A 144,179-nucleotide genomic window follows, 5' to 3' on the forward strand; every position below is an offset into this window, starting at 1 on the left:
ACATTGCATAAATTGATTCTGCACTGTTCACATGATGACCAATGTCAAACATCCATCCAAGTTGTATAAATGTCTGTTTTGAAGTCAGCTAGGCCTTGGAAATGTCAAGTACACATTTCACCTCTCCACTGTGTTGGGTTGAATGGTTGGGAGATGTTAGGTATACTTCCTAATCACTTCATAAACATTTCAGGACATCTTATTATCTGCATCTTTAAAGTTGTACTGTTTGAAATTGCAAAAAATTAGGGTAATATGTTCAATATCACTGAAAGCTATAATCATAATACTCTCAAAAATTAATCTTCTAGGTATTTACATTGTTTGTCTCCAAAGCTATGGATGTATAATCTGCACTTTTACTTTTAAAAATACTCTCAATAGGTACAACTGCCAGAGCACAAGCCCAGGAATCTGCCACTGAAGAGACCTCCACTCCAGCCCAGGATCAAGCCTTCCGTGAGGACAACACGCCTGGTAATCTGGATAACAATGAGGATCCTAGTCCATCTGGTCAGTCAAGGCAGACGGCTTCAGTGAGTCTTCCTAGGCCCATACCGACACCTCCCACCCCAGCTGTACCACCTCAGCTAACCAAAGCCTCCACTTCCTGTGTTCCTGCCACTGTACCATCGATCGTGTGCCCCGCAGTACTGGCTAATGTTGACACCACAGCACCACCATCCCCAGCTCACCCAGGAACCAGTTGGATGGTGCACACTGTGCCAAGGGCACAGGATAGTAGAGTTAGGGGTTATGGGAGGGATTCTGTGGGCCCACATAGTGGGCCACTGGGGTCACTCTCACACAGACCACCATTAACTAAGTCTTGGGAGTCTACCATCGGTTCCACATGATGGGCCAGGTACTTCTCGAGCCCTGGAAGATTAAGTAGTTGCAGAGGGAGCTCAATTATTAGATGAAGGCTCATGATTCCAATATAGGCTCCCTGACTGGGGTGCTGCAGGAAATTGACACCCATATGTGCAGGGCTTTTCCAGCACCATCTACCCCTTCCTGTTGTCCTACAACATCTGGTCCAGCTACACCTGCTACAACCACAGGAAGAGAGTTCCTGCCACAGGAAGAACCAGGCAGTATCAGACCACAGGAGGTAGCCCATAAACCACAGTGAGACTGGGGCTGTACATTATACCAAACAACAATGTCTCAATGTGGATTTCATTGTAAGGACCAGTTGTGCAAAAGCAAACCATTAAATAGCGAACTTGTTGGAGGAGTAAATCCACATAGGAAAGACACAGGGAGACGGAAGGTGTAGAGTTACATGTATTCAAAATTACTCAGCACATGATGGACATATTACATCATATGTACAGATCATATGGACAAGAAGCACTGCGTGACATTTACTGGCAATGTAACCAACAGAATACTGTGCACAAGTGCTCGTGAAAATTGTGACGGCGCAAGTGACACATGAAGTGGTATATACAGCGGTGAACAACGGAGCGCAACAGAGAGAACAATGGAACAATAAGTCTGACAAATTTAGGGCATCGATACTGGTCCTTACAATGAAATCCACATTGAGACATTGTTGTTTGGTATAACAGGAAGAACCACCTGCAGCCACCCCAGGTCTTGCAACTGTGGATCCCTTATCCCCTGCAGGGGGTGACATCCACCCAAATTATCAGGAGGTGAGGACGGCAAGACCTCTACCACCACCAGCAAGAAACACTGGCCCTAATTCCCTCCAGTGTTTGACTGCCATTCACTCTGGACTATTTCTGGACAAATTTACCTTTCTGGAGGCAGTCGTATTTTAGACATTGGAATTCAAACAATTTTGACTCTTCAACTATGGTTTCATTCACCACGACTGACTTCTTCACTTTTTGATTTCCTTTTTTATGTTCGCCCTGTTTAATTTCTTCATGTTTAGTTCAATAAATTCACAACTCAAAAACTCATAGACACGTATTGTTTATCTCAACTTTATCAATGCATTTGTTTCTTTCCATCATATCTTTACAATGACAAAAATCAAATGATTATGTAAACATAGATAATTTGCAAGTAGGTAATGTTTTACGCAAGTTTCCAACCATGACTCCCCAAAAAATATACAATAAAATCATCTATTACTATTGACCAATGATTGTCCATCAACATTTATACTAACATAACAATCCATACATGACACTAATACTCAGTGACAGTTTTCACATTTCCAGTTCCAGACTTGCCAGCATGGAAGAAGGGGATATATCAAAAACAATCAGATTGAATAGGCAAATTATCATTGATTCATGTCATTAGCTTGAGCCAGATCTTCTGGCTCACATAAGGAATCCCACATCAATAGACACAAACAAGGCAGTACTATATTTTGTAGATAAAGGATTATTCCAATCCACTGTTCCAGTATCTATTGGAATGTCACAACCAAGTTTCAGTAGTGTGCCACAAGACGCATGTCCTACAGTGATGAAACACATCAACAGCTATATACGCTTTACACACAAATGGGATTTTGCCAATCTGAAGGAACATTAGCATGATTTGGCTCCACTACCACGTGTGGTTTGAGCTAATGTAGCACACATTTTGCCTTAGTGCCAACACACGACAGAGAACACGTCCATTGTAATCTTCAAGTCTTCCATTCAATCATAGTGCAAGTTGCCTTGGTACACGATTTGTACACCCAAAGTCGGTGTTTCCCAGGATCAACCCATGTTCCCTTTGTACCTCGAAACATCACCATATACCTTCAAATGTCACAACTCTGAAATGTCCAAATGAAGATGACATGGTGAAAGAACCTAAGACAGATCCAAACAAAAAGATTACCAATCAAACATAACATAATAGACACATTAAAAAATCAACGTTTGGAGGACATAGTTTCACAAAACAATCACAGATACACAATGTAACTGAACACAGCAGTCAATGTGTTACAAGTTTTATCAACAAACATCTTACACCTGAATTTCCCTGAACTTGCCCTTCCTAACAAAGTAACACCACAAACTTCTCTCATCATCACATCAATAGTTGGTGTAACGGTGAAAGTAATAACATGTAAAGATATGCTTACACTCATGAGAAAAATGTATCAATGACATCGTGATGTAAGTCAGCTCCTTCCTCTTCACCACTATTATCTTTATTTGGCATTTCAGGATCCTCACCTGGTGGCTCTTCATGGTTTCCATCCTCTGCGATGTAAGGGATGTTTTGTCGCAGAGCAATGTTGTGGTGCATGCAGCAGGCCACGGTGATTAGGCACACCTTATTGGGTGAGTAGAGGAGGGCTCCACCAGTTTTGGCCAGACAAATCTGGCCTCTAGGAGCCTGAATGCCCGCTCCGCTGGCTGCGGTGTTCTTCTGTGGGCCTCATTAAAGTGGACTTCCCCATGTGTTGTTGAATTCCTCAGTGGTGCAAACAACCATGGTGGGTTGGGATAAGCTGAGTATTCTAGATGGAAGACAAAAAAAGTACCCAAAAATGTAACACAATTTCAGATTATTCAACTAGAAATTCCCCAAACAATATTATGAAAGATTGTAGTGACCAACAAGCCAGGCCCTCTCAGGTCCAAGTTGTGACATTTGCAGTGTTATGGAGCTGTTCCATAGTACAAAGGAATCATGGGCCAAGCCGGGAAATGATGCTCACAGAGGCTTGTGATGTACAAATCTGGTAAGCAGACAACTTGCACGTTGATTGAATGGAAGTATTTCCTATTCCGGTACCTGTTCTCTGGCGTGTGGTGACAATAAGGTAATATATTTGTGCCATCAATTGCTCCAACCCCATTTGGTAGGCGACCCAAACTGTAAAAAAGTGTCCCTTCACATTGGCAAAATCCTGCTGCAGCGGAACCCAGATGAAGCTGTTGTGTCTCATCATTGCATTTATAATCTCTTTAAGCACACCACTGAAAGTTGGTTGTGATATTCCACCAGATACTGCCACAGTGTATTGGAAGGATCCTGTGGCCACAAAATTAAGTATTGCTATGAGTTTGAAAATTGCAGTGGTGTAACTAACGCCCCTGCAGCCCCTGCAGTGTGGGGGTCCCGAGCACCAGGGCCTCCCCTCAGAACAGTACCTTAGCCAGAGAGATCATGAGTGATTCTGGAGGGGGGCCCAACCATGTATTTTGCAGGGGGGGTCCCTTAAAGTTTCCTTACACCACTGCACAATTGATGTAATAGATGTGGGATTTCTGTTGTGAGGCTAAATATCTGGCTCTGACTGATGACATAAATCCAGTATATTTTGCCTACTCAATCTGAACCGCTTGGTTATATCCCTTTCTTCCATGGTGGCAAGGTCTGGAAATGGGCGGTACACCTATCGCTGTCTTCCCATCACTCTCCTAGGCTTCATTTATCTGTATTGGAAAAACATCTGAGCATTGTTCATATTTTCCACAGCAACATATTTGATAATTAATCCTAAAGTCATGTAGTTCTGAAAATATATATGGTTTTACTACATATTTTAATCAAACATTTGCTTTTTGGCCTTTATTCTTCACAAATGACATTTATAGCCCAAAATAAATAAAAAATGTGTAAATAATAAATTTCAAATGTATTACTTATACATTTCTTTTTTTTAAACTTTTTTTTCCCTCCATAAATACAGTCAATGGAGGTGTAAACAACTCCGCACAACCATCGCATTTCATCACAGTAACTTACTACATATAACTGTTTATTTAAAAAGAAATCAGTGTCCATCGAAGTTTGAATATGTAAACAAACTACCCCCATTTCGAGTGATGGTGACACACCTATCAGTCACAAACAAACTATTTTGAACTTCTAAAATGGCGGGTGCCTGACCTCGCCGATAGGACAATTGGAATCAGACGGGCGTAGAGGAAATTGTCTCGTAGCGGGCGGTAAACTCCATGACGGACACAGCCATAGGCTAACTTTGTTGAAAGTAACATACGTAGGCCAATGGCTGTGTCCGTCTCTGCTAAAAATTGTGTACATGTATGAGGCATTTGGAAAAAAGCTCACTTGCTTCCTAACTTTGACTTTGCTGCCATCAAGACTTCCTCCACTTTTGCTGCTGTTTGTCAATTCCAGTCAATTCAGAAGAAACTTTATTCGGCCAACATAGGCCATAAAAGTAGATTAAACACATAATAAATGAATACTAAAACTGATTGTTACATAAAATTAAATGGACAGACCAATATTTCATAAAGCTCTTTCAGACAATCAGGAGGTATGTTACTCAGGAGGCACAAAGATTCAACTTTGAGCAAACCTATTGGGTGCAAGATAGTACAGTACATATATCTCTATATTTCTCTCTCTTTATATACATATCTATCTATCTATCTATCTATCTATCTATCTATCTATCTATCTATCTATCTATCTATCTATCTATCTATCTATCTATCTATCTATCTATCTATCTATCTATCTATCTATCTATCTATCTATCTATCTATCTATCTATCTATCTATCTATCTATCTATCTATCTATCTGATGTATCTATCTGTTTGAGTCACTTCTTTCTTGGATATATATATATATATATATACATATCACCACAACTCGCCCACAATCCGTATGCTTTTCCGGAAAGACGAGGCAAACCCAAATTCTGTGAATGAAGATTTATTTCGTGCCCAGCACCGCCGCCATTACGCGTTTCAGCTCCGCAAGAGCCTTGATCACATGATACACCACATGATTGTCATTACACCTTTTAAAGAGACAATACACTGGGAGGGACGGCGTACTCTGCCGCGTCATAGTAATAGACATAGAAAACATCTTTGCCTAATGCATCGTGATTCCCTTAATAACTGTATAAATACAAGTTTGTTATTTTGAAAATACAGTTTTTTGTAGTATAAACATAGTACTACATGTGCAAAATACTGCTAAGTGCAAAAAAGTGCAAATGTTATGGTCTGAATATCAAAACGCAATACATCGTCAAATGAGATATGAATAAATAAATAAATATATAAATATATTCATAAAAAAATTCACATATGGTTAAAAGACAGGATTAAAAAACAGGGTTTAAATAAACACTCATATTTTTATATAAAAAAATCCTAATACATATAATAGTGGTTTTAAAGGAACCATCTATATATAACCTTATTGACACATGATTGAAGACAAGCTACATTGTTGTATTATTGGTTTCCATAATGGATTATTGCACATAGCGAGACACTAGTAGCAAATTAAAACTAGAATCTACCTGGTGTCATCTTTAAATGGTGTAGGGTAACCTATAAGTGCAAAATTGTGCTATAAATAACATGAATCATAAAATTGTATGTGTAAAGAAAGTAAAAAAAGAAAATCTTATATTATCATAGGTTAAAAGGAACAGAGAAAAGAGGGAGCGCTAGTGATTCAGTGGTCAATAGACAACAGGATTGAATGTTGATAGAAATCAGTATATCATAAGTGAGTAAAAAAATCCTCACTAAAATTCAATCCATTTGGAATCTTACTGTCTAATTGGATTATATATCGTGTTTCAAGTTTTCTTAACAAAGAATCACGATTACCACCTCTCCTTAGAGGAGGGACTGAGTCAATCAAAAAATATTTGAGTTCACTAGATCTCCTAGAATGTGTTTCATCAAAATGACGTGCTACTGGATAACTGGAGTCCCCATGGTTGATGGCTCGAATATGCTGCAGAATTCTTTTATGTGCTTGCAGTTTTGTACTGCCCACGTAGCATAAGCCACATGGGCATTCCAGTACATAAATAACAAATTCTGTTTTGCAAGTGAGTTTTTTATCAATTTTGGTCATCCTGTCACTCCATGGTGTGGTGTACTCTGTTTTGTTAATCCCGTGTTTACATGCCTTGCAACTAGCACACTTTATGAAACCTTTACTAGTGGATAACCACGTTGTGTTATCTACCAATTCAGGGCTGCTACTGACCAATTGATCCCTCATAGAGCGTGCCTTTCTAAAGGTCAAATTGGGTGATCGACACAAGGTGTCCCCCAAAATTGGATCACTTTTGACCAACGCCCAATTCCTAGTTACAATTCTTCTTATAGTATGCTGTTGTTGACTATATGTCAGAATTAATCTGGGTGATTCTGAGGTATTAGGGTCAATAATCTGATTACTGGATGGTTTTTTGGTTAGTGCCTTAGTCCTGCCCTGATTATTGGCTTTGGATATAGCTGTATCTATCATTTTCGTGGTATATCCCCGATTCAAGAACCGTTCTCGGCATTCTGATTGTGCCTTGAAACAATCCAAATCAGTGGTACATATTCTTCTGATGCGCAGCATCTCCCCAAAGGGGATACTGTGAATCAGGTGTGCAGGGTGATGACTAGTTGCATGTAGAAGGGAGTTTCCAGCAGTCATTTTCCTATGGAGTCTAGAGTATAGGTGGTTATCAAGGACAAATAGCTCAACATCAAGGAAACAAATACTATTGCAACTTATTTGACCTGAAAATTCAAGATTCAAATCATTGTTGTTGATGTCATCAATAAATTGGAGAGCCCCAATCTCCGGGCCCTTCCAAATGATCAAGAGATCGTCAATGTACCTGTACCAACGGATTATGTGGTTGCAAACAACCTCTTGAAACGATGCCATGAGGACCCGCTCCTCCCAAAGTCCCATATGCAAACAAGCATAGCTCGGGGAGAAACAGGCCCCCATCGCAACGCCTCTAATCTGCTGGTAGACAATTTTTTGAAATAAAAAGAAGTTGTTTTCTAGGCACATGTGTTAGACCTGTCAGCCCTTTGGGTGGTCCCTCCTCATCATTATTTATTTTGTCCCACTTTTGCCTCAAGCCCTGTTGGTATTTTTCCTTTTTGGGAACCACCAGACTTTTTAGTATTGATGCAGATTCAGGGAGCCATTTTAGCTACCCCTGGAACTTCTGTCTGAGGGCCTGGAGCACAAAATGGTGGCCACCTGTGACATCACCAGCACCCACTGGAACCTACTAGAACCTTCTGCAACATTCTGGAGCCCTGTGACAGTTGGAGGCGGTTTAGAATGTTGGGAAGCTAAGACAGAGAGTTGGCAGTTGGAGCTGGCAGTTGGCACCTGACTGGTGAAGAGAGAGCAGCAGAAACCTGAAGGAGGAAGGAGTGAGGCAGCAGGGGTGGAAACTTGTGCCTGGAGTGGGGTCCATAAACCCACCCTTGATACTAGTCCCTACTGACTGAGCCCAGCCTGGAGCCCTGTGTGGGAAGAAGCAAGAAAAACCATCTTAAGGACCTGGACAGCAGGAACAGGCCTTAGAAGCAAAGAACAGCAAAGTCCTGACCTGATTATTGGTTTTCCTGGAGTCCGACGTCGAGAAGCCTAGAGACCCGGAGCCCGAGGTGGAGAAGCGGCGCTGACTGGAAAAGCAGACGTCGTACCCGGAGCCGCCAGAGGTCGAGAGAGGGTGCCGACGGAGGTCGTAGAGAGTACCAGAGGTCGAGGAGGAAGTCACCCGAGGTCGAGTGAGCGGCGTCGACGGGGGAGTGAAGTCCGCCCTCCGGAGTCGCCGGAGACCGAGGTGAAGCGTGCCGGAGGTCGGGAGTGGAGATCGCACTCCGGAGTCGCCGGAACCTGAGGAGAGGAGCACCGGAGGTCGGGAGTGGAGGTCGCACTCCGGAGTCGCCGGAACCTGAGGAGAGGAGCACCGGAGGTCGGGAGTGGGGATCGCACTCCGGAGCCGCCGGAAGTCGACATCGAGCCAAGGCCGGCCGACGTCATCGAAACTGAGGTCGCCATCGGACCGGAGCCGCCCGAAGTCGACATCGAGCCAAGACTGCCCGACGTCATCGAATCGGAGGTCGAGATCGAGCCGAGGCCGCCGACATCGAACCGGAACCGCCTACCGGCATCGTCAAGAACTGACATTGCGCCGAGGCCGCCGACATCGAACCGGAACCGCCTCACGGTGTCGACACGACTCCAGCGGCGTCGGAGCTTCAGAAAAAGGGCAGTAAGTGGAAAAGAGGGCGCCTAAGGCCCTGTGGAATCCTGAGAGACTACCCTAGGGGCTAGAGAGGTGCTGGAACCAGCTTGATTGTGCCAGGGGTGAGCTGAGACTAATTCAGAGGGGTTGTGTAGAGTGAGGGAGCCAGGTCTCTAGAATTCCCCCCCTTGATCTACCTCAGTTTAGGCCTCAGCCTTGTCCAAGCCAGGGAGTAGACACCCTCAAGCCATCCATCTAACCACAAGCTGTGACTGGGCCAAATCAGCCCATAGAAATCTAAATGTGATCTGATTCTATGAGTGTCACTGTCAGCTTTTAATTATTTATAGAGAGCACTGTATTTATTGTATTTAACCTATTTATTGCTTCACTGTATTTATTGTTCCACAGTATTTATTGTCGCACAATATTTATTGGCTTGCAGTATTAATTGCCTCAGAATATTTAATTGCCTGTATGTATTGCACTTATATTTATGCCTTAATTATTTATGATCACCCCTATTTATTGAATCATTAAGACAGTATTTATTTGACCGGCACTATTTAAAAAGCCTTGTATATTGTGATTGTGTTATTATTTATTTAATCAGCAACTAAGAGAAAAAGAAGATAAAGAAAGATATTTTCATAATTTTTACGGTGTAGAGTCGTTTTTGGAACGGATGCACGCATGGTTATTGTATGGGTATGTCGTATGCTTAGCACGGTGCCTGATTCCTGACCACTCGAGCCAAGCTACCACTGTGTATGTCCTGGAAAGACCCCGTTACCACCAACTTCTTCAGGTGTGGGAGTGGAGAATTTCCAACATAATTGGTGTTCAGTGGTGGGATAGAGCTGTGCCTACGTATACTCAACAATAACTGTGGGTAGTCCATAGGCCTACACCGGGAGTTTTCTCAAAGCGGCCTTCCTAATTGTGAGTTTTTGTTTTTCCAAATTTACTCTGGTGGTGGGAGGAGGTATTATATAAGGTACCCCCCTGCATAGTTACTGCAAATAACTGTCCTCTGACCTGAGTGGGCAAGATGGAGTTTGTACTGGAGAATTTAGAAACGTACACTGTGGCCCAACTCAGGGAGTTTTGTCAGCGGGAGGGGGTGTATTGTCCCCCAGGAGCAAAGAAGGGTGCACTCCAAACCAGCTTAAGGGCTTGGGGGGAGGCACGACGAGAAAGCAAGGCTGAGGAGGAGGACAGGGATAGAGAGCCCGACAGTGAGGGAGCTGGTTTGTACCAACCTGAGGTGGGGAACCTGTCAGCGGGGCCCAGGACACTTTCCAGGAAGGGCAGCAGTGCCTCTAGCGGTGGCTTGTCTGAAGTGGAGTTAACAGACCGGAGGGAGAAAAGACAGCTCACATGGGACTTAGCAAGGCTGGAGAAGGAGAAGGAGGAACAGAGGATGGCTCATGAGATAAGGCTGAAAGAGATAGATCTTCAGATCCTGAGAATCGGGGCACACCCTGTACCTAACGGTGGCAGCGAAGAACGAGAGTACACCAGGGAACCCAAACCCTACCTGCCAAAGGACATAGTAGCTAGCTATGGGGTGGGTGACGATATCGCCAAGTGGCTAGCGGCCTATGAGGTCTCGTTAAGGGCCCATGGGGTTCCAGAGAAGTACTGGGGAGGGGGATTGTACAAGTACATGCCTCCAGCTGGTAGGGATGCATTATTGGCCCTCGAGGAGGATGAGCAGACCCACTACCCCACCATGAAACTGGCGCTCATAAGAAAGTTTGGACTAACACCCGAGAAGTACAGACAGAAGTTCAGGGGTAGTCACAAACTGGGCACACAGAATTGGGTGGACTTCCTGGACTATGCAAAGAAGGCACTAGAGGGTTGGATTCAGGGCAGTGAAGTGAGGAACTACGAGGGGTTGTTTGATCTAGTACTGAAGGAACACCTGCTCGAGAAATGTTTCCCTGAACTGCGTCAACACCTGGTGGATAGCAAGCTGACCAGTCCCCGGAAGCTTGCTGAGGAGGCGGACATTTGGGCTAGTACCCGGGTGTCCACAAGGGGGACTGGAGGGGATACTCAAAAGGCCGGACAGGGTGCCCCCCAGAAGAAAGAGGGAGGGGAAGAGAAAAAGGAGTTCTCCAAAGGCCCCCAAAATAACTTCCAAGGAAAGGGAACAGGATTCACCCCTAGGGCTAACCCACCCAGAAACCCTAATCCTGGCCAGAGTCAGCAGCCAAGGGTTGTCCATTGCTACGAGTGCGGTGGCGTTGGACACTATAAGGGAGATCCGAAGTGCCTGAAACGACCACCCCCTCCCATTGGAGGAAAGACCCCCGGAGTAGCTAGTGCAGTGCTCGGGGAGGAGATGCCCTTAACTAAGGGAAGGGAGTGGGCGGGTGTCACTTTAGTGTCCCTGGGAGAACGGGAGATGGTTCCTAAGATCCAGGTGCCCGCAAATACTGTAAAGTATGGGCAGTGGGTCACCATCAACGGCCAAAGAGGGGAGGCTCTGAGAGACACAGGAGCCAGTTTGACTATGGTACGTAGCCAACTGGTGTCTCCAGAGCAGGTAATTCCCGATGTACTCCACCCAGCCGCGATGGCTAACGGCAGAACGGGCCACTATCCAGTGGCCGAGGTTCCCTTTGAATGGGGGGGGGGTTGCAGGTTCACTTCAAGTTGCCGTAAGCCCTGCCGTGCCAGTTGATTGTCTGCTGGGGAATGACATGGAGCACAATGCTTGGAAGGAGGTGGAATACCGGACTCATACTGAGATGCTGGGTACACCTGACTGGGCCTGTGTGAGCACAGGGTCCGCGACTACCCGGAGAGGGAGTTCGTTTCGGCTGGAGCCTGGAACAAAGGCCCAGCCAGCTGCCTGTCAAGGGAAGAACCGAGGACAGGAGGAGCCTGCCTCGGCGTCCACACCCCGTAGGACGGATAGGCCACAGGAGGTGGTGGACCAGGAGTCTGCGGTGGGGGACGTTACCAAACTGGAGGACCTACCCATCCCGGCCGAGTGGCACGTGGAGGGAGGCCCGTCCAGGGAGGAATTCTGCCAGGGCCAGAGGGAGTGCCCTACCCTTGAGGGGCTAAGGCGTCAGGCCCAAGCCCAGGCAGCAGGGAACGTTGAAGGGAACTACAGTGTTTACTGGGAGGATGGCCTCCTCTACAGTGAACCCAAGGCACCCCTACACGGATCGTCACGAGCCTTGGTAGTCCCTCAACGTTATCGAGCCTTCCTTCTGGAGTTGGCTCACGAGATCCCATTGGCAGGACACCTGGGGCAAGACAAGACCTTCGCCCGTCTTGTCCCACACTTTTATTGGCCTCAGATGAAAGTGTCGTCCGATACCTACTGCCGGACATGTGTGTCTTGCCAAGCCAGTGGGAAAACAGGGGTGAAGCTGAAAGCTCCCCTGGAACCACTTCCTGTCGTTAGCACCCCCTTTGAAAGGGTGGGCATCGACATTGTGGGTCTGTTAGATCCGCCAACGTCAGCTGGTCACAGGTTTATCCTGGTCCTGGTGGATCATGCCACACGGTACCCAGAGGCAATACCTCTGAGGACCATAACAGCACCTGTTGTGGCTAGGGCCCTAATGGGAATCTTTACCCGAGTGGGTTTTCCCAAGGAAGTTGTGTCCGACAGGGGGACCAACTTCATGTCAGCGTACATGCGGGCGATGTGGAAGGAGTGTGGAGTGACCTACCGGTTCACAACTCCTTACCACCCCCAGACCAATGGTCTGGTGGAGAGGTTTAACAAAACCTTGAAGGGCATGATCAGAAGTCTGCCTGAAAGCCTGCGGAGGAAATGGGACGTCCTCCTACCCTGTCTACTCTTTTCTTACAGGGAAGTGCCACAGAAGGGAGTGGGCTTCAGCCCCTTCGAGCTTCTGTATGGGCACCCTGTACGTGGACCTCTCAACCTGGTGAGAGACGGATGGGAAAGAACTCCCAGAAAGCTTCCCCAGGACGTGGTGAGCTACATGCTGGCCTTCCGGAGCCAAATGGCTAAGTTGTGGAAGCAAGCTTCTGACAACTTGGAAGCCAGCCAAGCAGTGATGAAGGCGTGGTATGACCACAATGCTCACCCGGTGGAGTTGGAGCCTGGCCAGAAGGTGTGGGTGATCGAACCAGGAGAGCTTAGCGCCCTCCAGGATCGCTGGTCAGGACCCTTTGAGGTGTTGGAGAAGAAGGGTAAGGCTACCTACTTGGTGGATCTTAAAACCCCTCGTCAGCCCCTACGGGTGCTGCACGCCAACCGCCTCAAACCCCACCACGAGAGGCCCGAAGTCATCTTGATGATGGTGACTGACAGAGCAGAGGACGTGGAAAGCCAGCCTCTCCCTGATTTGTTTGCGTCTCAAGAGAAGGATGGGTCGGTGGAGGGAGTGATTCTCTCCCCATCTCTAACTCCTGAACAGCGGGAGGACTGCCGCCAGGTCCTGGGACAGTACTCTTTGTTGTTCTCCCTTGTCCCGGGTAGGACTCACCTGTGTGTCCATGACGTGGACACAGGAGACAGCCCACCTGTGAAGTCCAAGATCTACCGGATGTCAGACAAGGTGAAGGCCAGCATTCACAGTGAAGTCACTAAGATGCTGGAGCTAGGAGTGATCGAACCTTCTAGCAGCCCCTGGTCCAGTCCGGTGGTGTTAGTACCAAAAGCTGCACCACCGGGTGCCCAACCGGAACTGAGGTTCTGTGTGGACTACCGGGGACTGAATTCAGTGACCAAAACTGATGCTCATCCGATCCCTAGGGCGGATGAATTGATTGACCGGCTGGGAGCTGCCCAATATCTAAGTACCTTTGACCTTACTTCTGGGTACTGGCAGATCTCTTTGACTGATGGAGCAAGGGAAAGGTCAGCCTTCTCCACGCCCAATGGCCACTACCAGTTCTGTGTGATGCCCTTTGGGCTCAAGAACGCACCTGCCACGTTTCAGCGCCTGGTAAACCAGATCCTCACCGGAATGGAGAGTTTCTCTGCTGCTTATCTGGATGACATAGCCGTCTTCAGTAACAGCTGGGAGGATCACTTGCGTCACCTGCAAGCTGTTCTCCAGGCCCTGAGACAAGCTGGATTGACGATCAAGGCCAGCAAGTGCCAGATCGGGCAGGGGTCGGTAGTGTACCTTGGACACTTGGTGGGTAGGGGAGCGGTGCAACCCCTCCAGGCGAAGATCGAGGCCATCATGGCCTGGGAACCCCCCAAGACACAGACTGAGGTCCGAGCTTTTCTGGGCCTCACGGGATACTACCGCCGCTTCGTGAAGGGGTACGGTACCATCATAGCCCCCCTCACGGAGCTCACGTCCAAGAAACAACCTCGACGGGTAGTCTGGACGGAGGCTTGTCAGCAGGCCTTTGTGAGACTGAAGAAAGCCATGTGCGAGGCCCCGGTCTTAAGGGCCCCAGACTTTTCCAAGGAGTTCATTGTTCAGACAGATGCATCAGAACATGGCATTGGGGCAGTGTTATCGCAACTCAATGAAGAGGGTCTGGATCAACCCGTGGTCTTCCTATCCCGGAGACTACTTCCCAGGGAACAGAAGTGGAGTGCAATAGAGCGTGAAGCCTTTGCAGTGGTATGGGCTCTGAAGAAGTTGCGGCCATACCTGTTTGGCTCGCACTTCCTGGTTCAGACCGACCACAGACCCCTTCGTTGGCTGATGCAGATGAAGGGGGAGAATCCCAAGTTGTTGAGGTGGTCTATCTCCCTACAGGGAATGGACTTTCAGGTGGAACATCGGCCTGGAGTGGACCACGCCAATGCAGACGGTCACTCAAGGTATTTCCGCCTTAGTGATGAGAACTCCCAAGGGGTTGGGTAGCTCTCCCCACTTTCAGCTGGGGGGGACGCGTGTTAGACCTGTCAGCCCTTTGGGTGGTCCCTCCTCATCATTATTTATTTTGTCCCACTTTTGCCTCAAGCCCTGTTGGTATTTTTCCTTTTTGGGAACCACCAGACTTTTTAGTATTGATGCAGATTCAGGGAGCCATTTTAGCTACCCCTGGAACTTCTGTCTGAGGGCCTGGAGCACAAAATGGTGGCCACCTGTGACATCACCAGCACCCACTGGAACCTACTAGAACCTTCTGCAACATTCTGGAGCCCTGTGACAGTTGGAGGCGGTTTAGAATGTTGGGAAGCTAAGACAGAGAGTTGGCAGTTGGAGCTGGCAGTTGGCACCTGACTGGTGAAGAGAGAGCAGCAGAAACCTGAAGGAGGAAGGAGTGAGGCAGCAGGGGTGGAAACTTGTGCCTGGAGTGGGGTCCATAAACCCACCCTTGATACTAGTCCCTACTGACTGAGCCCAGCCTGGAGCCCTGTGTGGGAAGAAGCAAGAAAAACCATCTTAAGGACCTGGACAGCAGGAACAGGCCTTAGAAGCAAAGAACAGCAAAGTCCTGACCTGATTATTGGTTTTCCTGGAGTCCGACGTCGAGAAGCCTAGAGACCCGGAGCCCGAGGTGGAGAAGCGGCGCTGACTGGAAAAGCAGACGTCGTACCCGGACCTGCCAGAGGTCGAGAGAGGGCGCCGACGAAGGTCGTAGAGAGTACCAGAGGTCGAGGAGGAAGTCACCCGAGGTCGAGTGAGCGGCGTCGACGGGGGAGTGAAGTCCGCCCTCCGGAGTCGCCGGAGACCGAGGTGAAGCGTGCCGGAGGTCGGGAGTGGAGATCGCACTCCGGAGTCGCCGGAACCTGAGGAGAGGAGCACCGGAGGTCGGGAGTGGAGGTCGCACTCCGGAGTCGCCGGAACCTGAGGAGAGGAGCACCGGAGGTCGGGAGTGGGGATCGCACTCCGGAGCCGCCGGAAGTCGACATCGAGCCAAGGCCGGCCGACGTCATCGAAACTGAGGTCGCCATCGGACCGGAGCCGCCCGAAGTCGACATCGAGCCAAGACTGCCCGACGTCATCGAATCGGAGGTCGAGATCGAGCCGAGGCCGCCGACATCAAACCGGAACCGCCTACCGGCGTCGTCAAGAACTGACATTGCGCCGAGGCCGCCGACATCGAACCGGAACCGCCTCACGGCGTCGACACGACTCCAGCGGCGTCGGAGCTTCAGAAAAAGGGCAGTAAGTGGAATAGAGGGCGCCTAAGGCCCTGTGGAATCCTGAGAGACTACCCTAGGGGCTAGAGAGGTGCTGGAACCAGCTTGATTGTGCCAGGGGTGAGCTGAGACTAATTCAGAGGGGTTGTGTAGAGTGAGGGAGCCAGGTCTCTAGAATTCCCCCCCTTGATCTACCTCAGTTTAGGCCTCAGCCTTGTCCAAGCCAGGGAGTAGACACCCTCAAGCCATCCATCTAACCACAAGCTGTGACTGGGCCAAATCAGCCCATAGAAATCTAAATGTGATCTGATTCTATGAGTGTCACTGTCAGCTTTTAATTATTTATTGAGAGCACTGTATTTATTGTTTTTAACCTATTTATTGCTTCACTGTATTTATTGTTCCACAGTATTTATTGTCGCACAATATTTATTGGCTTGCAGTATTAATTGCCTCAGAATATTTAATTGCCTGTATGTATTGCACTTATATTTATGCCTTAATTATTTATGATCACCCCTATTTATTGAATCATTAAGACAGTATTTATTTGACCGGCACTATTTAAAAAGCCTTGTATATTGTGATTGTGTTATTATTTATTTAATCAGCAACTAAGAGAAAAAGAAGATAAAGAAAGATATTTTCATAATTTTTACGGTGTAGAGTCGTTTTTGGAACGGATGCACGCATGGTTATTGTATGGGTATGTCGTATGCTTAGCACGGTGCCTGATTCCTGACCACTCGAGCCAAGCTACCACTGTGTATGTCCTGGAAAGACCCCGTTATCACCAACCTCTTCAGGTGTGGGAGTGGAGAATTTCCAACATAATTGGTGTTCAGTGGTGGGATAGAGCTGTGCCTACGTATACTCAACAATAACTGTGGGTAGTCCATAGGCCTACACCGGGAGTTTTCTCAAAGCGGCCTTCCTAATTGGGGAAGAAACAGGCCCCCATCGCAACGCCTCTAATCTGCTGGTAGACAATTTTTTGAAATAAAAAGAAGTTGTTTTCTAGGCACATGGAAATGATTGATCACAGTAACTTACTACATATAACTGTTTATTTAAAAAGAAATCAGTGTCCATCGAAGTTTGAATATGGAAACAAACTAGCCCCATTTCGAGTGATGGTGACACACCTATCAGTCACAAACAAACTATTTTGAACTTCTAAAATGGCGGGTGCCTGACCTCGCCGATAGGACAATTGGAATCAGACGGGCGCAGAGGAAATTGTCTCGTAGCGGGCGGTAAACTCCATGACGGACACAGCCATAGGCTAACTTTGTTGAAAGTAACATACGTAGGCCAATGGCTGTGTCCGTCTCTGCTAACAATTGTGTACATGTATGAGGCATTTGGAAAAAAGCTCACTTGCTTCCTAACTTTGACTTTGCTGCCATCAAGACTTCCTCCACTTTTGCTGCTGTTTGTCAATTCCAGTCAATTCAGAAGAAACTTTATTCGGCCAACATAGGCCATAAAAGTAGATTAAACACATAATAAATGAATACTAAAACTGATTGTTACATAAAATTAAAAGGACAGACCAATATTTCATAAAGCTCTTTCAGACAATCAGGAGGTATGTTACTCAGGAGGCACAAAGATTCAACTTTGAGCAAACCTATTGGGTGCAAGATAGTACAGTACATATATCTCTATATTTCTCTCTCTTTATATACATATCTATCTATCTATCTATCTATCTATCTATCTATCTATCTATCTATCTATCTATCTATCTATCTATCTATCTATCTATCTATCTATCTATCTATCTATCTATCTATCTATCTATCTATCTATCTATCTATCTATCTATCTATCTATCTATCTATCCATCTATCTATCTGATATATCTATCTGTTTGAGTCACTTCTTTCTTGGATATATATATATATATATATATATATATATATATATATATATATATATATATATATATATATATATATATATATATATATATATATATATATATATATATATATATATGTATAGTTATAGTTAGATATTCGAATTAAAAAAAAACTTTGACATTCACTGAAAAAAACCATAGGTTTCAGGGATGTTATAGTAAGTTCGACATTCCTCTCGTACAAAACCAGTGAAATTCGGCCATTATAGCTAGTTCAGCTAACTATAACTCGCGCCCCCGCAATGCACTGCTGATGACGTCACATATTACATCATGAAATTGTCGGTGACATCACTGATGACATCTCAAATGACATCACTTATGATATCAATGATGACATCATCCAGTCACTGTGTGTTGTGGGGGGTGCTAAAGGCTCAGGGGTTGCCCCCGGAGCTCTTGAACATGGTAATTAAGCTGCATGAAGCTAATTTTGCTCAAGTTCGTTGGGGCAAGCAAGGACAGGTCACCAAAAGATTTGCAGTGTCTAGGGGTGTCAGGCAGGGCTGTGTATTAGCACCAACCCTGTTTTTGTTATTCATCAACGGGGTGGTGCAGTACTACTCAGCCTCTCCAACTGACGCCCCTTCTTTGGGTGGTACTAAGTTTCCGCTACTCATGTTTGCGGACGATACGCTTTTGTTATCTCAGACCCAGGTAGGCCTACAAGCGGCACTGTCTATATTTGAGAAATTTTGTCATGATCACGACCTACAGGTTAACATCTCGAAAACTAAATTTATAGTGTTCACCAAGGGCAGACCTGCGGTCGGCCACATTACAATGAACAATATCATGCTAGAACAGGCAAACGTCATGACCTACCTTGGGATTGTATTGGAGAGTAAAATGAGTTGGAAGCCGCAGATTGAAGCTTTGTCGCTCAAGTTTGCACAGCTTACGGGGTGCTTGATAAGAGAACAGAGAAAGTCTGAGACCAAGAGGATAGGCCCAGCCATGAAGATCTATAATGCTAAGATAGGTTCCGCGATTTTGTATGGTGCGGACCTCTGGGGTTTTGCCGACCTGTCTGCTCTGGTAAAAGTATAGAACAAATTTCTAAAAAAACTGACAGGTCTCCCTTGTTCTACCCCCACGATACATCTTTTAATAGATCTAGGCTGCCACGCTATAGATGACCTAGCGCACTTTAAGCCAGTGGCTCTGTGGAGGAGGCTTTGGACCACCCCCGAACTAGCGGATTATGCCAAGGTCCTCATGGATGTAAGATCTATCCAGGGTTCGGGCAACATTCCTTGGTTAAAAAAACTCAAACTATCACTTGAGTCAATGGGTCTGGGTAATTTGCGGTCAGACCCTGTTAATAATCTGTTTCCCCCTAAAAAAGCTTATAAAAACATCTACTGGGCATCAGTCTACCGGAAACACACCTGCCAAATTCCCTCTACATCCTTGTCAGGAATGTTTCTGGACCTTAAATCCTCCCCTGCCCTAGAAGAATATTGGGACACAGTTACAAAGCCCAGTGATAGAAAACTCTACCATCAGTTAAGGGTTGGCTCCCTCCCAACGAGACTGTTTGTAAAAAAATGGAAAGGTCAGGAGTCTGACCGCTGTCGCAGATGCCCAGAACGCATAGAATCGATTGCCCATATATTCTTTGAATGCCCGGCCTATGCAGCACCTCGGGCCAAATGGCTCAAACCAATCTGTCGTAATATGTCAATAAGGGTTGGGTCTGAGGCCCTAAGACTTCTTAAGTCGGATACAAGCGAACCAATCGTCATTGCTGTATCAACATTTTTGGGCTGGGTGTGGATTTTGAGGGCTAAACAGGACCCAGTGGTAGGCCTTCCCAACGACCTGTTCTGATGGTTCAGAAATTAACTATGGTATTTTATCCTACTCATGTTGTAGGTTTTAAATTATATCTTTTATTGCTGGTTTTATTTAGCTTTTTTATATTGGTGCACGTTTTTAACGAGGTTTATTATATGTTAATGTCTTTTATGATGAAATATTTCGAAATAAAGACTTTCTGAACTTTGATATATAGGCCAAGGTGTATTGAAGAATGAGTGGGTGTATGAGTGTCTGAATGGATGATTAAGAAGGTGTGTGACTGACTCTATAAGTGAGTGATTAAACGTATCTTACTGAATGCATGGGTTAGTGACTAAACTGTGTGAATGTCTGTATCAGTCTGTCCTGTTGGTGTGTAAGGAGCTGCATGGGTTGGTGAATAGCTACATGAATGTCTATATGGGTTATTGATTGATTGTCTGAGTGTTTGTGTGGGTGGGGGGTGTGTGACTCTGTGCATGGATGTGTGAGTGGGTGATTTACTAGGTGTATGGATTCAAGAGTGCATCTGCGAAGGGCTGTGTGGGTGAGTGTGTGTATGGGTGTGTTGGTGAGTGAATGGATGTCTCAGTGGTACATGTGTGAGTAACTACATATGTAAAAGGCAGTGTATGTGAGTGTTGGAGTATATAAATGACTATATGTGAGAGTGAGTGATTGTGAGAGTGGCTGTATGGGTGTGTGCTTGTATCAGTGATTGTATAAGCGTAAGTATGTGTTAGTATCTGTATGAGTAAGTGACATGGTGTGTGTCTAACTGTATAGGTGAGTAAATGGGAGTGTGATTAATTATTTGCATGACTGACTAGATGTGTGAGTATCTCTATGGATGAGTGGCAGTGTGGGAGTGTCTATATAGGTGTATGAGTGCATATGATAGTCCTGTACTGATGAGTGACCGAAAGTATGAGTGACTGTATGGGTGAGTGAGTGGATGTGTGTGTAGACCTGAGAATCGGTGAGTGGGTATGTAGTTATTGGTGTTGGATTGTCTATGGTTTTGAGAATGGCAGTCTGTAATTTAGAGTGGGTGTATCAAAGGTTATATTAGGGTGTGAGAAGATGCATCGGATTATCACGTGGATGATGTAATCAGTGATGTCATCAGTGATTTAATTTGAGATGTCATCAGTGATGTCACCGACCATGTCATGAGTGATGTAATATGTGACGTCATCAGCAGTGCATTGCGGGGGTGCGAATTATAGTTAGCTGAACTAACTATAATGGCTGAATTTCACTGGTTTTGTATGAGTGAAATGTCCAACTAACTATAACGTCCCTGAAACCTGTGGTGTTTTCAGTGAATTTCAAAGGTTTTTTAAATGCGAATTTCTAACTATAACATCCCTGAAACCTATGGTTTTTTCAGTGAATTTCAAAGGTTTTTTAAATGCTAATTTCTAACTATGCATACAGAGGTAGGACATGTGCAGAAAGATGAACAAAGGTGCAGAAAGAAGCAAGAGATATGCACAAAGAACCAACAGAGGAGCAGAAAGAAACCTTGTTACTAAATCATCCTGTGCCCCCAAATTTTGCTGACGGGTACTGGTGGTAACTGACTCTGACCAACGTGGCCTAGAGCCAGTGCTATGCTAAAAGACACTTAGAATACAGTAAAAAAGCCTACATACACTAGGGACCATTATGTGTTGGGGTAGCCCTGTGATTGGCATGACCTCCTCTGTAAGGCCCTAGTACAAAATAGGGCAGGGGGATTGAAGCTACCTCTAAGTCAGAGGTGCAGAAAGATGTTTCTTAAAGGAGTAGTCACGTTTGCAAAGTGGTGGAGAAAGGGTGCTGGACCGCCGACCAGCACTCAAGAATTCTGCTGCATAGGACTTACACGAGGTACCAGGAGGGTTTCTTGGCCCCCAAAGTCCCTCAGAAGTAAATTGGACTTCATTCCCCATCCTGTAGTCTGCCAGGAGGCACATTTGCAGAGTGGTGGAGAAAGGGGGGCATGGTCTCTGAAGACGTCCTAGCAATCCCACTGTATGGAACTTACTGGAGGTAACAAGAGGGGTAGTTGGTCCCCATTGACATCCTTGGGGGTCAACTTCCACTACCCCTCCTATTACCTCCAGTAAGCCCCACACAGCAGGATTGCTAAGTTCTCATAGCAGGCCACGCTCCCTTTCCCACCACTCTGCAAACGTGCTCCCTGGTGCACTCATGGATGGGGATTCGCTGCTGGGGGTCGTTTAGGGGCCAACTTGCCTACCTCTTACCTCCAGTAATCCCCAGTGGGATTGCTGAGAGGTGGACAAAGGCGATGTCCCCTTTCCCCACCACTCTACAAACGCGCCTCCTGTCGTATTCTAAGTTGGGTATTAAGTCCCTTTCATTCCTGAGGGTCCCTGGGGGCCAACTAGCCCACCAGGGACCTCCAGTAAGCGTCACACATCTGGATTGCTGAGAGTGGTTGGAGGCCATGCCTCCTTTTTACACCACTCTGCAAATGCAGCTCCTGGCGCATTGCTGCTCGGGGGATGAAGTCCACTTGTGTCCTGAGGTCCTCAGGACACAAGAGGACCTCATCGCCCCACCACCAGTGCGCCAAGAGGCGCATATGCAGAGTGGTGTAAAAAGGGGCATGGCCTCGGACCACCTCTCTGCAACGCAGCTCTGTGGCGCATACTGGAGGTACCTGGTGGGCTAGTTGGCACCCAGGGACCCTCACTATTCAAGGGGAATTCGTTCCTCAACTTACAACGCACCACAGGGTGCGTTTGCAGAGTGGTGCAGGGAGGGGGCGGGGCCCCTGGCGAGATGCCGGCTTTTTTATTTTATTTTATTTTTTTGAAGGGGGGCTGTGTGGCCCTCCTTCTTTTACCATTTTTGGGGCCCTGGGGACCCCATCCCCCAGGGCCTGACCCCTATTTATAATTTTTTTTTTTCCAAACGGGAAGGGGGTGGCGTGGCCAATTATGGCCCCAGGGACCCCATCCCCTGGAGTGGGCCTTTCCGTTTAAAAAAAAATGTTTGCAGGGGAGGGGATCTGCGTGGCCCCCTCCCGGGCCACTTCTGGCCCCGGGGACCCCATTCCCCAGGGCCTGGCCTCATCTTTGGGGACCATGTGGGGAGCCCACGCCCCCACGGTCCCGCCGGCTCCCCGCGTCCTGTGGGAGCCGGCATTGATTTTGCACAAGGGGAGCTGCTGACATGCAGCTCCCTTTGTGCAAAAGCAATTCTGCTTTGGTTTTTGGAAGCGAGAGCAGGTTTCCTGCTCTCGCGTCCAAAAACCAAAGCAGAGTTTGCTACGGCAGGGCGGGAGCCGTGCTCCCGCCCTGCCATAGCAAACAGCAATGTCTCGGGGGTGGGCACCCTGGGACATTGCAGGAGCCGGCCTTGGGGGGTGGCGGTCCACAGGGCCATCAAGGGCTCCAGGACGGAGGCCGGGGGGCCCTCCTCCCTACATTTCAAAACCCTGGGGAGGTGGTGGTGCCCAGGGCTTTGGGGGCCTGTGAGGCCCCCCTGATTTATAACAGAAGCCCCAGGGAGGTGGTGGTCCCCGGGACTTGGGGGGTCAGCGAGGCCCGCCCACTAACCAAGGAAGCCCTAGGGGAGGTGGTGGTCCCCTGGGCTTGGGAGGGCCTGCGAGGCCTCCCGCCCCTATTGTATAAAAGCCGTGGGGGGGTTTCCACCATCTCCCATCTTCCACCGCACACTAGTCGCTAGCCTACACGACACAGGTATACAAGGAACAGCCCTGGACTGGTTCCGATCATTCCTCACCGGAAGAAGCCAAAGGATCAGACTCCCACCCTTCCTCTCCGACCCCACAAAAATCACCTGCAGAGTCCCACAGGTTTGATCCCTAAGCCACACCCTCTTCAACATCTACATGGCCCCCTCGCAGCCATCATCCAACAACACGGCCTCAACATCGTATCCTACGCCAACGACACCCAGCTCATCCTCTCCCTAACCAAAGACCCCACCAGTGCCAAACTCAACTTCCAGAAAGGAATGCAAGACGTCGCAGTCTGGATGACCAACAGCTGCCTGAAGCTCAACGCCTAGAAGACAGAAGTCCTCGTCCTCGGTACCACCACTTCTGCATGATACAGCACCTGGTGGCCGACCACCCTCGGAAGCCCACCTACCCCCTCAGACCACACCAAGAACCTCTGAAACGTACTCGACTCATCACTCACCATGAACCGACAGGTCAACACCGTCACCTCCAGCTGCTTCAACACCCTCAGCATCCTCCGGAAGACCTTCAAGTGGACCCCTCCTGAGTCAAGGAAGACAGTCACCCACGCACTCATCACCAGCAGACTGGACTATGGAAACGCACTCTACGCCGGCATCAACAAGTCCCTACTCTGCAAACTCCAGACAATACAGAACACCGCCGCCAGACTCATCCTCGGCATCCTCTGACACAAACACATTAGTCAACACCTACGAAGTCTCCACTGGCTCCCCATGGAGAAAAGAGTCACTTTCAAAATCCTCACTCACGCCTACAAATGCCTACACAACAACAGACTCAAATACCTCAACAACAGAATCAACTTCCACGTACCCAAAAGAATCCTCCGATCTTCCAACCTCGCACTGGCCGAAACCCCGTGCATCCACATAGCCAGAGCAGGCAGAAGATCTTTCTCTCACATTGCAGCCAAGACCTGGAACGAGCTACCGGCAGACATCAGACGTGCCCCCTCCCTGAACACCTTCAGGAAGACTCTAAGACCTGGCTCTTCAGCTAAACAGATCTACGGACCACCCCGCTCAGCGCCTTGAGACCCTCACGGGTGAGTAGCGCGCTTACAATTCCGATTGATTGATTGATTGATTATTAAACCCCCATGGGAGGTGGTGGTCTCCGGGGCTGCGTGGGCCCATGTGCCCTCCGCACACTATTAACTAAGCCCCGGGAACGTGGCGGTCCCCAGGGCTGCGGGGGCTCACACGGGCCCCCGCAAATTAATTACGCATTGCCCCCGGGACCTGGCCCACCCAGCGGCTTAAGTACAAAGAAGCACGGGAGTCCGCGCTTCGTTTTTTAAAAATTTTCTTGGCCGGATTCGCGAACCCAGTGTGAATTCGCCCATTAAAAAAAAAAAAAAAAATGCTTTTTCATGAGTAGGCCTAGGGGGTCAGGGTGTTTCTACTCTGCCCCCTTTTCTTGTTTTTCAACTTTTTTTCTACTGATTTCTTGTGACTCGTTATCCGAGTCACAAGATGGCTGCCAACACATTCTGGTTTGGAGTGTTGGCAGCCAATCAATATTGAGCTCGTGTTTGGGAGGGTTCCGTTCAACAGTTTGGGCTGTAGCTTTGTCTAAAGTTCCTATGGAAATTAACATGGGGAAAACGTGTTTTGGGACCCCCTTGTTTTCTCGGCCTTCGCTCGCTTGACGAACCACCCCGAAACTTTCAAGACAGGAGCTGACCGGAGCGCCCCATTAGTTTTGAAAGTATTGAAAATTTTGCAAAGATTCGTCAAAACGGCGCCAAAGATATTGGCAAATCAAAAAACGCTTTTCCTATGGAAAGTAGTGCCGCAAAATTCTATTTGGAATAACGTTGGCGTCGATTGATGAATCTTCGCGAAAGTTTCCAAACTTTTGGCCAGCTCCGGTCCGCTCCTATCCTGAAAATTTCACGGTGATTCGTCAAGCGGGGGCCGAGAAAAAAGGGGGGTCCCAAAACACGTTTTCCCCATGCATTTTCCCATAGGACCTGTTGACGCAGCTACAGCCCGAAGTGCTGAACGGAATTACACCAAATTTGGCAAAGAGGTAGTCCTCAGTTCAGACTTGTGCCTTTTGCTTAAATGGTGTAAATCTGTTCAGTAGTTCCTGAGAAAATCAAAAGTAAAATCACATATATATCTGGGCGGAGCCTAACCACACATCTCATCGTGAGATCTGATTGGCTGTCAGCACTTCATCCAAGAAGTGTTAGCAGCCATCTTGGGACCAATATATATGATAGCACCTCATTAAAAAGCATTGCAGTTAATAGAAGGTTTTAAGACTTTAGTTACATTATAAATCATTTGTTGATGGTACCATACTCATTTTAGGAATTGTGGTGTGTTCTAAGGTGATTTTACCATGTGAAAAAGCCTTCTGCTGTGATATCATGAGTCATGTTTGAGAGAAAACTATTTTCTCATGCTTGTCCCACAGAGGTTTGGAAGGTGGTCTATAAGCTAAACTGAGAGCATATTTTCTGTAAATTCACATTATCTTTCTCTGTCATGTGAGAATGAAGTCTGACATTCTCAGTAAAACATGTACAGCCAACAAGGGCAGAGACTGTCAGTTGATTCCTCTGTGTTCTACTGCAGCTTCCCAGAGTGTTCTAAAGAACAACTAGAGCGCTAACAGTCCTACTTATGACAAAAGTATGGCACACCTGAAGCCATCTTGGTTGGAATAAAGTGTTAACTCTTAAAACATTTAATTTAAAAAGGAACAAAATGAGGGGGTTCATTTTGCCATAGAAAGTATGATTAGTGCTGCAGAAAGAAAAATTAGGGCACATTTTGACTTCTCAAATCCTCTTCTATTTCATAAACAAATTCTGACATGCAGACTGAAACATGCACTTTGAATACCAGCAGCAGACTTCCCTGGTGAGCAGTAGTTTTACTACAGTGATCTAATGAGCAACTAGAGTGCTAACATTCAGAATTTATGGTAAATGTGTGACACATCTGAATGCCTTCTTGATGGAACCAAAATAAAAAACTGAAAGCATTCCCACTGAGGAGACTGCAGTAAATGAGGAAATTAGGAAACTTAATAACAAATAAATCTCCCAAGATGGCCACCAGAGACAAAAGAGCCCAAATGTAGCCCAAATATCACCCAGATGTAGCCCAAGTATAGCCCAATGACAGAATGTCCCAGGGTGTTCTTAAGAACAACTAGAGCGCTTACTGTCTTACTTATGGCAAAAGTATGGCACACCTGAAGCCATCTTGATTGGAATAAAGTGGTAACACTTTAAAACATTTAATTTACAAAGGAACAAAATGAGGGGGTTCATTTTGCCATAGAAATTATGATTAGTGCTGCTGAAAGAAAAATTAGGGCACATTTTGACTTCTCAAATCCTCTTCTATTTCATAAAAATATTCTGACATGCAGACTGAAACATGCACTTTGAATACCAGTAGCAGACTTCCCTGGTGAGCAGTAGCTTTACTACAGTGATCTAATGAGCAACTAGAGTGCTAACATTCGGAATTTATGGCAAATGTGTGACACATCTGAATGTCTTCTTGATGGAACCAAAGTAAAAAAATGAAAGTATTTCCTACTGAGGAGACTGCAGTAAATGAGGAAATTAGGAAACTTCATAACAAATAAATCTCCCAAGATGGCCACCAGAGACAGCAGAGCCCAAATATCACCCAGATGTAGCCTAAGTATAGCCCAATGACAGAATGTCCCAGAGTGTTCTAACGAACAACTAGAGCGCTAACAGTCTTACTTATGACAAAAGTATGGCACACCTGAAGCCATCTTGATTGGAATAAAGTGGTAACACTTAAAACATTTCATTTACAAAGGAACAAAATGAGGGGGTTCATTTTGCCATAGAAATTATGATTAGTGCTGCTGAAAGAAAAATCAGGGCACATTTTGACTTCTCAAATCCTCTTCTATTTCATAAAAATATTCTGACATGCAGACTGAAACATGCACTTTGAATACCAGCAGCAGACTTCCCTGGTGAGCAGTAGCTTTACTACAGTGATCTAATGAGCAACTAGAGTGCTAACATTCGGAATTTATGGCAAATGTGTGACACATCTGAATGCCTTCTTGATGGAACCAAAGTAAAAAACTGAAAGTATTTCCTACTGAGGAGACTGCAGTAAATGAGGAAATTAGGAAACTTCATAACAAATAAATCTCCCAAGATGGCCACCAGAGACAAAAGAGCCCAAATGCAGCCCAAATATCACCCAGATGTAGCCCAAGTATAGCCCAATGACAGAATGTCCCAGGGTGTTCTTAAGAACAACTAGAGCGCTTACTGTCTTACTTATGGCAAAAGTATGGCACACCTGAAGCCATCTTGATTGGAATAAACTGGTAACACTTAAAACATTTAATTTAAAAAGGAACACAATGAGGGGGTTCATTTTGCCATAGAAATTATGATTAGTGCTGAAGAAAGAAAAATTAGGGCATCTTTTGAGTGACTTCTCAAATCCTCTTCTATTTCATTAAAAAACTTCTGATATGCAGACTGAAACATGCACTTTTAATACCAGCAGCAGACTTCCCTGGTGAGCAGTAGCTTTACTACAGTGATCTAATGAGCAACTAGAGTGCTAACATTCAGAATTTATGGCAAATGTGTGACATATCTGAATACCTTCTTGATGGAATCAAAGTAAAAAACTGAAAGCATTTCCTACTGAGGAGACTGCAGTAAATGAGGAAATTAGGAAACTTCATAACAAATAAATCTCCCAATATGGCCACCAGAGACAAAAGAGCCCAAATGCAGCACAAATATCACCCAGATGTAGCCCACATGTAGCCCAATGACAGAAATGTGCAAAACACTTATTTTATGTGTATTTGCAGTTTTATATAGTGCAGACTTGTCAGGTATTGGAGTGCTTTACATGAGTATTGGTTACATCACACAAGATCAAATTCATTTTGGTTGTAGACATGGGGAGATTAAGTGATTTGACCAGAATCACAGAATGTTGAGCTGAAGCAGAAACTCCAGCCTGGTTCCCCAGTTGCAAAGTCTGCAGCTCTGGAAGTAACACCAAATCCTCTCCCCTAGGTGCAACATTTAATCAAGTGGTCAACTGGATAAAAAAACATAAAGATTACAAATAATTTAAAAGTTCTTTGTCGCTATTTGAAAACTCAGAAAATATGTCCTCATTTCAGTTTTTTAGAGCACTAACCATAATTTTGATGCAAATAAGACCCTCTCATATATGTAATTTCTAAAGGAAATACTCTAGGTATTACAGTTTTGATTACATCAAGATGACGTCAGGCGTTCCACACTTTTGTAATAAATATAGAATGTTAGCAATCTAGTTGTTCATTGGGATACTGTTGAGAGGCCAGGGGCACGGACTCTGAAAATTGAAGGCAGGTAGGAGAGTGCAGAGGCAACAATTTGACCACACTGGGCAGGCAGGAAGGGCAGTGGCAGCACAACAGACTATGGAGGGCAGTGGAAAGGGGGGCAGGGGCAACAAACCAACAATACAGGACTGGCAAGAGAGGCTGTGGCAATATAATAGACCATTGTGGGCAGAAGGAAGAGGCAGTGGTAGTACAACCATACATGCCAACAGACCCGTTTCAGCCAGGAAACGTCCAATGTTTTTAAGCTCAAATGGGCTTTATTTGATCTGTCTCCTGTCTACAATCTCCTCTTTTTCAATGTAACTCAAAGGGGAAAATCAATACCCCAGTTTTTTTTCAAAATCTCCCTCTTACCAAGTTCAAAATGTTCGCAAGTATGGTACATTGGATCATGGTAGGCAGGAGGAATTGGGGTAGGGACATGGAGAGGTGCACCAAACTGACCCTACAGGGCAGGCATCAGGGTTTGCAGCAGCACAATACACCACACAGCGCATGCGGGATGGGAGTGCAGCACAACAATCCATAGAAAGCAATAGGGAGGGGACAGGACCATGCACATGGACAACAGAGAACAGAGGGGAAAGAGGCAATGGTAGCTAGCTGACCATAATGGAAGAGACAGGAGAAAAAGCTGCAGCATAACAGACCATAAAGGGCAGGAGGGATGGCTCAGGGGCATTACAATGGAACAGACAAGCCAGGAGGGAGGGAATAGGGGTTTGCACATGGAAACAGAGGGCTGGGGGCAAGGGGGCAGGGCAGGAGCAGCAAGATGACCATGGAGGTCAGGCAGGATGGGCACTAGAAACAAGACACACCATGGAGAGCAACAATGAAACTATGATGGCATACACACAGACCATGGAGGGAAGGTGGGAGGGGGTCAGGGGCAGCTAGCTGACCACACAGGGAAGGTGGGAGGGGCCATGGCAGCACAGAAGACCATGCATGAAAAGCGGGAGGGTTAGTGGCAGCACAATGGCTATGATGGGCAAGAAGGAGGGTGCAGGGGCATGCACAAAGGACCATGGAGGATAGAAGGGAGGGTCAGAACCTGGGCACAGACAAGAGAGTTCAGGGGAAGGGGCCACACAACAGACCGCGCGGGGCAGGCAGGAGGAGCAGTTGCAGCACAACAGACCAGGGAGGGCAGAAGGGCGTGGCAGTAAAATGGACCATGGAGGACAGGAGGAAGGGGATAGGGGCATGTCATGTGGACAGGCAGGGTGGAGGTGGCAGGGACAGGTTACAGTCATCTGACAATGCTGGGCAGGTGGGAGGGGAGTGGCAGCTCAACAGAACACTCAGAGTAGATAGGAGTGGCAGGTCCATGGAACATGGTGGGCAAAAAGGATGGAGCAGGGGCATGCATAAAGACATCGGAGGGCAGGGGGAAGGAGAATGGGGGCAGCAAGCTAAGCACAGAGGCTAAGCAGGAGGTCAATGATGGGCCATAGAATTGGGCAATGGAGGGCAGGAGGAGTGGACTGGTACATCATGCTAAATGGAGGGCAGTGGCAGCACATCAGACCATGCATGGCAGGAGGGAGGAGGCTAGTCCATGGATTCAGACAACAGAGGATAGGGAGGAGGTGGATGGGGCAGCAAGCTAACTGTTCAGAGAAGGTGGGTATTAGGAACTTTATTGTTTTTAAAATGTGTGTCTGTGCGAACTACTTAAAATATGAACAAATATGCAGCATAATCTCACTTTTATTCAGGAAGAAGAGGACGTTTATGACTGTGACTCCGGGCTCACTTGGCAGAAACACCCCCTGACCCTCCACCCCATCGTAAAATGTAATGCCCGTGAAAAGGGTAGGTGGACGCAGTGTTATATAGAACATAGTCCTGAGAGCACGATTGAAAATGAAAACTAGATATAGTATATGGTATAAACTATGCACCAAAAAGTGTGATATAAGATGAACCAGGGCGTGAAATATAATATGCAATACATTGTGCGCAATGACAGATTCATTGGAGTGCGCGAGATAGCACAGGCACTAGCGCATGCTATGCGATATGCGCCTTGGAGTGTAATATGCAAAGGGCAGTGTTGTGTAACCTAACTAGTCTCTAAAGTTGTAATATAAAATATGTGCTGGGGAGTGTAATGTTGCATATGCACTGTGACAAAGATATGGATCCCAGATTGTAATATGTATGGCATAGCGCTGTGCGTTATAACATAGGCATCGAGGAAGGCACGTTAGATGGGGCAATATTACCCGTGCGAAGGCAAGTGTGGCATGACATATTCACGGGGTGGTGTTACAGTGCACATGGGCTAGAGAGTGTCATAGCATGCGCACTAGCTGGTGGAATACAACACAGAGGTGTGAGGCACTCGGCGGGTACTGGTGGGTGTAACACAGCATTGGGCTCAGCCAGGAGCACGCTGTGACTCTCAAGTGAGGTTCTTCTCCTTTCCGGAGAGTAAAATAAAAAGTATTACACATCCGGCGGTGGATGTGTATTTTATTAACCGTGAGGGGGGTTTCTTGCATAGTTTGGTCGAATTTTTGTCGAATACCCTTTGAATGGCTTGGTGTGCGTGTATATTAAATGTGCCCGTCAATAGCTACCCATGTTTGTATAAATAAACAACAAGGGTGTCTACTTGGAGAGTACCCACCGGCGGGGGCGCCGGGATTAGGCACGGTAGGGTGTCAGACACGTCAGAGCTTCACTAGTGGTGTAAATACATTCCATGTGGATTCATTCTATGCATAGTCGCCTTTTAATGAATATCACGCAAATCGTCATGGTGATAGGTACATACGGTTTGTCCAGCATGTCCTAGGTGTTTCTATCAATATATATTTTTTTAAATAATACAAAACAAAGGCTGGCCCCGGGGGATGGGGTCCCCGGGGCCGATTAAGGCCTTGGGAGGGCCAAATTAATTTTTTTCAACAAAAAAAATTAGGGTGCAGGCCCTTGGGGATGGGGTCCCCAGGGCCAGTAAATTAGAAAAAGAAGGGGGGCCACACAGCCCTCCTTCTTAAAAAAATTAAATAAATAAAAGACCGGCATCGCGCCGGAGGCCCCGCCCCCTCCTTGCAGCACTCTGCAAACGCGCCCCCTGGCCAGTTGTAAGTTGGGGAATTAATTCCCCTTCAATACTGAGGGTCCCTTAGGGCCAACTAGCCCAACAGGTATCTCCAGTATGCGCCAGGGAGCTGCGTTGCAGACAGGTGTTCTGAGGCCACGCCCCTTTTTACACCTCTATGCAACGCAGCTCTGTGGCGCTTACTGGAGGTACCTAGTGGGCTAGTTTGACCCTAGGGACCCTTAGGATTCAAGGGGACTTATTTTTTACCTTAGAACGGCCACAGGGCGCGTTTACACAGTGGTGAAGGGAGGGGACGGGGCCTGAGGTGACGTGTGCAAACACGCCCTGTGGCGCATTTTAAGTTGGGGAAATAATTCCCTTTCAATCCTGAGGGATCCTGGGGGCCAACTAGCCCACCAGGTGCTTCCAGTAAGCGCCACTGCTCTGCGTTGCAGAGAGGTGGTGCAGGCCGTTCCCCTTTTTACACCTCTCTTCAATGGCGCTTACTGGAGGTACCTAGTGGGCTATTTTGCCCCTAGGGATCCTCAGGATTCAAGGGAACTTAATCTCCCAACTTAAAAAACGGCCACAGGGCGTGTGTACACAGTGGGGAAGGGAGGGGACGGGGCCTGAGGTGAGGTGTGAAAACACGCCCTATGGCGCGTTTTAAGTTGGGGAAATAATTCCCCTTCAATCCTGAGGGCCCCTGGGGGCTAACTAGCCCACCAGGTGCTTCCAGTAAGCGCCACTGAGCTGCATTGCAGAGAGGTGGTCCAGGCCGTGCCACTTTTTACACCTCTCTGCAACGCAGCTCTGTGGCGCTTACTGGAGGTACCTAGTGGGCTAGTTGGACCCTAGGGACCCTCAGGATTCAAATGAACTTAATCTCCCAACTAAAAACGGCCACAGGGCGTGTTTACACAGTGGTGAAGGGAGGGGACGGGGCCTGATGTGACGTGTGCAAACACGCCCTGTGGCGCGTTTTAAGAGGTAGTTTTAATCCCCTGCCCTATTATATACTAGGGGTTTACAGAGGAGGTTCTGCTGATCACAGGGGGGCCCCAACGCATAGTGTTCCCTAGTGTATGTAGGTGTTTTCACTGTATTCTGAGTGTCTTTTAACATAGCACTGGCTCTAGGACTGGTTAGTCAGACTCAGTTACCACAAGTATCCGTCTGAAAAAGTTGAGGGTACAGGATGATTTTGCAACAAGGCTTCTTTCTGCTCTTCTGTTTGTTCTTTCTGCAAGTTATCCTTCTTCCTGCACTTTACTTCGTCTTTGAGGACTTCTGTTGCTTCTTTCTGCATTTCTTTCTGTGCGTTTTTTCTTCTTTCTTCACATGTCCTATCTTTGTAGGCATAGTTAGAAATTAGCATTTAAAAAACCTTTGAAATTCACTGAAAAAACCATAGCTTTCAGGCACGTTATAGTTAGGAATTAGCATTTAAAAAACCTTAGAAATTTACAGAAAAAACCATAGGTTTCTTGGGCGTTATAGTTAGCTGGACTTTTCCCTCGTACAAAACCATTGAAATTCCCCCGTTATAGTTAGTTCAGCTAACTATAACTCGCGCGCCCGCAATGCACTGCTGATGACGTCACATATTACATCACTCATGACATGGTCAGTGACATCACTCATGACATTACTGATGACATCTCAAATGACATCACTGATGACATCATCCTTGTGATAGAGTGGCAGACCTCCTCTCCCCCTAATATAACCTTTGATACACACATTCAAAAATAGAAACTAAAATTTTCAAAACAATGGACATACCAATATCAGTTACAACAACCTATTCAGTAATTCTAAGATCCACATACACATCCACTCATTCACCAACAGTCCTATACAGTCACTCATACATGTACTCACTCATCATATGTACTCATACACCTATACATCCTATTACACAACGCCACTCATCCATAGAGTTACTCACACACATAGTCACTGATGCTAATAAAGAATCAAACATCCATTTACTTGCATATACAGTTATACACACACCACCACACTTACTTCTACAGAAGCTTACACATACTTAGTCTTTTAAACAATCACTTATAGAAACACATACTTATTCATACAGGAACTCTTTCAATCTCTCACTCTCACATATACTCACTTATATACACCAATAGTCACATATACTAGTTTAAAACATATGTAGTTACTCATAAAGACACTATTGAGACAATCATTCACTCACTAACACACCCATGCACACACTCATCCACCCATACAGTCCTGCACACATGCTGTCTTCAACACATACAAACAGTGAGTCACTCATTCATGCACCTATGCACTACGTAATACCCCCCACCGAACCATACAGACACTCAGACACTCATACTGATACTCAAAAAACCAACTAATAACCTATATAGACACTCATGTAGCTACTCACCAACCCATGGAGCACTTATGCACAAAGTGAGAGACTGATACAGATATTTACATATTTAAACATTACTCACTAAGCCATGTATTCACTAAGATACACTTAGTCAGTTATACAATCAGTTTTTCAAAAACAAATCATCCATTTAGACACTTATATACCCATTTATTCTTCCATCGACCTTGAGATATAAATATATAAAACATATGTAATTTTCAGAAAAACACACATTCATCAGTGATGTCATTTGAGATGTCATCAGTGATGTCATGAGTGATGTCACTGACCATGTCATGAGTGATGTAATATGTGACGTCATCAGCAGTGCATTGCGGGCGCGCGAGTTATAGTTAGCTGAACTAACTATAACGGGGGAATTTCAATGGTTTTGTACGAGTGAAAAGTCCAGCTAATTATAACGCCCCTGAAACCTATAGTTTTTTCAGTGAATTTCTAAGGTTTTTTAAATGCTAATTCCTAACTATAACGTGCCTGAAACCTATGGTTTTTTCAGTGTATATATATATATATATATATATATATATATATATATATATATATATATATATATACATATACATATACATATATAGTAACATTTCTAAAACAACTCGATGCTAAAAGCCAATGAATTTCAACAGGAAACAGAACAGAAATGAAGACTATCTCACTTATGCTTTTGGCAGTTTTTTCCTGTGTCTTAAAGCACCTGATAAAAACTGGCAACACCAAAGCAAATCAGAGGTGAAGACAGCATATGCAAGTCAAACAGGGCTGGCTTCACTTGAACAAAATTACAATACCTTAAAAGTGGAAACATTTATTTTTCCCATAAATTACGATAAAAATCAACAAAAAAGGATGAAATGTAAAAGATCTTGTTCTGATAAATGATCACAAGAGCAAGGTTTTAAAGCACCTGGCTTGGAAAAGCCCCTGGGGACAGATAAACACAAGTGAATAAAATTAAACCTAAACCTGCTTAAGAGAAAACAATGATGCAGGTTTTTAATATACGTCCAATGAGGATGTCCTACAGTCCCTGGACTCAAAATTAAATCTTACCTTATTGTGGGCTTAGTAAGTTCCCTGTTTTCCCTATCTGCCATCTTCTTGGCCAAGAACAATGGGGCATATTATCAAGACACAGCGTTAAAATTATCGCCACTTTAGCGGCAGAAAACTGCCGCTAAAGTGGCGATAATGGGCTTGATAATATGCCCTTCAGAATTTCCATAGAAGCCCATGTTCTTTTGTCAACCTGGGCTTCTATGTTAATTCTCAAGGGCATATTATCAAGCCCATTATCGCTGCTTTAGCGGCAGTTTTCTGCCGCTAAAGCGGCGATAATTTTAACGCCGTTTCTTGGTAATATGCCCCATAGATTTTATATCTCTCAGCTCATTAGGGCGCATCAGCCTATGATGTGTAAACAACTCGGGACGCCCTAGGATCTTTAACTGCTCTAAGACATACCCCAACTATGGGATGTCAAAGGCCCCGTCGAGCCTCATACAATCCTCTAGGACCGTCTGATTCAACGTAGAAGTGGGGTTGGACCAGATTTCCAACCATCGCATCATTGGAGCCATAGCAATAAGATCCAAAATGTAAACCTGCGCAAGTTCCTCAAGTACCATAAAGAGGATGTACTAGGAGGTACTGTTAGGAGTCTGAGGAGAAATTTATTCTCAGACACCTGCAGCTCACTAACATCTTTAAAACCCCAAACATCACTATCGTAAGGGGCCATGGGTATACATTTATCATTGTAAACCTTCAATAGGGAGGGTAACGATTTGGCCCCCATCTCCTAGCAAAATCCATAGTGGCTCCTGCTGCTCTGGCCAAGGTATTTTTTTTAGTTCTCTCTGAGCCACCTGAGACCCCTTTCGTCAAACAGGGCACCCAAATAAGGGAATGTAGAAACTTTAGAAAGTTCTGCCCCCTTGCAAAAAAGCCTACATTTGGAGAGCTTTGTGTTGCCTGTCGTCATTATATGTGACTTAGAAAAATGTATTGAAAGGTCAAGTGAGACCATAAAGTCTAAAAGTATTTAAGAGTCTTTGCAACCCCACAGCCGTTCTGGCAAGTAACACTGCGTCGTATGCATATAACAGAGCGGGGATGATTTTAGAACCTGCTCTGGGGATATCTTTACACACAGCTGTCAGATCATCCCCAAGTTTATTAATGTATAGGATGAACAGAACAGGGGCTAAAATACATCCTTGTCTTACCTCCCGCCTGACCTCCCAGGATGCTGAAAGTGAGCCATTTTCGTTATATCTGACTTAAGCTGACAGATTTGAGTTTGACCAGTGCAAGAAAGCCACCAGTTTGGTATCCATGCCCATATCTTGTAGCAAAGGTCATAATTTTTAACCTATCAACACAGTCAAATTCAGACATTAGGTCCATAAAAGCCATGTGCAATTGTCCCCTTATGGCTATTGTATATTTGCCAATTACCAAGAGCAAATTGGTACATTGGTCCAGGGTTCCTCTCCCTTTCCTAAAACCATATTGCAGTTCTGAAATTACGTTGGAGTCTTCTAGCCATAATGTTAGGCATTCCAAAATCACCTTCCCAATCATTTTTGCAGCCGAATCAAGTAAGGAGATCGGGCGATAACAGGCTGGGTCGTCCCTCGCTCCCTTTTTAAAAATCGGTAAAATTACGGCAGTAGACCAAGAGGGCGGCAGGCCGCTCACGGTTCCTGCATTAACCCGGGTCAGGATCTTGGCGCACCTCATGGGATCAGCTGTATACAGGTCTGACGGAACCCCATCCTGACCTGGTGCTTTCCTCCCGGCTGTGGCCACAATGGATTTTTGGACCTACCCTGAAGATCAATGGATGTATATCTGAATTTGGCTTCCAAGAGATGTAGTTCACTCCTACATCCACCCCTCTGTAGATCTGTTCAAAATATTTGACCCATTTATCAGCGGGGATGGTACATTCCACTCTAGAAGAGTGCTGGTCAACAAAGAAAGGGGTAAAGACAACTTTCCAAAATTTGGAGCTATTGGCCAATACCCTGGCCTGAATTAAATCATCCCATGCCTGATCCCTAATAGCTTCTTTCCTTTGCTTGATTGCAGATTTATAGGCTATCCTACATGCTTTCACCTCTCCCAGGTCCCTGGGATTTTATTTCAGGGCGGTCATGAGGGATTTTTTTGTTTTGGAGCATGCACCGTCAAACCATCTTTCCTCCTTAATATCTCCTGCTCTGCCACTGTCCGTTAGGTTGTCCGCAATCCGCTTTACTAGATTACTATAGGCATCTAATACCACGCTGTCCTGTGTGCGTTTATCAAGACACAGTTCGATGTCTTCCGCGCCTTCTGTATATAACGTTTCTAAGAAAACATCCGGTATTATCTTCTCCCACTGAATTCTACATGCCTGATCTGTTGTTTTGAGTTCCCTATTCGATATGCTCTTACCCTCAACCCCAAGAAAGACCCGAGCACCCCTCAGTTCCAGGATCAGCAGGTTATGATCACTAAAGCTACCCCAGCAAGAGTATAAGGTGAGTACGTCTGGGATGAAGGGAGCGGCAACCAGGATAAAATCAATAGTAGAGGAGCAACCCCTGCCTATAAATGTTGGGACAGAATCTAATCTTTCGGTGTTTTCAAGGCAATGAAGATTGTTAGCTCTGAGCAAACTGTCTATCCGAAGACCTTAGTTTGAACGCTCAAAATGAAGAGATGGAGATGAGGCGGCCCAGGGCCCCTTGCCTAAAGTGCAGTTACGTTGACAAAGGTGTACATTAAAGTCCCCCAGAATAATAACTTCATAATATGGGGGCCCCACCCCCTCCACAGTGCTCTAGAAGACCTTCCAAAGAGGCAATATGTTCAGTATTGTTAGTTCTAGAAAAGGAATTATAGAAGTTAATTACCAACAGGGTAGGGCATTGGCTAAAAGTTAATTCCACTGCCAGCAAATGGGGAGAGTGACATGAAACTACCCTGGTGGTGCAAGCGATTTTGAGCGATATCAAGGTTAGCAGGCTACCCTTAGCGCGACCTACTGTGGCGGGAGAAGCAGCTTTAAAACAAGCATTTGCAATGCAATAGGTCTCGCATTTACGCGAGTTTGAGCTATTGATATTGAAAATAACAATGCCTTTTATTTTTGTTTTTAAAACATAAATAAAAGGTATTGTCATATACAATGACAATAGCTTAAAGTCGCATAAATGCGAGACCTATTGCATTGCAAATGCTTATTTTTTTAACAAACGATTTTGCACTTTTTTTTTTCTCTTTAGTTCCAAACCCGAAATGCTCACTAAAAAGAAAAAAATATATAGTGTGTGACATTTTGTAGGCGCCAGTGTGCGCCCACTAAATTACGTGGGCGGACGTGTCAAAAGGATTTTTTTTTTTTTTTACCCATGCTGCACAGCTTAGCATAGCAAAGCCGATAGGTCACAAAGGTGAGACCTACTGAACTTGCCAATGATTGTTTTTATAGAGCGCTGAAGGCGTCGGTGCAGCTGTTGGTGATGTAATAGTAAATATGAGGTGAATCATCAGATAAACCAAGCAATGACAGATGGCATGTCCTAGACTGTTACTCACTGAAGTAAATGTCCAAATTTGTTTGGTATAATATGCACTATCTGTCTTGTAAATATGTCAATAGGCTTATGAGTCATGTGTTTAAACTGGATTACCCCCGTCACCTGTCTACTCAATGACCTCATCTCTATGCTTCCATAATGACAACTGAGTGTGATCCATGTAATTGTTGCTATGTAGGGCATTTCTTGTCAAAGTGCTTTTGCTAATGCCTAATGTAAGAAATGTGAATATGTGTGTGTGTGTGTGCATATATATTAATATATGTGTGTGTATATATATATATATGTGTGTGTGTGTATATATGTGTGTGTGTATATATGTGGGTGTGTATATATATATATGTGTGTGTGTATATGTGTGTGCGTATGTATATACAGTGAAGTTAAAATAGCCCCGATTTTAGGACTCATGTAACCAATTTGAAGTCAATTTCACGCATATCCCAAAAAGTAACTCATGTAATGCTAATGTATACGTGTTGTTACATTTCCTATTATACTTTTTATATTGCTAAACAGTACAGTTGAGAGGTGTTGGCCGCTGTAAACAGAACTTGCATATTAAGTTCATCTTGTAAACGTAAAGCTGCAACAATGGCCTGTTGTCTCTTCTAACACACAATAGATGCTGCTCTGCTTACAACGCAGCTTTCGTATACACCCTGTTTGCATGTAAATCAGATGTGTTATTATCGCCGGTGGCTCTTGTGATTCGACGCTTTTGCATTCTACGCGTTAAATCTCCCTAATAATGTTATAATTCTGTTCCCGCCAGAAGCTCTTAGGGAGCACTGGCATGTCCTGCCCTCCACGGCCAGCAGCATCCCTCTTCTCTCCTTGGCTGCTCTTCTGCGGTGGCTGTCCTTCCTCTCTTTCATTCGGCACACAGTCTCGCGCCATGGTCCAAATGATGCCCTATTATCTTGGTTGAGGGTTGGGAGTGGAGCAATACATCATTTTAGCGATCGGAACTCGGAAGTGATAATCCAAGCGTTCTTTCTGCGTCGTGAAGTAATTGGATCTCATGTTTCACCCTTAATATAAGCAGATTTTTTTTCTACCTCAAGACACTTGTTTATGTGATTTCTGAACTGCCGTTGATTGTTTTTTATGTCCACAAGAGGAGAACCTAGTATAAAGGTTATCATCACAGAGCTTGAGTTGAGTGCAGCTGCAGTTGCCTATCCTAAAACAAGCATTGACCGCGCGGCCGTAAAAGTAACGGCCGCGCGGCCGTGAAAGCGAAAGTAATAGCGATCACGATCAAAGCGAAAGTGATCGCGATCGCTAGGACGGGACGCGCTGTGTGGCAAGCACGCGAGTGGTGCGCGCGCAGCAGTGATTGGCGGCTGCGCGCGTGCACGCTCGCGTGCACTCAAGCTTCAAGCCACAGGCAGCACTTTAAAAATCCCAAATACAAAATGTCTCTCCGAGCCAGCGCATGCGCTGGGCTCAGTGAGACCTAAAAAGGGCTGAAGCCATCAAGCACAAATGAGTCAGATGTATCCCAGGTTTCCTGTAGTGCGACTACATGGCAGGACCTTATTTCCACTAACCACTGATCCTCATCTCTCTTGGCTCTCAATACTGCAATATTCCAAGTCAATAATTTGATGATTGGTTGACTGACGGAGGTATGGTCAAACTGGGGCAATAAAATGGGCACTTCGACCAGTAATAAAGGGGACCCTGCAGTTATTCCACCCCCAAAAGATGTTATCTGTAACCCTGGGCGTTAAAATCCGCTTCGCTTGCGGAATTTGCAGATTTTTGGCAATTTCGCGTTCCGCGGAGAATGCGGAATTACCGAAAAAAACCTGATCTGCAGCGTAGCGGAATTATTTCCTTGCTCGCGTTTTAAAAATGCGTTTTCACTCACGCGCTGCATCGACTTACTGGGATCCCTGCGTTCGTCATTCGCCGCGCCAACAGACACCGCAAGAGTGTGCAATCACGAACACGTCATTCAGACTCGCCATCGGACATCCGGCAGAAGTTTGGTGCAGCTCGCGTTGCCGAACACACAAAATTTACAATCTGGAGAAGAATCATAACTCGAGCAGCACAAATCTTCTCTAAAATAATGATTTGGATGAAAAAAACTCCTCAGATTGACATTTGGCAGTACCTTTTTGTGTGCCACAAAGTCTCCAACTTCCTGTTCCCATCCAGCAGGCTCCTCCCAGTGCTTTGTCCATCTCCTGTTCATTTTTCATTTGGATTTTGAGCTGGAAGGATCACTCTTTGTGACTGCTGGATCATATATCATTGGATTTGAGGACTTTTGGATTTAAGATTTTACAAGTAAGTTGGTGTTGTTGTTTGTTTGATTGGGGCATTGCAGTTGCTGCAACTACAATGTTGGTACTTTTCATCATTTTTTAAATAACATTTATTGTGGGTAGCCATTAGGCCCAGAGCTAGTCATGGGTGCATGATGAAACAACTGTTCCTTTGGTGTGTGTTGAATTTATTTTAAACATCATTTAGGGCATGGGTGGCATTGGATTGAATTGCAAAATGTGTTTTTTTGGGGTATTTCACTTTTTTGGTGTGTGTTAAATAAATGCATATGTTGTGTGTGGTGTGTTTGTTGTGTACCTTGCACATCTTTTTTAGCTCTGTGGATTTTCATTTTTGCATTTTATTGCAGTAAAGCTGTGTTGTTTAGCATGCCTCCTTTGCCTGGCTATTATAGGCCTGTTTCAGTTCATTGTTTTCCAGGCCTCCTGCTTGTTGCGTGTGACTGTGAATATCCATGTGGCTGGGGGCCATTTTGTGGTGGTAGTTGTATACGTGTGCTGCTTTTGCCATATAGGCTTGCATGTGTTTCCTTTGTTCCATTTTTGGCCTAGGCTTCTTGTTGTGGGCATGACCATGTGGCTGGTGGCCATTTTGAAGCCAGGAAGTGTGCTTTTGACATAGGCCGGCATTGTCTGTTTTCGCTTTCTCGTTGTTGTTGTGGGCCTAGCCATGTGGCTGGTGGCCATTTTGAAGCCAGGCCCTGTGCTTTTGCCATAGCCCTGGAAGCTTGTGGCCTAGTCTGCCAACAGGCCTTTCATCCAGTAGGCCCAGAGGTAGTCATGGGTGCATGAAACAACTGTTTCGGTGTGTTCTGTTGAATTTAAACATAATTTAGGGCATGGATGGCATTGGATTGAATTGCAAAATGTGCTTTTTTGGGGTATTTCACTTTTTTGGTGTGTGTTAAATAAATGCCTTTGTTGTGTGTGTGTGTGTGTGTGGTGTGTTGTTCACCTTCCTTGCACACCTTGTTTAGTTCTGTGGATTGTTTTGTTTTTGCATTTTATTGCATTAAAGCTGTGTTGTTTAGCATACCTCCTTTGCTTGGATATAGGCCTGTTTCAGTTAATTGTTTCCAGGCCTCCTGCTTGTTGCTTGTGATTGTGAGTGTCCATGTGGCTGGTGGCCATTTTGTGGTGGTAGTTATATAAGTGTGCTGCTTTTGCCATATAGGCCTGCATGTGTTTCCTTTGTTCCTTTTTGGCCTAGGCTTCTTGTTGTTGTGGGCCTGGCCATGTGGATGGCGGCCATTTCGAAGCCAGGCAGTGTGCTTTTGCCATAGGCCTGCATTGTCTGTCTTCGCTTTCTCGTTGTTGTTGTGGGCCTGGCCATGGGGCCGGTGGCCATTTTGTAGCCAGGCACTGTGCTTTTGCCATAGGCCTGCAAGCTTGTGGCCTAGTCTGCCAATATGCCTTTCATCCAGTAGGCCCAGAGGTAGTCATGTGTGCATGAAACAACTGTTTCTGTGTGTTATGTTGAATTTAAACATCATTTAGGGCATGGATGGCATTGGATTGAATTGCAAAATGTGTTTTTTGGGGGTATTTCACTTTTTTGGTGTGTGTTAAATAAATGCATTTGTTGTGTGTGGTGTGTTTGTTGTGTACCTTGCACATCTTGTTTAGCTCTGTGGATTTTCATTTTTGCATTTTATTGCAGTAAAGCTGTGTTGTTTAGCATGCCTCCTTTGCCTGGCTATTATAGGCCTGTTTCAGTTCATTGTTTTCCAGGCCTCCTGCTTGTTGCGTGTGACTGTGAGTGTCCATGTGGCTGGGGGCCATTTTGTGGTGGTAGTTGTATAAGTGTGCTGCTTTTGCCATATAGGCTTGCATGTGTTTCCTTTGTTCCATTTTTGGCCTAGGCTTCTTGTTGTGGGCATGGCCATGTGGCTGGTGGCCATTTTGAAGCCAGGAAGTGTGCTTTTGCCATAGGCCGGCATTCTCTGTTTTCGCTTTCTCATTGTTGTGGGCCTAGCCATGTGGCTGGTGGCCATTTTGAAGCCAGGCACTGTGCTTTTGCCATAGCCCTGCAAGCTTGTGGCCTAGTCTGCCAACAGGCCTTTCATCCAGTAGGCCCAGAGGTAGTCATGGGTGCATGAAACAACTGTTTCGGTGTGTTCTGTTGAATTTAAACATCATTTAGGGCATGGATGGCATTGGATTGAATTGTAAAATGTGTTTTTTTGGGGTATTTCACTTTTTTGGTGTGTGTTAAATAAATGCCTTTGTTGTGTGTGTGTGGTGTGTTGTTCACCTTCCTTGTACACCTTGTTTAGCTCTGTGGATTTTTTTGTTTTTGCATTTTATTGCATTAAAGCTGTGTTGTTTAGCATGCCTCCTTTGCTTGGATATAGGCCTGTTTCAGTTAATTGTTTCCAGGCCTCCTGCTTGTGACTGTGAGTGTCCATGTGGCTGGTGGCCATTTTGTGGTGGTAGTTATATAATTGTGCTGCTTTTGCCATATAGGCCTGCATGTGTTTCCTTTGTTCCTTTTTGGCCTAGGCTTCTTGTTGTTGTGGGCCTGGCCATGTGGCTGGTGGCCATTTCGAAGCCAGGCAGTGTGCTTTTGCCATAGGCCTGCATTGTCTGTCTTCGCTTTCTCGTTGTTGTTGTGGGCCTGGCCATGGGGCCGGTGGCCATTTTGTAGCCAGGCACTGTGCTTTTGCCATAGGCCTGCAAGCTTGTGGCCTAGTCTGCCAACATGCCTTTCATCCAGTAGGCCCAGAGGTAGTCATGTGTGCATGAAACAACTGTTTCCGTGTGTTCTGTTGAATTTAAACACCATTTAGGGCATGGATGGCATTGGATTGAATTGCAAAATGTGTTTTTTTGGGGTATTTCACTTTTTTAGTGTGTGTTAAATAAATGCATTTGTTGTGTGTGGTGTGTTTGTTGTGTACCTTGCACATCTTGTTTAGCTCTGTGGATTTTCGTTTTTGCATTTTATTGCAGTAAAGCTGTGTTGTTTAGCATGCCTCCTTTGCCTGGCTATTATAGGCCTGTTTCAGTTCATTGTTTTCCAGGCCTCCTGCTTGTTGCGTGTGACTGTGAGTGTCCATGTGGCTGGGGGCCATTTTGTGGTGGTAGTTGTATAAGTGTGCTGCTTTTGCCATATAGGCTTGCATGTGTTTCCTTTGTTCCATTTTTGGCCTAGGCTTCTTGTTGTGGGCATGGCCATGTGGCTGGTGGCCATTTTGAAGCCAGGAAGTGTGCTTTTGCCATAGGCCGGCATTCTCTGTTTTCGCTTTCTCATTGTTGTTGTGGGCCTAGCCATGTGGCTGGTGGCCATTTTGAAGCCAGGCACTGTGCTTTTGCCATAGCCCTGCAAGCTTGTGGCCTAGTCTGCCAACAGGCCTTTCATCCAGTAGGCCCAGAGGTAGTCATGGGTGCATGAAACAACTGTTTCGGTGTGTTCTGTTGAATTTAAACATCATTTAGGGCATGGATGGCATTGGATTGATTTGGAAAATGTGTTTTTTTGGGGTATTTCACTTTTTTGGTGTGTGTTAAATAAATGCCTTTGTTGTGTGTGTGTGGTGTGTTGTTCACCTTCCTTGTACACCTTGTTTAGCTCTGTGGATTTTTTTGTTTTTGCATTTTATTGCATTAAAGCTGTGTTGTTTAGCATGCCTCCTTTGCTTGGATATAGGCCTGTTTCAGTTAATTGTTTCCAGGCCTCCTGCTTGTGACTGTGAGTGTCCATGTGGCTGGTGGCCATTTTGTGGTGGTAGTTATATAATTGTGCTGCTTTTGCCATATAGGCCTGCATGTGTTTCCTTTGTTCCTTTTTGGCCTAGGCTTCTTGTTGTTGTGGGCCTGGCCATGTGGCTGGTGGCCATTTCGAAGCCAGGCAGTGTGCTTTTGCAATAGGCCTGCATTGTCTGTCTTCGCTTTCTCGTTGTTGTTGTGGGCCTGGCCATGGGGCCGGTGGCCATTTTGTAGCCAGGCACTGTGCTTTTGCCATAGGCCTGCAAGCTTGTGGCCTAGTCTGCCAACATGCCTTTCATCCAGTAGGCCCAGAGGTAGTCATGTGTGCATGAAACAACTGTTTCCGTGTGTTCTGTTCAATTTAAACACCATTTAGGGCATGGATGGCATTGGATTGAATTGCAAAATGTGTTTTTTTGGGGTATTTCACTTTTTTAGTGTGTGTTAAATAAATGCATTTGTTGTGTGTGGTGTGTTTGTTGTGTACCTTGCACATCTTGTTTAGCTCTGTGGATTTTCGTTTTTGCATTTTTTTGCATTAAAGCTGTGTTGTTTAGCATGCCTCCTTTGCCTGGCTATTATAGGCCTGTTTCAGTTCATTGTTTTCCAGGCCTCCTGCTTGTTGCGTGTGACTGTGAGTGTCCATGTGGCTGGTGGCCATTTTGTGGTGGTAGTTATATAAGTGTGCTGCTTTTGCCATATACGCTTGCATGTGTTTCCTTTGTTCCATTTTTGGCCTAGGCTTCTTGTTGTGGACCTGGCCATGTGGGTGGCAGCCATTTTGAAGCCAGGCAGTGTGCTTTTGCCATAGGCTTGCAAGCTTGTGGCCTAGTCTGCCAACAGGCCTATCATCCTGCATGTCTTTCCTATTTTCCTCTTGTCTTACTGCTTCCATCCATCCCCTTTGTCATCTGCAGCTCCCTGAATGACGTGATGAGCTAATAATTTAATGCCAAACAAACAGGTTCCACTTCCATTACATTTGTATTTTTGTTTTTGTTCTTCTTCTTTCCTATCTTTCCTGAGTGTACACCATGAAAGCCCTTGTTGTCAAAGTCTCACAAATGGCCACACTGTTATGTTTTTTTTTCAAAACTTAAACTGAGTTAATAAAATTTAATAATATATAACACTAACAAATGTGACCACCACACACTAAGTTATATATTATATTTGTTTGTTTGTACTAGTAGTAATTGAACGACAACAACAAATACAGCATTTCACTGATGTTCATCTGGCTTCTTTGCTTTTAGGTGCACAAAAAGACTGAGGAGGAACTGTCATCATCATCACCCGTTGTACTGCCAGACAGAAGTCCTGCTGCGCACAACATCACGTGAAATGTGGCCACAGACATCTCTGCTAACAACTTGTGCAACAGCGTCCTGCTGACATCTGAAGAAAATGGCCCCAAAGAAAGTTACCAGGTCCTCCAGTACCAAGAAAGTTGCCAGTGAGAAGAAGGAAGAGAAGAAGGAAGTGGCACTTGCCAAGACTGGTGTGCTACCCTCGTTGTTTTTTGGGGAAATAAAACTTACGCCAGCAGCAGCAGTGTCTGGCGGGGACCAAGCTGGGATGAACACCTCTGCATCAGCGGGCCCACCCCACTAACCTAGGCCCAAGCCCATGAGTGTGGCAGAGGTAGCCAGTCTACTAACGAGCAGTGATGTTGAAATGTCATTATCGCAAAGTAGTACCCACTCAACGCAGGTGGAAACTCAGCAGATAAGTGGGCAACAACAGCCGCAACAGCAGCCGCAACAGCAGCCGCAACAACAGCAGCAACAACAGCAGCAACAACAGCCCACAATAGTAGTTGTTCCTCCTGAAGTAGGGGCAGTTCAGGAAATCGAGCTTCCTGCAGACGAACAGGAGCAAGCCACTCTTTCAGAAGATCCCTTGTCTTCCAGATCCCCAGCAAGGAAAAGGAGGGTTAGTCCATCAACTTCTTCTTCAAGGCCCGCTTCTGATGATCTAGATGCCACTTGGAATCCACCAGCTCAGTCTGAGAGTGATGCACGCCACAAGACAAGGCTAGTGAAAAGGAAGGTTCCAGAAAGCCTTAGAGTTATGGAGGTCGATGTAGAAGAGGGGGATGATGATGATGACAAGCCAGTCATCAGGAACCCAGAGGAGATAGAGACAAACATTATTACCCTATCGAAAATCGCTGCGAGGGATGTAGCACGAATACCACCAAGACAGGTAATACCAGCTCCAGCTTCCACATTTGCATTTGCTAAGGCCCGGCAGGGACCTACATCAAGCTCAACCGCCACCTCAATAGGTAGTGGTACTGTAAGTGCACAGAGTCAAATTCCACGCCCACCCTCCAGTTCATCTGTCATTTAAAGTGGCACCTCCAGCAGCACCAGAAAGTACACCTCCCCAGTTTGGGACTTCTTTTCGGTTAGCAGTATGGAGGAGAACATTGCTATATGCTCAATTTGTCGACAAGCTGTTTTGCGGGGAAAGCTTGGTACAAACTATGGTACCGGAGGCCAAACAAGTCATCTAAAAAACACCACATAATCCAGTGGGAGCCTCACCTACTTCGCTTACAAAAAAGTAAAACTGCACCCATTGCTGTTGGTGGGGATTAAGAAGTAGAAGAAGATATGATTGCGGTGGAAGGTGAACAACAGGGAGACATTTCTAGCCCTGTCCCACTGCCCTCATCCTCAGCAACATCTCAGTGGCACCGTAGTAAGAGTCAGGCTGAGCCTGAGACACCAAGGCAACAGAGTACTGCAATGAAAAAAAGTGCATTGTTGAGCTTAACTGGGTTCAAGAAGACAGCTGCACCACAAAGGAAAATGTTCCAGCCTACCATTGACAGCATGCTTAGGTCGGGGGCAGTACGAACGCAACCACCAACGGCACGTTTGTACAATGCGAAGTTGGCTAAAATGTTAGCGCTGGACCTTCTACCTTTTTTTTTTTGTGGAAGCGGTGGGTTTTCTTGAATTTGTGTCAGCCATCTGCCCTAAATGGAAGGTTCCCAGCCGGTCCTATTTCGCCAGAGTTGCTGTTCCAGCACTACATCACGATGTGCTGGAATTGCTTGGACAAGCTTTGCAGCACAGTGCTGTTCACAATATCCACCTGACAACAGACATGTGGACCAGTTGCCAAGCCACTGATTACATGTGCATCACTGCACACGGGATCTCTTTTGTGGAGGTTAGAGAAAATATATCTGAAGCAGGTCTTGTTGACAGTGCTGAGATTTTAAATGCTACTCGGAAATATGCAACTGTAGCCATGTTCGCCATGGAGAAATCTCATACTGCTGCAAACATTTTGGAAGAGTTCAACAGCAAGGTCTGTGAATGGCTGCGCCCAAGAGGGCTTAACATTGGTTTTGTTGCCATGGATAATGACAGTAATGTACTTAAGGCCATAGAGGATGGTGCCTATTTCAGGGTCATTAACATTATTGTTCAAGACTTTCTGAAAAAAGAAGCCATGGTCAACAACTTACTGACCACCTGCTGAAGAATATGCACACATTTCAGCCATTCTTTTAAAGGCCGGAAGCAGCTGAGGATCATTCAACGTGAATATAGAATGCCAGTCAAAACACTCATCCAGGAGGTGGCAACACGTTGGAACTCAACTTATTACATGCTTAACCGTCTGTTTGAGCAGTACAGACCAATCAATGAATATGTCATGCAAAAAGGGGATGCTACAGTGAGAGGCATGACCCTTCAGATGGACCTATGGTGCCTAGCTAAATGCCTGACAGAGATGCTTCTTCCTTTCCAGGTCTTCACACGTGAAGTCAGCAAGGAGGACTGTACTATGGGCCAAGCTATCTCATTGTTGCACATGCTACAGTAACAGCTGAAGGAGGTGTCTGAAGCGTACATAGGTGTGGAGGAAAAAAAAGAAGCAGATGATTTGGTGGAGAGCTTATCCCACCGCTTAGCTGGAAATACAAGGGAGCAAACTAAGATTGTGTCAGGACAACATTACATTTGTGCCACAATTCTGGATCCACTGTACAAATCGGCACTGAACAGTAAGACATTAATTCCTTTTTCAGGAGTGGACGATGCCCGGTACAAAAGTTGGATAGCTGAGGTAGCCAGTCACTTGGAAAATGAACGACTGGCAATTAAAGGCCTGCTACTCAAACCCACAACAAGCACTGCAGCAGGGCATCTGGCGTCAAGTTCCACTTCAGAGCCTAAGGACAGTGCGTTTGGCTCAGAGTGGTCACCAACACTATCGACAACAACAGCAAGAACTGGATCATCAGCCCCAGTAACATCTGCACAGGATTGGTGTTTACAGCAAGGGCTTGCTAGGTCCAGTGCTGATGCAAAGACAAAAGAGGCCAAACAAACTGTAGCACCTATGAACATGGAGCGGATGGTCCGGGCCTATCTGGATGACCCAACAGAGGTCTACATTGGTCAAAACCCATTGCGGTATTGGTAGGGGAAAAGGAACCAATGGCCTGTGCTGAGCAGGCTGGTGATAAACTATCTGGCTAGCCCTGTCGCAAGTGTCTCTTCTGAACGTATTTTCAGTGCTGCTGGTGCCATTGTAACAGTGAAAAGGACCAGTCTCTCGCCCAAAAACATGGAGAGGTTAACCATGATCAAAATGAATCAGCACTTTATACCACCGAATTACACAATACATGAATCAACGCAGGAAGATGAGGACAGCAACTTAGGTGATGGAAGTAGTGTGTTAGATGATGATTACCTACTTCTGGTTGAACCCTCAGAGTTTGAGGACAAACTATACTTCCCTGACAACTAGGCTTGAACTGTAGTGTAGTTCCTATTTCCCTTATAGGCTCTGCGCATTGGAATAATATACACTATAGTTGTGGCATAGCACTGAAGTCAGTATGCCTCTATCGAGTACATTAAACTTAATTACTTTGTGTGCCAGCTAACTCAGAGGCCAACAGAAACTCCTTGAATAAACAAGAAGGGAGTAGTTTCTGGCAACCGCATAAACATGACAACTTTGTTTCCCTTAGAATCAGAACATGTCTCAGTATCGTGGAAACAACAGATAACAGTTTCACTCAGTCAATCGTGAATGCTTAGTTTCTTCAGAGTTACACAGAAATAGATAGACGTGTGTTTCAATAAAATGATTTATTGAACAGCCTTGTTTCTCGTGTAAGAGATATGAGCTGTTACACTCGCAAGACAGTATGCGAAAATAATACTGCAACAGCATTGTCTTCTAACTATGACATATATTCAAATACACATACATAAATAACAGGCTAAAAAGTTTATACTCTTTTGATGCTTCTAAATAGTTCTACCCCAGTGTACCTAACCTAAGTGTAGTACAAGGTAAGAAGTAGGTGCAGTATTCTATAGTATGGTAAGCTATAGTTTTGCATATGCTAAGTTTGATATGCCAAGAGTCCGTCTAGGTTCTAGTCAACTCCATACCTTAGAATGAGAGAGGTGGGAAACTTTTTCCGGGTCTCAAACTCTAACACCCCGCAAAGGGAGTCAGAACACTGGAAGCTGGATTCTCTGCGAGCAGGGATGACAGCATCTGGTCAGTGTGTCAGGCGGGGACTCGAATTATTTCGAACTTGCCGTGGCGAGCCGCATCGAGCTGTGCAGCCGAGCCGTGGTTTGCCATGGTAAGGGAAGGTATATTTATACCTGGAAGGTGCTTAGGAATGTTAGCATTGACGTAAAGCCGGGCAGAGGAAGACGTCATGAATGAACCCCCAAGGAGTAGTAGTTCATGCATAATAGATGAGTTCTTGGAGAAATCAATAATCCTAGCTAGGGAAAGTACCAATGGCTTAAGGGTCTGGTTTCTAAGAACTTGTTGTGATGTGGGGATGGACGGATGTAGGTGGCCATGCCTGTATTTGGATAGCATGGCTAATGCCTAAATAAGGACTGGGATTCTATGCCTAAATAAGGGCAATGTGAATTGTGCATATATAAGGACATGAGTTAGGAAAACCCATGTACGGACATCTAAATCGAAACACAACAGAACTTCTTACTTTCTTCCTCCCTTATTTACTTTTATTTGTGTGTATGTGTCTTTCTGGTTAGAAACTTCGAATCACAACAAATCCATCTCCACCGTCTTCTAGTCTTTTTATTGCCATATTGCAGTTGCAGCTTTCTGCATTTCACTCAAGTCCACTCCTCCGAGTCCTGCTCCTCCATCCTCCTGATTCGCCCCAAATCCATTTCCCTCAAGACAGATGATAATTGGATGTATAATAGAAGAAAAGAGAAAATGTTGCCTCGTTGAGTCCCTCCAAAATAACCTAGTGGAACGTGATGACTACTATAGCTATCCTCCTTTCCGAGCCGAGAGAGACTGAACCCTTACATGTCTGTGTAGTGGTGGAGCCGAGTCGGGTGTAGTGGTATGACTGACAGCGGTGCACTGATTTAGTCACTTAATTTGTAAAATGATATGTTGCTGTATATGTGCTTTGTCTGCCTCTGTCAAAAAATGTATGCTAAATGGAGGATTGGTCACGGGTGCTGTCGGCCTGCTCTTTCCTGTTGTTGTTGTTGTAGGTTAATGCTGGAAACCGAGTAGACATGATGTATCCTATCCTTGCCACCACTGAAAGTGTTCTTGTTGCACTCCACTGTAATTTATGCATTTATTTTCTCCTTGATTCTTCAATATCCCTTTTGTTTTTCCATCTACAATTACAGGCCGGACCTTACCCTGTGCTATACTGGGAAAAACAACTCACACTTACCTTACCAATCCACATCCGCCAGGCAGGCAGTGGCTTCACCCAAGATTGATGGACGGGAGGACCAAGAGGAATGCCGAGATGCAAATTCTCCAATTTAAACAGGATAACAACATACAGTAACAGTATTAATATTCATCATCTTTTAAATAATTTGATTCATTTATTATCTTCAATCATTACAATTGTGTGTTGTTGTTATTATGTTTGCTCTCTGCTTATAATTCATCCCTACAGCTATTTTTAAATTTTCTTTGCTATTTTTAAAAGTAAGACCGGTACAACAGAACAGAAACTGTATGTAATTTGGGTCTCTCTGAGGGCAGACAAGAAAGGCACATTGCATAATATACTGCTGCCCTGTACTGTGTAATTGTCTAGTAGTAGTTAGTAGGTACTACTTATCATTAACCATCAAGTTATCAATATCATCATTATGCATTCATTTCCTTTTTCTCCCTTTGCAGAATTATGGATATGATCATCTGCCAAGATTGTGTTTTGTTGTATGTCCATGCGTAGTGTTTTTCTTTGTCAAACCTTTCCCCAAACCCCCCTTCCCAACCATTCATCAAACCCTAACCCTCTTCCCCCAGGCTGTGTGATTTATTGAGGTGTGACTAATTTAAATGCATGCCAATAATTGATTACACGCTTGCTGGGGCGGATGTGGCAAAAGCAACACTAATTCAATTTCAAGGCAGGGCGAGGATCTTCTTCTGCTTGCCCACCCATGCTCAGTATATTTAAATTGCAAGTAACTTTTCAAAGGAACCTAATCCATCATAATTAATTTACGTCATCGATTAGATTAATCAACATCCCCCTACACAGCACTAAAGATTATGCTTGTGTCGAGTGACTCGACACAACTACAGTTTGTAACTTGTTGTACTAGGCTATCCCCGCCACCATTATGTTTTATTTACTTCGTTCTACTACTCCTCCCAGAGTCACTCTTTTTTTGCAAATGCTACTGCCAGTGTCTACTACTACCACCACAACCATGGCATCTTCATTCTCTTGGGAAACCCTGAAACCATCATCGTCATGCAGCCATCGCTGTGCCTAACTTAAACATCAATCACAGGTAAGAAAATAAGTTTGGGGTAGGTATAATAAAGGACTAGGAAGAGAGACTGACAGTACTAGTAGGACAAGTCACTCAGTGAGGGGTACCTCATCTATCGGTTTGTCTATTACAAAATCGGCAGATTATTTAAATCAAACACTGGCTGCGGTCCTGCAGCAGCAAGGCAGGAAACCATGCGATGAAAAACAGTAACTCCCCCACAAAACATTAACAACGTATGCTATGTTTAACTATAAATAATATCATTTAATGCCCTAACAAAAATAAACTATGTAAAAAAAACCACAACACCCGACCTACCCCTCTCCCTAACCCCAAAACAATGTCCAAAACGAGAAAGTCCAACGGTAACCAATCCAATGTCCAAAATGTCCATAAGACCAACGCCCAATTCCCACCCACCAAAAAAAGGATTAAAAAAGGGGCAATCAAACAGGGTCTTTAAGTTAGCGGCGGGCTCTTCGGTTTTCCCTCTCCAGTACCTTGACCCTCTTCTTCAGCTCCTCTACCTCCTCCTCTAGTTGTGCATTCCGGAGGAGCATGCGGCGCGCATATGCCCTGCAGTTGCATCCACGCGGGGGGGGGGGCAGCAGTGCTAGATGTTGAAGCACGGCGGCGGGTGGCTGCCTGACTGCGGCACCGTACCGCTGGAAGGGCCTGGCTGGGGCCCGGGGCATTGGAGGAGACTGCAGCTGCTGCCACCTCCTCCTCCTCCTCCGCCAGAACCACCAACCGCCGGTATTCATTGCAGATAGCCTCCAGCTTTTGGCGCCGGGCCATGGCTGCCAACTCCTTCCTGGTTGGTTTTGCTTGGGAAGGAGGAGCTATATCAAGAAAGAAAAAGAGACAATTACCAATACTCTAAGCAAAACAGTAAAACAAAATTAGTTCAACACATAGTGGCACAGTAGCACCAGCAAGCACAGTGCATAACATTTGTGGTATGTATCAGTCCTCCCACTTCGACGACCTCTAACATTTGTGGGAGTTTCAGGCATTATACTGGCACTATGAACTCGAGTACACAGTACACCAGTCTTCTTCTTCTCTCTTGTTTAGCGAAATTACATAACCTTGTTGTACTTGTAGCCAGCATACCAGCTCAGTCAGCTTGCGCCAAAGACAAACATACTCTAGTCATGACGCAGACTCACATTAGTTTTATTTACTACTGTCTGCAGGTGGGGAAGCGTGTATTTTTCTATTACGGGTGGCACTGACCATACTCTGTCTGTTACATCAAGAGCAACTGCTCAATTTCACTTTCACCCTGCCCTGACCACTGCAAAAAGGCAGATGATATCTGATCCATTGATCATTGTTTATATATGGGACGACATGAGGTACTTTGTTTTGATTGATTGTGTAACCAGCTGATAGGAGGCTGGCTGACACAGTCGAAAATAAATTAACATAGGTAGGGAGTGGTCCTCGGAGTCGGAGGAAGGCGCTTGATAATGATAACTACATACATACACTATATATATATGCTGTGCTTGCAAACTACTGTGAGTCAAGGGAATATTCTGAAAATACAACTTATATTCTCCTTGGCTTTGCTACTCTGGAGCGGTTTCTTTTACATTCTCTTCAATCTAAGACTCTTCATCCAGTGACAGTCTCCACCTATGCTATCTATGATTAATACATCCAGGCATCCATCCATTCAAAGTAAACGTCTATCATTCTTCTTAATCTCTCAACAAACCTTAGTTTGTTTCACCAACCACAAACATGTATTCTTTTTTATTAAACCACCACCCATTCCTTGCTTGCCTTGGCTTTGAGTTTGACCCAAACACAACTGACGATTCTTGCTATCCACCCATACAGTTTCACCCACCCAGGCAGGCATCTTTTCTTTCATCTTCCACCCATCCTTCAACTACCATGCATCTGATTCCTATCAGCCACCTATGCATGCTTCGCACGTATCCTTCTCTGCCAGTCATATTACATCTCGCCCGTCCTTCCTCCTTCCACCCTTCTTTCCCTTTTCGTTCAACACGTCCATCAAGGTCATCTGATCTGACTTTTAGTCTTCTCCATAAAACTTTCACAGCTGAGTTGAAGTCAGATAGAAGAGGCCATTGGTTATTCAACTCCCGCCGCTAATGCTATTGCTAATGCTAAGTAAAGGGTGTCTTCTTCTTCAACTGTTGTTCACTACAACTTCATACTTACTAAGTCTCAACAGTACAGTGAGTGTACACTCTTGCAGCGAGTGTAATATAAATCACCACCGCCCGCCGCTGCTGCTGACTCACCCCCTGTAGCTCCTGCAGGTGCCACATCTCCTGCTCCCTCCGAAATGGTCGCGTCGCCATCACCGCTGGCCCCAGCACTGGTGGTCGGTGGTACGCCTAGAAAAAACATTACACATTTTTTAGATGCCATATACACCTCCCCCTATTTAATCTTTTTCACTAGCAAGATTGAAAAAAAAGTTAATACATACATACAACATACATAACTAGTACAAATCGGGTACTAGAGTAGAGTAGACACTAGAAATGTTATATGGTCTCTAGGGTCATTCTAGTCTACTCTTTGCTAAGTTAGCCTGAGCCATGCAACCATTTTAGCTTTGTGTCTTTTGCGCATGTTACCTCGCAGCTTGTTGTGTAAGACACCTTTGAGCCCAAATGAGCTCATACTGCTACTGTCTGAGCGCTGTGTACAAGAGGTCGAAAAACAAGCCACTTTGTTATGAAGTTCTAGACAGTCCGTATTGCTTAGCCATAGAATGCTACACTTTTTGGCATGACTTGAGAAATGCTTGCATTATACTGTCTAACGTGCACCATTTTTCTCATAACGTGCGTAAGATTCCCTTCTACTAACCAGAGCTTTGCAGAGCTTAAGATGTAACCAGTACTTCAAGGGGCATATTATCAAGCCAGGCGATAAAATTATTGCCGCTTTAGCGGCAGAAAACTACAGCTAAAACGGCGATAATGGGCTTGATAATATGCTCTATGGAATTCCAATTGAAGCCCATGTTAAATGTGAAGGACGTCTAACATGGGCTTCAATTGGAATTCCATAGAGCATATAATCAAGCCCATTATCGCCGTTTTAGCTGCAGTTTTCTGCCGCTAAAGCGGCGATAATTTTATCACCTGTCTTGATAATATGCCCCCTAGTTTCTAAGGTGAGGGGTCCCCCAGAATTCGCTCAGAGATCTTTTGTCTTCTATGGACTTGTAGTTGTAACAATGTTTATTGTTTTAATCATATGCATTTTGCTGTAGGTGCTGGCTCGTATACTGCATTATAGAACAACGTACAGAGCTTGTTAGTTAAAAAGAAACCTTTTGAACTTACATAGACTCTGTGGTATTTGGTGTAGACTTACACGAGTGAGTGAGCGAAAGGGAGTGCATTGCTTCCGCGAGTCTGAGAGGTCGGGAGTGTTATGTTCTGGGTTGTCTAATCATTGGGTATCTTCGGGGGGGTTCGGGGAGATAATGAGACACTATAACTAGTCGGTCAGGGGATTGTGGGTTCAACTTCATCACCAACATCCTATTTTCTTGTGCATAGTTCTGTATGTGCAAAATCCCTACAACAGTAGTAGTATGTACTAACCTATCAAAAATAGTAAAATATCTGGTTGGGAATTTTGTTGGTGGGAATTGTCGAAAAGCCTCAAGATTAAGAAGACTAGAAGAGGACAACCCAAAGGACTGGACTCAGTGGCTAAAGCTATTGGTGAATCTGAGTATTATTTAAAACCTTTTAAATAAAGAGTGACCAACTGGGCAAGCTTAGCTACAGACAGACTAATAGTAGTACAGAGAGTCATAATCCAGTGTTCCATTCTGATTCCAGAATACTAACTAAGCCTAAGTACCACCTGACCTAGCCCACCTATTCCACACGGGACAATTGTTCATTAAGTCTGCATTTCCATTTATTTTAGCCCTAAAAAATGCATAGATGGAGGACACATGCATACATTTTTGCATGCACCAAATGTTTGGTTGGTTGCTGCTGATGTTCTGCAAGTCATGATAAGCCTATTACCACTCACTAAACAAACTACAAAAGATTCTACTAAGGACTGGGGTAAGCAGCACTCTGCAGCACATGACGTGACAGAGGATGCGTCACGCAGACCACTAAAAAATTACCAACTAACACTAATAAGTAACTAAACCTATCAATCCACCACTATCTGTTCTTAGTGGCAGGAGGACAAAGGAAGGACTCGAGTCTCTCTAGCATTACCTAACTTAAGTTCTCTAAAGTAAACTCTTACATAATCAGGCCAAGCAAGTGCAAAGTTGCAAACAATTAAGATTAGTAGCGCCGAGCACCTAAACGTAATTTACCTGCAATGCAAGCAGCAGCATTCTTGCTGTTCGGAAAAAATATATATTCACAATATATAACACAGAGCAGAAGAACACAAAGTAGTAATATTAAATAGCTACTCACCAAGTCCCGGGCCCTCCACTCTTAGCAGGTCCAGCAGGTCCTGCTCCTGGTCCAGGATATCGGACCACCGGTGCGTCAGCTGGGTACCAGTGCGCCGGACACCAGAGCAGCAAAACACTGCCCGGCGCCCCTTACCCCATCGCTGGTGACGCTCCCGGAGCCTGTACCCGGACCCAGGCCTGCCGACTGCTGCTAAGGTTAAGGGGAGGTGGCGCTCCACAAAAAACACAAATGCGGCTACCTCGGCTTCGCCAAATAAGGCCCGTGCCTTCTCCCCTTGTGGGCGCCGCCTTCCGCAGGGAAGGCGGTCGCGGCTGCGGGCAACCTTTCCCTTGTTGCCCTGGCTGATCTCTCCCTTGGGCATGGTTCTGGGACTCAGGGGGGAGGTTGGAAAAGAAAAGGGAGGAATCAGAAAAGTAAGTAAAAGAAATGAAAAAAGCAAGTTATAGAAAAAGAGTGACAAAGTAGTAGAAAAAGTCACAAAAAAGTAAAACTCAAAATATAGATTCAGGAAAATAGAGAGATAGATAATAAATAAAAAAGATTTAAAAAAGTGTACAGAAACAAAGGATTGCAAAGATAGAGGGAGGCTAGAAAAGCAGGCCCAGAACCATAGCAATAGAGTGAAAAACAAGATGGCCGTGCCCATTGCGACCGCATGGGCAAGTTTGCGCGATATTTCCCCCCCCCCCGAGCACGCAAAAAACATTGCGAACACATAATACGCGTTCCCGAACAGGGAATACTCATCGCCAACGGGCGGGAGCACGCAATACGTGACCCAGAACAGGAAATAAGCATCGCGAGCGGGCGGGACCAGTGAAAAACAAGATGGCCGCGCCCATTAGCGACCGCATGGGCAAGTTAGCGATATATTTCCCGCGAGCACGCAAAAACACACCGCGAACGGGCGGGATAAGCAATTCCGCTTGTTCACGAAATTTTCGCATGCTCGCGGATATTTTTTACAATTTTGCTTGAATTTGCGTAACGCGACTTCGCAAATTCCGCCCACCCTTAGTTATCTGTCAATCCATAGTGTCTAGGCCCTCCAGTGGAGCTAATCTGTTGGCCAAATGGATGGCTGATCTGGTGTTCGCATGCTGTAATGTCCTCGCTGGTGGAAGGTCCCTATTAGAATGCAAACTCATAGGGTATGACATGCCTATAGGGTAGAAGATGTGGAACGGGACGACCCCAATAGTGGTTTTGGACTCTTGTTTGCGATAGCTGTCAACCATAGCTCTCATGTGTTTGGGGTGTCTTAGGTTAACGACAATGCAGTCGCCTTCCCTATCCTTTTTTACATTAGAGCCAACCCAGCCCACTTTTCTGGCCATAATAATGTTTGTCACTTCTGGGAGCAACTATACCAGGTCAAGCAGGTGAGAGGGTCCCTGTCTTCATGCCAGAGAAGCTAAAGTTGCTGGCAAAGAAGGTCATGTCCCCTGTATGGCCAACTCTGTGGCTCACCAGAGGAACGGGTACATAGTTGAAATGCATATGTGAATCTGTCGAACTGTTTTGTCCCCTTAACACAGGCTACAATGTCCCTTTGAGTTCCTGAGTGAAGTGTAGTGATTGATGCTAATTGTCATATGTTCTTACATAGGAGAATGATATTTTGGATTTGTAAGCACTTAACAATGTTAAAAAACAACAACATTAATATGTGTTGTGTGTTTAAGGCCCCAAATTCTATTTTAAGTGTATGTAGAGATATATATGTATATGTTTGATTTACATGTTATACATTGAAAACTCTCACCTTGGAAATTAGAAAACATATTATACACTCTTTACAACTGTACATAAATATGTATTCTGTACAAACCAAATGAAAATTATGTTAGCTATGTGTATCGTCCCACAAATCACACAAAGTACATAAGAGCTCTGAAAATAGTTGTTTGGGAACTACAAGTAGCCCGAAGACTCCTTCAAAGTAGTACACAGCCTTGAGGAGACTTATCAGATGGACACAAGGTCATTTTTCCATCTAACAGTTAAGGGAAGGCTGTGATTACGGCTGACTAGCCAGAAACCGGTCCCAGGATGCTTGTTTCCGGTCCAGGGAAGACATGGCTTGGAAGTTCGGGCTGGACTGTTCCCATGCTTTGTTTGCCCTAAGTTGGCAGGGTATGCCCAGATGTGGGTCCCTTGATCACTTTGCCACTGGATTCAAGCTAGTCTGGCTGATGAAGGCTGACTAGCCAGAAACCGGTCCCTGGATGCTTGTTTCCGGTCCAGGGAAGACATGGCTTGGCAGTTTGGACTGGACTGTTCCCATGAAGCACAGGGTCAGACTGATTTGCATATGGCCATGTCTGAACTGGGGTGGCGGAGTGAGCTAAAGAATGATGATGGATTAAACCCAGATCAGTTGACTGGGGGTGAGTGCTTGCAATGTTCAACACTCCGTCCATCATCCCCTTTGGTTTTACTGTGTTCACGTGACATCATGATCGTCAGGCTGCAGATCACAGGGCATGACAATGAGCAGTGCTCAGTCAGAATTATGAGCCAGGCTTGGGCTGAGTCATAGGGACAAACAACTGAAACACAGAGGTACATCTGTCATAAACATAGATCCTTGCCAGGTCAAAATTTGACGTGTGCTTACAAATATGCCCCTGAAAGCTTTTAAATGGACGACAATTGAAAGGGAGAGTTACTACCTTCTTGAGCTAACACTTCTTTTCATTTTACTCCCATTTTAAAGTGTGTTGTTGCAGGGATTCTGCGAAATTACAGAACTATGCTTGGGACCATAGAACTGTAATAGGCAAGGGCTGAGCTATCCTACTACCTTAGCATCCATGAGCCCGGGACCGACTACCTATAGTGTCTCGCTTGCCCTCCTACTCACTCACAGAATAACAAGTGATTAGACACCCCAGAACACAACACTTCAGACCCTCACAGGAATCGCGGTAACAGAATACACCCTTTCGCTCTCACACTTGTACTTGTCCACAATAACATCTGACAGAGACACAAGAAACGTTTAAAATATTTATTTTAACCATTGTGCTCTAGTATGCAGTATACGTGCCACAATAATGCTTGAATAACTAAAAAAATGTAATTTCTAAAGCTAAGGCGGAGTTTTTTGCCAATTCTATTCTTGAGGCCCCTAATAAAACCAGCAGGGTCTTCAAAATAGCCGAAGAATGATCCAAACCTGACTGCCTAAAAAATCTAACTGTCGCAACTCAAGAACTCTGCGACGGCTTACCTATTTTTTTCGAGGAGAAAATCTCTAAGATAATAACTGGGCTGTCAATAAGTCAGGATAATCCTAGTGATACGACCTCTGAGACTTACGATCAGCCATCAGCAGGTCAAATAAATGAATGGGCGCGCGAGTACAGACCAATAACTCTAAACCAGTTTGTTCCACCTACGGAAAACGAGTTCTACAAGCTTGCTATGTGCACTAAATCTGGATCCCCATTGGACCCTCTCCCCCCCAAGGTCTGGAAGGAGTATGGCAGACAGTTAATACCACAGCTCCATCGGATCTGCAGTCATTCCTTGAGCAGCAGGATAGTTCCTTCCTGCTGGAAACAGGCTTTAGTGACACCCCTGCTGAAGAAACCTACCCTTGACCCTGAGTGCCCAAACAATTACCGTCCTATATCACTTCTCCCTTACCCCTGTAAAAATTCTCGAATGCCTGGTCAGCAGAACTCTGTCTACCTTTTGGGAAACCAACTTGAGATTTGAAAACAAGCAATTTGGTTTTCGACCAGGCCACGGGACAGAGACAGCATTGGTAGTGGCTTTGGACGAACTTAGAATGCGGGCAGACAGAGGTCAATCAACCGTGTTGATTTTACTCGACATGTCTGCCGCATTCGACACGGTCAACCACAAAATTTTATTGAGGCGGCTTGCGGAACTTGGGCTGGAGGACCTTGCTTTTAATTGGCTCAAGTCCTATCTGGAAAATAGGCAACAAGTGGTACGACTCTCCCATTTTCATCCAACTTTAGAACGGTTCAGCATGGGGTCCCTCAAGGATCTTTCATTAGCCCGATCCTTTTCAATATTTATTTAAGACCTCTGATTCCCATCATTAAATCTTATAACATTAAGCTGATGAATTATGCTGACGACACGCAGCTCATTCTGTCTTTGGAAGGTAGGGAGTCTACGTCACTCAGTGACTTCCACAAATGTATGCAGAAGACTGCTAGTTGGCTTATGGATAATTCCCTGCAGTTCAATGGTGGGAAAACAGAAATGCTGCACTGCACAGTGAAAAAAGTCCCTCACCCACTTCCAGATGAATTCTGGCCTATCCAGACAGACACAACTCCCACACTAGCGGCTGATGTGCGCAATCTGGGAGCAGTCTTCGACAACAAGCTGAGTATGGAGAAACATGTAAATAAAACAGTCGGCACCTGTTTCTCCCTTATGAAAGCCTTGCAGAAGATTCTTCCCATGTTGCCTTTGTCAGCCAGGGCTCTAGTAGTCAGAAGCGTCATCCTGAGCCGGCTGGACTATTGTAACGCCCTGCTTCTTGGTGCACCTAATTTTCTTATTAAGAGACTACAAAGAATACAAACAATAACCGCCAAGTTAGCCTTAAAGAGGAGACGGGATGACTTTGCATCTGCGGCTCTTATTGATCTCCACTGGCTTCCTCTGGCCCAGAGAATCCAGTTCAAAGCTGCATGCATTGTATTCAAGGCCCTTCATGGACTTGGACCTCTGCCTCTGCAGCAAAAATTTGTTTGGCACTCCCCGTCACAAACTCTTCCCTCCTCTACTCCTCACCTGGCCCGCACCACCAGAGCACGAACTTCTAAATTTGGAGGCAGAGCATTCATTTGTGTAGCAGCACAGCTGTGGAACAACCTTCCATTTAACATCAGAGAATTAGAGGAGTTCATACAGTTTTGAAAAAAACTTAAAACCCACCTTTTCCCCAGGGTGTAGTGCTGTATCACCTGCGGTAGGTAATCTCTGTGTGTGTAGTGGAACCTCTGTCCTTTCAGCGCTAGGATACCTGTGGGGTGATAGAGTGCTTTATAAATGCTGGATACATTACATTAAATTACATTACATTACAATAAGTAAGAAGATGCCTAACACAAATTCGGTCATCATAGTAAGTAATCCATAAATCATAAAGAGCTGTCATGGCATTATACACGGTGGACTATTCCCCCATCCCCTTCTACAGAAGCAAACTGATGATATATCAGAAGATCTCTAGGTGTTTGCAGTGGACCCCGTACCTTAGCAATCACAGATGAAGACTCTACATCTCAGGTGCATTCGCAATCTCGCCTGTCTAGTTTCTTGTCTGTGCATACCTATATAATAGGAGTACATGTTCCCAAACAACAGCTGCACTTGTGTGCTGTGTCTAAGTGCTAGAGCCTGACCCGAATAGAATAACAAGAGGAATTGTTGTTTGACCTTGTCTACCGTGTTCAGACTAAATCCCAGGAAAGAACAGAATGCAAAAGCAGGTTCTATGTGAAAGTACAGCGTGACAAGAAGGAAGAGTCGTTTATATAGTAACGTGTGCAAAGCAGAGAGCAGCCTACTACGGGCTCAGGCTAACCTAAGGGAAAACAACAATGGGCCTGCGCGGAACATATGACAGTGTCAATTCCAAACCGCAGGCCCCTTACTCCCAGTGGCCAGTATTCACTGTGCCATAAATATTTATGTTTAGCCTTCAGTAGTTCGCAATGTTTTGCACTGATCAGAAGTAGGCCACATCACAGATTAGGTAGGAGCCCCCGGGTTAGATGATGTCCTAGGCCTGGATTAGGGAGTTTAGGCCATGACATGGGAGGAGTGTAGTCAAGAGGTCACTACAAAAGTGTGTATTAAGATATTTGTTTTGGTCAGCATGTGAAAATACACATGTATGGTAATGTATGAGTCATACTTGTGATAGATGTAGAAAAATGGTGTTACATCAATACAGACAAACAAAAAAATCACAAAACCATTGTTTTTCTTTAATTTCTTGTATCCATACAGGTCAACACCCATCAGAAGTGGGACATTTGGAAGCCCATTGCCAGGACAGTGTGGACCCCTGGGGGTCTACAAGTGGCACATCATCCATTACCCCACAAGAGGTGGGAGGACCTACGAAGCTGGACCAGAAAGTCAGCTGAAGTCCAGCTGGGGCAGTCCTCGCCAACATAGAAAGCATGTGCGCTCCACCCTGCCACCCCTAATGGCCCGCATTCTTGAGGTGGCCTATCCGGAGCTTGATGAGCAGTTAAGGACAGCAACAACAAGGGGGTAAGTTCTTATCAGGGTTTCACATATTACATGACACATTTTTTGTTACAACCAGAATTGTTTCCATCAACATTAAAGGTGACCCATGTCCAACGCGAGAAGAGCTCTTGAAGGTGTCCGTTTTGTACAGTGTGCATGATGATGTGCTTTGTCTATTAATTTGTTGGAAAGGATCCCACCTGATTCCTGTTCACAACCAAAGGACTGTTTTGAGCAGACACATGGCTGCCTAAATTCCCCATATACATCAGGTTATTTGATGTCATGAGTGACAGTTGTACCAAACAGGCCAATAGTCTTTATTGTGTCAGGTGTGATGCTCCTTCACTATTGTGGATGATGTAATGGTAGCCCTATTACATGTGACATAGCATTTGTGATACAGCGGATGACCAAACGTCACATCGGTAAGTTGGGATTCTACACAAACAAGAGTGAGTGTGTGATCCAAAATGACAAGTGACATCTGAATTAATGGCTAAATTTTGGAACCAAAACATATCCAAATCGTGTTTATCATCAGAAATACTGTTTTATACATGTTAAAACTGACAGATTTGCATGTCTTACCCTTTCACAAATGTGTATATAAGGAAGTCTGTTTTAGACAGGTCATTGTGATAGTCATACAATGTTTTTTGAAACACATACAGGAATGTGTAAAAGCCAAAGAAGCAGAGATAAAAATATCGCCCTATCAACAACAGGGTGCTAACATGCAAAATCGCATGTTAGCACCCTTTTTCACTACGCTTCCCTTTGCATCTCTAATGAGATGCAAAGTGGGCGTTCCAGAGTAAAATAATAGGAGAAATGTCGCTAAGCGACATTTCTCCTATTATCAAGCTTCATGCTAACCCTGTTAGAGACAAAAAAAACAGCGCTAACCACGGTTAACGCTGCTTTTTTACGTCGGTTAATTTTCAGATTTAGCCATGTAATCCAATGGGAGGTGGATTACATGGCTAAATCCACCATGGGCTATCAACAAGGATATCCCTATCCTTGTAGTTTTATCGCTGCATTACCAGCGATAACCTCCCAAAATGCTGCTATCGCTGGATTTTATATCACCTAGGCGGTTAGCGTTGTTAATAACGCGATAACCAGGCGATATTATCCAGCGACAGCAGGCGTTAAAAAAATTAACGCTAAGCGCCCTTAGCGTTAATTTTCCCTGTTCCTTGTTAATATGCCCCTAAGTTACTTCAGTACAGAATATATTTATAGTTTTTAACATTTGACATATACTTTAGTGACTTGAAGTAGGTGTTACCATAGTGAAATGCCCAAACAAAGGTTACCTGCTTTCAGTATTTGTTGACACACATTTATTCACATTTTAATGAGAATGAAAAGTATGCAGATTTTAGGGCCTCGTCAACACACTGTACAAATGTATTTTTGGTTGATATCCTTTTTTGCTCACATCAGTTCCACAATTCTAAACAATAAAGTCCACACATTCAGAAGTGTGAAACAGTTCCTGAAGAGACATAATAATGGATAAGAGACAAGACCATACATGAAATAGGAGCTATTGTGGGGAATGACATAACTGTGACCAAATGTTTTCTGAAAATGTTGCCTACATGCATGAGCTTATGCTAATGTAGAACAAATGTTTGGGAGCCTTGAAGCAGGTGAAATCTGAAAACTTGGGAACTGTTTTGTGATCAAAGTTCATGATCAGTTCTGTTTACACAGATTCAATAAAACTATTGTATACGTCATTTCAGCATCATCCGGAGGCGGCAAAGGAGAAATTGCCAATGTAGGCAGGGGAGCAGCTGACTATAGCAAAGAACAGGGTTTAAGAGAGTAGGTAGGAAGGTGGCGCCTGCACAGAGTGAAACGCTAGTCACTGTATCATATGTAGTGGGACGGTGCGTACAGGAAGGGGTTAACCCTGAACCCCCTGCTTAAAGACCAGAGGTCTTATACATGTGAAAACGAGCCTGCGCACACGTCTTAAAAATTAAAGCAGAGTAAGTACCCTGTCTATCTGTGATTTTGGTGCAGACAACACCGACTCTGAGGGAGCCAGTGGCATGGAGGGTGAGGAGACTGCAACAGAGGTGGCCAGCTCCTCAACATCTTCTTCAGAGGCCTCCTTCAGAGAATACTCCCTAGTGGTGGCGGACCCAATAGGAAGTCTACCAACTGAGTCCTTATAGGTCATGAGACTACCATCCCCACCCTCCCTTATGCTTACCCCCAGTCGGCCAAACCTACCCCCTAAAAGGGTTTGTGTCTCCTTCACTCCAGGCACTTAACCGCCTGCCACTTTTCCCCCGACGGTGCTGAGTGAGGAGGATATTGACTTCCTCCAGAACATCTCTGTAGGCCAGACTGCACTACTGAATGCCATACAGGGGCTTGGCCACCAATTGCAACTAATTGCAGCCTATCTGGAAGGCATTCACAGTGCTATGTTTGGCCTAGAGAGGTCTATTTAAGGTCTAGCCTCCTCACAGACCACAGCCTTCCAACCATCCCAACCTTGTGCCCCACCTCCCGCCTCTTCCCCATCCAGATTCCCTATTCCCAGACGTTCCCCAAGCACACTCACATCTTTGCACGCACCCACTCACACATAAAACAAGCAGCACACCCACAAAGAAACACAAACACCACAAAAAACACAGGCGCACATCCAAATATACAGATACCACACTGACATGCACCACCACCAGCATACCCATAGAGATCGCATCAACCACAACACATACATGCTCCACACCCACATTCAGCACACCCACAGGCACAGCACCCATCAACACACCCAGAGGCACCACCAAGCACACGCACTGACACCATATCTACCACCACACTCACATGCACTGCCCTACCACCAAACACCCAGACACCTCACCCACCACCACACCTAGATGCACCATCCCAGCACACCCATAGACACTGCACCCACCAGCACACCCACATGCACCGCAACCACCACCACACTCACATGCACCACCACATGCACATGCACCACACCCAGTACCTCCACAGCATACCCATTCTCACACACAACATAAACTACACACCCAAAGAACTCAAACGTCCACACTCAAGCAAACAACAGACATCCACTAAGCAAGACACACCCAAATGTACACGACATACACCAGACCCACAGGCAACTGCACCTTCAACAGACACTGCCAGTCCCTCTACCTCCCAAACCCAACCCCCTGCAGAACACCCTACTCATTTTCCCATAGAAGATATCCTTTTTACCCTTGCCCCAACCCCTTCCAAACCCCAACCCACCCATAGCAAATACAAATCTACCCCTCCATCACCCCAACCCAACCCCCTTCCACATCCCAACCCAACTCACCCCTGCCAAAAGTAAACCTACCCCTTCCATACTGCAACCCACCCCTTCCACATCCCAACCCGCCCCTCCCCCATCCCAACCCAACCCTCCCAATGCAGAAACCACCCCTCCCAAACCCAAGAGCACCCCTTTCAAAACTACCCCCTCCCAAACTAAAGGACAACCCTGCTAAACCTCCCCCCTCCCCCCTCCCCTCTTTGAGGTGCCTGCTCTGCCCACTAGATGCCCCTTACTGAGGAGGTTCTCCTTGTCGATGAATTAGGAGACAAGCTTTGTGCCACTGCACAACAGTGCATACGTTTGGATATAATGGACTGCCATTTAGCATTTCTAATATTTTGAGAGCTTTATCTCTTTTTGTGGAATAAATCCATACTTTTGATTTCATTAAATTAGTCCTGGCATTCATTTTTCTTAGCAATTGTTTGATACCTAGCAATGTGTCTGAGTAAAATGTGAAGTACTTTTTTTTCTTTACCGTGATGGCAGGTAATACAACTGTTTTTTTGTAATGTCTACTTTGTTAAGTGCATACACTGGTTAGCATAGAATGTGATGCTGATTTGATTTTAGATGCAGCATTCATCATAGTAATGGCCACTTGCACCAATTAATTGATGTTACAAATTTTATTTGGATGTGTTACTACAGGTGTGTTTGTTTCACCTTGATTACTGATACGTATGAGCACTTATGCATTACACCTTAGAGAATATTGTAACTATTGAAATTGGATATAGTACAGGACTTGCACTAGACAAGGGGAAATGTTACATGGATGTATATGTTGAATTCTAATTTGTGACTGACATTGATTTACTGTTCATTTCTAAGGTAAAGGTTACACCTTGTCTAGTGCAGTATCTACATCATGTTACATTGCACTTATCCCTATGATGTGTGTTGCATATGTATTTAATGTAGGCATTTTTAAAATGTCTTTAAACACACATGTATGGTGACTTTTTGATTTATATTTTGATATCCTCTTTTGTGCCAGTGTCCATTTTTTGGAAGGTAGCTGGCACCAAATTAATATATGAAATGTGTTCATATAGGTGTGTTTCTTAAATCTTCTTAAAGGGCAGCATTACAGATATATGCATTGCACATTGATATACTATTGCTTGTAAGAGAGATTTATAAATGCACGAGTCCTGTGTAAATATTAACAAACAAGTCAATGTGTAACAGGTGAAAGTGGAGCTTACCATCGATTGTGTCCATGACATGAAGCAGCTGCAGCAGGATGTGGAAGATCGGATCAACTCAGGTGTGGAGGTTTTACAGCCACAGTCACGTCAGCGGGAAAAAACAGCGTGATTGGGCCGGCGGGGAAACTGGCAGTCCCCCCTCTGAAATCGGCTTTTGCCTAATCCGCCTTTTAACATGGTTGAGATTTCCTGTTGGGGACGAAGGGTCCGCGGCAGTCTTTTGTCTATGGATCTGCTAACATCTAAATAGGGTGGGTGGACCGCCAAGCCAGCGGGCGGGAAGACTGCCAAAAGAGTGATGGCAGGACTCGATCTGCCAAGATCTTAATCAGGCTCTTAGTCTAACCCACCCAGAGGCCCCTTCTATGCTATCAATGCCTGGCATGTCTTGGACTTCACTACTTGCCCAAAAACCCCAAGGAGACATGTCATAAGAAATACCCTCCTCCCAGGTGTCTCACTGGAGAGTTAGATCACCCACCCCTTTCACCTGGATGGTGAGTGTGATGCATGGTATAAATAATCAGACACCAGAGCGCTCATGCCATGCCTGGACACACCAGTACCCTGTGTCTGTCTGTGTGTGTTCTTTCTCCTGCTCTTAAGGGTCTCTCCAGAAGCAGTGCACCAACAAGGTATAGTCCCCACGTCATACTTGAAGTCCCAGCATGCTTGGACTCCTATCTCCTCTTTGCACCAATGACCTTTGTGGCACTGCTCGTTGTAGGAGGATGTCCCACTGCACCAAATGTAGTGGGCACTGCGAGGATAAACTTTGCCTGCCTTCACATATGGCAAAGCTTCATGACTGCACCTGACCTTGTAAGCAAAGGGTTGTCTTTGCCTGTCCCTATTAGTAGTCAGGTAATGAGTCCATCTGGCAAGACCAACTGACCCATATGAACTTAGCAAATTGAGTGCCATTAAATTGGGTAATGATATCAACAGTTCATTACAGTGCTCAGAAGTTTGGTGGACAGCACTATATAAAAAATATTATCATGTAGTCCCCTCAGCACAAAGTGGACTGACAAGCTAATAGTTAGAAGTTGTTGGTGCACTATAGATTACAGCTTAAAATAGTGCCCTAACATACCTTGATTCCAGAATAAGATTTATTTTTGGAATCTATCATATGCAAATACAACACAGCTTCACTCAGGAAGTTTAGGACAAAGACAAGAGTTAGAGATTCCAAGGCAGGACTGGAGGCTTCATATTATGCATTCTCCTCTCCCTTACTTTATTTACACAGCAGCCATATTGGAACATTAAACACAGAAAACACAAAGAACTACAAAACCTGTAGTTCTTAGAGGAAAAACTACTACTCCTAAAAGGGGAGCTAGCTCACCAGCGTAACATATAAATCATCTTGACAACAATAGCATTGCTTCTTTCTTGATGCCTGGAACAGACATGATAAGTAGACTTTTTCCTCTTACTATTACGATGAGCATAAAGGGGCATATTATCAAGAAACGGCGTTAAAATTATTGCCGCTTTAGCAGCAGAAAACTGCCGCCAAAGCGGCGATAATGGGCTTGATAATATGCCCTCGAGAATTCCCATAGAAGCCCATGTTCTGGTGTTAACATGGGCTTCTATGGGAATTCTCTGCGGCATATTATCGAGCCCATTATCGCCGCTTTAGCGGCAGTTTTCTGCCGCTAAAGCGGCGATAATTTTAACGCAGTGCTTGATAATATGCCCCATAGTTTTTTTATGCACAATGTCTTTATTCATTAGAGAAACAGCGTTAATGGATAAGTATACATTCAGAAGGATAAAGTAATGAGAGAAATAAGAACAAAGTAAGACCCATTAGGGAAAAAAGTGCTCTGAGTAGTTAACAGGGAGCACAATGCCGCCAATCTCTACCATTTGTGAGGGAATATGACACTTTACTCCGCATGCGTTTACAACGCGTGCCATTACCATGCATTTTTTACTCAGCAAAATCTTTTACAACGCAGGGCTTTACAACGCAATCCATTACAACGCATTGTCCATTACAACGCAATTTACTATTCTAACTCCACCAGGGCGTTGTAATGGGGAATGCGTTGTTATGGTTTGCGGTGTAAAGCCCTGCATTGCAAAAGATTTAGTGGAGCAAAAAATACGGGGTAATAATGGACTGCATTGTAACGCAGTCATTGTAAAGGATGTTTAGCTTTGAGAGGTAACTGAGTGGGTAGAGGAGGAAGAAAAGAGGGGAGGGGAGGATGGAAACGGGAGATATGATGGGGAGCTGGGCTGGGATGCAAATGAGAAGAGGAAACTATAGAGGAGTCTACAGGGCAATCAATAATCCCCCAAGCAGTATGACAAATGTATTTATTTAAAGAGTTTTATATAGCGCTTGCAAGGCCTGAGGGTATCAGAGTGCTTTACAACATTATCAAAGGCAGTATCAGTTCATAGCATTACAGTACATTGCAGTGTAGAGTATTGAACTGTTGTGTAGTTCCGAAAAATACATAGGATCTGCGTGTTTGCAAGTAACATAAACTGAGGATTGGTGTCTAGACTTATTCCGGAAATCCCCAAAGGATATGTCAGCCTATACACCAGCCAGCTCACAGTGCCACCATAAGCCCCCGAACCTTACCAAGGAGTGAATAGTTTCTGGCAACCATCGAACATGACAGCCCTTGACCCTTCGGGGATTGTGGAAACAGTACAGTACTTTTTGGTCAGTCAATCGTGCTCACTTAGGGGCATATTTACGAAGCAGTGATGAGTTAGCCATCTTGGCTTAGGGCCGCGCTCTGCCACTTCTGAAACGCAGAGCTGCACCATATTTACAACAGTATGGTGTAGCCCTGCATTTCCCCCTGCCCTGGCGCTAAATTTAGCAGCCTAGCGCCAACGCAGACATCCTTACACCATAGTGCAAGGGTGTCTGCTTTGAGGGGAAGATTGTTTATGTGTGGGAAGGTCACCCTTCCTGCACATAAACAATCTTTTAATGGTGTTTTGTAACTTCTATGTTTGTGCTTAATGCAGCACACATAGAAATTGCAAAACTTAATTTTTATTAAATAATTGTTAATGTGCAGGAAGAGACACCTTCCTGGCACATAAACAATCAATGGTGTTTTTCTGTTCCCATTTTCCTTGGTCTTAATTTTGGCACTGCCTCCTATTTACCCCACCCTTGTAAATAGGAGGCAGCATCAAAATCAATGGGTGTTGCGGAGGCATCTCCACTGCAACACCCATTGCCCTCCCCTTTCACTCTAAGTATAGAGTGAAATGGTGCCTTATTTACAAGGCAGCGTTAAGCCACGTTAAGTGTAAATAAGGCAAAGCTCCTACCAACACTACAACGTCTTGAAAAGTGACGTTTTGGTGTTGATAGGGGATTGTAAATATGCCCCTCAGGCAGATACACAGAATAAACATTGGGGACATTTTCAATAAGCATTTATTGAACCAGCGTCATTCTAGTATAAAACATGTTTGCTGCAACAATCATTAGACAGAAGCAGATGTAAAAGATTATGAGCACCAATAGAGTGAACAGAAGATAGAATTCTACCATGGTGCTAAATCAGGCATATTATCATGACAGTTATCAAGTGTACTCCTACGATGCGGATCCTACCTAAGTGTACATAGCATGTATGTGGGTGGAAAGCCAAGAATCCCCTAGAAAAGGGCCAACCCCATTACCTGATGGGAGAGAAAGAAGGACCGCGTCTTGGTCACAAGTTGGACACCCTGCACGGGATGTCAGACAGCTGCTTGCGGAAACTTCAGCGTGCAGAGACCTCAGTGTCTTGTGTCAGTGTGGAAGAGCCTCCTCTAGTTACCTTGTAACGGTGCGGTTCTTTTATACCTCAAAGATAGCCTCGGGGTCCTATCACAATCAATATGTTGTGAGTATGATTATGGAAATGAGCCTGAATCAATAATTGCAAATATACAAAGTAATTCTGTCACCCTAGGATGAAGATAGCTATGACTTTTGTACAGAGTATGTTAATCCTGTTATGCACGTCATGTGCAGAGAACTTTACTAAGAATCCTCATGCATAATAAATGAGGCTAGTTTCAAGGAAACCAATCGACATTTATATAGCACATAACTGGGTAAAAGTTCAGTGCTAGGACCGTTATACGGAGCAAGGTAGGACAATTGTAGATAAAAGGTCGCATTGCTACTTAGGCCTAGGTTGGGGAACATAACACCCACTCCTCATCCGAAAGCCCACAAGGTCAACTAATGCTAAAACAAGCCTACTAAAAGCATAAAAACATTGTCATAACTCAGGTGCCCACAAAGCCTTCTCAAGGTTGGATTATACACTAGCCCCGGCAGGGAAAATAGGAGAGATTCAAAAGATAGAATACCTGGCAAGGGTCTTTCAGACCATTCGCCCCTCTGGCTCATAGTAGGTGGCCGTACACAACGCCCGGCTGGGGAATGGAAGCTTAACCCATGGGAACTGAGGGATCCTCAGGTTGCCAAAGAAATCAGGGTGGATACGGAACTATACTTTCATGAAAATGTAGGGTCAGTAGACTCCGCCATTACGCTATGGGATGGATATAAATCCATCCTGCAGGATAGGGCCCAGAACATCATAGCTTATAAAAAGCGGAAAGAAGGTGAAGAGATTGCGGGGCTCGAATTCCAGCTCCTACTGCTAGAAACACAAGCCAACACGAGCGACGACTCTTCCCTGTTGCGAAGTCTAGAACTTCTTCAATGGGAATACTTCGCGCTGGCTAAGAAGGACGCGCAACATGCGATTCAAGCCATGCATCGGCGTCTGTAGGATGCGGGTGTCAAAACAGGTAGGCTCCTTGAATGGCTCAGCAAAAAACAGCTAGACAGTAGGTGGGTTGCCCAGATACAGACTGAGGAGGGTCACCTCTTACATTGAACAGCAGGGTTTGCTGCACCCAGCTCAATCTGGATTCCGTACTTCTTATAGCACTGAGTCTGCCTTGGAGGAAATTTCGAAGCCCATTCGGGAGACGTTAGATGCTGGGAGCAGGGCAGTTCTGGTCCTATTGGACCTATCTGCCGTCTTTGATACTGTCCCCCATGCTCTCCTCCTGGCTCGATTACAGAGGCTTGGTATCATTGGTGCTGCATGTGAATGGTTAAAGTCCTTCCTTGACGGTAGAACCCAGCAAGTTTGGATCCCCCCTTTTGCATCTACTATCCAAACTGTGCAAACAGGTGTTCCCCAGGGATCCATACTGAGCCCTTTGTTATTTAACCTGTATATGACCCCTCTAATCCAGCTAGCCGAGGATCTTGGCGTTAAAGTAGTAGCATATGCTGATGATACCCAGCTTTTATTCACCTGGAAAAAGCACGAGTTTGCTACGGCCCACGTCAGAACCTGCCTGTCTGCTGTGTTCAACTGGTTTACTTCGGCCCAGTTCAAATGCAATGAAGATAAAACAGAGATACTGTTTTTTGGGGAATTTAATCAGTTGTTTTGGCATGACTGCTGGCCTGCTGATGCCCCTCAACCATCCCCTTCAGATCTTCCAGTGAAAAACTGGGGATCTGGTTTGACGAAAAACTTAGCGTTGTCAATCAGATCAGTAAATTGACAGGTACATGTTTCGGTATTTTGAAGATGCTTAGACAATTTCTGCCCCTGGTGCCTCTCCCGGCCAAAGAAACAGTAGTCCGGGCCTTAGTCACCTCCCCTCTTGATTATGCCAATGCATTGTATGTAGGTCTCCCAGGCTACCTAATGAATAAGTTGCAGGTGTTGCAGAACGCCGCTGTGCGGCTGCTGCTGGACTTACCCATCACATTAGCGTGAGGCAACATCTCCGCAACTTGCACTGGCTGCCGTTAAAAGCTAGGGTCTTGTTCAAGGCTTTAGTTACGGCACATGCAGCACTTTATGAATACGGCCCGGTGTATCTGAGGAAACGTTTTTTGTTTTATGTTCCGGGCAGACTCTTACGCTCTTGGAAAACGTGCCTGGCCACTGTACCCAAAATCCATCTGAAAAGAAGGGGGCAGCTCCTTGTCCTATTTGGCAGCTAAGTCGTGGAACTCTCTTCCCTTGGAGCACTGTAGCCTTCAAAACCCTACTCAGTTCAGGAAAAACTCAAAACTTTTCTATTCAATTAAGCCTGTTTTCCCTTCTGCCTCTATCCCTGTTCACTGTTCTCGTTTTGCTGGGCTCGTGCCGGGACACTCTTCTGAGTAGCCGTGCGCGTTACAAATCACCACTAACATAACATAACGTAACATAACAGACTCCCACAACTCCCGTTGAAATAGCTAATGCCTTCGCTGGGTACTATGAGGCCTTCTATGCGCAACGTTCTCTGGCAAAGCCGGCACAAATCCGGGCATATCTTCAGACGATACAACTCTCCAAGCTGACAACCAGCGAGTCGTAGACAATGGACAAAAAGATTACGACAGAGGAAATCATAGATGCCATAGGTCAGCCGAAAACTGGGAAGGTCTCGGGCCCCAATGGGCTCCCACCTGAATTTTTTAAGCAGTACGTGACGCTGTTTAGTCCGTACCTCCTTCAGATGTACCTAGAGGCGCAAGAGGTGGGCAGTCTCCACAGGGATTTGCGGACAGCCACAATTGTGGTAGTTCCCAGGAAAGACAGAACGCCACAGAAGTGTAGCTCGTATCGACCAATCTCTCTTATTAACATGGAAACCAAAATTCTGGCCAGAATACTAGCCAACAGGCTCACCGCGGTAATCATTAGTCTCTTTCGCCGAGATCAGACTGACTTTATGGCAAAGAGGTGGCGAGACTTAACCTTAGGAGACTACATAATTGGCTAGAAGTGGTAACTACAAGGACGGACCTGCACCTCATCCTGTCCCTCGATGCTGAAAAAGCATTCGACACTCTTCACTGGCCCTTTCTTATGTCCGCTCTGGACGAGTTTGGATTTGGCCCTGCCTTCAGGCAATGGATCGCCATTCTCTATGAGAAACCCCTGGCTAGAACCAGAGTTAATGGTGTGGTGTTACTGGGAATTCCCAATAGGACGGGGTACTAGACAGGAATGTCCCCTGTCCCCTCTTCTCTTTGCACTGGTCCTGGGTCCCCTCGCATGTGTCATTCGAGCACACCCGTGTATAACGGGTTGCCGGGGAGGTGAGAATGAGGACTTTGATGAGCACATCTACCTGTATGCTGATGACATACTATTGTATGTTACGAACCCTGAAATAACACTCCCTAATATCATGGCTAGCTGTGAAGAGTATGAGCACATGCCGGATACAAAATTAACTGGAAGAAATCATGCCTTTACCCAGTGGGTCAGAATGGAGAGTACAGTGACCACACGAGCCAGCTTCAGATAGCTCCCAATAGCATAAAATATCTGGGGATTTATGTTACAACGGAAACAGCAGTTGCGCTGGATCGTAATCTTTAGAGGGTGCTCAGGGAGTTTCGCTCAGACGTGGAAAGATGGAAATCCTTGCCATTGACGTTGCTAGGCAGGGCAGCGCTTTATAAAATGATAGTGCTCCCAAAATTTTTATATGTTCTGCAACACACATATCAGCTGATACGGATGAGGTATTCACTAAAATTGACGACACACTGAGGACGTTCGTCTGGGATGGGAGACCTCCGAGGATAGCACTGGCGACATTGCAACGCAACCAATATAATGGCGGCATTTCCCTACCTGACCTTCGGGCATATTACTGGGCGGCCCATTTAATTGTTGTGAATGACTGGGAACACATAGAGAGAGCCCACCCGACCTACGCACTGGAGCGCATGCAATTTGTCGGGCGCCCGCACACACATTACCTGTACGGGAGGAGGGGTTCCGCAAAGCTTCTAACAGCTACGCGGATCGCGATTGCGGCATGGAAGAAGGCAGAGCGACAGATGAAATGGGACGACTGGGTGACCAGGGAAATCCCACTCTGGGTGGGGAACCGGATAAAAGAAATTACGAAGCTGAGAGGTTTCGGGAAGTGGGACCTGCTGGGTATCTCACGACTTAAAGACATACTATATTGTAAAGAGCTGGTAACGTTCTCCTATCTTCGGACGGAATACGATATGAGTCAGACGCAATATTATAAATGCCTGCAGTTGGCGCATGCATGGCGGGCACAAAGTATAGATACCAGCGACATTCCCGAGTACGCCCCGTTAGAGGGATGACTCCTGATGGGTGAGATATGGGAAAAGGTAGTCTCCTGGACATATAGAACCATAATTAACAACAAGCCAGATTCCCTGCAGAAGTTGAGGGTGAAATGGGAGGCAGACTTAGGTGAGATAGAGGATCTGGATTGGGAAATAGCGCTGATGCACCCCCGGGAGGTGGCTATCAAGTCCCGCCTTAGATTGATCCAATTCAAATACCTGCATAGAGCATATTACAACAGTGCTCGACAGCATCACATAGGGAGGGCGGAAGCGCCCAACTGCCTGCGGTGCAACAGGACTAAGGGTACAGTCTTCCATACAATATGGGAATGTTCACACATTCAAACATATTGGGCAACCCTTCTGAAAGAACTGGAAGCTATCCTGGAGGAGACGATACCTCTGAACCCCCTGTTTGTTTTGTTGGGCATACACACAGAGATTGACCTCCCCAGACCCTAGTTATAGCTGCTTCAGCTAGGACTGATGGTGGCTAAACATGACCTGGCAAGGGCATGGGGTGCTGCATTGTGTCCATTACTGGTCGAATGGAGAAGGGGAATGGACATGTACATGCTAGGAGAGAAAATGACCTACATAGCACGGGGCTGTCCCAAAAAGTTCTGGAAAATATGGAACCCATGGCTAAAACGTTATGGTCTCACGCTCACTGACTCACAGTGATCCCTTAGGGTGGGGTGTTGGGTGGAGGGAGGGAGAGGGGCTTCTATTACCCCCTAAGCATACTCAATTGTTGTTTGCCTGTATAATGCTAAAACTAACATATATTGTTGATGTACCACTGAAAGAAATCATGTGCCCTGGATACTCGTACTGTTTTTGTACTGCAATCAAGAAAATGCTAATAAATACATTCCAAAAAAGAAATAAAAAATATTGTCATAAAACCTCTGCCTAAAACATCTAAAAACATGTTATATGTAAAAAAGGATGCTATTACAATGCAAAAGCTCTACAAGTCCACTAAAGAGTCAATATATGATCAGACTGACTAAGCACATCGAAAGCCATGGTGCTCAGTGAGAGCAGAAAAATTAAACAAAACATGTTTTTCAATCCAATTTGGTCTTGTTTTGGAAAAAGGCCTAATTGTTCCTATCACACAGAGAGCCAAATATTTATGTGTCCTGTGTGGGAGATGCAACATCATTGTCACTCGCATTAGCAGAGTGACAGAGATTGTAACATCTCTTGTATCAGGTCAATGGAGCAAAGGTAATCTTTTTCAGTTCCCTCAGCAGCTGCTGATGAAACACTTGATACATGTGAGCCTGTTGTAGAGCTGTTGTCTGGTTCCGCCAGGAGCTGAAGCATCCTGTGGAGGCTTTGAGAATGCTGCCATCAACATGAGAATAAGCTGAGGACACTGATACATGTGGGCCTTTGAGGGGTCCAGTAGTAATGTCTGTGTCCGGTGGCGCAACCAATGGAAGGGTCAGACACATGTCCAACACGCATTCGTATCTGCAGAATAGGCAGTGGAACACGGGCAAGATGCAGTCAAATCAGACTGGTCTCAATGATAGGAACCAATGCTCGCTTAGATCTTGAAGGTGAGGCATGCCCAGATGAAGCACCATGAGTTCATGACGTCGCACCAGCAGTGCTTTTTCCATCTCTCGATGAACTGGGACGTCCATTGCGAAGCAGGAAAATTTAAATCAGGATGCCCACTACAAGTAGTAAGACCAGCGGAAGCCCTCCAAAAACTCTTCCCAATATGAAGTGTTTAAAGGCTGGAATGACTCCGAAGATGGTCTGAAAGGGGCTCAATAGCTCAGAACCTATATGTTTCAATGGGTGCACGATCCCCCTCGTATCAGTTAAAGATACCCCGAACCATTTCCCCGAAATGGAGCGGGAAGTTCGTATGGACTAGCGCCTGTTTCTCAGATGAAGACCTTGCAACCTAAAGATCAAAAGTCTCTCAGGCTGAGGTTAAGGTCACATCTTTCTGAATAAGCATGGCTTTCAGTCTGCTCAGAGAATCAAACCGTATAAAGGAAACATTCAATGAAGTTTATAGTGTTGCCTCCTTAACCGTGTGGCCCGGTGGAAACAATACTTGCTTACAACAAGTAACCCTGGAACTGACTGTGACCAGATATGCAATGCCTGATACTATTCCACAACAGCCTTGATCATTTAGCATCAAATAACTCCCATTTGAAAGCAGCTCGAACACCGGATGAATCACCGAAGCAGGGGAAACATTCAAGCGACAGGACAAGTTAGCAAACGAAGCAGCACAGGCCCCGTGAAACAAAATGTCCTTGCAAACTAGGGATCCACTTAAAGCATTTTCACAGTTTGAACTGCTGAGAAAAACTCCTGTGTCCCCGTTCCTACATCAAAATCTGTACGGTAATTCCCACTACTCGTGTATGTACCCTTCTCCTAGCGCTTTATATCTGCTTATCTGGTGTTACTGGAGACAGTACTGAAATTGGAATGTTGGGACTGGCAGTGTAATGTAGCCATGGCTTAACCATTCTGTGGAAGGTGACTCACCCACGGTGAAAGGTAATTAGTCCAATTTCTCAATGTGCAACATGGTATATTTTGCATCTCTGCATGCCATAATGATCTGTCTTTCCGTTAGATTGTAAACAAAGACCTGAGTTGTGCTGTTAATATAACTCCAGGGCAAGTGTCCAGAAAGCAACGATTGTAGCGTCCAGCTTAATAATAGAATGGACCGCAATTGCGATTGGCCATGTTGTAGAATTGTTGCACTGCATCAGAGGTGAACTGCTCCGCAGAGAACACTGACCGAGACCAGTACGGGTTCGGATCCCTGTAGAACTACGATCCCCATGAGCCCCTGGGAAATCACCATTCTGGCGTGGTTACGTTAGCGGAAGCGGAGAACAAAGAGGCTTCCGTGAGGACAGACCGGGCCATTTATTCTGATCCTGGAGCTGCGGTTCGTGGAAGGGAGGTCGGGTAAGGGTGTAACTTGCACCACTGTATTTTCCCTTATTGGTTAATTCCGGGAGCACTGGAGCCTTGCCCCGTGGCTTTTGCTCACAGCGTGTTCAGATGCTGTTTTCCCCCTGTTGGAGGAGTCGGGGCTCCGGCTCGTGAGGGGAGGAAACAGGCTGTTGTGCGTTTCTAATACTTGCACCGCCACCAACCATCTTCGCCTTACTGGTAGTGTGGTGGGAGAGTTCCCGTGTTATTGCAAACACGTCTGTTGGTGGTTGCTGTTTGGAATACCTCTTGTGCTGAATTGGTTCTTCCCTGTTGGCGAGCTATCTTAACTCATGCAGGGTAGAACGAGTAAACAGTTGAACACAGGCCTCATGGAATATTAGTGTGGTGGTGTTCATATCCCACGGAGGTATTGGGTTCCAGTGGCTAAACTCTTTCCAAGGAGTTATTGGGAAGAACTTGACTATTTCATTTCCTTCACATGAACTTTGGGCACTTTATTCGTTGAGCCACTGCCTTTCTAATGGCAACAGTACATATTTGGAGTACTGAAAACTACTGTGCATTTATGCCATTGGTGTTATGACTGAGGTTGTCTCTGTTTATATGTTTTCTACAACAGGGGTTGGACGAGCATTCCTGGATCACCAGCTTGCGTCCCCTGTCATGCTCTACCTGAATAATGCTTTGGTATGTGTTCCCTACGCCTCACTTCTACATAGAATAGCTAGTGATCATTTCTGACAATGTATTGATCTTGTGTTTACCCTTCTTAGATTAAGCATTGGATCCTCAACTCATGATATAGCACTGTTCTAGAGCTCAGTTTCTTTTTCTTTTTCTTTACAGGTAATCTAGATTCATGTCACGTTAAGGGGTGGTATTATGATACGTTTACATGCTTAGTGTTCTCAACGATATTCCTTGTTGCTGCAGATCTCCTTCCCTGTTGTTTCCATCCTTCCCTTCCCCCGCTTGATCACTCCATCAAGTCTGTATATATATATATATATATATATATATATATATATATATATATATATATATATATATATTAACACCCTGATCGTCTTTCCACAAACAGGCACCAACACCGTGAAGAATTATGGCACAGACGGCGATTTATTTCAAATTCAGGTCAGACGCGTTTCGGCGGTAAAGCCAAACAAATACCTCCACCATTTACCTAAGGTTGCCTAGACAACCAAAAGATGTCATAGACATAGAGGTTTTTCACCGTGACTTTGCAAAATACATTTGTACGTGAACATATGTAATAACATACATTGATAATTAAACAATATAGGTTAGCATCATAAGGCAAATCATTTCCTAAAATAAAGATTGAGTTCGAAAGTCACTCTACCAATAAAAAACACATAAATGATTAGGAATACCGCTTGAAAAGAGACGGAACATCCAGTCTCAGTGTGTCCCATATAATGTGCTCTATACCAAGGTGGCTGTATTGGCGTGCAGAGGAGGGTATGTGGCATATGATTATCATATAACAATAATTGTAAACTTAACCGGCCTGAACAGTCTTCGATAGTATGTACAGTCTCAAAATACGAGAACAGCAAACACATCGTAATGCAAAGTAAAGAAAGTGGGGACTGCCACTTGGAATATTTCCTTACATCCACATGAAGGGAACAGCATAGATGACAAGTGCCTCTATCTGTTAAAAATTAAAAGGAAAAAAGGTGGGTTATATATCACCATAATGAGCCCCTAGTACTAATCCAGGGGGGAAGGGGTACATACAAAGCTAACTGAATCTTCCGCCCAAGTGGGCAAAGAGAATAAATACGATCTATATTGGCAGGCCAGAAAAGAAAAGAAAATGTATTACCTATTGCCCTCCTGCTGTACTTGAACAAAGTATACACAGGAATAGAGACACATGTATAGTGGGGCGGTATTACAGGTAAATGTGAAATGTCATAACAAAATGTCAAGGTTTAGAACAGTCATGCTCCGAGGAAAGGGTTCAAACGAAGAGGCCAATCTTCTCAAATAACGAATCAGAGATGGACATTAAGCGCTTCATCGGCATTCATCCCATGTGGGATTTTGGAATTAAGGAGAATGATATATTTTGATTCCAATCTCCTTAATGCCAATTGCCTGTTACCTCCCCTAGGATTTTTAGGGACACTATCAATCACAAAATAGGAGAGGTCCTGGGTCTTGCCACCGTGGCACAGATTAATATGGCGTGCCACTGGGTATGTTTGGTCATCATTCGCAATTGCTCTCAGGTGTTGCAAAATGCGAACGTGGACTTGGTGGATCGTACTGCCAACATACAGTTTCGGGCATGTGCATTGTAGCACGTACACGGCAAAGTCCGTTTTGCAATTGAAGCTGCCACGGATAACGTATGGTGAATGTCTGAAAGGCATTATAACAGACTTGGTGTTATTGCCGTGTTTGCAGGCTTTGCATCTACTACACCTAAAAAAGCCTCTAGGTGATTGTAGCCAAGTTGGACTTTTCGCTACAGAGGGTGAGCTGCGTACCAATTCCTGCCGCATAGATTTAGCTCTTCTGTAACTAATGGCCGGGGTTTTGGGGCATTTTGGTCCCAGAACCGGATCACTGCGGACTGTCTGCCAATGTTTGTGCAGGATTTTTCTCAGTGTAGTGTGGTATGCATTAAATCCTGTGATCAATCTCGGGATGCCAGCCTCTTTACTTGCACTCTGTTCTTGTTTCTTGAACAGAAGATCTTCCCGTGTCTTTAACTCACTTCTGTTTCTGGCTTTCTCTAGGGTTTCTGTTTTGTACCCTCTGCTCTGTAGTCTACTAAACAATTCGTTAGTAGATTTCTTAAGACCCTCTGTTGTACTGCAGTTACGTCTCATCCTGAGACATTCTGCATAAGGAATGCCTTCCTTAACGCTGTTATGATGGAAACTATCTGCGTGAAGGATGGCATTCCCTGCGGTGTCTTTCCTATATGTTCTGGTCTGTAGACAGTTGTTTTCAATGTATACTTCAATGTCAAGAAATTGGATGCAGTTTTTACTGGTGTGACTAGTAAATGATAAGTTCAGACTGTTGTTATTCAATTCATTAGCAAAGACTTTTGCACTTTCCTCAGTTCCCTGCCACAGTATGAATATATCATCGATGTAACGTACATAGATGTTCACATTTTCAGTCATGGCAGTTTTGTGTCCCTTCATGAGTACTTGCTCCTCCCACCAGCCCATATGCAAATTAGCATAGCTGGGGGCGGAGCAAGTACCCATGGCCGTGCCCTGTAGTTGTTTGTAAAACAGTTTATCAAAAATAAACACATTATTTTCCAGGCACCATTCTGCCATACAAAGTAACATAAGGGAATGTTCTTGCATGTGTATTGGTCTTGTGTTTAGATAATGCTTCAAAGCATTAAGGCCATCCTTATGTCTGATGCTCGTGTATAACGAGTTGACATCAAGGGTCATCAAAACATAGTCCTCCTTCCAATTTACATCGAATATCTTGCTTAGGAAATCACCAGTGTCTTTGATGTGGGATGGTAATTCACAGACCAGTGGTTGTAAAAAGAAGTCGATAAACCGAGAAGTGTTTTCAAATAGGCACCCAATTGCTGCAATGATTGGCCTGCCAGGTGGATTGATTGCGTTTTTATGAATCTTAGGAATTAGATACAGTTGCGGTGTTACTGGATAGTCTATTTTCAGATAGTCGAATTCTGATTTAGTGATTAAATTCGCACTTTTCCATTCATATAAGGTTTTGTGATATTTTTCCTTAATGCCTACTATAACCGTGGGCACTATCCTGCAATAGCAATCCTTGTCATTAAGCTGTTTCATTGCCTCCAAGTTATAGTCCTCTAGGGGCCACAGGACGACATTACCCCCTTTGTCTGACCATCTGACTACTTTATCTTGATGTTCCTTAATTTTACTCATAACTTTATTGTAGTTCGTTCTGTTTGTATTGCGTGTCTTGGCGAATTCTTTATCACTTTTAAGCGCCAATATTTTGAGATCTTTTATCACGTTCTCCGCAAAAATATCCAAACCATCCTTGGGCATCATCGGTGTGAATACGGATTTAGGTTTGAAAGGTGTGGGGATGGGGTTACGTATTTCTTGAAGGGCAATGATCGTGTCAACATCTGTTGTTTCATGATTTTCTTGTTGCATAAGTAGAAGATCCCTTAACAGAATTTCGTCTGTCATTGATTCTTGCGTGTGAGTTACATCGAAGACCATTTGTTGTGAGTCTTTGTTGCTACTATTCATAAAGTATTTTTGCAGCTTTAATTATATATATATATATATCAGACATTGGGGCTATTAGGAGATGGGCCATATATAGCAACATACGATGAGGAGTCACGGCCCGACAAGAATAGACAAATCCTGTTCTATTATATCTATTGTGAAGACACAATGTTGCCCAGTGACTAAATTCTTGATAGTGTGGTCATGCCATTGTTGACCAAAGCCCTTTCAAGGTTAACCCTATCTATTTCACGTAGTCTCTCAGTAGCCTCCTGTTGAGAGATTTTCCATAGCTCGTTATAAATAGCATACAAGAAGTCCTTACGACGTGGCTTCTAGCGACCTAAAAAAATCCCTAAGATCATTGTCATCTGAGAGAAGAAATAAGTATTGTTTAATCTGGGACAGTTTCTAAGTCTTTATCCTCTAGGCATAACTTCCCAACACTGTTAGATGTCACAACCCACGAGTGTTCTGATTGTACATAGAGCTGATCAAGCCTATGCATAATAAACCCTTCGGTGGTACCCCTGAATCTTGACTGACACCTATTTGTGTTGATAAGCCAAACTAACCATCCCTTCCAATTGGGGTCTGACGAATTGTAAGAGTCATTGTATAGCAAGGCATCTAATGTATCCTCACTGTGTAGTGTATAGTTTTGCCAACCCTCAAAGTGTGTAAGTGAGGGAATCCAAGGTAAGTTCAAATCCTCAATATTGGCTAGCCCAAGACATGAAGTCTGTTGCACTGTCTCGTTCAGGAAAATCATTTGCTGCGGTATGAGGCATGCACTACATAGGGCCTCAGTTCCCTGAACTTGCCAATCTTTAGTCCCCCAGACAGATTTTGTGTCTATAGTGTCTTTCCAAAAGTAAAAACCATGTACAGAGAGCTGGGCAATAAAGGGAGCAGAGTATATCAGCTTAGTGTTAGTGAGCATATCTTTCTTTACAGGTGTAGGTGCAAGCTTATTGTAATAAGAGGTCTGGTCTCAAGTGTTAAACCCAGAAAAATAAGCAAACTTCTGTGCAAATGTTGTTGAACTACCTTTCGGCGGTGTAGGGCAATGTTTCCATTGATGGTAAGTGAAAGATTACATGGGATACTTACTTTGTACAAAAATGGTGAGAAAAATGTTGGTAACAAAACATGGGGTCAAAATTAGATGTATCATCATACAATTCATCATTTGAAAATGCAGCAGATTGTTCTAAATCAAATAGCATAGTATGCATGGTTTCAATGTCCCAATCATCAGAGAGACTACTAGAGGTGATGACATCACTAAGAGAAATTTTGAATAAATGTGGTATTCTGGATGGTTCAGTAGGGCCACATACATCATAGGAAACTCTGTCCCAAACTATTCCTTCTGGAACTGCTGCAATGTTCTCTAAGCACAGGTCCCTCTGTTCATGGTGTGATGTTGCTTGAGTGGAAAACCTTTTGGCAAGGCTGAGCTGTTGCAGTAGCATTTACAGCTAACATTATTTGTCTGTCTATCCTCATGTTTGAACAAGTGATTGAAGCGATGGCAGCAGTTCGCGCTGTTGACTTGGCAGCTTCATCAGCCAATGACTTACCTTCAATGTGCACACCAACATGCTGATGACTCAATGTGTGAATTACATGAGCTTGTGGCAAGCATTGTTTCAGCTTTGCCACCAGTTCCCAAAGCAACTTGCGCTTTATAGTGCAACCTTTGGAATCTCTAAAACCATTCTGGCTCCAATAGTGAAGATATTCATTTTATGACTGGACATAATTAAACAATAAGTGTGGGGAATTCCTGATCCATATTTCTTAGTGCCAGTATCAGGGCTTTCAGTTCTGCCAGATGTGCCGTGCAATCTCCTAGAGACAGCGTCTGTGTAGTGCTAGGACGGAACTTGCCATCCTGGATGGACGTCCCTTCACAATCGCACATGCTACGCGGTATTGCTGTTTACTTACTATAGCAGGCTGGGCAGATTCGCAAGTATAAATGATGTATTCAAAATGGTCTAGAGGCATTATTTCATTCGGGAGAGGATATTCTTGTTCGTACTGCAGGAATGCTTGTGTTTTAATGTAGAATCAAATGTGTAGTCTACATCTGTTGCAGTGAGAGAATTTGCCCATTGTATCCACTGTGGATGCAGTGCTTTTACGTTTGGAACGCTTGCTTTGGTAACAGCCTTCAAGGTTGGCACTGCAGTCACAACAATTATAAATTTCCCCTGTGCTAGTGCCCTTTCTCTCACTACAGCAGTTTGTACTGCTGTCAGTCTTTTTTCTGTCGATGCAAAATGCATTTCAGTGTTTGTGTAGAAATGTGATTGGTATTCTATGGGTACTGTTTCACCTTCATTGAAGGTGAGGTATGTGTATCCTGATTGACCGGCGACTACACGGATCACAAAATTAGTGGCAATTACACAAGTCAGCTTGAATGGAACTGAGAATTTCTGTGTGTTCCTGTGTCTAATGGTGGACCGAAAAATCAGGTATGATTAGGTCGTAGAAAGGTTTAACCCTTTCTGCGTAATCCAAAATGTATGCTCTGCTAAAATTTAGAAATCCTAAAACGGATTGTTATCTTTTCAGAGTCTTTAAAGGTTGGAGCAGTGCACATTTGGTCTAAAAAATTAGCTGCCAGGCTTTTCCCTCCACTTGATATCTCATATCCCAAAAATAGGACATAGAGGCGGGCAATTTTAGATTTTTTAAAGTTAAATTTGCAGCCCACATTGGTGAACCTCAGAATTATGTTGTTCACCCTGTTCAGGCGTTCCAGTAACTCATCGTCCGTCAGATAAATATCATCTACATAGGACAATGCCTTCTCATCACAATTTTTAACTAACTCTGTTACTCTTGCTGAGAACAACCCGTGGCTATTCTAATACCCTTGGGGCAGTCAACAGAATTGGTGTTGAGAGCCGAGGGCCAAGAATGCTGTCAAATAACTGCCTCCAGGTGCTATATTTTGGCAGAAGAATCCATTTGAGATTTCTAGTGTTGTTTTGTATTCTTTCCGCACAATGTTCTTCATTAATGCGGTAGTGTGTGCATTTTGTACTGCAAATTTCTGTGTGCATTTGTTCAAATGCCTGTAATCTAAAACTAGACGGTATGAATTGTCGGGTTTCATTACTGGAAACAAAGGATTATTCATGGAAGAGGTGCAATTTTCAATCACACCTTGGTATTCAAGTTGATCTAAGACCTCCCTGACTTGTTTCTTTGTGTCATGTTTTATTGGGTACTGCCTCTGTGGAGTAGGAGTACATTTTAATGGGATTTCATGGTGAGGTGTCTCAGCATCCCACATGCTTGCGGTAAAGTGCGGGAGCTAGCGCTAACGCCCACTCCTGCGTTTATGAGTGTTTAAGTGACTGGAACGATGTCAGAGAAATCTGGCAAGATTACATCTTCCTCCTTACTGGGTATGTCCCCCTCCATTTGGAGCATAATTTTGCATAAACAATGTGGGACACTTACCCTCGTATTCATTGTCTCCGCTGTGATATGTTCATTCAACGCTGCGGTCACCATAAATTCCATCAGGTTCTTGCGAGCTATTGTTACTTCTGCTGCGCTGTCTAGCAGCGTCGGAGCCCATTCCCGGTTCAGAAGTAGAGTCCTCAATAACCTGGCCATTTCTTATTTTAAGGCCTGCTACTTTTTTCTTTTTAAATTGAGGTTTAGTTTTGGGTTTATCTTCTTGTTTGATATTGTAGTCTGAAGTGCGAAGTGTCTCTACTTTCGGCTTGACTCGCTCTTCTGATCTGTGTTCTGACCGTCCTTCCCTCTCCAATTGTTTTGATGAACTCTGAAAGGAACGAGAGGAATGTGTATCAGTATCCTGATACCTGTCAGGTGTTCTTAAAATATTATCACTGTTTTTAAGATGATATCTTTTTTCAGAGGGCTCCTGTTGAGGAGACCCAACCTGTGATCGTGATACATTTTGCTTATTATTTTTTGTTTGTTTATCGTCCCATTTTTTTTTTAGAAGAATCGGGTGCTTGCTTTGACTTATCCTTGTTAGGATTGCTCGGTACTTGTGGTTTTCCAGGTCTAGCTCCCAAGTTATCTCTACCCAGCGAAGCATAGGTTTCTTCAATAATCTTAAGTAGTTCTCGCTCCTGCGCTGCAGGAATGACTTCCCTCAGGCATTGGCGTATAGCCACCACTACTGCCTCCCATTTTATGTTACCTAACATAATTGCTGATACCTGGGAAAAATCAGTTTCATCCAGAAGTCCAGGTCAGGTTCTGCCCCGTACTCATTCTGTATTTGTTTCAATACATCGGGTATAACTTCATGAGTTCTGGTATAAACTGCAGCAAAAACTGTACCCAAGTGGTACAATCCTCTATCGGAGGAGCTATCCTTTGACAAGCAAATTGTTAGTATTTTGTGTTTTTCCTGCGGGCCTGTATGTGGAAATACTGCTTCAAGCTGTGCTATTTTATGTGCTATCCAGAACGGCATTTGCTCACGTAATCGCGTTCAGCATTTGTGGGCTGATATTTGTCGTAGTCATTTGAGGTTGACCAGTCTGAGTAACCCTCGTAGGTTGAATTGTAGGTGATCGCATTATGGACTGTGTAAGGTTTCTGTATAGTTTTACTACATCCTTGTAAAGTGTACGTAATTCTCCTGCTTGCAGTGTATCTATCTCTAGATGTGGTGTGTAAGCAGCTAGGACCTGCCAGGTCGCTCAATCTCTGCTGAGTGGACCGAGTCTCACATTGTTGTGGTGCGGGGGAGGATGCCTTTAAACCAAGTAATATGCTCTTGGTATGTTAACAGAACTCTATGTCCACGTATGGAAAGTATTCTTCAGGTGTCTCATCTTCAATGTAAGTATGAAAAAAATGTGTGCGTGCAACTGCAGACGGGAATTTGACCCAAGAATAGAATATCTCTGTTCTGAATGCCTCGTGTTCCTCAATCATGAAGGTAACACTACCACCCATTGCAAGGAGGCTGTATTCCATTAATTTCATGTCTGCATTTTTCTGTAATGTTAAGAACAACTTCCTGATCTTCTTTCCCTGTATTTGCAACGCCATCACCAGTGACAGACATTGTGGGAGGAAGTAGTAAGGAAAAGAGATAATGTTTTGCACAATGTGGGGAACTATACTCCTTCTAGCTTCAACAAACCTACAGCTAATACATAGTATATACCTACTCAGCTGCGGCGGATTTCCTTCCCACTCCAGTCGTCTCTGGTTAAATGTAAGTTGGGGTCTCTGAGAAAACCACGACTGAACTACTGAGATTTGACCATTATACAAGAACCAAACCAACGTTGGGTTCCATGTAGTATAGTTCCTAAATTTACATAGGATCAAAGCGTTTGTAGGTAACATAAACTAAGGGATTGGTGTATAGACTGGATATGTCAACCTATAAACAAGCTAGCTCACTGTGCCACCATAAGCCCCCAAACCTTACCAAGGAGAAAATAGTTTCTGGCAACCATCGAACATGGCAACCCTTGACCCCTCAGGGATCGTGGAAACAGTACAGTACTTTTTGCTCAGTCATTCATGCTCACTTAGTCTCAGAGAGATACACAGAATAAGCGTTGGGGACATTTTCAAAACGCATTTATTGAACCAGCGTCGTTCTAGTATAAAACATATTTGCTGCAACAATCATTAGACAGAAGCAAATGTAAAAGATTACGAGCACCAATAAAGTGAACAGAATGTATAATTCTACCATGGTGCTAAAACAGTGAATATATGCAGGTACATGAACATTACAGTAATCAAGCATACTCCTACGATGCAGACCCTACCTAAGTGTACCTAAGTGGACCTAGCATGTATCTGCAATTATGGAGGGACGCGGAGCTGTTTGAAGGACCCATTAGTAATATCCGGAATCGCCATTGGAGGCCACATCTAGTGAGTATTTTGGACCACACTGTGGGGTTATTAACGCCCACTGTGACTTACTACGTCTCTCATTCAGAGACCACATAATATACAGAAAATATAAGACCCGGCAATATACGCAATTATAATATTCGTGATTTTACCTCTGCTATGGTCCTGCACTGACCTAGATAAGAAACGTTGAAGGTCACACGTACATTTTATTACGTGAAAATAAAGTATAGCGATATTCACCCTCGTTAAAGACTCCGTTGTTCCAGCTTTGGACTTGGAATTTACAATACAGGAAACTTGTTCCCCCTGGTCATTTGCCTGTGTGACACTGTGCCCAATTTGGACAAGGTCCTGATGAAGGTGGTTCACGTGTTGTGTTAACCCACTGAAATGCGCGTCGACCTCGTGTGTCCAGAACTTATTGTTTCTTTCATCTTGGTGGAAACGGCTCACATCTTGTGTTTCCCTCTAAATCCAGATGTGTATGTGTCTTGTATGAGTGTGAATGATTGTGAGGAAAGAATGAGTTGAATCGAAGATTGATTACTTAACAATATTGTATTTAACTTTGCATGACTAATTGACTTCATGTACATATATTATTATAAAAATGGGGAAAACGTTTTTTATCTTTAAAAAAAAAAAGGCATTTAATGCATTGGTAAAGGTACAAAGAAGTAACTTCAAAATGTGTTGTTGTAATGTTATAAATATTTGATGGTTGGCATATATTGATACCCATACCAGATTCAATCTTTTGAAAAAGAAATATAGTTCATAGGGGAGTGCTTTTTGGATCAAATTGGTCGGTCCAGTTCTCCTCTTACTCCCAGACCTCAATTGCCTCTTAGAGGTGGTCCCTTGCTCTCTGATTGTACGTGGGTGTGAAGCCAAGAATCCCCTAGGAAAGAGCTAGCCCCATTACATGATGGGAGAGTATGGGAGAGTATGAAGGACCCCGTCTTGGTTACGAGTTGGACACCCCACAAGGTAAGTCAGACCACTGCTTGTTGAAGCTTCATCATGCAGAGACCTCAGTTTCTTTTGTCAGCGTGGAAGTGTCTCCTCTAGTTAACTAGTAAAGGTACTGTTCTTTTATACCACAAAGGTAGCCTCTGGGGTCCTATCACAATCGATATATTGTGAGTATGATTATGGAAATGAGCCTAAATCAATAATTGCAACTATGCAAAGTAGTTCTGTCACCCTAGGATGCAGATAGCCATGACTTTTGTACAGAGTATGTTAATCCTCTTATGCACGTCATGTGCAGAGGACTTTACTAAGAATCCTCATGCATAAGTACATGGCCATAAGATGGACAGCTTAATTTCTTTTTTAATAGTTTGAAGCCATATATGAGCGTTTGGGCTTTGGCTCGCTTAGCTATTAGCTGTAGTTTATAATTCAATTTTTGGTTGACTATAAATCCTAGATATGTATATGTGGCTACAGTCTCGACTTTTTTTCCATCCAAGTACCAAGAGTAGAGTATGTCTTATATTTGGCATCCACTAACTTTACTACCTATGTCTTGGTCAAATTTAGTTTTAGACCTTGCTTTTCCACGTATTTAGCTAATTCAATCGTACTGCGTTGTAACCCATTTGGGGTTTGGCTTAATAGCAGAATATCATTGGCGGACTTAAGGCATCCGATTTCCTTTTTAGCTAGCGCTGGTGGGTGACTATTTACTTCCTGGAGAGCTTCTTCAAGATTGGATAAATATAAGTTGAAAAGACTGGGGGCTAACACACACCCCTGCTTTAATCCATTGTTTGTTTCAATTTTCTTCCTTACACAACTCCCCTCTCTACTAAGGCTAGCCCAGAAGGAGATACATAGACTGCGCCTTCCCTGGGCTCTTCTGTTAACCCTTTCTAGGTACAGATCGATGCTCAGTTCTATAAAGAAAATGGAGATGCAACAATAATTGAGTGGGTTCTTGGAACCTGGAGCTATAATTTATTGCATGAATATTATTTCCACCAGAGCCAGTGTCACACTCACTGAGCTTGTGTCACACTCACCTTCAGGTCGGTAGTAGCGAGAACCCATTATATATTGTGCGTATGGCATTCCGCCAGGGGAATTTAATTCACACTGCCATCTCTCTTCATATTACGAAGCTGTCCCAAGGTAATCCTAATACCTCCGTTGACCTAAAGAAGGGGCTCAACAATATGTTTTCAACAGGGACAGAGCAGTTCTTGGCCAATCAATTCAGAATTATGTGGATAAATTAGTGTGTTATTCCTTGGGCCTGTTAGCCCTGAAATTGAGGGCCTTCCCGAGACCTTCTTCTCACTCTTACAGGTATCTGACACACCTACACTTCCACTTTCTAATACAGAGGCTCTACCTTGGGGAAATAATAACTCTTACAGGTACCTGACACACCTACTTTTTCGCCTCCTAATATAGAGGATCTTCCCTTGGGGAAATAATATAATTCTAAGGCAAAGAAAGCCTAAGAAAGCTGGGAAAAGGTTTATCTTTAATATTTGCCCAATAAAGCAATAACTCACTTCAAGATGAGGCGAACTTAGACAAGTCAGAGATGCATAAGCTAGATGAGGGAGTCCCTGATGCCTCCAAATGCAACCTGGTACACCCATAGAGAACACTAGCAAAACATGTTAGAATGCAAGAGGAGGCTGGGGAAGGCCCCTTTATCATTCTCCCTCATTACTCCGATCTCTTGCTCAAAACTTTTTATCTAGTGGAAGTTTTTCACCTATGTGCCTCAGACTGGCTCCCCTCTGCACAAACTCCAACTTGCTTTCAATCAAGGCACACAACGCCTATGCGGGAGCAGGCATGCAACCACCTTAGAGCAGTCCGCCCTCATCTGTCACTTGAAGGCAAAGTCACTAAACCAATCCAATCCGAAGTTATCTTCTTTTCTGGGGAAATATGTCAAAGGCCCAAACAATGGCATTTACATGTCCTGGCAGGATTGTAACAGAAAACTTCTTGACTTCTGAGGACCCCTCTCCAATATCTTGGATCCTGCCTTCTCAGCCAAGGAGCAGGGACTCCTATTGATCCTGACCTCTAGAGGACAGGGCCCAACAGGTCATTTGCCTGTTAAATAACACACACTGCGCTCTCGATGCAGAGAAGCGCAGGTTGATTCTCTTGTGTATTGATCCAAAATTATGTGACTTAGCTACTAGCAAGGCTGGTCAAGTGGCTGACAGCTTGTTATTCAGAGAATCCGTTGTGAAGGAAGTGACAACTTTTGTCAATACCTTAACCTTGTTAGATAAATCAGAAGTAGCCTCAAAAATGTCTTGACAAGGCCAGGAGAGGCAGGGAGTACTCTGCAGGTTGAGCCTCCTTCCAGGTCCCATTCAAAGGTTACCCAAGGAGACGAGGCACCTGGGGAGACTATCAGCAGGGAGAACAGGTCTCTCCTTCTGGATCCACACCCTGCAGAGGGTGTGGATACCATGGACATACCAAAGGAGTAACCCCATCTCTGCTTTTTAAGGCGAGATACTGCATTTCTTCCCCAGCACAACTAGGCATCAGGATTCTCCTGTTCTCTCAGAACTGGACTCAAATCACTCAGGATGTATGGGTCCTCCAAGACGTATGGTAATTACATCTAGAAGTTTACAATATTCCATGTCAGGCTCCCTTCACACAAATACTACACTTTACACTGGAGAAACAGAACTTTATAGATCAGCAGAACCAATCTTTACTTCAAAAGGAGGCGATTCTTTGCACGTCTCATCATCCCAACAGTTTTGTCAAAAATATCTTTATTGTAGACAAAAAATGAAGACATTACAGGTTAGTATTCAACCTTAAAGAATTCAATATATGAATATGCTACAGACTCTTCAAACTGGATTGTATCCATCGCCTAAGAGATCTGTTGAAAGAAGGGGACTTCATGGTCCATCTAGACTTAAAAGATTTGTATCTCTCAGTTCCCATTTTTACTCTTCACAGACGTTCCCTCTAATTGTGCTGGAAAAATTCTACTTACAAATTCTAAGTCCTTCCCTTTGGGTTCTCATTAGTCCCTTGGTGTTTCACCCAACTGATGAAACCTGAAGTGCAGTTTCTCTGTAAACACAGAATTTGTCTAATAATCTATCTTAACCACATCTTGCACAGGACCCAGAGCTTGCACTCGAACATCATCATCTGACAAGCTTTCTCCTGCAAGTTTTATATTTATGATAAATCAGAACAAATCCATCCTAACTCAGATCACTCAAATCGATTTTCTTGCCTTCTTGATAGATGCAACTTCAACAATCCTTTCCCTTCCAGAGTAACAGATCAAAGCCATAAAGAAAGAGATTTGTAGAGTCCTTGTGAAAGACACTATCACTCTACATTCGATAGTTTGTTTAGTGAGTCTCCTTTCATCCTCTATTGAACTAAAGTTTCAACATCTCCAGAAAGGTATTACCGATGCTCAAAGAGTTACTCTCGCTCAGAAGGTGAAACGAGAGCTTCAGTGATGTCTAGCCCACATAAAAGCTTGGGGTGGCTGAGCTATCTTCGGGCTGACCCCAGATCGAATAATTGAATCAGATGCTAGTAGTCTCCGTTGGAGAACAAGATGTGGAATGATCACGAGAGGTATATGGTTTTAGGAAGAGAAAGAGTTGTAATGACTTGCGTTGTAATGGAACTCGTGGTAATGACACAGTTGTGGTATTGACTGTGTTGAAAAGCCACGTGGTTTTAGCATGCGTGTTAACAGATGCTATTCAGGGCAACCACACCCCTTGCTCACTGTGAACCAGCTCTGTCGTGGAATCTTTTGTGTCTCAATTGCAAGTGCCTGGTTACCCTTTCAGGTGATTAGCCGCACTTAATAAATTCTGATTGAATGGCAAGTGAAAGCAGTTTTAAGCCAGGACGAGCTTTCAATCGTCGAGGGCTTGGTTGGACATGCTGGTGCTAAGAATGGGATTCTGGTCTCATAGGGACATATGTGACTTTAGTGGTGGACCTTTTAGCAATTCTGGCAGTTGGAGGCCTTTCTCACAGAATGGTCAATTCCTCCAGGTCAGCTATCTCTGCAGGGCATTCTCCAGTGGCATGCCACCCAGTAGGGGAACGTCCTCTGGTTACCAAACTCCTCACAGAGATTAGACTTGTTTCCCCTCTTAAACACAAAAATGCAGTCCTTTGGGACGTTTACATAATTCTTTGCTTTCTTTGAGTGTGGCCTGATAATGGTCTACAATCTAGGAAACAATTGTCAACCAAACTCACCATATTGTTGTGCCTCGCATCTTTTCGGAGGGTATCTGTTGTTAAATCCTTGGATGCAGCAGGTAGGCACTTCACTCCAGAAGAGGTCACTTTGAGTATCTTCAGAGGAACTAAAACGGATTCAAAATAGATCACACACCTATTTTTTCCTGTAGGTACCAAATCGTACATTGTCAGCTGTCCATGTTCTTATGAAAATCCCACAAGTGACCTCAGATCATCACCTTCTGGAAGCCTCTTCATTTACCTTATCCAGCCTTACATCACAGTTTCGGTACCCATGCTAGCTAGGTGGGTTTGTAGTATTTGGTCTCTGGGTGGCATTTATGTGTGTATTTTTGAAGCCCACTCAGACAGGGGTGCTTTGGCCTCCAAGTCCTTTACAATGGATGCAAGCCTACAAGACATTATGCGTGTGGCTGATTGGTCCTCTGAATCCAACTTCAAACAATTCCACTGGAATCAAGTATGTAACCTCTTTTAAAATATTTTTGATCGGCTTCAAACTAGCATAATCTGATGCCTCCAATCCAGCTATAGAATCGAACATTTGCTAGTATTCATGGACAAGAATTTTCAGTTCATTTAGGAACACGGAGGCGAGGATTATAGCATCCTGTAATTTAATGTAAACAGTGATATGATTCCTATTCTGGATTGTATCTTTGATTATTTTATATTACCCACGCGTTGTTTGGATGAGGCAATAAGGCATCTTCAGTGATTGTTCTTTCTCTTTAGCCACAGATCAGAAGCACAAATGAACTGGCGGCTGGCACGTTTAAGGCCATCACATGCCTTAATAGGAGAATGGAACAAGAGGGGAGGCAACCGATGGATCGACTAAAAGGGAAGTGGGAGCAGGACTTAGAGAGGGACATCCCGGAAGCTACTTGGCCTAAACTAGTGGAAAGAGCATGGAAGAGTACACGGAATGCTAGGTTCCAGCTAATACAATTTTACGTGTTACATCGGGCATATATGACCCCGAAGCATATTAAGCAGATCTTTAGGGTGGAAACAGCTGTGTGCCCTAGATGTGGGACAGAAGGTGCGGACTTTCGGCATATGCTGTGGTCCTGCCCAAATCTGACAGGGGAGAAGTAATTACGGCACTGGAGTTGGTAACGGAGCGAAAACTTAACAAGGACATGGGGGTGAGTTTATTGCATTGGTTTCCGCATACAAAACACAACAAAGTGACCAGCAAATTTATAGATTTGGGATTGATATTAGCTAAAAGGGAGATAACCAGCCATTGGAAACACAACCAGGGACCTAGGGTGCAGAGATGGAAGCATGAACTTCTTAAGTGGGCAGCGAGCGAAAGCGTGATTAAACTACGGCTGGCGCATAGGTTGCAGAAGGAAAAGATGTTGGAAATGGGGCGGGCCTGGGAGGCGCTGGTTGAGGCATTGCGCAGGCCCGATAGAGACCTGGAAGATGAACCAGACCCTCCTCTAGACTGCTGACCATTGGGGGCTGTGGGGGGGACGCGGGGATTGGAAGTGCTATAGACAGGGAGAGTAGCATGGGGATGGAGGTCATCCCACAGAGATGGCATATTTTAGGCAAAATACCTATAGATCAGATTACATTGGAAATTGTACACTGAAGTGGAGCACACTGGAGGGTGGGGTAGGGGTGGGAAGGGGAAGTAGTTATGTTGTTGGGGAGGGATGAGCAACATTGGTACTAGTATGCAGTAATTGTTGATATGCCACGAGAAACTGTAAATGGCTGCCCAGATAACAATATGTAATACTATGTTTGGAATAGATAACAACTCTGAAATTAATGGGCAGCAGGCAGTTAGTAACCATGTAATATATGCCAAAATATGAGGATGTTATGATGATGATGAATGCAAATAAAAACAAATAAAAAATAAATAAAAAATCAGAAGCACAAATGAAGGTCTTACTGGATGTAGCAGGATGCCCTTGCATCAAACAGAGAGGTGGTGCTACAGTTACCAAAATGGTTTATATTGTATTGTATTGTAATTGCATTTATATAGCGCTTACTACACCTGACGAGGCATCAAAGCGCTTTTTCAGTGAGTATCACGCTACTCCGGAACCCATAAAGGATTAGTGGTGAATTAGTATAGTAAAGATATGAAAGTAAATTGAGTGGTAGATATGTTAGTCAGATTATTTGGATTGAGAAGGATAGTGGAAGGCTAGAGAAGGGAAAAAAGTGTTGCATTTATATAGTGTGCGCTATCCCTGATGGGCAGTTGAAGAATTTTTTTCGGCAACTAACACGCTACTCTGGAACCCATAAAGGATTAGCGGTGAATTAATATAGTGAAATATGAAATTCATTTGAGTGGTGGACATGTTAGTCTATCATTTGGATTGAAAAGGATAGTGGAGGGATAGAAGTGAGAGATTTCGATTTTTTTGTGTTTGTTTGGTTGTTTTGGAGTTCATAGCAGTAGGAGGAGGCTTGGATGAGTAAATGGGACATGGAGGGGGATGAGTAAAAGAGAGGTGGAGGGGAAGGAGTCAGAGGGAGGGTTTAGAAAGGCTTGTTTTGTTGGATCGGAATAGTAAAATGATGTATGAGATGATGCAAGGAGGGGTGGAGTAGGGAAGAGTCTCAAAGGGGTTATTTTGGCGATCAGAGTAATGGTATGGGGTTTGGGATGAACGAGAGAGTCGAGGTAACTGATATATTGATAGAGGTATAGGGTAAGAAATAAGCTAGTGCATTGGAAAGTGTAGTAGAAAGAGGTTTGAGATGAGTCAGAGTTGAACTAGAGGATATATTGAGAGCAGTATGGGGTGAAAAATAGGGTGGTGCATTTGATATGCTGAATTAGAAGAAAAGTCATAAATAAGTAAAAGTAATAAATATATAGAGCAAATGTGATAAAGATATAGATCCATAAGTACATGGAAGGTACATCGATGTATAAAGGAAGGTAGTATGTGTAGATCAAAGATGCATTAAATAAACTCTGGCTTTCAAGTGTTGTTGTACTTTAAATCAGTTTTATTTATATATATATATATATATATTTTTTTTTTTTTACATCAGTGAAGCAATTGTAGATAAATCGTTATGATAAAAATATTTACTTACTTATGCAGTCACTTACATACATGTTAAAAACATAGAATAATGTAACTATCTGTTATATATGTACATTTGTTAAGCAGAACTAATGAATATCTATATATAATAATTTTTTCAAACATAAGTATTCTACACGTTTTTAACAAAGCAATACATATATATAGGTACATATCTATAGTACATATAAAATGCTTATATACAGAGGGATATGCTGTATATTTCTATCTGTTTGCGTATGGTGGTTATGTGGGTAAGAGCCAATTATAGAGTAGTTTTCTGAAGATAAGGTGTTTATTCGTGGATCTTATGTTGGGGGGTAAAGAGTTCCATAGTTTGGCTGCTTAAACAGAGAATGATGTGCCACCTTTTATTTTTTTCTTGTATCTTGGCATTTTAAGGTGAGGTACCAATCTAGAGTGGAGGCTCCATTGTTGAATGTGTTTGGTGATTTTATACCTGATGAAGAGTGGTCCCATTCCATGTATCGCTTTGTGGGTGATACAAAGCAGCTTAAACGTGGATCTTCTGGCAACCTGTAACCAATGCATGGCTTTCAAGGCAGGGGAGATGTGGTCTCGTGGTTTTATATGTAAGAGTAGTCTGGCAGCCAATTTGTGAATCCGTTGTAGTCTTTTCATGGTCATTAAAGGTGATCCATGGTAGAGGCTATTGACATAATCGAGTTTGGACAAAACAAGGGAGATGGTAGCCTGAACCTTGTGTGGAAATCCCAAATGGGGAAAGATTCATCACAGAGTTTTTATAGTAACAAAGCTTGATCTTGCTAGTTTGTCCACTTGGCCATTTATCGATGGCTTAGAGTGCATGGTCATTCCGAGGTTTCTTACTTCCTTTGACATTTTAGGCGGTTTTCCCAGATCATCAGACTACATGGACGAGCAGGTCATAATGTTTTCAATTGCCACACGTGAGTATTTCCATTTTGGAAGCATTCAATTTGAGATGGCTCCACGTCATCCATTGATCCACAGCTCTGAGACAACTGAAAATTGGCCAATATCCAATGTCTTTGGGGCATTGCAGTTGAAGGAGTATTTGCGAGTCATCTGCATAGTTATAGCACTTGAGGTGAAATTGATTGATCAGTGCCGGTAATGACTTCATGTTGATGTTGAAAAGCATGGGCGAGATAATAGAGCCTTGAGGGACCCCTGCTTTTGTGAAGTACAGTTTGGATGAGAAAAGTGGGGTACAGATGACATTCATTCTGTTGCAAAGGTAGGACGCAATCCAGTTTAGAGCAGTCCCATCTATACCAGCTTCGTGGAGTCTTTGTATCAGAGTGTCATGGTCAACCGTGTCAAAGGCAGCTGAGAGGTCCAAGAGAAGTAGCGCAGCAACCCCGTTCTGGTCAATTGTGTTCTTCAGGTCATCCCAGATGGCGAGGAGGGCAGATTCTGTGCCTCTTCCTGAACTGAATACCATTTGTAAGTCTGAAAGTATGGCATTCTCTTCAATTAATTGTGACATCTGGACAAAACCTGCTCTTTCTATCAGTTTACGAAGGAAAGGTCTATTTGAAATCAGTCTGTAGTTGTCAGGGTAGGCACACAGACCCACTGGGAAAGCCCCAGGTTAGACATAAGTTCAAGGAAGGAGGCGGAGTCCTTACATAAAGGGTGATTACGATGGAAATTGAAGTTCCCCAGAATGGTAATATGGGTATGTATTAGGAATAGTTCCACAACCTGGCCCCAGCTCTCAAAAAGTTGGCCCTTGAGACAGATGGATGGTGTGAGAAGCTGGCCTGGTATATGATGTCCACTTATGTAAGTGGGCACCTTGCACCAGTACAGACACCTTTATGGTGATTTAAGAGGTCTTAGAAAACCTTAGAAAGCTCGCTAAGTGGTAGCTGTGGCGAGTATCCTTCAGGCTTAGTCCAGAAGGAGTGTAAAGCAGCTTGTTTTACCAGAATGCAATCTTATAGTATAGATTAAGTGAAAAAGAACCACACAAGGTATTTATAAAAATATGTATTTATTATATAATACTCTCTAATACATTCAGATAGCTCCTACATGGAGATAAACACAATGCACACAATACTTTGCATAGAATACTTACCTGGCAGGGGAGACACCATGATCACGAAGGTGGTTCTCCCAGGGTGAGGCTCATCCATTGCACTTCGGATGTGCTGACCCCTGCGATGTCCCCAAATGCGGGATACTCCACTGTATAATTTCTGGTAGTGGGGGACTGCATTTGCGCTTTACCCTGATAAAATAAAACAAAAAAAACTTTTCATAGAAATTGAGTAACTTGGCACACAGAGACGATGCCTGGAAATCCGGGATGTGTCGGTGATCGATGCGGTGGCGTCAAGCGGTGCTGCATTAGTTTTCTTCAGCCACGATCCCTCGAAGCGTCGATTCTTGCAGCGGCGACAGGTACTGCGTCGGTATTCTCAGCGGCACGGCGATGCGTGGGAATTCTTCTCGCTCTGTAGAGATGCGTCGGAAAAACAGCCGTAAGAAGAGCGATGCGTCGATTTTTGCAGTTCTTCAAGTTTCTTCTTTCTTCCAGCTCCCAATAAGCAGCAACAACCTCCAGAGGTCTAAAACTGGCACAGGCACCTCTTGCCAGGTCAGAACTCACAGCAGCAGAGTTCAGGGGAGCTGTGGGTGAAGTCTTTGTGTCCATGAGACTTCAGAACAGGAGACCAGCACACACAGGCCCTTGGAAATCTACTTCAAGCAGGGGACACAGCACACAGCAAAGTCCTTCTCCTTTCCTTGGCAAAAACAGCAACTGCAGGTCAACAGCACACAGCAACGGCAGTACTTCTCCTCAGAATCCCCAGCTCTTCTCTTTGGCAAAGGGTCCTCTTGAATTCCAAGGATGATCTAAAGTTCTGGGGTCTGGGCCCCAATATTTATAAATCAAAATCCCTGCGAGGAGCCCGCAGCAATTCCCCGAAGAGCAATGAATCCGGCGAGCAGTGGTATCTTAGGATAAATAAAACCGAAAGTATAGCCGCACAAGAATAGAGATGGCTATCCAGGACTATAAACACCAAAAGTCATAAGGGCATATCAGCAACAACCGGCGATAATTATCGCTAAGCGCACTTAGCGCTAGGATAATTATCGCCGGCTAGCATGGATTTTTATCGCTGAGATAGCGTGCTATCAGCAACGCTTATCTCAAAAGCGATAAAAATCCTAGCGCTAACTGCCAAACGTGAGATTGTCGCTGGAAACCCAGCGATAATCCCCGGAAGTTTGGCGTTAGCTTGCTGATAAGGCCTCACATACTTAGCCATGATATCCACCTTCCATAGGATATCATGGCTAAGTCAGTTTCAAAGCAGGCGTAAGGAAAGTAGTGATAACAGAGGTTATCGCTACTTTTCTTGTCGCTATGCTGCTTTGCGTGAGGCTTGATAATAGGAGAAATATCGCTTAGCGACATTTCTCCCGTTATCCTGGGGAGGAACGCCCACTTTGCATCTCATTAGAGATGCAAAGATGGGTGTTAGGAATTCAGGCGCTAAGGCAAGGTTCCACGCGATAGCGTGACCTTGCTGATATAGCCATAAAATTATCGCTGTTTTTCAGCCAAAAACAGCCGCAAAAGTGGCAATAATATTTTATCGCCGCCTTGTAGATATTCCCCATAATCTCTGACATACCTTGTCCACGACACCAAACACAAAAAACACTCTGAAACTCTGCTCTTGGAATATCAACGGCATGGGAGACAAGACCTCGGACCCGGAACTGCAACTATACTTTCAAAAATTCTACACTATTTCATTGCAGGAAACATGGTGCGAACTACCAATAGAACTGCAAGGATTTAACTCACACCATTTACTAGCTACAAAGAGCGCCGCATTTGGCCATAGTAAGAGGGGTCTTGCTACTTATAGCTCTATAAGGATCATTTATGAAGTGGAGCCACTGCCCCACAACTTAGCGCGCCCCAACGCAATGTAAGCACTTAGAATTATGACACCGGGGGTGGACAAAAACAAACAAATGATACTAATAAATGTATATCTACAACCGCGTGATAAAACCAAAGGCAGCCACCAGCTGGGGGAAGAACTGATGAAAATATTAACGGACGAGTAATCGAACAGCTTGATTATTACTGAGGATTTCAATCTAGACATGTTCAGCAAAACAGTCGACAACAACCATATGGACGAGGACCCATTCGCATGGGACACACTACCACAAGAAAATACTTGCGGAAGACATTCTAAAATATCACAGAAGCTTCTGAGGCCTTAGAACAGCTGGGTTTCCGCACACTAAATGGTAGATTTCCAGGAGATCGCCCACAGGCACCAACATTCCATAATGTAGTAGCAAGTACAACAATCAATTACACTTTTATCTCCCGTCATATGTTCTCAAAAGTAGACGATTACCACATAGGAACCCTAGACTACAGCGATCACTTGCCTCAAGAAATCACGATAAAAGCATTGCCAACAACTCAATTACAGCCAGTAAATGTACCCTGCCCTGAGTACACAACTAATGAGAAAAGAGTAAAATGCAAAACAGACGCCCCAGAAGGCCTTTTGGCTCTTGCAAAGCAACTTCTCGGAGAAGTTCAAGCTGCAGAGCTTGATACAATAGAAAGCTGGGAGACATCCACTAAAAATCTAGGAAAAAAATATGGAGTCAAAAAGGAAAGCAAACAAAACATGAGAACAGTTCGTCCTCAAAACAGACCCTTCACCTTCACCGTTGGAAATAACACACAAGTAAAACATCTCAAAGCTTCCAGAAATCGATCACTTCAGAAATTAAAAAAAGGTGGTCCAGACCTCACGGCCTTGTATGAACTGAGGCAATTAAAAGCCACTCGCAGGAAACTAATCTGGCGCCTCAAAAAAGAAGCAGAAGAGACTCTGTGGGCAAACCTTCTGCACGATATTAAGACCAATAACAACTCGCGATTTTGGCAAAGAATCAATACTTTGGCTAATCCATCGAGCCAAGGCATCAATTCACAAGTGTCCGAAGAGGTTTGGACAACTTTCCACCAACCTCATTTTAACAGAAACCAAACTTGCACAAATATACTTTCGGCCAAATTGGAAGTACCATCGTTCCAAACCAACTCCATCTCTACATCGGAACAGCTATTAACAATCACAAACAATCAAATTTGTAAAAGAATTTCTAAGGGCAAGCGAGAGGGAGCTCTAGGCCCCAATGGGATCCCACCAATATTGTTCAAACTTGATCAAGGATATTGGGCCAAAGCTCTAAAACCGATTTTTGAATCAATCCTGCAAACATCAACAATACCGTCATTATAGAGGGGCTCTATTATCTCTCCGATTTATAAAAAAGGTAATAGGAACGATCAAAAAAACTACCGGTTAGTAGCCCTACCGGATAACGATGCCAAATATTATGCAGGGTTAAAACTACAAGAACTAATGACTATGGATACAGAAACCAAAGCAATACCACCAAATCAAAATTCTGTAGGAACATGGGGACCACTACTAATATCTTAACCCTCTCACTAATATTAGATGCCATACTTGCAGTAAAACAACCCCTGTATATATGCTTTATTGATTACAGCTCAGCGTTTGATCATATAAATAGAAACATACTGTGGCAAAAATTACAAAAGCTGAACATTCCATCTCTACTCTTAAAACAGCTACACACCAACACCTGGGTGCAAGTAAAACTAGGTGCAGGAGATTACTTAACAAAGAAGATCTCCATGACCTCCGGTCTGAAACAGGGCTGCGTGCTAGCCCCAATACTTTTTAATCTCTTTATGGCAGATTTATTAGCCAGGCTGAACAAAAGCAACTCACACTCCCCGTAGCTTGGAGGACTGCACCTATCAAATCTATTCTATGCAGATGATCTTGTGCTCATTAGTCGGACTCCAATTGGCCTACAGCACCTGCTTGATATAACATCCCCATATTCAGAAGACAACGGACTTAGCATTAATCAAGAAAAAACAAAAGTCATGAGCGTGAATATCCGCAAAACAAAGTCACTCCATCACTGGCATCTGGCATCACAAAAGCTGTACAAGAGTACAAATACCTGGGAGTCATCAATGACAATAAAGGGAACTTTTCCGCTCAACGTGAAACCACAAAAAAGAGGGGGATAGTGACAGCCGTGGCACTAAGAAACTTAAAACATAAGATCTCTGGCACAAGCTTCTCTTTCCTGACTAGGGTGATACAGGCAAAACTCATACCATCAATCACCTACGGAAGTGAAGCCATGAGAGGGAGGGATGCAGAAACATTGGATGGCACCATAGTAAGAGCGTTGCGAATGATTTATAGGCTACCAAGATACACATTCCCTGCGCAATTGAGACAGAGACAAGAACTGACCCATATAGGAGCATATATTAAAAGCTGGTATAAAATTAGAAAGGGGAGCCAGAAACCCTAAACACCTACTTATGAAAAGAACTGCAAGCTAAGGAGGCAGGCCCAGCTAGACGCTACCTGGAAGACTCACTCGATCAACTAGGCCTACGAGACCTCTGGGAGACATCGTGGACTTACGTGAGCTTTAAAAAACAAGTTAACAACACTGTCAAAAGAGAGTCCCTTATACAAGACAAAGCCACCTTGTCAGACTGAGCACACGGCTGGTTCACCATTCAGACCTATATCAAAGCCACGCCTCAAACGTACCTTCATATTGGCTTTTCCAAAACCAAAGAGAAGTTCCTGAAATTTCGCCTAGGTATACTACCATCTGCGTACCACCTGCCGTCTCTGTGGGGAAGGGGAGGAGGATATCCTGCACCTCCTAACTATCTCCAGGGAACTATTATAGGAGCGCCGAGTGTTACTTAGACCACTTTTTAACAGGAAAAATATATGGTCTTGCAGACAAGCAGTGCGAGCAAGCTTCTCCAGAGAGGATGTCCAGTTGAGCTCCAGTTTGGTAAAATTCCTAACTATTGTGGACAAAAGAATAAAAAGACAAACTAATCAACAAATGGGTGCTTAACGGCATGACCAAATGAACTTAAAGGGGACTCCGGGCGGACGTGACCATTATCAAAATTGCAGCGGAAGGGCTGATCGCTCAACAAACTAAATGCTGCTGCAACTGTTGTTTTTTAGCTGCACTGGATGGCTCTTGGAAGCCTGCCATTGCTGCATTTACACTTGAAACACGTCCACTTTGGATTCTCCGAATTAAACAAACTAAAAGGGTCCTTGGGCGGCCGAGGTCTTTATCAAAACTGCAGCAGATGATCCGACCGAGCTATAAACTAAAAGTTAACACAATCTTTGGCTTTCAACTGTACTGGAAATCCTGCTATCTGCTATCTTTGCACATAGAACTTGCCCTCTGTTCTCCCTTGCTGTGGACTTTGAACCACAATACCCTAGTGATGTCATTTTGAAAGTTTTAACCAACCTCTCTTCGATTTTATATGCGAAACCATGTTGTTGTAAAATTGGATAATCTGATTTCTTGCTTATTTATTTGTGTTTTGAGTAAATTATTTCAACGGTTTTAATTAATCATGCAAATAAAGTATGTTATGTTATATACAGCAAAATCCTGTGTTCTCTGGTGGCAGAGAAGCCCTGTGCTCAGTCAAACCCAGTTCTGTCCTCCCTGGTGCAGCTTCCTGGCAGGAGGTGGAGACAGCATTGTGGAAGGCAGACCAAGCCCTTTCAGGCGAAAGGAAATCTCCTCCCCCTACTCTAAATGTAGCTCAGGTCTATTCAGCCCAGCCCTGACTCATCCAGACTCTCTGGAGCCACTGCACCTCCCCAGCCACTGTCACCCTAAAGCCAAACAGTCAATACACATCTTAGCAGAGGCACACCGGATGGCTAAGCAAGAAAATGCCTACTTTCTAAAAGTGGTATTTTCAAACACGGAATGTAAAAATCACACTCGCTAAAAGATGCATCTTAACATTCTGAGTTCAGGCGTATCAAACTTTATATTCCTATCTTGTTCCCAGGGGTAGTTATGTTTATAAAATGTAATTAGCAAACTCCCCATTCTATCCTATGGGAACAGATAGCCTGGCAATAGTGAAAAACAAATTTGGCAGTATTTCCCTATCAGGACATGCCACACACAGCAGGGCATGTCCTTCCTTTCACATACACCGCACCCTGCCCGCAGGGGTACCTTGGGCCTACCTTAGGTGTGACTAACATGTAAAAAAAGGGAAGGTTAGGGACTGGCAAGTGGGTGCACTTGCCAGGTCAACATGGCAGTTAGCAAAATGCAAACAGGCACTGCAGTGGCCGGCCTGAGACATATTTTCAGGGTACTCATGTGGGTGGCACAATCAGTGCTGCAGGGCCATTAGTAGCTTTTGAATTACCATCCCTGGCACACTTAGTGCACTTTACTAGGGACCTACTAGTGAATACAATATGCCAATCAAAGAGAGCCAATCATAATAACAATTTACACAGGGAGCACTTGCACCTTGACACTGATCAGCAGTGCCAAAGTGTCCAAAGCATCTAAGCCAGTAAAAACGAAATCCAACACAGCGTCAAAAACACAGGAGGTAGAGGCAAAAAGTCAGATGAAACCATGCCAAGGATGCCAGGTCTAACAGTGTTTGATCTTAATTATGTCCCACGATGAATCTAGGGACCCACCCACAGGTAAGCTCTTAAGTACCATAAGGAAAGGGTTAGGATGATTCAGGGGCCCCTCCCAGGGGAGGCTCTGGGCAGGGGGGAGGTTACTCCCTTTGTCGTTTCACGCCAGAGCAGGAGCCAATGGCTCCCATGACTGGTTTGAACTGGACTATGGACGGGGAAACCAAATGTGCCCCTCATACAGACTTAGTGGCGCTGGAAAGCGCATCCACCCGGTCTCCATACACTAAATCCTGTCTGGGAGGTGTGACAGATGCTTATTGTTCTGCCTTCCCCTACTCGAGCTTGGCTGAGCAGCAGGAGGGCAGAAATGAGTCTCTGGTCGGCAGCAACCATTTTGTGCTGTCCGGGTCTAGAAGGTTTTCACCGGGAACACTGAGAGCCTAACAGAGGGCTCTTCCAGTGCCAGGAATCATACCTCCCACATCCTTTACAAGGACAAGGAAGAAGGGATTACAGGATCAGTGCAAGTGTTTAAGTGGAATCCAAGGCAGTGCTTGACTTTGTTATTGCAAACATCCAGCGTAGACTGACAAGTTTAGAGTCTCGATACTGTGCATGAGACTAGGTCCTTACAGGGCTCGAAAAATCCAGTCTCCTGCTTGCATTTGCAAGCCATATTTAATTAGGACAAGCTATTTTTAGTTCCTACTCGCACCTCAGAGCAAATATGACAAGATACCAAGACCCAAAGGAATCCCCATTGCTCACAAAGTGAATGAGCAATAAAAATGCCTCTAAATCCCCTCAATGTGACACACCTGCTGGGCCCCCAGAGACAGAGGTCAAGTGCATTACAGTTAACCCGAGTAGATGCTTCAAGTTTGAAAATGTTATGACTTTTCCAGCCCTGCCTTACCATGGCCAAACTCTGATCTCAGAAGCAACAGCATCCTTGGCGGCATCCAGGCGCTGACTTCGGTGTACCCACTATGCGCATCCATGCTGAGGTGTATATTGAGGTAACTAAGTGCTCAAAAAGAACTCGACTGCTATCAACCAAGATGGCGGTGCGTTACGGACAAGCAGGAAGTAGAAGAGCAAAACTTCCTTTAGAACCCCGGCGCCCTCTCCGCACAAACAGGCAAGGATGCTGTGACAGACCTGAAGGTAACGGCCAAAAGCAAAATAAAGAAGTCCCATCCACCCAACACAGACCCCACGAAGAAAGTAAGTTATGCAACGATTAAAAAGTAATGCGCAATGCATCAATGCAGCAATTAAGAACAGTTACTCGATGTGTTGAGCCTGGGTCCGCCATGGCTGAAGTTTCAGGCTGGGTACAATTGCATTGGTGTGGCTTAAATTCCATGATGGTTATACACAGGGTCACTGGAATTATGAGACAGCGAAGGGCCAAATTATGCGGCAGGTTTGGCTAAATTATGCAGCAAGAAAAGCCAAATTATGTGATGTAATGCAGCACATTTTTCGATAGTATTACTCCATTGTTTTGTCATTTTTACACTTGTTAAAACTGTCCGGACAAAGGTTGCACCTAACTGGTACCAGCTTAACACCCAAACATAGCAAAACATCAGAAATGCAACCAGTGAACGTTTGGAAAGGGTCTTCCACTGCGCTGCAACACGTTGTTGCGTTCTTAGTAACTTTGAACCGTTTGTGCTAGAAACAATAGTTTTTTATTAAAATCTACAGATTATGCAGCAGATGATGGATTATGCTGCAAATGCGGTTGATCCCTATTTATGCAAAAACGTCTCAGCCGCTCAATCGCAGAATTCCCGAGCCCCTGTTTATACATGTGTTTATCTATTATCTGTCTGTTGAATAGAAATGGGCAAGTTAAGTATCATTTTATATGACTATCTAAGCTGGAACATCACTAACTTGTAGGACCATTAGTATTGGATTTCATCAACAGCAAAATTAGTAATTATGGGGGAGTAGGGGATTAATGGCAATGTCATTATCAAGAGGTCTCGAGTTAGATTCTTATTATTGCTCATGTTTTCCTGTGACCAATTTGAGAAATAATGTTTGGTTTGCATTCGGGGGTGCATCCTACTTGAATGGTCCAGATATTTGGGATAGGCTGACTATGAATAATTTCCTTTTGGAATTGGGTCAAGTGCTGTTATTAGGATTGCATTTGATCAGAAGCGAAATTTGACACTATGGCGGGGAAGGGATTACATTTCGGACTACCAGAAAGAGGTTCAGAGTTCGATTCAGATGTATACTCAGGCGATGGAAGGAGTGAACTAGAGAAACGAGGACCAAGGGGCATATCAGCAACAACCGGCGATAATTATCGCTAAGCGCACTTAGCGCTAGGATAATTATCGCCAGCTAGCGTGGATTTTTATCACTGAGATAGCGTGCTATTAGCAACCCTTATCTCAAAAGCGATAAAAATCCTAGCGCTAACTGCCTAATGTGAGATTATCGCTGGAAACCCAGCGATAATCTCACGTAATGTGGCGCTAGCTTGTTGATAGGGCCTCACAAACTTAGCCATGATATCCACCTTCCACAGGATATCATGGCTAAGTCAGTCCTGAAGCAGGCGTAAGGAAAGTAGCGATAATAGGGGTTATCGCTACTTTTGTTGCCGCTATGCTTCATGGCGTGGGGCTTGATGATAGGAGAAATGACGCTTAGCGACATTTCTCCTGTCATGTCAGGTCAGGAACGCCCACTTTGCATCTCATTAGAGATGCAAAGCTGGGCGTTAGGAATCCGTGCGCTAACTCAAGATTTCACACATTAGCGTGAGCTTGCTAATTAGGCGATAAAATTAGCGCCGCCTTGCGGCCGAAAACGGCCGCAAAAGCGGCGATAATTTTCTATCGCCGCGTTGTAGATATGCCCCCAAGTTGAATAGTTTATAAAATATTTGTTTACTTATGTCTGTGTATTAAGAAGTTAATGATGATTTACAAAACTATTCTAAGAACAATGTTTTGGACAAGATTATTCGCATTGTGATTTTGGTTTGGAGGTTTTCAACATAAGAAAGGTTCCTGGTCACTCTCTCATCAGGTCAGCGGTGCAGCTTTATCAGTGGAGGCTGCCAGCCAGACAAGTGGGTGTTCGATCCCATGGAAGGAACTAATACGATCATGGTTTCTTTAGTTACTTATTTGTTATTGATGTGTGAAGTTCGAAGAAACCATTACTTACTTCTAGGCAGATTTCCATTCTAAAGATTCGCTCAATTGTGTAAATATTTAAATTACTGAATGAATTTAAGAAATATCCAAGAGTTCTTTGCCTCATACAATAGGGTTGGAATTTGAACAGGATTTTTAGTTAATAATTGTGGATAAACCAGGTAGTGAACTCTGATTTCCGAGGTGTGATCGAGTGGGAACAATTTGGCGGGCATTCTGAATACTATATAAATAGGCAGACAAAATGGCAGTCTCTTAATAAACATCAGGGTTGTATCTAGACCGGTCTTTCTATTCTCTCTGTTACTCGCACTAATAGTAAAGATCATGTCCAGAGTTAGAGAAACATTAGATTTTGTGATTAGAACTTCTAGAAAAATACGGGGGCAGATTTACAAGGCCCTTGCTCCACTTTTGCGCCGCCGTTGCGTCACTTTTGTGACTCAGCGGCGGCGTAAACCATGCGCCACGTTGCGACTTATTTACAACGTGGCGCATCTAGGCAGATGTGTCACTTTGTAAAGCCCTGCGCCACATGAAACCTGCGTCAGGTTTCATGTGGGTATTCTGTCGCAGGGTGGGCGTTCCCTCGCAGGAACGCCCAGTAAAACTGACGCAGTGAAATCTACAAGATTTCACTGAGTCAGCTTTACGACGCTGCTGCACCAAATTCTTACGCCTGCTTGAAGCAGGAGTTGCGTCGCGCTTGCAACGCGACTCCAGCAATGCGCCACCTGTACGCAACAAGATGCGTCACGCATCTTCCCCTCCATGCACCATGGTGCGCCGCATTGTAAATGCGACGCATCCGTGGTGGCGCAAGGGGGGGATACCATGACGCATCTGTTCTGACGCATCCCTGCTAATTTGCAGAGAAGCGCCAGAAGTTGTAAATCTGCCCCACGGTCTTTTATATCATCAATTTTATTTTCTCTTAGATTCCGGTATCATGGGGTTAAGCAGCACACAGAATTGATTTTAAAATAAAGTACTTTTTGATTATCACAACGTGAGGCGAGTGGACTTCTTTCAGAGTAAGATATGACTGGGAAATTTGCGTTGAGCATAATTATCAGTGATATGGACTGTTGGATCAATTAAGATGTATGATCATTATTAATTTGTTTCAACTTTATTTAATGGTATTTAAGAGGGTTGTTAAAAAATTGTGTGAAGGCAACACATATCCGTGGGGGTTTAGACAGCATCCAAGAACTAAATGGTGTCCTCACGTTAGTAATGATCATTTTTCATTTACAAACTTAGATATACGTGCATTACTAATTAAGGTCTCTTTATCAAGTAATAATTTGTTAAGATAGAGGGGAAAAACCAGTGAATGGTGAGAAGCCATTACTATTTAAGTAACCTAAGTGAGGTGAGTTAATTTGTGCATGTTATTTTTTGCATATTCATTCAGATTGTAGGATAGTTCGGAGTGGTACTAGTGTTGTTAGTCCATTAACTCATTCTTTATGAACCCAAGCAATGCATTTTAAGGATACAAATTTAAGTATGACTCTTCTCATCAGAGAATGCATTGGTATTTTATTGAACGACTCTATGAATTACATCATGTTAATCAAATTTATTTTGTAATTGTAGCTATTAACAGATCCTTAGATGATATATATTGATTGGGTATGCATTGTGTTTCCTCTCAATATTTTAAATGTGACTGTTTATTCCAAACAAGAAATATTGTAAATATTTAATAAGTGTAAACCAAAGGACCACCTTAATCTGTGTGATCAACAGTGCCATGTTCACAAATGATTGATGTAGGAAGCTGGGTTTCTGTTGCAGTAACCCCCCCACTTTTTGCTAGACTACTGATGCCCTTTGACTTGATGTGCCGTGGGTCCCTGCCAATTAGGTTCCTAGAGCCTGTGTTCTTTCCCAAAACTGTACCTTGTACCCCCAATTGGCACCTCTCTAGCCACATATCAGTCACTTGTAAAAGGTACCATGGGTACCAAGGGCACTGTGGCCAGGGAAGGCCTCTAAGGTCTGCAGCACTTATTGTGGCCCTGTACCTTGGAGGCCCTGTACCTTTACACACACACACACACACTGCCATTGCAGGCTGCGTGTTGTGGTGCAGAACAAAGTAAAGAGTTGACATGGCACACATCCTTGTGTGCCATGCCACAACCAACAGCGCTGGCATAGTTCAGCCATCCCTCTAGCTGGGTGCACTATACCAGTGGTGAGGGTACAGGTGCATGAGCCTTGTACCTCTTTATTGTCTAGACCAATTCTTAAACATTGTACGTGCAGTAATGCCATTAAGAGTATATGGTGCTGGGAGTTTATCATTACGAACTCTAAAGCACCATAATGGCTTAACTGAAAATTGGGAAGTTTGGTATCAAACTTCTCAGCACATTTAACCTACATGGATGCCAGTGTGGGATTTAATGAACAATTCACTCAGAGGGCATCTTACAGATGCCCCCTGAAAAGCGACAAGCCTCTGCTGGGGTCTCTGACTGGTACACACCAGCCTGCCACCACGAGACATGTTTCTGGACCCCTGGGGTGGAAGCCTTCGCTCCTTGAACCCAGAAACAAATCCTTTCCTGGGCGAAGATGGTCACACCTCCCCAGGCCACGAAGAGCCATCTGTGGCAGGTGAGCTTCAAAGGCCTTGCCGCCTTTGTAACGTGACCCCCCCCCAGCCTCTCCTGCTATCAGGAGCAGGCCCCCTTCCTGTCTCCCCTCTTTTTCAGCGGGAAAATAGGCAGCCCAGAAGGTGTGCCCACCACTGCCAATCTCACCCCTCAGGTGGGGGGGGAGGTGTAGCCCACTCTTCAGTGCTCACCATCTTGCAGATGACAGGCACTCTCCAATCAGGATTAGGGATTGGGTCCATTCCTCCACGTAGGGTGAGCACACCAAGGGTGTAGTCACCCTAAGATGGGCTACTGACCTCGTGACCCCAAAATGCCCCCTAAATACAGGATTTAAGGGGCAGCCCTGAACTAAGAAGACAGATTCCTGCAACCTAAAAAGTAGGATGCAAGGAGACGCCCAGCAAAGGAGACTGCAGAGAAGAACTGACTTGGCCACAGCCCTACCGGCCCGTCTGCAGTTTCCAGAGATCCTGCGCCAAAAGTCGCCTTGTCCTGCAGCCAGCGACCTCCAGAAACCCTGAGAGAACTGACTGCCTTCAACAAAGACCGGATCTCCTGTGAACAGCTCCTCTGTTCAAAAGAATCACAAAGAAAGACCCCAAGCCTGCTGAGGACAAAGAAACCTGATGTCTGGAACCACCACTGCACCCGACTCCTACGACCCAAATCCGGATGGCCCACCAGTCCTAGCGAGGTCCCCAAGCACTCCAGAGTCCGAATCCACCGTGGGTTTACCCCTCCATGACTCCCCGACATCGTTTGCAGCCTCTGCACGGATATCTCCCCAACCACGATTGGTCCGGTAAAGTGAAATTTGACCTCAAAAGACACCCCTGCATTTAGCCGCCCTGCACCCTGGAGAGGAGAAGCTGAGGTGCACCTACACTAACACTAGTCTATGAATGGTGGATGGGCTTCTATCTTGGAAGTAGTAGTTTTTCCTTTAGGAACTATAGGTTTAAAGTCCCATATGGCTGCTATTTGGATAAAGCAAGAAGGAGAAGGCATAATCCTCACCTTCGTGTCCTTCATAGAACTGAAAATTCTGGTTCACGAATGATGTACATTTTTGGATTCATCATCCTATCTCAGTGCTGCTGCACTTCGACGCAAAGGCTTTTGCGTGATAAAAGTACATGTAGTATTCATGCGCTTAAGAGTACGTGAAAATACTTATTTTCCTTTAGATTTGCTGGATAGAATCTTATTTTACTCAGTCTGAAGTTACTGGTTGAAAGTTTAGCACTCTAGAGCATATTCTTACTCTTGTGTTATGAGATTTTGAACAGTCTTGGCCCCCCCACTGACGTAATGGAGTCTGTAGTGTTCTACTTACTTAGGTGGAATTCTCATGCGTAATGTTGCATGAGGATTCCGTGCTGCGAATTCGGTGGGTGACAGTTGGTAGTTGTTGGACTTGGCCCTTTTTCCCTGAAATTTTTCGCTTTTGTGGGAAATCGCATGTTATGTGAATGCAAATATTGAATACTGTTCAAAGATGTATGCAGACTGAGTTTTCCCATTTACACCTAAAGCTATTAAAATGGATGCCATGGCTGTGTGGTTGTGCCATCTGACTGAGCTGGGTTAACAGTCTAGTCGTTATTTCCCAGCAACCCCAGCTTTTGGAGGGAAGCCTGGCACCCAGGGTGCTCAACCCCCCCCCCCCCCAGGCCAGTTAGAACCAGTTTCCCCAGACGCTTCTAGAAGCTTCTAGCACTGTCTGGTAGGTGGGGTGAGGGGCGTATAAAGGGCGGAGCTGGGCTGCCATGTGCTCAATCAGAGGGTGGACCTGGTAGAGAGGGGACCTGCTGCCAGGGGTTACCGCCACAGGGGCCTGTGTGCTGGGCCCTGAGCTTACCTACACCCCTCCACTGTCCACAGGGCGAGGGGAAACTATAGTTGGGGCGATGCTGACCTGGAGGAACCTCCACAGGAGTTTTAGGCGGTAGGGCCTAGTCAGGGACCTAGGTCGCTGGAAGTGACAGGGCTTAGGCGCTGCCTTTTAAGTTGAGTGAGAGATCCTGAACGAACCCACTGATCTGGCCCGGCGGGAGGATAACCCAGGAACAACCTACCAAGCCAGACTAAGAACTATCTAGTCACCAACTCAATCTACCCTCCCCCCCTCAAGAAACCCTCAACCAAGGGGGCAGGAGCCAGCAAGCGCCTCGTGGGACCCTGACTGCAGTCCCGGCGGAAAGACGCCATATTCCAGCTGCCTGCGGAAGGAGAGCGCTGTATTCGGTGGGCGCTACATTTTAATTGACTGTGCTCTGCTGGTGAGTGCTGCAATCCCAGCTGCCTGCCCCCCTCTAGCTGGTTCTGCTACTGGCGTGTGGCCTGCCGCCTCCCAGCCTGCCTGCCCCGAGCCAGGGCGTCACTGTGGGAGAAAGGGGGCGATAGGCGCCGAACACATCGCACCCCCCGAGCTGTGGGCCAGCCCTTAATTTCTGCCACCCCCGTCAGGGGTCCCGAAACGCACCGAGTAGATTGTCCCCTCACATTCACGGGGGCCCGCGGGGAAGACCGGGGCCCCGCAGCGACTGAAGTCGTCCGCGCGATGCAGGCCGTAGCTGGGAGAGGGCTGCCAGAATCCCCGGGAAGGCCTCGTTAGGCCGAGACGTCTTGCCGAGGCCGCGTAGGCCCGAAGCCAAAGACTCCAGTCACCTGACGGGGGCGGACTGCCAGACGCCGCCCCCGCCGCTGTGCTATTCGCTAACTGGGCCACGCCCCCGCAGGCCGCACTGCCATTGGCGGCTGCGGGCGCGAGCCTCGAAAACCTGCAAGGAAATCCCCGAGTCCCCCGGCACCAGAGGAGGACCCAGGACCGTTGCCTAATCCCCGCGGAGCTCCCCTCGACCCGAACTCCGCCGGGGGCTACACACGGCTGGCGGGAGGGGTTCTAGGACGAGCGAGCCCCCGCCCGGCAGAGGATTGCTGCAAATGACCCGTGGAGGACCGCCGGCACAGGTAACCCCTGGGGAGGCGGGCGGCGGGCCGGAGAGAAGCCCTGGACCTGCCCCTCCCCCGGGGAAGTTCTCCTGGAACCTGGTGGGCCCCACTGGCCCCGAGGAGGGGAATAAGCTGGCCTCCGGCCCCGTCTTCTGGCTCCGTGAGGGGCTAATTAACGTCAGGAGACGCCGGACCTTGTGGGGCACCGAGAGTCCGCCCAAGTTGAATTGGCCCCTGTAGGGCTCTGATGTACTGCCAGGTAGAGCGCTTGAGTTTTGACAGAGTAAGGCTCTGAGTCCTTGCTACCTCTAGCGCCCTGTGTATTTGCCCTGTCTAGCGCTAACGACCTGCAATGTCTCACGCTCCGGTGAAGCGCAATGTCTAGCGCTGTAATGGCTTGTAAGGTTTAACGCTTCAACGACCTGCAATGTGGACCGCTCCAAAGGAGTACCCAGTTCAGCGCTCTGATTAAATGCCCTGATTGAAGGCTCTGATTAGAGGCGCTATTGTGGAGAAGTGTGGCTCAATGGTTAGAGTGGCAGACCCTGATGCAGAGTTCTGGCCCGGGGCCAGAGTTCAATCCCCCGCCTCGGCGGGTCTTGGATTCAATTTCCTCGGACCTGATAATTCTTGCCTCGGTGCCTATTCTAATCATGGGTCCCATGCTGCAACTCTGGGCAATAGCTTGCTTAATCTCCACAACGGCCCCAGCAGCACTGGGATGCCTGGCTTCACCATGGGGGTGCCCAGGAGTGGACATTTCACAGGGAAAGGCCAGGAAGGGTTCCACAGCGGTATGAGTAAAAGCGCCAGGATACCCCGTTGGGGGTGGCAGTGCGCTATACAAGTACATTTACATTTACATTGAATTGATATGTGCAGCGCTTTGTTTAAGATGCCATGTTTGAGGCGCTATGAATTGCTATGTGCAGCGCTAAGCTTCAGTGCCATATTCTGAAGCGCTGTTGATTCGCTATGTGCAGCGCTTTGCATAAATGCTGTGTTTGACGCTCCCCAGGATCGCCAGGTGCTGAGCTTTGATTCCATGCCAGGTTTGGCTGTGTTAATGAACTGCCCAAGCTATTCCTAATGAAATGCTTTTGATCCTAATGTTGATCTAGATAAAACTGGTTTTATTCAACCTACTGTGTTGTGTCAATTATTGCGTGCGTTTCCTGTCTCAGTGGATGTGTGTGCTGTATGGTCACTTTACACGTAAGCCTTTGGGTGCCTACCTGCTCGAGTCACGTTACCCCCATAGGGCCTGGTGACCCCCGGTCCTACATTAGTGTTTTGCTTGCTTATGGTGGTTGTCAAGCTACCTCCTTTATACACACAATAAACGTGTGTCTTCTTACCTCACGTGTATGGCGCTTCTTTACCACATGGATTTGGTGGCGAGTGGGAAAAAGAGGTAGTCTTCACCCTTCTCTTAAATTTCGGAAACTTCGGAATCTTTGACGTAAGGACCTCTTTCTTCTGTCGATGTGGTTTGGATCCCGCTTCTCAAGACGATGTTAGGAGTGTGATCGGCAGAATCGAGAGAGCGTGAGTCCTTTTCTAAAGATTTTTGCCTGTTTTGGCAAATCTGCAACTGTTCCAGTATTGCGCACGTGCTCATCATCATCATCTGCCTGTGTGAGCTTCGCGTTGTGACGTTGCACGTCTTTAGCGGCCATTTTGTGTTGGGTCATTCAGCTTTGGATATTCAGTCTTTAACGTCAGCACGTTTTTCACGCTTTCGCGGCCTTCTTGCTTTGGGCTGCACTGAAGTAAAACTTGCGTTCGTCTAGTGCAAAACGTTAATTAGCCTGCGTCTATTGGTGACAGGCACACCAATCAGAATTTTGGAAGTGGATTGACCATATTTGTTCCTGCTGGCCTGTATTTCGGTGACAGGCACACATTGGTAACTTTAATATTTAGGTATTCTCCACTCTGTTTTGTTATTTATGGTTTTTTTTGTCTTTTTTTGGAAACCGTTCTGTTTTTGTTGCATTTATGGCAAATATTGCAGCACCACCTCATTTTCTACAAGTAGCTGGAGAACCAAAAATGGAATCGGAGTTGTGGTATCCCACGTTTTTGGCATATGTAGAAGTTTTAGAGGAAGAAGAATGTTCTGCCAAAAGGAAACTTGAACTGCTTAAGCATTGTTTGGGTGGTGTCGGTTTGAAAGAATTCAACAATCTTCCACTTGTAGAGAATGCGGGTGATATGAATGTGTTTGATAAAGCTATTAGAACATTGGGTACTCGTTTTGGAAGGTTCAAATTTTATTCATGTGCTCAGAGAGAAGAGGAGTCTATAGAAGACTAAGGGGCATATTATCAAGACAATTATCGCCGCTTTAGAGGCCGTTTTTGGCCGAAAAGCGGTGATAATTCTATTGCAGTATTAACAAGGACACGCTAACAGGCTTTAGCGTGTGTTTCCTTGTGTTAGCACCCGTTTCACTAATGCCTTGCATCTCATCGCTAATGAGATGCAAAGTAGGCATGCCTCACATTCACTACATGGGAAAACATCGCTAACGCAGCTTCGCGCTATTTACAACGATGCCCCATGCCTTCGTAGCGACAATGAAAATCGTGCTAAGAACGCATTAATGCTGGATTCTAACGTCAGAAACATTTCTGACTTAGCTATATTACCCTATGGGAGGTGGATTGTCAGGCTAAGTCCACCATGGCTTATTATCAAGGAATTCCCTATCGCTAAAATATTATCGCTGTATTACCAGCGATATTCCAGCATTTAGCCGCTTTCACTGGAATTTTTATCGCCTTGGAAATAGCCGTTGATAATGACGCGCTGTCTCAGCGATAAAATCCAGCGATAGCCGGCGATGACTAAATTCGCGCTAAGCGCGCTTAGCGATATTTATCGCTGTCAGTTGATAATATGCCCCTATGTATCTGAGCTACATACTTTGGCTGGATCTTGGGCATTTGAAACTATAACTTACGAACAAGTTTTACAAGACCAAATTATGATGAAGACTAAGAGCAAAAAAATTCAGGAAAGACTATGGTTGGGTACAGAATCCTCTTTAAGTGTGATAGTTAATATAGCTAAGGGTATTGAACAATCTGAAAAATGTGTTAGTGAGATTGGAAGTCAAAATGTCCAAGTACAAGATACTGGGTCTGAGGTTGCAGTTGTGAGAAATCAGATGGGGTTTAAGAAGAATCCTATTTTTCTTGTCAAAAAGGTGGCCGATGTCAAAACTTTTGATAACAAAATTTGGAGGAGAGGAAATGCAATTATTTGTTACAGGTGTGGGAGTCCAAACCATGAAGGAAGTTTCAAAGGTTGTCCTGCTTGGGACAAAGTGTATGTGAAATGTAAGAAAAGAGGTGATTTTGGGAAAGTTTGTAAATCACTTCCTATCCTAAAGGTGCACGGAGCAAGTAGTTCCAAAGCTATCTCACCAGCACTGGAGGTTTTTAAAGCTAAGGCTCAATCAGCAGCCCTTTATGGTGCCGAGATATGGGGATACTGTAACTCTACCAAATTTGCGTTGATTGAAAATAATTTTGTGCGTAGACTACTCAAAATACCGACTCGTACTCCCGTTGTCCCCTTGTTTTTAGATATCAATCTTAAAAGAACAGAGCACTTAGCTTCATTAAGACCACTATTGTATTGGATCAGGGTATGGTCAACCCCTGAGCTGAGAGATTACAAGGTTGGTCTGATTGAACTAATTAAGTTGGATGTGTATTTGAAAACCCCATGGTTGAAGTATATTTGCACGTCGCTTAAGAGATTAGGGCTCCTTAACTTTTGGGAGGAGCCCCACAATTTGACCCAGTCTTCCAAAAAACTCCTTAAAGATACCTTTTGGTCCCATGTTAATGGTGAAATAATTCTGGGCTCTCGCATTGGTATTCTGTCTCAGAATTTTTTAAACGTAAAAGATTCACCTAACTTTGAGGAATTTATGGATGAGATTGCCCCCCCCTCTAGCAAAATCTCTCTACCTACAATTTAGGTATGGGGTGTTATTGATAAATTCCTACACATGTAGGTGGGCTGGGGAAAATGGTTCGGATGCGTGTATTATGTGTTCTCTTGGGGCCAGGGAAGATATTCCCCACATACTTTTCTTCTGTCCAGTTTATAAGAAACCGAGGACCTCCTGGATTAAACCCCTTTGTAGAAATATGGGGGTTGAGTCATACAAAGTAGCGGAGCGCATATTAAAATCTAACCCCTCTCAAGTGATGGTATATGGTATAAGTAGATTTTTATTCAATGTGTACATCATTAGGAAACGTTCCGTTTACAAACTGTAATTGCAGAAGGAGGAATCAAGGATTAACCTTGCTTACAGTTTTAATCTATTAAGTCTACCTCAGCTTTTAGCATTATTCATTTTATTGACTCTGGCTTTTAGTTAATTTAATATGCTTATTTATATCTTATCTGGTATTGCTTAATCATGGAGAAATATTCACCTTTATCAATTGTATGTAATTTGTATGTCATGACCCATATGTATTGTTTGTTCATGTATTTTGACTTTTATGGCTATATATAGCCGAAATAAAGTATTGACTATGACTATGTAAATCATTTCAAAAAGTCAATCACATTTCTTATGATGAAAAAGAAACGTCTTCTGATGTCAAGTCTTTATTATGTTTGGGTTACAAAGGTTTTCCCAGATGCATGGTGAAGATTGACAGCAAATCTGTTTCAATGATGGTTGACTCATGTGCTTGGTACAGCATTATTGGTAAGATGTTATTCAATAAAATTTGGGGCCAGAAAAAGTTATCTCCACATGACATCCAACCTGGGGGGTACTCAGGTCATAAAATTGATTTAGAAGGTTTTATTGTGGGCAGATTTGGAATTTGAAGGCATTAGAACCAGAGGGAAAGAGTATGTTGCAACTAAGGGAGTGTCTATCTTGGGTTGGCCTCATCAACAAGAAACGGGTATAAGACTTGACCCCGATGCTACACCACCTGTTTATGTCGTTAGTACTGACGGCGATGATTTTGTTAATGGTGTAAAGGAAAGATTTCCTAAACTTTTTGATGGAACTTTGGGTAAATATACCAATTTTAAACATAAAATTATTCTTAAAGAAGATGCCATTTCTGTTAGGCATAAGGTAAGGAATGTACCTTTGGCATATTGTGACAAACTTAAGGTCATGTTAAAGGATTTGATTGATAAGAAAATTATCGAACCTGTAGAATCTTCACCGTGGGTTTCTCCCATTGTTTTATCCATTAAGGGTCAAGGAGAGCTCCACTTGTGTGTGGATTTACGCAGCTTAAACAAAGAGATATGGGTTGACAAACATCCCTTTCCTAATATTCACAAATTAATATCTACATTGTCTGGTGCTCCTGTTTTCTCCACTATTGATTTAGTAGGTGCCTACCATCAGATGGAGCTACATGGAGAATCCAAACATCTTACTGTGTTTTGTGACTCCGGAAGGCATGTTTCAATTTTCACAAATGCCTTTTGGTTTGGCGAGTGCTGCATCTATTTTTCAACGGGTAATGAAGGAGGTTTTAGAAGGCAGTAAAGGAGCTATTGCTTTTCAGGATGACATTTTGATTTTTGGGAAAACATTTGTAGAGCATGATAAGAATTTGGAAAATGTTTTGGCAAGAGTACAAGATAAAGGTTTAACTTTAAAATGTACAAAATGCAAGTTTAGACAGAATAAAGTTGAGTATCTGGGCCATGAAATTTCTAGCGAAGGTATTAGGCCCAAACTCAACCATGTGCAGAGCATTTCTGAAGCTCATGCTCCTGTGACTAAGGAGCAATTGTTGTCCTTTCTTGGTTTGGCCGAGTTTTATGGCATATTAGTTCAAGATTACTCTACAAAAGTGCATCCTTTAAGACAATTATTAAAGAAAAATGTACAATTTATTTGAGGTAAAGACCAACAACTAGCATTTGATGTTCTCAGGAAGGAAATTGTTTGTGCTCCTTTTTGAAAATCATATCTTGTTGGCAAGGAGTGCATTGTGTCTGTGGATGCCAGTAGTGTGGGATTGGGTGCAGTACTCATGCAAAAGGATCGTTCTGGTGAATATGTTGTGCCGTATGCCTCAAGAATGCTGCGAGATTCAGAGTGTAGTTATTCTACTATTGAGAAGCAGTTACTAGCCTATACTTGGGCGGCTCAACACTTTCCTCAGTTTCTATGAGGAACCAACTTCAGGTTAAGAACTGATCATAAGCCTCTAATTAGTATGCTTGCTGCTGGTGGAGGGAGAACGCTGACAGCTCGCTTAGCGAGACTTGCCGCTAAATTGCAGGAATATCAATGTGTGGTTGAATATATCCCAGGTCACACCAATGTTCATGCGGATTGCATGTCATGTTTACCTTTAGTTGATGTTTCTGAAATTAAAGGAGAGGATGAACGTAATGTAGCTTACACCATGGATGATGTTAACAGAGTTTGGATAGAGAAACAGGATGTTAAAACCAATTCTGTGGAAAAGTGGAATGAAGCCATGCAGGAGGATTGTATTTTAGGTGAAGTTCAGAAATTTTTGTTTAAAGGTTGGCCTGATGAGAGGAAGCTTAGCGGGGAACTGGCTTCATTTTACAAAATCTATGAGGAACTTATGGTTTTGCATGGCATTGTTAAGAGAGGAGACAAGATTGTTCCGCCACGGAAACTCAGGGAGTTGATTTGTGCCTTGGCCCATAAGGGTCATATGGGAATGTCCACCACCAAAAAGAGGATAAAAGAATCTTACTGGTGGCCGGGTGTTGATGGCATGGTTGACAAATGGGTCAGGGAGTGTTTTCCTTGTGCTAGGAGCGACAAATCTATCAAGCCTTTGTCTGTCAATGTTTCTCCTATTGAGTATGCCCAGGGTCCCTGGAGGAAGTTAGGAATTGACATTATGGGTCCCTTTGGAACACATTTGGGTAAGGGTATGTATGCGTTAGTAGTGGTGGGTTATTTTTCATAATGGCCTGAATTGAAGATTGTGGATAAAATTACATCTGTGCAGGTCATTGAGTTTCTTGGTGACATTTTGTGTTGTGAAGGATTACCTGAGGAGCTCATTTCTGACAATGGTGCACAATTTGTCAGTAAGGAACTAGAGTCTTTACTTGAAAGGTGTGGTGTGGTACACAAGAGGGTGTCCAATTATCACCCTCAGGCCAATGGTCAGGTGGAGCGCTTCAATAGGGTCATCAAAGAATCCATTCAATTAGCTGTTAAGAGTGGCATGCAGTGGAGGAAAGCTTTAAGGGCGACTTTGTTGACTTATCGCACATCTCCAAATTCTGTCACGGGTTTGTCTCTTTTCGAAGTACTATGCGGTAGAAGACCTGGATCTAAGCTTATGTCTTGGTGGTTGAGAAAGAAAAATTCTTGACACTGTTTTGGATTTTGTTGAGGTTAGGGAGTGTGCTAAAGTGTACCAGGAGAAGATGAAGGGATGTAGTATTAAGAATCAGCTTATGGAGTCGAAGTTGAAAGTGGGGGACTTGGTACATGTTAAATTTGGTGGTTTATCAGGCAGGAAGTTGTCTAAGTGGTCTGATCCTGGGAGAGTCACTGAAGTTTTTTTTTTTTTTTTTTTTGAAAACCTTTATTTCAAAATTCAGGACACAGCTATTCAGCCGACAGCCCGAAGGTTCGGCAGCATTGAGAGTTAGATACAGTGATGTGTCCCCAATACAGTTCAAAGAGTAATGCAAAGGTCCAATTTTAAATAAACACAAAAAAAACTCACAACAAACCCCAGCAAGGCAGAACATTGAAAGCCCATGGCGAAAGCCCCCAGGGGAGGCCGGATCCCACTCATCTACTAGTTACAAGACTGTGTACGGAGGAAGAAGGGGGACAGCAGAGGCCCAAAACGGTTCCTAAAACCAAACTGTGCTGGAAAGTAGGTCAGGGGGAAAGCTGTTCCTCGGGAGGTTCCAGATCCGGGGCAAGACATATTCCCCCCCTGTATTGGTTCCACCGCCCCCAGATGGCGTGCCACTTCCGGGGGCGACCTCTAGAGCAGTAGACCGTCTTCTCCCTAAACATGCTCCAGTCCATGTTCTCCTTCCACGCGGTCAGTGTAGGGGGTCCCGAGGAGCCCCACAATCGCGCGATATCCCTTTTAGCTACCATGTTACCCAGAGTCACCCATTGGGTCTGCGCCTCATCGAGGTCAGTGGGCCCCCAGACGTTCAGGAGGCAACACCGCGCCTCCGGCTGTACCGCAGTGCCCGTCACCTCCCCCATAACTGCATGGACTCTCCTCCAGAACTCCACAATGACACCACATTCCCAAATGATGTGCAGGAAAGTACCCACCATACCACATCCCCTTCTGCACAGGCCGTCCTCCGAGAATCCCATGTGGACCAGCCTTGGCCCCGTCACATACACCCGGTGCAGTATTTTAAGCTGCACCAGCCTCAGACGCGACGGGATCGCAACCTCCTTAGGAGAAGAAACCGCTGACTGCCAGTCCTCATTATCCAACTCAAGGCCATCCCTAGTCCACTGTTCTCTCAGCCCCAAAAGCATATCTGCCCGGACGTTAATCAACTTCTTATATATGAGCGAGATCGTGCTCTCGGGCATATGACCATCAAGGACTCGGTCCTCAAGGGGAGAGGACTCCGGCACCTTCTCACCCTCCACGAGGACTGATCGGAGGGCGTGACGCAGCTGGATATACCTGAAATACTCTGAGGGCCCTAGCTCATACTCAGTCTGCAACTCCTCGAAGGACTTCACCCTCCCCTTATGCAGCACATCTCCCACCTTGGATATACCTATCAGGTCCCACTTATCAAAGCCCTTCGTATGCCAGAGTCTTCCCAATCTCTCCGATTCAAACAATGGGGTAGCGAGGGTGAGCCTATCCTTCCAGCCCAACGAATCAGTCGCCATCTTCCATACACGCACCGCCACACCTGTGGGCCCCGTGAGGGACGAGTCTAAGGACCGCGAATACAACGCCCTGTAGTAGTTGCCGCCACGAAGCAGCCACCTATCCAGGGCATACCCAGGGCTGAGGGCAGGGCCATAAAACCCATGGTTGATCGCGCTCAGCTGCGTGGCCCAATAGTACCGTCGGATGTCTGGGAGCGCAATGCCCCCATCGTACCATGGGAGCGTCAACTTTGAAATAGCTATTCGCGGCCGCCCATCCCACAGCAACGTCCGTTGGAGGCCTTCGACCTCCCGAAAGTATTTGGCCGGTACCCAGTCCAAGGTGTTCTGGAGGGCATAGAGGAAGCGGGGAAGAGACATCATTTTGAACAGGGCCGCACGCCCAACAAGGGAGAGCGGCAGCCTCCGCCAACCTTCAACATCTCGCCTCAAGCGCGCCAAGGGGGGGAGCAGATTCCTCTCATAGCGCACAGCAGGATCCATGGATATAAAAATCCCCAGATACACGAAACCCTGCTGGGCAACCTGTATCGAACATGTTCTAGGGATCGGTGGGACCTCTCCACTAAGAACGTACAAGTACGATCTGCCCCAATTAATCACAAGCCCCGAGTTCCTACCGAACGATGCGAGTACGTCACAGACCACTATAAGTGACTTCTTAGGTGAGGCAAGATACAGTAGGATATCATCGGCATAAAGCGAAATACGGTCCTCGTGATCAGGCGACCACCGAAGGCCCCGTATATCCGGGTGCCAACGTATCCACGCAGCCAACGGTTCAAGGGCGAGGGCGAACAACAGAGGCGACAGGGGGCAACCCTGCCGAGTACCCCTACCAAGCTGAAACGGAGTAGATGCCCGACCATTCACCACAACATTCGCTAGTGGCCCCTCGTACAGCAACCGAACCCAACTCACAAAACCGCGACCGAAACCAAACTTGGCCAGCACGGCCCATAAGTATGCCCACTCCACCGTGTCAAAGGCCATCGTGGCATCAAGAGATGCCACAATAGCCGGTTCACGCAGCGTGCCCGCCCTGGCGATGACGCCATGAAGACGCCTAAGGTTTAATGCCGTGCTTCGGTGCGGGATGAAGCCAGATTGATCCGGGTGGACCAAATCGCCAAGCACCCTACTCAAACGGGTAGCCAGGAGTTTGGCCAGAATTTTCGGCTCAGCGTTGAGGAGTGAAATGGGCCGATAGGAGGCGCACCTATCTCGGGGTTTACCCTCTTTATGTATTACCACGATCGACGCCAGCCGCTGATCCAACGGAAGGATCCCATCCCCCCGTGCCTCCAAAAACATGGCGCGCAGGTGAGGGGCGACCCTATCCGGGAACAGTTTATACAGGTCGATCGACAGTCCATTTGGTCCAGAGGCCTTACCCGAGTTTAACGCGCGAATCGCCCCTGCCACCTCGTCAACCGTTATGTCACCATCCAAATCATCCCTATCTATGTCAGAGAGGCAGGGCAACTCGATATCACGGAGGAGCTCAGACGAGTCCTCGGGCGGCCTGTCCGACACAGAGGAATAAACCCTACGAAAATACTCGGCGAAACACTTCACAATCCCCTCAGGTTCCACAATCGCCTCTCCCCACTCTCCCGTCAACTCTGGCACCACTCTATTGACCCGTTCTTTCCTGTCCAACCACGCCAGGAGTTTCCCTGCCTTATCACCAATGTCATACAGGCGGCCCTGTTGTTCCCTACTGAGGGTCTTAGCGGCGTTCGTAACCAGGTCCCTATACTCCGCCTGCTTCAAGCAAAGCTCATGCAGTGAGGACTCTGTAACCTCCTCCTCCATAGCCCCCTCAAGGGCCGCGATCTCCTCCTCCACTTGCCGCACCTCGCCATCCCTCCGATTCTTGGCAGCCACCACCAGGGAGAGGGCTTCCCCCCGAAGCACGGCCTTAAAGGCTTCCCACAGCGACACCGCCGAGTCCACGGTTCCCAGATTGTCCTTAAAGTAATTATCCACCTTCTTTACCAGGGCGCTGCGCATCTTGGGGTCTCGGAAATACCATGGGTTGATGGGGGCCACCCTCCCTCCTCCCACCCGACCTAGATCCAGCCGGATCCACACTGGCGAGTGGTCAGAGATACCGCGTGCCATGTGCCTCGCTTCGGATATCAACGAGGCATGTGCGGCCAGAGTGAGCAGGTAATCAATCCTGGAGAGGCTACCATGCGCCCCGGAGTGAAACGTGTATTGACTCTGTGTGGGGTGCCGGAGCCTCCAGCAGTCTATCAGACCAAACGTATCCAGGAAGTCTGGAAGCCATTTCTGAGCCCCCCCTGTGTCCCTGGGGGGGTATCTATCCAGCAGTCCGGAGCCCACTGCGTTGAAATCCCCTCCCACTACCAGCATTCCCCCCGGGAGAGTCAGCAAAGCCCTGCCCAGTTCAGCAAGTGTGGAGGCCTGCAGGGCCGGCGGGACATAAACCGAAACCCAAACCAAAGTCCTTCCTTCCCACCGCCCCGCCACCGCCACAAACCTCCCCCTATCGTCAAGAATGGTGGAGTCCACCTCAAAAGGCAACGATGCTCTAACAAGGATGCCCGCACCCCTGGACCCAGAAGAGAATCCCGAGTGTGCAATGAATTTATACCCCTTCCTATTCAAGGCATAGCACATATTACCTATGAGATGCGTCTCCTGCAGCAGGACAACATCTGGCATTGAGCGTTTCAAAAATTGCAAAACAATCCCCCTCTTGATGCGATCCCCCAAACCATTAACATTCCAGCTTATAACACTTAAGCCCCTACCCCCCATCCTCAAACGGAAAGAGGCCCACCCCACACCCGAGGAGCCACCATGGAACAGCCCTGAGGATAATCATCATGCCTTGCAGAAATAAACCCCCCAACAACAAACTCAAAATCCCCAAAACTCCCCCCACCCTGCACCCCTGCTGCAGCTTACAAAGCCCCCCCAACTTGCAGTGTGCCTGTCGCCCTACAAAAACAAAAAATCTACAAAAAGTACCCTAAGGGAGGAAAAGAGCACCCCTCGTCCTCCCGCAGCCCTCCACAGTTACTGCACTCTGTTCGAATCTTCAAGTATGGTCAAATCAAGTCAGGCCGGCTCTGAGATCTCAGCCCTGTCCATCCCGGCCACTGTCTCCATGCTCGGCTGTGTCATCCCCCGTCCGTCGCCGGGGCAAAGCGTCCAGCCATTCGTCGGCCATAACAGGAGAGTCAAAAAAGAATGTCCGATCTTCATGCACCACCCGTAGTCTGGCAGGGAAAAGCATGGCATACTTCAGATCCAATTCCCGAAGTCTCCGCTTCACCCCCAGGAAGCTCTGTCTCTGTCTCTGCACCTGCTGGGTGAAGTCCGGATAAAAATTCACCGACGCATTCTGGAAGGGGACTGGGCCCGTCACCCTCGAAGCTTGCAGGATAGCGTCCCGATCTCGAAAATGAAAGAGCCGGGTGACAATCGGCCGCAGCGGGGCACCCGCCTTAGGCCGCCCGCCCGGCACCCTATGGGCCCTTTCCACCGCAAAAAACTTTCCAAGGCCCTTAGGCTTCAGATGATTGAGGACCAAATCCTCCACAAGCAGGTCCGCCGAAGCCTCATCCGAGGACTCCGGGACCCCGATGACGCGCACATTGTTGCGCCTGGCCCGGCTCTCGAAGTCCTCCAGCCGGCGGGCGGCGAGGTCACTCTCGGCCCTCAGCTTCCGAACCTCGGTCTGCAGATCCGCAACATCATCAGTGAGGCCCGTGGTCTTGTGATCCAGGTTCTTAACGCGCTCGTTCGTCTTGCCAAGGTCCGAGCGGATCAGATTGACATCTACCAGGATGGCATCCACCTTATGCGCCAGGGCCTCGAACTGTCTCCCCATCGAGGTCTGCATCCCGTCGAGCGCGCCCATGACATCCTGTAGGGAGAGCTCCGGTGTCCCAGGCGAGTCCTCCTTCTGGGCATCCGGCGCCTGGCTCGATCCACTCGGCGATGCTTTCAGGAGGGCGTAGCGGTCCATACTGTTGACTTGGGAATACGTTCCCCGCCTGGTGGACTTAGTCTTCAGCCGATCCCCTTCTGCTTTGCCCGACATAATGGACTCCGGGCAGTCCAGTGCAGTTAAGACTGTTCCCTCTCAGCGAGAGGGATAAGGAGTGAGCAGCCCGCCGAGCGTCCTTGGGGTAATAAAGCCACCCAGAGCTCTACAGTGTCCGGGCAGACAAAGGGAACGAAATCGAAAGTGAAAGTGCGAGGACCTCCGTCCGACAGTTCACACCTCGCCAGGCTGTTGTTGATCAACTAGGAGTCGGGCATCCTGCCAACTCTAGCCCCTGGCATCCCCGGGAGTTAGGCCGCAATCTTCCGCCAGTCGTAAGTCCGGTTCCCGATGGGCGATCCGACCGCGGGTAGCATCAATCGCCTCCCTGACAACTCAGCAACACAGTGCCATGCATACCATCAGGATTAGAGACAGGATAGTCGACGGAGGGCGCGAGGGTCTCGGGAGCTCTAAGCTCACGCGGCCATCTTGGTCAAGCGCTAGGCTCCTCCCCCCCGTCACTGAAGTTTTTAGTAAAGCTGTGGGAGTCGAAGATGGGAAGATATGGAACTTAAGGTTTAAATCTTTTTATTAGTTTAACAACAAGCCATTCAATTTTGCTGTGCACGAAACATCCGTTCATGGGCTACGCAGAGCCCGAGCTGGTGACTTGTCTCAAGATTCAAACTGAGGGTGTAGACAAGAACAACGCCCCCCATCCCTCTCTCTCACCCCCCTGTCCACTGCTAGTTAGGGGTCATGTTTGGGCGCATTGCGTTTCACCGTTGTTTCATGTCCTGTTGAGCTGTTGTGTCCGATGTGGTGAGACGTAGAAGCCGGAGGTACCTGGGGCACGTGAGTTCATGGAACTCTTGGGTGAGGATATCTAAGAGTGGTTGCCAGAGATCCCCAAAGGTCAAGCCTTTCCCTGCCAGTGTAAGCAATATCTTTTCCATCCCCAGTACATGCCATAAACGCTGGAGCCAACCCATGTGGGAGGGAGTTTGTGGGGTCCTCCAGTGAAGCAAAATATTTTGAGTGGCTGTTCCTAAAGCTATTGCTATCTGGCGCCCTCTTCTGGATTTGAGGGGGTATGTTAGTGGATTCGGCACTCCTTGCAAGGTGTATGCTGGGAATCTGGGGAGCTCCGTGTTAAGGTGTTTATCAATTTCATCTAGTATCTGAGACAAATATTGTTGAATATGCTCGCATTCCCACAGGAGGTGCTCCAGCGTTCTGGTTTTCCCGCATCCTCTAGAGCACTCTGAGCTTTGTGCGGGGTCGGCTCGGTGAATGCGTTCTGGAGTGTAATACCAATAGGTGGCTATCTTGGTTAGTGTCTCGGTTGGCCCCATGTTGCTTGCCGTGTGCCGTGCTCTGTAATATACACCCTCCCAGTCCTTGCTACTAAGTTCTTGCCCTAGGACCTGGTGATGAGCCAACGTTCGTAAGGAGTAAGGTTTCTCTGTGCATGCGGCCTGTTGTCAGGGTGGACTGCCCAGTGCCTGAGTTGTAGATAGTGCAGCCTTTTGGACTCGGGAAGAACCTAATCAGATCTAAGCTGTGGAAAAGAGATTACCCCCTGTACGTCAAACAGGTGTCCCAAAGCGTGGCATTCCGTGGCACGCCAGTGTGTGAAAGTTGTCTCGCCCATCCCAGGACTAAATTCTGGGTTGTCAAAAAGCGGCGTGAGAGGAGAAGGGAAGGAAGTCAGCTCATGTCTCCTATTAGTCTGGTCCCATGTTGTTAGGGAAATTTGTGTTATGTGAGAGGCATATAAGTTGGGGGGTCTATGTGGCTTCTTTAGAAAGGGGACCTTCCTGAGGGAAGTGCCCGCTACTGCTTGGTCCTGGAATAGCCAGTGCTTCTCCGACTCAGAGCGGTTCCATTTGGCTAGATGCTGTAGCTGCGCGGCTTTGTAATAGAGTTGAATGTCGGGGATCCCCAAGCCGGCTTAGTTAGGTGGGAGGGTGCTAATGAGTTTCTTCATTCGTGGTTTACGACCCTGCCAAATAAAGAGGGAGAGTTCCAATTGCACTCGACTTAGCCAACCTGTTGGAGGTCGTAGGGGAAGCGTCTGAAAGAGGTATAATATTATGGGTAATATAGTCATTTTGACAGCCGCTATCCTCCCTAGCCAGGAGATGGGGTATTGCTTCCACCGTTGCAAGTCTGAGCAGATTTGAGTGTGCAGTTTTGCGTAATTAACCGGCGCCGTGGTTTGCAGGGTGGGCGCCAATTAGATTCCCAGGTACGAGACCGTGTCCTCAGTCCATTGTATTGGATGCTGTTTTTGGAGACATGCCTGCGTGTGTGGTGACAAGGAGAGGTTGAGGACAACGGATTTCTATATATTGACCTTGAACCCGTTAGCCTTCGTGAAGGAGTCAAGTTCCGTCAGAATAGTCCCCAGAGCCACTGCGGGATCTGCTAAGGTTACTAGGACATCGTCCGTGTATAAACTTATGGTATGGACATTCCCCCCCCCCCCCGAATCGGATGCCAGTGAAATGTTGGTGGTCTTTAACTCTCTAAGCCATTGGCTCCATGTACAGTGCAAAGAGCAGAGGGGATAGAAGGCACCCCTGCCTTGTACCTCTGCTTATGGGAAATGATGCTGAAGTATGTCCGCTAATTCTAACCGGGGCCGTAGGGGAGTGCTAGCAGTTTAAAACTTGTATCCTCATTTCTCTCCCAAGCCAACACGGATCAATGCCTGTTTCAGGTAGGGCCAATGGACCCTGTCAAAGGACTTTTCCGCATCGATGGTGAGAAGCATGAAGTTCCCGGGAATCCGTGATGCCTTCTCTATAAGATGTAGGACCCGTTTGGTGTTATCGCTGGTCTGCCATTGGGGGATAAAACCCACCTGGTCGAGGTCGATTAGTCCTGGCATATAAGTGGCTAGTCTACGCGCCAAGATCCCGGTGTATAGTTTTAGGTCTATATTCAGGAGAGAGATGGGGCGATATGCTCCACAGCTATTTTTATCTTTCCCTGACTTGTGAATAACCACTATTGCAGACTCAAGCATGGACCTGGGAATCGCCCCTGGAGACGCAAACTTATTGAAATGCCTGGTTAACAATGGCGCCAGAGTGGGGCAGAATTGTTTATAAAAGGCCATGGTATAGCCAACGAGCCTGGGGGTTTGGCTAATTTAAGTCGTGATATGGCTGCTATAACTTCTTCTACCCGAATATCCCCCTCAAGGTGCTCCGCCTGTTCCGGGGTCAGTGTAGTTAGGCGTGCCTCTGATAAGTAAGCATCGATGTCTGAGTCCGCCAACCTCTGCTCTGTGTAAAGCTGGGCATAAAAGTCCCGAAATGTCTTGACTATAGCTGCATCGTCTGTGACTAGTTTCCCTGTCTGGTCTCGAATCTCCTGTACCCCTTATGTCTGTCTAGTCTCACACAATTTGTGAGCTAACAGTCACCCACATTTGTCCCCCCCCAACATAAAATGAGTGGCGCAGGCGCAGCGCTGCATATTCCGCTCTGTCTTGGTCTATGGCCACTAATTGTGCCCAAGCTGCCGTCAATTGGCGCCATATTCTAGGTGCCCCTGTGCGTTGGTGCATTTGTTCTAATTCCCTTGTTTTCTACGTAAGGTCGTCCCTTTTCTGCCTGTGCTCAGCATTATCTGCCGTCGAAATGGTAATTAATTCGCCCCTGATCACATCTTTAAGTGCTTCGCATCGTGTGGACATGAGTGTGTCAGCGTTTTCGTTGTGTGCTAGGTAATCTTCAATAGCGCGCAGTACCTGTGTGACTTCGCGGTGCAAAAGAGTATCCCTCAGCTGCCACTGTCGTGTGGGCCGTTGGATAGGCGGTAGGGTTAGTGAGACCACAACAGGAGCATGGTCAGACTGTGTTGCCACTAAGATCTCAGCATCTGTCATAATATCGCGGAGAGCCCCAGAGCCCAGCATGTTATTGAGTTGTGCGTAAGGTTTATGGGTGCGAGAATAGAAGGAATATTCTCTGAGATGAGGGTGGTGACATCTCCAGAGGTCTACTAAGCCTAGTTCCTCTAACCTGGTTAATCCTGCCGCAGAAAGCGCGCCAACCTGGCTGTAGCGTTGTGCCGACCGGTCGAGAGCATTATCAAATACTAAATTAAGATCGCCCCGCAGGAGTATCTTGCGTTCAGCTGTGGCAGTGGCCTCGGTCAGAGCCTCGTGAAGAAATCTTTCTTGACCCTTGTTTGGTGCACACAGAGACCCAATAACGAGCATGTGCCCCCAATCGTGAACTGATAAGATAGCAGCCTACCCCTGATTTCGGCCACTTTCTGTACTACCTTCCCCTGAAAGGTCTGGGAAACCAAGATCGTCACCCCTGCCTTTTTAGAAGGACCAGACGGGTAAAATTGCGTGGGGAATTTACAGGATTTGAGCCTATGGCAGTCTTTCGAGAGCAGGTGCGTCTCCTGTAACAAGCAAATGTCTGCTCTGGTACCCTCTAGGCATGAGAGGATCGCCCTACGCTTGATTGGATTATTGAGGACTCTCACGTTTAACGTGAGGATTTTGAGGTTAGTGAGGGGCATCTAAGTATCTAGGAACAATAAGCGCGGGTGAGGTCCCAGGACCAGACCTGTGCGTTCGGTCTAGCATGCAAGTGTGAAGTGGGCCCTGAATGGTAGCGCCAGGCTCCTGTGTGCCGGGAAGCAATGAACGGGGAACCCCAATAACAGAAAACCCTTCAGGAATTAACATACTAAACGTATGCATAAAGAGCGAAAGGTCAGAATACAGTCCGTCATCCAGGGACGATCAGTAAAGAGTCTTTACGGGGACCATCGTGTGGCCAAGGTCGTCCCCCCGGCCCGCCCGCCGCCCTCCTCAAAACCAAGAGAAACAAGCCACAGGTAGTCCCTGATATGCTCATGAAGTTTGTGTCTATGCCAGCGCCTCTGGAAGAGCTTCTAGCACCACTTGCTGCCCCTTCGTGATCTTTGTCGGGTCTGGTAGTTTCAGACGGCGTCTGCGTCCCGGCTGCTGCCATGTCGGCTGTGTGTCCCCTGCCCCGGGGGTGGGGCTGCGACTACCGTCGTCCTCCTCAGGGATATCAATGCCCAACAGCTGGCTTGCTTCAGAGAGGGAGCACAGCTGGTAAAGTTTGCCATCCAGACGGTAGATGAGGCGAAACGGGTGACCCCATGTTGGCAGAGGTGCGTAGTGATGGGGCGGAAAACTTTTCGTTTCTGCAGGGTAAGCGTGGCAAGGTCCTGATATAGGATCAGGGTCTGATCCCGGAAGGTGATCGGGTGCATGGATCTGGCCTTGCTGAGAATCTCCTCCTTTGTGCGAAAATCTTGTACGCAGACCAGGGTGTCCAATGGTGGTGCTTTATCGGATCAGGGTGGGCCCACTTTGCTCTGTCTATTTTAAGGTCTGTGCTGGGTGGGTTGCCCAGGATATGATTGAAGAGATCTTTCGTGTAGCTGAAGACGTCTCCAGCTTCTTCATTGGTTTGCAGCCCTCTGATCCGGATGTTATGCCTACGGGAGCAGTTTTCTAGGTCTTTGAGGTGAGTCTGTAAGTCCACCTGTTGGTCATGAATGCGGATGACCTCCTGCTGCATGGCTGTCATTTGTGTTTTCTAGTTGTTGCCCTTGTCCTCCAAGGCAGTGACACGTTCCCCTATTTCATCCGCATCTCTACGGATGTCTTTTATTTCGGATGTGAGGTCTCGCTTAACTGTCTGCTAATCCACAAGGAGTGTCGTGAAAAGGGATTCGAGGAAGGCCGGTGTCACTGGTTCCTCCTTGGTGCCGTCCGCCTGCGAGTTGGTGGGCTCGCCCAGGGGTGGGCGGTCCATTATAGCTTCATTCTGGGGTTGTGCAAATAATTCCTTCAGTGTCTTATCCTTCTTGCCCCTTGTAGAGGTCATATTCTTGTTATGGGTGGTATGAAACGGGCGTTGGTGCGGCAGGGGTTTTGCGCGTTGCAGAAGTATGACCCTCCAGTGGAGGTCAAAGTGCTGGGCAACTCCTAGGTGGCCCCTGGGGGAGTCCGGCTTGTGGCAATCAGCCCCTCCTGTTTGCTTGTCAGGGGCCACATGTCTCAGCCCCCCCAAGAAGGCCAAAAGCTCGAACCCAGTCCGTGGTGGTCTCAGTACCTGATTGGCGGTATTTAAGTGTAAGCTCTACTCGCCGGGTTAAAGGGCAGCCACTGGGCCCTACTCTCCTCCCATGGGACCGTAGTGAGAGTGCCCCAGTGGACCCAGTGACTCTGCAGCCGGGTGACGTTGGGTAGGCCCGTTAGTCAGCCCTCTCTCCTCTGCTATGGTGCGTGGCCCCAATGTACCTCCCCTACAGTTACTGGCAATCTGTTTCTCACCTCGGACTGTAGGAATGAGCCGTCCCGCTACAGCCAGTGCTCACTACAGCGAAGATCCTGGCCTATCCGCCCTGCAGGGCCTTGTATCTCTGTCTCCTGCGGGGAGGCCCAATCCTCGATGATAAACGGGGGCTAGTGGCGAGAGAGTGGCAGAGTTTCTCTGTGGTGCCGGACTAGACCAGGGGTCAAGCAGTAAACCGTGCAACGCGCCCACAAGCCTCACCCGATCCTAGCCGGGCCGCTTCAGTAGGGTGTCGGGCTCCGTCTTAGCAACCGCCTCTAATGGCGGCCGCGCTTACGACCATCTGGTGTCCTCAGCTCACCAGCCGTTAAGGTCGTTCCGTTCCAAGGGGCGGGCCCGGGTCCAGGCCGCCACTTGGTTGCTGCTGTTGGGGCGCCGTGGGCCACTCTCTCGATCCAGCCGCCACGTGGCCGTGCTTCTTGGTTCCCAAATGGAGGACAACGGGTCCCTGCTCTCGGTATGGCCGAAGCTGCCACAGGTATACCTCCCCTCTCGCGCTCAGCACCGTTGCGCGTCACCTCTCCCACCCAGGCCTGGCTTCATTACTCCATCAGGCCCGGGATCCTCACGCCCCTTGCGTTGGGCTCCGTGTGCGGGCTGTCCCAGCAGGACCGGCGCCCACACAGCCGGTCCCAGCAGGCGCCACTATTTGGACCCTCACCGCGGTGTCTCCTACCACATCGCCGAAGGGGAGCGCTCAGGGCCTCTGTCCCAGGGTCTCGCCACCACTCTTATAGCTGCTTCCGGCCTCTCCCTGGACTCGGCCTGCACTGCTGGCCACGATCCGCGGTGGTAGTGCCAGTGCTACGGGGTCTCGGACCGCCTAATTATGCCCAGTGCTTCTTTGAGCCAAACCTAGGCAGATTCCACTCTCAGAGCCGTGAGTGGGCTCCGAGAGGTGCTGTTTCGGGCGACGACGGGCGGGAGCGGAAAAACAACGTCTTCTCACTCCGCCAACTTGCCCACGCCCCAGAGTCAGCTAATATGAGTACGGGTGATGATTGCTTTGGAGTGTCGAAGGAAAAGGTAATATCTTGCACTGATTTTTCTTACAGTAATCTCAATGGAGATTGTGAATGGTTTGCTGGTCCTGGTGAGATGAATAATGGTCTGAATATTGAACAGAAGGTTCAGGGTTCCAGTGACTTTTGTGATAAAAGTAACAGTACTCCTATTTCCTCCACGCATTTAGGTAATCAAGCGGTACAGTGTGATAATCAACCTGTAAGTGATGAACATGGGGTGGAGATAAGAAGTTCACGTGTTAAGAATTTGCCCATGAAACTGAAAGATTTTGTTCAATTTTAAATTTGATATTGATTGTATATATATATATTTTTTTTTTTCCACCAATTAACGCGGCGTTCAGGAATTCTGATTATTGCTTATTTCTTTTGAAAGTAGCACTCAAACCAACGCGTTTTAGCCTTCCTGGCTTTCTTCACGGTCAGTGAGCCCTCTTCGGTTTCTACTATTTATCCCATTTCTGCCATAATGTGGCATTATGGGAATCGTAGTTGATTACGCAAAGCGCAATATTTACATATTTACAGGCAACTTGTTATTATAATAATTATAATAACAAGTAGAAATAGTAGAAACTGAAGAGGGCTCACTGACCGTGAACAAAGCCAGGAAGCCTGAAACGCGTTGGTCTGAGTGCTACTTTCAAAATAAATAAGCAATAATCAGAATTCCTGAGAGCCGCGTTAATTGGTGGAAAATTTATGAATTTGGGTCAGGATCCGGCCCCCACGCAGAGCACCCGTGATTGAGCGTGCAGGACCGTTTGGATCACTTTGTGGGAAATATATATATATATATATATATATATATATATATATATATATATATATATATATATATATATATTCACTGAAAAAACCATAGGTTTCACACAAGTTATAGTTAGCTGTACATTTCACTCGTACAAAACCAATGAAATTCCACCGTTATAGTTAGTGCAGGCAACTATAACTCACGCGACCGCAATCCTCTGCTGATGCTAATACTGTATTTAGACACTTATTTGCCCATGTCTTCTTCCATTAAATTTTAGCTATACATATATTACAAATATTTTTTTTTCATAAAGAAACATATGTCATCAGCAGAGGATTGCGGTCGCGTGAGTTATAGTTGCCTGCACTAACTATAACGGGGGAATTTCATTGGTTTTTTACGAGTGAAATGTACAGCTAACTATAACTTGTGTGAAACCTATGGTTTTTTCAGTGAATTTGCAAGGTTTTTTAAATGATAATTCCTAACTATAACGTGTGTGAAACCTATGGTTTTTTCAGTGAATTTGTACGGTTTTATAAATGCTAAGTTACTTTACGCCATTCGTGGCGTGCGCGCCCAGTTAACGCAGTTCGTTCCGTGCGCGCACGGTGCGCTTCGCGCACCGCGCGCCCACTTTACACAGTTAGTGCCGTGCACGCACGGTGGTCACGCGGTGCGCTGCGCGCACCGCGTGCCCACGTTACGCGTGATGGGCCATGTACGCACGATGCGCTTCGCGCACCGTGCGCACATGGGGGACATATTATGCGCTTCGTTGTGAATGGTATTCATTTATACTTTCAATTTTTAAAAATGCCATGCATAAATGGTGCCCTTCGGGCACCATTTGCACACGGGGTGGGGATAGTGTGGATAATTTTTTTTAAAAAATATTTTTAACCGTACGCGTACAGTAAGCGTAATCGGCGATTTTTCGAAAAAAAAATAAAAAAAAAATTTGGGCCTTGGGGGTTGATTGGGGACACCTATATCGATGCTGGGTGGTTAAGAACTGAATATACTGCCCCTTTAGATGTTTTTTGTCTTTGTTTTTGCTGCCCCCCTCAGAGTGCGAGAGAGAAAATGGCGGCCGCCGCTTCCTGGTTTCGACCGATTCGAATGTTTACTTAGATCGAACAGCCAATCAGAATCGCGCTCGCGCACGTCACCGTACGCGTACGGTAAGCGCACCGTAAGCGCACCGTAAGCTGGCTCAGATATATATATTGATTTAAAGGCTATTTTCTCAGAATCTACTGAACAGATTTACACCAAACCTAAAAAAGGCACTTCCTTGACCTGTAGACTACCTCTCTGCCAAATTTCAAGGAACTCTGTTCAGCCGTTCGGGCTGTAGCTGTGTCTAAAGGTCCTATGGAAAAATGCATGGGAAAAACGCATTTTGGGACCCCCCTTTTATCTCAGCCCCCGCTTGACGAATCCCCCCGAGACTTTCAGGGTAGGAGCGGAGCGTAGCGCCCCACCTATTTTGAAAATTTGGCGAGGATTCGTCGACCGGCGCCAAAGTTATTCAAAATAGAATGTTGCGGTTTTCCTATGGCAACAGGGTCCTAACTATAACTACCTACTGGCGACCGCCAGTAGGTAATATATATATATATATATATATATATCCAGGCTCATGGGGTGTCCATACTTCAAGCAGCACTCGAACGCGGTTTAGCTTGTCCCCATTACAAAGCTTTATTGGTATACAGGCAGCTTTCCTCGGTATTCTCGCCGGCACACAACCAAAAGCCTGACGCGTTTCGTTAAGCAACTTCTTCAAAGGCATATAGGTTGAAAGAGGCAGTCCGGCCACACCCCCTCATTTACACCCAATCATACGCTGGTATGCAGCTGCTCTGAATGAGCTTGTATGTCTCGGTGTTCTGGGATATGTAGTCCGTTTAAATCCACAGATGGATGCCTCTTGTGATAGATGCCATCGCAAGTTCGCCTTAAGCCCCAAGGGAGGTGCTCTGCTCAATCCACAAATCGCGCTCCACTGTTGGGTCCTGGTTAAGACCCGTGGCCCCCTCAGTCCCGGGGTGGTGCTTGCTTCGCGACTGGACCGCCGCGTTTTAAATCCAGGCTCATGGGGTGTCCATACTTCAAGCAGCACTCGAACGCGGTTTAGCTTGTCCCCGTTACAAAGCTTTATTGGTATACAGGCAGCTTTCCTCGGTATTCTCGCCGGCACACAACCAAAAGCCTGACGCGTTTCGTTAAGCAACTTCTTCAAAGGCATATAGGTTGAAAGAGGCAGTCCGGCCACACCCCCTCATTTATACCCAATCATACGCTGGTATGCAGCTGCTCTGAATGAGCTTGTATGTCTCGGTGTTCTGGGATATGTAGTCCGTTTAAATCCACAGATGGACGCCTCTTGTGATAGATGCCATCGCAAGTTCGCCTTAAGCCCCAAGGGAGGTGCTCTGCTCAATCCACAAATCGCGCTCGACTGTTGGGTCCTGGTTAAGACCTGTGGCCCCCTCAGTCCCGGGGTGGTGCTTGCTTCGCGACTGGAGCGCCGCGTTTTAAATCCAGGCTAATGGGGTGTCCATACTTCAAGCAGCACTCGAACGCGGTTTAGCTTGTCCCCATTACAAAGCTTTATTGGTATACAGGCAGCTTTCCTCGGTATTCTCGCCGGCACACAACCAAAAGCCTGACGCGTTTCGTTAAGCAACTTCTTCAAAGGCATATAGGTTGAAAGAGGCAGTCCGGCCACACCCCCTCATTTATACCCAATCATACGCTGGTATGCAGCTGCTCTGAATGAGCTTGTATGTCTCGGTGTTCTGGGATATGTAGTCCGTTTAAATCCACAGATGGATGCCTCTTGTGATAGATGCCATCGCAAGTTCGCCTTAAGCCCCAAGGGAGGGGCTCTGCTCAATCCACAAATCGCGCTCCACTGTTGGGTCCTGGTTAAGACCCGTGGCCCCCTCAGTCCCGGGGTGGTGCTTGCTTCGCGACTTGACCGCCGCGTTTTAAATCCAGGCTCATGGGGTGTCCATACTTCAAGCAGCACTCGAACGCGGTTTAGCTTGTCCCCATTACAAAGCTTTATTGGTATACAGGCAGCTTTCCTCGGTATTCTCGCCGGCACACAACCAAAAGCCTGACGCGTTTCGTTAAGCAACTTCTTCAAAGGCATATAGGTTGAAAGAGGCAGTCCGGCCACAACCCCTCATTTATACCCAATCATACGCTGGTATGCAGCTGCTCTGAATGAGCTTGTATGTCTCGGTGTTCTGGGATATGTAGTCCGTTTAAATCCACAGATGGATGCCTCTTGTGATAGATGCCATCGCAAGTTCGCCTTAAGCCCCAAGGGAGGTGCTCTGCTCAATCCACAAATCGCGCTCCACTGTTGGGTCCTGGTTAAGACCCGTGGCCCCCTCAGTCCCGGGGTGGTGCTTGCTTCGCGACTGGACCGCCGCGTTTTAAATGCAGGCTCATGGGGTGTCCATACTTCAAGCAGCACTCGAACGCGGTTTAGCTTGTCCCCATTACAAAGCTTTATTGGTATACAGGCAGCTTTCCTCGGTATTCTCGCCGGCACACAACCAAAAGCCTGACGCGTTTCGTTAAGCAACTTCTTCAAAGGCATATAGGTTGAAAGAGGCAGTCCGGCCACACCCCCTCATTTATACCCAATCATACGCTGGTATGCAGCTGCTCTGAATGAGCTTGTATGTCTCGGTGTTCTGGGATATGTAGTCCGTTTAAATCCACAGATGGATGCCTCTTGTGATAGATGCCATCGCAAGTTCGCCTTAAGCCCCAAGGGAGGTGCTCTGCTCAATCCACAAATCGCGCTCCACTGTTGGGTCCTGGTTAAGACCCGTGGCCCCCTCAGTCCCGGGGTGGTGCTTGCTTCGCGACTGGACCGCCGCGTTATAAATGCAGGCTCATGGGGTGTCCATACTTCAAGCAGCACTCGAACGCGGTTTAGCTTGTCCCCATTACAAAGCTTTATTGGTATACAGGCAGCTTTCCTCGGTATTCTCGCCGGCACACAACCAAAAGCCTGACGCGTTTCGTTAAGCAACTTCTTCAAAGGCATATAGGTTGAAAGAGGCAGTCCGGCCACACCCCCTCATTTATACCCAATCATACGCTGGTATGCAGCTGCTCTGAATGAGCTTGTATGTCTCGGTGTTCTGGGATATGTAGTCCGTTTAAATCCACAGATGGATGCCTCTTGTGATAGATGCCATCGCAAGTTCGCCTTAAGCCCCAAGGGAGGTGCTCTGCTCAATCCACAAATCGCGCTCCACTGTTGGGTCCTGGTTAAGACCCGTGGCCCCCTCAGTCCCGGGGCGGTGCTTGCTTCGCGACTGGACCGCCGCGTTTTAAATCCAGGCTCATGGGGTGTCCATACTTCAAGCAGCACTCGAACGCGGTTTAGCTTGTCCCCATTACAAAGCTTTATTGGTATACAGGCAGCTTTCCTCGGTATTCTCGCCGGCACACAACCAAAAGCCTGACGCGTTTCGTTAAGCAACTTCTTCAAAGGCATATAGGTTGAAAGAGGCAGTCCGGCCACACCCCCTCATTTATACCCAATCATACGCTGGTATGCAGCTGCTCTGAATGAGCTTGTATGTCTCGGTGTTCTGGGATATGTAGTCCGTTTAAATCCACAGATGGATGCCTCTTGTGATAGATGCCATCGCAAGTTCGCCTTAAGCCCCAAGGGAGGTGCTCTGCTCAATCCACAAATCGCGCTCCACTGTTGGGTCCTGGTTAAGACCCGTGGCCCCCTCAGTCCCGGGGTGGTGCTTGCTTCGCGACTGGACCGCCGGCACACAACCAAAATTCTCATTCAGAGCAGCTGCATACCAGCGTATGATTGGGTATAAATGAGGGGGTGTGGCCGGACTGCCTCTTTAAACCTATATGCCTTTGAAGAAGTTGCTTAACGAAACGCGTCAGGCTTTTGGTTGTGTGCCGGCGAGAATACCGAGGAAAGCTGCCTGTATACCAATAAAGCTTTGTAATGGGGACAAGCTAAACCGCGTTCGAGTGCTGCTTGAAGTATGGACACCCCATGAGCCTGGATTTAAAACGCGGCGGTCCAGTCACGAAGCAAGCACCACCCCGGGACTGAGGGGGCCACGGGTCTTAACCAGGACCCAACAGTGGAGCGCGATTTGTGGATTGAGCAGAGCACCTCCCTTGGGGCTTAAGGCGAACTTGCGATGGCATCTATCACAAGAGGCATCCATCTGTGGATTTAAACGGACTACATATCCCAGAACACCGAGACATACAAGCTCATTCAGAGCAGCTGCATACCAGCGTATGATTGGGTATAAATGAGGGGGTGTGGCCGGACTGCCTCTTTCAACCTATATGCCTTTGAAGAAGTTGCTTAACGAAACGCGTCAGGCTTTTGGTTGTGTGCCGGCGAGAATACCGAGGAAAGCTGCCTGTATACCAATAAAGCTTTGTAATGGGGACAAGCTAAACCGCGTTCGAGTGCTGCTTGAAGTATGGACACCCCATGAGCCTGGATATATATATATATATATATATATATATATATATATATATATATATATATATAATCTACTGGCGGTCGCCAGTAGATAGTTATAGTTAGGACCGTGTTTCTATAGGAAATCTCAAAATTCTATTTTGAATAATTTTGGCGCCGGTTGACGAATCTTCGCGAAATTTTCAAAACTAATGGGGCACTCCGCTCAGCTCCTACCCTGAAAGTCTTGGGGGGATTCGTCAAGCGGGGGCCGAGAAAAAAGGGGGGTCCCAAAACGCGTTTTCCCCATGCATTTTCCCATAGGACCTTTAGTCGAAGGTACAGCCCAAACGGCTGAACAGAATTGCTTGAAATTTGGCAAAGAGGTAGTCCTCAGGTCAGGGAAGTGCCTTTTGCATATATGGAGTCAATCTGTTCAGTAGTTCCTGAGAAAATTTAGTTAAAAGCACATAAATATCTATAGCCGCGCACCGTGCGCACGCCGTGCGCGCACCCTAACGTGCGCGAGCGTAATTCTGATTGGTGGTAAAATGTCAGCCAACGTTCGAATCGGTCGAAATCAGGAAGTGTCGGCCGCCATTTTGTTTGTTTTGAGTGCGAGAGTGAAAAAGGAAGGTGGCGAACGAGAAAAGGGGGCAGGGTAGAGAGTTCCTGACCCCCTAGCCTTTGTCAGGGGGTCCCTGAAGGACCCCGAAGGCAGAAATTTTTTTTAAATTTTTTTCAAAAAATCGCGGGGTGCGCGCACGGTGCGCGCACGTTTGCGCGCACCGTGAAAAACCCTAAAAAAAACAAAAAAACTTTTTAATACGTAGTTTATTGTAAAATAAATATATAAAAAATATAATAATACATACATAACTTAGCATTTTAAAAAACGTACAAATTCACTGAAAAAACCATAGGTTTCACACACGTTATAGTTAGGAATTAGCATTTAAAAAACCTTGCAAATTCACTTTAAAAACCATAGGTTTCACACATGTTATAGTTAGGTGGACATTTCACTCGTAAAAAACCAATGAAATTCCCCCGTTATAGTCAGTTCAGATAACTATAACTCGCGCGACCGCCACTCTATCACAAGGATGATGTCATCAGTGATGGCATGAGTGATGCCACTGACCAAGTCATGAGTGATGTAATATGTGACGTCATGAGCAGTGGATTGCGGGCGCACGAGTTATATATATATACATATATATATATGCATATGTTTAATTTTATTCTCCATCATTTGTTTGTATATAGTTTTTTTGTTTTTGTTTTTGAAGGTGTTAGACCTGGCACCTTGGCGTGAGTCTCCCTTCCTCTCTTTGTCGCTGTGCCTCATGTGTTTTTATTGTGTTGGCCGCTCAGAGCACTGTGCCACTGCCAACCAGTGCCACAGTGCAAGTGCTCCCTATGTAAATTGTATATGTTGATTGAAATCCATGATTGGCTTATTTGGTTTACTATCAGACCCCAGTACAGTGCACCAGGAGTGCCAGGGCGTGTAAAGACAAATACCGCTGGTGGGCTCGCAGCACTGGTTGTGCCACCCACAGAAGCAGCCTAGTAAGATGTGTCTGGGTCTGCCACTGCAGAACCCGCGTGCAGTCTGGTACTGTCGCGCTGACTGCGCAAGTGCCCCCACTTGCCAGTCCTTAAACCTTCCCTTAACTTCATATCAGTCACCCCTATGGTAGGCCCAAGGGCAGGGTGCGTTGTAAGTATAAGGTAGGACAAGCCTTGATTTAATGGCCTGTCCTCATAGTGAATTACCGCCATATTCGTTGTTCACTATGCAAGGCTACCCTGTTCTCATAGGCCAGAATGGGCTGTTGGGATCGTTACATCCTATGATCCTAACATGCCCAGGGAACATGGTAGGAGATCGAGTTTAGTATGCCTGAACTCAGAATAATAATGTACTCCTTCTCATGAGGTTTATTTTAATATTCCGCGTTTGCAAATGCCGCTTTTAGAAAGCTGGCCTTTGCTTGCCTAAACCATTTCAGCCGCCTCTGCGCGATGTGTATCTGCTGTCTGGCTGCGTGAGTGACAGGACTGGAAGCACCCAGATGGGCGGGGCCAGGTAGGCCAGTAAAGAATAGGGCGATCGCCAGGTAGATGGGTGGGAGGAGTGCCCCTGAGCTTTGAATAGGGCTGTGCTCTGCCCCCACGATGTCGGCTCCGCCCCCTGTGAAGCGTCTGAGGACTCTGCCCTGCACCTTGAATGAAAGAGCCTGCATTGCGTAAACAAAGTGCTCCAGAACTGGAATGAGCTAGGCAAGGGCCCCCCTGGCCTGAGAAAACAAAAGAATTATGGTATAAATGAAGGAGCCCTGCTCCTAAGAAATTAGATCCTGCTACAAGACGAACCTCTGCCTGAGGAGAAGAAACTGTAGGAGGAGTACTGTCCCTGACCTGGGGGATTGGCCTACAGTGGTTGCCCTGCTGCTGAAGGAGAGGAGAAAGACTGCTGATAAACTTTGCTTCAACTTGTGCTGTTTAAGATCTCCAAGGGCTTGTGTGGAGCTTGCCCCCTGAACGAAGTCCCAGGACCAGTGGACTTCACCGCCGTGTGGGAGAGCAGGAAAA

General features: G+C 45.6%; 1 long non-coding RNA gene and 1 other non-coding gene across 2 annotated transcripts; one reads left to right on the forward strand and one right to left on the reverse strand.

Annotated features, from left to right (window-relative positions):
• Positions 1-2,117: 2,117 nt before the first annotated feature.
• On the reverse strand, positions 2,118-116,622 carry LOC146783508 (uncharacterized). The gene is made up of 4 exons (XR_014970532.1): positions 116,361-116,622; positions 62,147-62,234; positions 3,165-3,451; positions 2,118-2,792 (listed from the first exon to the last, which is right to left on the reverse strand). It is a non-coding gene; the product is annotated as an uncharacterized LOC146783508 (long non-coding RNA).
• LOC146783509 (U1 spliceosomal RNA) lies at positions 99,717-99,880 on the forward strand. The gene has a single exon (XR_014971614.1). It is a non-coding gene; the product is annotated as a U1 spliceosomal RNA (small nuclear RNA).
• Positions 116,623-144,179: the final 27,557 nt, after the last annotated feature.

The sequence above is a fragment of the Triturus cristatus genome, chromosome 11 (assembly GCF_964204655.1).
Source record: "Triturus cristatus chromosome 11, aTriCri1.1, whole genome shotgun sequence".
NCBI classification, from domain to species: Eukaryota; Metazoa; Chordata; class Amphibia; order Caudata; family Salamandridae; genus Triturus; species Triturus cristatus.